Genomic DNA, 135,943 nt, shown 5'->3' with positions numbered 1-135,943 from the left:
ATCATATTCTTACGAATCCAAACTTTAAAAAAAATAACATATGGCAGTAGCATTACCTTAAGGTTAAATCAGTTCCTCCTCTTGAATTTCTTAAGATGGGAGATGTTACACAACTTGTACTTGAAAAATAAAGGGTTTTCTCAGATTTTTAATGGTGAACTTGCAGGCCAGCACTTTGGAGCTTCTAGGGTTTCTTTTGGGAGTAAATTGTTGTAGAACAAGTGAGAGATATATGAAATGAATTTCATTCTCTTAAGGGTCCTTTATGGACGTTTTTACATTAAAAAATATGTAGAAATATCTAGTCCCTCACTTTAAGTAAGCAGGTACATCACTCCCTTAATTTCTGCCACAAGTTCTTTAAGTAGCTGCATCACCTAGTTGCCCTTTTCTTTTAAAATGCAGTCCACATTTTCCTAAGTAGGTGATCACCTACTTACCACTTATTTAAGTAGGTCAGCAGTTAAACTACCATTAAGAACCTATGTCATCCTTTCTACGAAGCTACACATGTACATAAGTAACTTAATTACGTAAGACATCCGAATCAGTAGCTTAAGCAAGTAGGTTGATTACTATGACAATTATACTTTACTTACTCTATTTAGCCTCAAACCTCTTTCGAATATTGTCAAACCTATTTCAACCCTCACTACTCACATAGACTAGTATATGCAAAATATGGGACGTTATAATAAAAATACAATATAACTCTGTGGGAGTTTCTCTAATTGACAACCACCACTATGATCCTAAGTGATGATACATCGTCTTTCCCACGTTGCTAGAACAGTCCTATACTTTACCATCATATAGAACGCCTTAACTAATGGATCCATAAGTCTATGCTAAAAAGCACTATGGAATCATCTAAAAGTATGATCTTTTGTACCCATGATGTCTACATGGTTTATGGAGATGTGAGCTATCTGAAATAAAACTCGTGCCCATATCGGTGCTCAATACTACTCCTAAAATACTCAGCTCATATGTTTAAAAACATAACTTTTTCTTTGATTTGAAATAAGTACTCAAAAAAACATTCTCTTAAAAGAGATTGTACTCAAACTGCTCAAAACTCTTTTGGAAGTCTCGGCTTCCTCTCATCTTAAATGTGAAAGCATTTACTCTTGGGAATACTTAGTTCCCATTAAAGAAATTGAACTTACTCTTACTCTTTACTCAACTCAAATCTTAAGTCTTAAAACAAAGTTAAAACGTTTGTAAAAGACTTCTTAAAATATGGTTAATGCCTAATTATGGATGTGAACGACTCAATTCAAGGTTTTCAATAACCATAGATAGAAATCAATACTTGGAACTCAAGAACTTCAATGATACTACTCATTTCAATAATGCCCAACTCAGAGGGTTTATGAGAATTATGAGCATGAACTGCTCAACTCAAGGACTTAAAGATACTTCTCAACTCAAGATTGTTCGACTTATAGGGTTCATGCAGAATTATGGGCATGAACGATTCAACAAAGGACTTCATGGGTAACATGTAATAGTCCCATGATTAGAAATATAATCTTAAAGGGTATTAGGAACTCAATACTAAAGACATAAAACATGAAGATACTACTCCTCTCAAGGATAATTAGCTTATGGAGTACATGCGAATTTATGGGCATGAACGACTCGACTAAAGGGTCAAAATATCAATTAGGAACTCATGTATATGACTCTTCTCATTCTTTTAATTATTTACTCAAATCTTAGTTCAAATCAATAGTTGATCTCAAAGGATTCACACTCGAACTCAATAGACTTTCTTGGACTCTACTCTTAACCCTCTCTTGAATGTGAATTATTAATTTAAGAGTCATGGTTCATGATATGAAGAATCTAAGTGATAGTGTAGACTCATGAATAGATTCTCCTCACTCGCATACTCACTTACTTGAGTGTTGAAACAAGTTACTAAAAGTTGTAGAAGACTCCAGAAACGGACTCAAAGGAACTTTCGTAGAATGTTCAAAGGAATTCTCAAAACCTAATTCTTATATCGACCTTGAATTTTAATTATGAATTCAAGGTTCTGATCATGTTATGAATGATTTCTAGGTGTTTAAAAGTAATTTAGAGTGATTAAAATCAAAGGGAGTGAAGGAACACTTAAAAGGGCTCAAATGGGACAACCGACGGAAAAGCAGTGGGGGCAGGTGACCCTGGCGCATTTCGGGTGCAAGGCACCAGCCCCTAACTTTAGAAGCTTCATATGGGTGCACTGCAGGGGCACCACTCCAGCCACTTGGAAGCATCTGGGGCACGTCTCCCCAGCCTTTCCCCAGGCCAATTTCGATGAATTTCTCCTCTCATTTTCTGATCCTAAATCGCTTTTAATCGATTTCTTTGCTCAAGTTTTCCTTAGATTCAATCACCCAACTTAAGTACACACTAATATACTCAAAACAATCACTTTAATCTCAAGAAATCATCAAAACCCCAACAAAACAATATTTAGAATGAACTTCAAGAACACATATCAAGAACTTAAGTCCTTCAACGTTTGAGAATGAAATTTTGCTGAAAATAACATGTTTGGCATGTGGGTGAACAAACCCAACACTATGGAAGCTTACATACCTCTTAGGGATCATACCCATGGCGTAAATCCGCAAACAAACTCAAGAACGTCGATGAACACCTTGATCCTTTCCTCTTTTCTCCTCTTTTCTCTTCTTTTATCTTCTTGAACTCTCAACTAAAACCCTAGTCGTATATTAGGATTATAAAATTGAACCTAATAATATTAGACCCTTAAAACCTTATTAAAAATGAATTAAATCTTATTGGGTAAGGAAAAGACCGAAATACCCCTTACTATTTTCGGGTAACTTTCCTTATTTGGACAGCCTGACTTACAAAAGGCATATCTCTCTCATCCAACCTTGAAACTGAGCAAACTCGGTGGCATTGGAAAGATAATCCAAAGTTATTTCCTACGGTATCTTGTAGCACACCTAACTCATCATGTGCTATGAGTTATGTTAATTTGAAGTTGACCCAAAACTCATACTTGGATTAACTTGCCAAATTTTCAGATTTTGTTATTTCTAATTTAGTTCTTTTTGGAACTCAAGGTGCTACATATAGTCACCTTAACACCCAATTTTTTTTAAATTCCTTGGTAAAATCTCACTCACAATGAAGAATTGTTTAAGTCTTAGTTCGAAAAACTTTCTGGGGTGTTACAATTCTTTCCTTTCATGAAAGTTGTGACTTTTATGAAAAGTTGTAAGTTGTATTAAAAGTTGTGACTTTTATAAAAATTTGTGACTTTTATGAAAAGTTGTGACTTTCGTGAAAATTTGTGACTTCAATGAAGAGTTGCGACTTTTATGAGAAGTTGTGACTTTTATGAAAGGTTGTGACCTTTCTGATGTGTTGCAACTTTTCCAAATTGTTGTGACCTTTTGATAAGGAACAACAAACATTTGTTCACACTACCCTTTGTTTTCTATAAATAGAGGGATTTCCTCTAATTTTAAAACAACGAAAATTCTGAACTTCTTATTCTCTTTTTTTTTTTTATTCTTCTTTTACACAATTAAATATTCATGTACTTTGCTCCAGTTGAGTTGTTAAGTGACACCATTGCTTATGTTACAGATCCTGTAAATATTTTTTACAGTCATAAATTTATGCTTATGTTATTAAGGATAAATGATAAGATATTATAATTTTCATTTTCCTTTACATTATTAATGTTCATTACTATGTAATCTTCTATGTAAAATAATAGAGTGTTTTAGTTTTAATGACTCATAGGTTTTAAATATTTATAAATTTTGTGATATTCAATTCTCGCGCGAAGCGCAGGTAATTTTACTAGTAAATATTAAAAATTAAACTAATAAAACTTCAACTGACGTTATTACAGGTCATATGAAACTTTTCTTCGTCTAAAATACTGAAATATTAAAAGTAGTAAATAAGTAAAACAAAAGGGCAATGCTTATATAGTAATAACTATTCTGAAGCAAACTTCCTGACAATCTAAATCACATAAGTAGCATTGATAAATAAAGTCATTCTCTTTTCTTAAGCATAAAAAAAATCGTGTCAATTCTCTAAATTTTGGAAAAAGATATTCATAAGCATATATCTACATCACCAGCGAAATTGTTAACAAAAATAAATGAATTTAAACTACATCGTGCTAACTTCATATATTGAAACATTACATACTAATGTATTTATTAAGCAAAAAATAATTATTTATATCATCAAAATTATTTTCCTCAAGTACTCAAGGTTATGGAATATACCCTTTTAGGATAGAACGGCTTACTTCAACAGAATAGTGGTACTTTATATTCTGCTAAACTTCAAACTCACTCAATGACAATAAATCACACAAAAAAAATTAAAATGCAAAAAGAAGACGAGTAGAAGATTAAAAAAAATTGTGGTTGAAAAATGAGAGGAAGCCCCTCTATTTATAGTCAACAAAGTGTAGTATAAACAAATATTTTTGTGTCTTATATGAAAAGTCATGACATTTCTGAAAAGTCACAACCCTTTTGAAAAGTCACAATTTATTGAAAAAGTCACAACTCTTTTGGAAAAGCTACAACTCATTGAAAAATCACAACCCTTTGAAAAGTCACAACTTATCGGAAAAGTCACAACTCAACGAGAAAGTCACAACCTAAGTTAGGGATATTATAATAATTCAACATTAAGTTAGGGGTTCATGTTTTTAAGTTAATATAGATAGATATATAGATAGATAGAGATAGATATAGATTAATTAATTTCATTTTTTTTAAATTACTCCCCCTGTTTCAAAAAGAATGAACAAATTTCCTTTTTAGTTTGTTTCAAAAAGAATAACCAAATTTTCTTTTAAGATTGTTTCAAAAAGAATGACCCCTTTCCTTTTTTTTGAAACACTTTAACTTCAACTTTTCACGTGGCATGTTTAAAACCACAAAATTAAAGGACATTTTGGTACATTTAACATAACTTTGATTTAGAATAAAGATAGAATAAATAGATATAGATTAAGTAATTTCATTTTTTTATAAAATTAATCCATCTGTTTCAAAAAGAATGAAAAAATTTCCTTTTTAGTCTGTTTCAAAAAGAATAACCAAATTTCCTTTTTAGTCTGTTTTAAAAAGAATGACTCCTTTCCTTTTTGTGCACTACTTTAACTTCAACTTTCCACGTGGCATGTTTAAAACCACAAAATTAAATGACATTTTGGTACATTTAACATAACTTTGATTTAAAATAAATATAGATATAAATAGATATAGGTTAATTAATTTCATTTTTATAAAAAATTACTCCTTTTGTTTCAAAAAGAATTACCAAATTTCCTTTTTCGTCTATTTCAAATAGAATAACCAACTTTCCTTTTTAGTTTGTTTCAAAAAGAATGATCCCTTTCATTTTTTTGCAACACTTTAACTTCAACTTTCAACGTGGCATGGTTAAAGCCACAAAATTAAAATGTCAAACTAGGACATTCTTTTTAAACTAAGGAACAACTTGTTAGGTTAAAACTGGACAAACAAATTGAAATATAGAAGTGAATGATTATTTGTAATACCAAACCATTGTCTTCTTTCTCTTCCTTCAACTTTCTCACAGTCTCCATCTATGATTTCAACCACTCTAAAAAATTACTCTTCTCTACCCCTCACGACCAAGAATGCACTCTTACAGACTCAAAACCCAGAACAATTCACTTTTGTTTAAGTGAATCGTGCAAACAAGGCCAACCCCATCTCGCCTACCAACTGTTCGATACAATTCCTCCACCATCATATGTCCTTTGGAACACAATATTAATTGGGTTTATTTGTAATAACATACACCATGAAGTCATTTCATTCTATTCCCGATTGAAACATGTGGGTTCATCCGTATGTGATAAGTATACTTATTCCTTTGTTCTCAAATCTTGCGCAGAGACCAAACAGATTCTTGTAGGTAAAGCCACGCATTGCCACATTCTGCATTCTGGGATGCATACTAGTAGGATTGTTAGTAATTCTTTGTTGAATATGTACTCTGCTACTTGTCTTACATTGGATAATGGTACTGATTGTGATTTAGTTTAAAGGGTGTTTAGAACTATGCGTAAAATAAATGTTTATGCGTGAAATACTATTTTTTCATGGTATCTGAAAAGGAAAAGGTTTTCGGAAGCAGTAAGGTGTTTTGTTATGATGATGAGATTAGGCATTAAGCCAACTATTGTTAGTTTTATTAATGTTTTCCTTCTGTATCAGAAATAGGGGATGTTAAAGTTGTTGATGTTCTTTATGGGTTGCTTGCGAAATTGGGTAATACATATGTAAATGGCTTGTTTGATGTTAGTGTTGCCATTGTTATGTATGCTGATCTTTGCTGCATTGAATCGATGACTAGAATATTTGAGAATACTTGTGAAAGAATTATAGAGATATGGAACTCTATGATTAGTACGTACATTTAGAACAATTTTCCTTTAAAAGTTGTTGATCTCTTTCGTGAAGAAGTAGAAGTAGAGGATGTTGTTACTACTGATGATGTGAGATTTGTATCCGCTCTTATGACAACTTCACAGTTGCAGCATTTGGAGTTTCCCAACAGCTACATGCATGTCTGATAAAGAAATGCATGGAATCACATGTTATTTTTCTTAATGCTATGATAGCCACATATTCTAGATATAACCATGGTCTACTCTTTGCGGCAGACTAGTTTAGAACCAGATGTTGTTATCTTTGTAGCAGTCTTGTCTACTTGCAGCTACACCGGATTGGTTGATGCATGCCTTTACATATTTGAGTTGATGGGTGAAGAATACGGGATTCAGTCATCAGCACAGCACTATGCTTGTGTGGTTGACATGTTAGGGAGAGTTGGACGGTTGGATGAAGCTCAAAATTTTTCTAAACAGTTGGGTGTTGAGGGTAATGTCTTGGGAAGATGAGGATCACTCCTTGCAGCCTGCAGAGTGCATAGATATTTTGAATTGGGGAAAATTGTTTCCAGTAAGTTGCTTGAATTAGAGGGGAGTGATGGAATTTTTTGGTTATCATATTCTGCTTTCAAATATATATGTAGAGGAAGGAAACTGGCAATTTGTCGATAATGTTAGAAGAGGAACGCGCAAATTGGGATTGTCAAAGGAAGTTGGCTATAGTTGGATTGATACTTCTGGATATCCACATTGTTATGTATTTACAAATAAGAAACATCCTCAGTATGCATAATATATGATATGTTGGGATATTTAACCATCAATATGAAGGATGCTGGCTATAAGCCTAAACTTGAACTAATAGAAGTGTGGATCTATGGGCTAGAAGAATAAAAAGTTATTAGTTCTCCCACTATGTTGTTGTTCTCCTACTTTGTACCTCTGTATTCATGATATTTTTGGATAACATTTTGCTAAAGTTTATCAATGACTAGCTGCCTTTGAAACTCGAGGTAAATAAGTTGTGTTTTAGTTTTTTTCAGTTTAGTTTTTTCTTCTGAATTATGCTTTTTTACATTGTAAAGATACTCAGAAGTAGGATATCCAGTTAGTAAAATGTATGTATACTTATTTATTAATACAGATCTGTCAAGAATATCCAGTTTACCTATTTGGTGGGAAATGCGGAGTCTTAGATAGCAAAAGAAGGGTCTTATCCAAAATGACAACTTCTATCAAGCTGTCTGATTGACTGAAGAACATTTAAATTAAGTGACTAGTTCTTTCCTTTGAATAACTTATACTTGTCCTGCAAGTCGACTTTTAAACTGTTGTATTAAGGATTTTCTTTGATATAGTGTTTTTAAGTTCATGAGTGTTTTTATATTGGAGCCAAATGGCATTAGTAACACTTGTTAAGTTTGGTCCAGATAACTATTAATATGTCTGCTAAGGTTGGTTCAATCAGTAGGACATTATAGTTCATCTTTCAATAGCATGATATTACTATATAGACCCCTCCTCAATTTCAGAATCATTAAATGCTCTCCTAAAAAGTAGATTCCAACTGTGTTGAATCCAGGCTTGTTCCACAGTGTCATTGTTCTGCATACTCAATGTATATAGAAGAGGGAATAAGTTTCTCAAACTATCTTCCTTTATCTATATTTCGTTTAAGAACCCTATCTTCCGTCCAATCCCAACACTTATACATATAATTTTTTGAAATGTGGCCATAGTCTTCTAATGGTCTTCCAAACACTTCATCTAAATGTGCCCATCACCTCTTCAACTATCCACTGGTTAAATAAACTATACTTTCCTAATATAAATCTCTTCTATACAGCATGTCCATAGCAACTTTTGGAGTAAACTACTATTGTAGAGACTTAGGTCCTTCAATCCTAGCCTCCTTGGTTTTTGCTAAGTGTGAGAGTATCCCACTTCACCAAGTTGTAGCCTTCCCTTTCCTTGTTGCCTTGCCAAACAAAAAACCTCCTGAGACTATTTATTTTCTTCTCAATGTTCTTGGGGACTGGAAATAAACTCATCATATAAGTAGGTGATTCATCTAATAGTGACTTGATGAGGGTCACCCTACCACCTAGGGACAAATACTAGTTTTTTCACCGGGCATGTTTCCTCCCACATCTCTCCAACACCACATTGCACACTTCTAGCTCTTTCTTCTTAGCAGCCAAAAGTAGTTCCAAATATTTTGTTGGTTGTGTATCTACCTAGCAACTCAATGTCTCAACTAGCCCAAGAAAATTGTCAACTTGGTTGATACGGAGTAGATGACTATTCAGCCAATTGACACGCAAGCTTGAAATGCTCTACTAAATAGTGAGTATAGCCCTTATGTGTCTAATTTGTACCTCCTTTGACTCATAGACTATAAGAACATCATCAACATAGAATAAGTGTGTGATCTCCAGCTCCTTCCCTCTCCCAGCAAGTGCACTGAATCCTCTCCCATCCTTTAGTCTTTGCCTTCCGAAACATGTGATTTAACCCCTCCATGGCTACTAAGAATAGGAATAGGGACATAGGATCTCCCTATCTAAGACCTCTCTTAGATTGGAAGAATCCTTCAGTGTTTCCATTTATGAGGAGGGAAAACTTCACACTTGAAATGCAGTTATTGATTCAGCCAATCCACTTGATACCAAATCCCACGTCCTTTAGTTTTTTAACAAAGAAATTCCAATTAACATGGTCATAGGTTTTCTCAATGTCTAGCTTGCATAGAATCCTAGGTTTTTTCTTCCTTACCCTGGTGTTGACCATTTCATTATACAACAATGTTGCATCCATTATGGGCCTACATCTTAAAAAAGCCATTTGGTGTTTATCAACCAATTTCACTATCATTGTCTTCATTCTCTCAGTTAGCAACTTGGAGATGATTTTATAGACTACTCTTATCCAACTGTTAAGTCTAAAGTCTTTTAGCTCAATTGCATCAGGTTTCTTTGGGATTGAAGCGATCAATGTAACATTAAATGATTTCTCAAACGCACTCTTCTGATGGAATTTTTTTGTACTAAACATTTAGTCCTCTTTCAAAATATCCCAACATTTCTAAAAGAAATTCATAGTGAAGTCATCAGGGTCTGGTGCTTTGTTCCCATCATACTGGTTGATGATCAATAACACTTCCTCTTCTGTAAATGGTCTTCGTAACCATTCATTTTCTTCTATAGACTTTTGGACATCCTACAAAATCAAAAGAGAGTCTCTAAGATTCAAGTTCTGAGTAGAGTGTGGCATTTAATACATATGACATGGCAATAGAGGAGGGTGTTTTAATGGTTCCATATCCCACAATGTTATGTGTTGAGCCATCAACTACCATTACTTGATAGGGTGCTTTGTGTGATTGAAAGGTAGAAAATATATTAGGATTACGTGTCATATAATTACTAATACCTCTATCAATCACCTAGTTGTTCAAAGAGGAGACCGCATATGCTTTTCTTGAATCAACAAGGGTAGTAACTGAAGTTAATTCTTTCAGGGATTCTTGATACTGAGAGGACTCCGCAAATACATTCGCCAAAACCAATTTTGTCTTACCCTAATAATTTATAGCCATATTTCCTCCTTTTTAATTGTTTGAGTTATAGTTTCAACTCAAAATACCCAAAAATATTAATATAGGAGAACCTAACAAACACAAACAATACCAACAAATACAATCCAGTACTGGAAAGGAAATTTGTTAATATCAAGACATGCAAAATTTTATGGGATTAAGTCCATACAAATTTTGAACGAAGTTATAAATTCAAGACATATTGACCCAAGTGAACATTTTGGGTTAATAAAGCCGGATTAATTATTTAAGTCAAGATTGCATGGCTTATATCAAATCCAACTACATTGGGCTACGTTGGGCCTCTACAAAATGATTCACCCACATGTTTTAAGCCCAAGGGTCCATTAGGATTACTTGGAATCTACCCTAAAACCTTTCATCCATGCCTATATAAAATAAAAAGGCTACATATTGTCTTTGGAGGCATCTTGAAAATTCTATAACATCTTGGAAGACACTAAGATAGGATTGGACAAAGACAAGAGTGCTCAACTGGAACAACGACCAACAAAGACCAATTACTTAGATAATGATTCTTCCCCTTCTCCTTTAAGGATTTAAGGTGAACTGTATGGAGGTAGGAAAGAAAGACGTCCTCAGCTTCTCTAGCATTAGTGAGAGCAATTTGAGTATCCCTCATGCACCTCCTTTTGTAGATAGAATTATAATGAGTGGAAACGAGAAACCTTACTAAGAAAGGTGCTTGTTGAGTAAGGCCGACTTTCAAGCCAACCCTTGGTATAGGTTGGGCACTTGAGCGCATGATTGGTCCATTGAAGATTGTACAAGCCCAACGCACGCATGTATACATCTTATATCATGATCATGTCAATGCCATCAACAAGCCAAATTTCATTTATTTATTCGATTATGTACTTCTTTCACGTCATTAGCTTTGAAAAATTGTCTCCCTTTACTAGTTCACCTCAATGAAAAACTTAAGAATAGCCTAGCTTCAAAAGGTCATCAATAATATTTGATTCCAAGAAATTAGCAACCAATTCACCCAACAAAATAATTGTAGTCAATAGTAAAATACAAGGTTTACTTGACATCAAGAACAAGCATCCACAAAACACTATTAAATCAATATTGAGCAAAACTCAGCAAACCGCGACAAGACCAAACTTAAACCAGATCTAAATGACTGAAGGAGAGACTAGCATACTAGAACATTAATTGTCCCGAATAACATGTTTTCGCCCTAGTCTATTTCCATTATTATGTATTGCCAGTTTGAAAAGGGTTCTTGACGTGATATTCAATTAGAGGAAATACGTGTAAGCACTGTTTGTCTTAGTAACAAGTTACTCAAAAATATCTCCAGAATTGAAGCTTTTATGAAGACTAAATACACCTATGAGATATATGAAGATGTACTCTATCCACCTAAAATTATAATAAGATATGAGATGTTTAGAAAGACACTAACATGGTCATTAAGAAATAAGAAATTTTGAAATTCCATTATAGTAAAAATGTAAGTCGTGCAATCAAATACAAGAAATGATATAAACATCAATTCAGATTATTATTGTCGTCCTCAAGAACTGTACTGGACACTGACCTGTGTTCATGTTCTGCCCATGATGCCCCGTTTCGCCATTCTACATCTACAAAAAATGATATAAACATTAATTCAAATTATTAATTCTTGTTTTGCATTTCAGGATAATTAGATAATGTGACATATCCAGACTCGATGATATTGATATCTTAAACTAATACATTACAATGATCCTTAATATCATTAACCAATTTCCCAGGAAATGCTTTTGGTATTTCCTCCAATAGATTGTTGTTATCTTTGTTGATCGCAAGAGTATTCTGAAAGATTTAATTCTCCTCCTCAGTCTAGAAGGAGTTATTGCATGTTCGATCAGTGTTCATTTTCTTTTAGATCTACAAGGAAGGCTCAAACATGAAAAATGTAAGCTCTTCAAGAGGATTCAGAAAACAGATGAGTGTCAATATATGACCAAAATTTATCATAAATATCGGGAATCTAAAATAAGATTTTTCTAACCCCCAACACTTAGAAATCAGAAACAATCGCAACAAGACACATTCTTTTAAATTAGTTATGGAAACTAAGAAAAGTAATGAGTGACTAGTAAAAGGAACAAACATGAAGATACATGTGGTATACTACCACACAAGTCCCAAGAGATACGAAGCATATTATTAAAGCATTTGCATTCTTTTCCTTTTCTATCGGTCGAAAGTATTTATAATAAGAACGAAGAGTATAAAGAAGAAAACTATTTGTCTCAAGATAAGAAAAAATAATATCATTGAGTATATATTTTTGCTCTTGTTAGTGATGCATAAAAAAAAAGATCTTTTGCCTTGTACCACATAACGGAAAAGAAATCTTGTCAATCCAACATATGTATTCAAAAGAAAAGGAAAAACCAAGGTTCCTTGTAACACAATCTAAGCACTTAATACTACGGAATGTGCTAAGACAAAATATATCTTGGTCAAGAAATCAAAAGGAAAGCTATAGAAATTCTTGTTTTTCATTTTTCAGAAACTCAAATCTCTACACATTAACTTTCAGCCATGAAAACCATGTTAAAGAAGAGTCCCTAGAAAATGTTGACACGATTTTTCTCTCCTAAGTTAAAAACAAGATGAATCTCATGATATTCAAGTAGGTCAGTATCACTTTGCATCTCTTCGAAATCTACCCCAAAAACAATATATAAATCTACCATATATGATTAAGTGCATATTCTCTTGTGTCGTCATTACCTTTATACATAATGAAATAACAAATTATTGATCATTTGAATGGAAGATTTACATAACTAACAAAAAACAACATACCAAGTGTAATCCCACAAGTGAGTCAGGGAGGGTATAGTGTACGTAGACCTTACCCCTACCCTGAGGGGTAGAGAGGCTATTTCCGATACACACTTGCTTCAAAGAAAAAAATTTAAGACTGATCCGTGAAAGAGAAGATTTACAAAACTAACAACAACATCATTTCTAGTGAAATCCCACAAGTGAGGTATGGGGAGGGATAGAGTGTCTATAGACCTTACCCTACTTTGGGAGGTAGAGAGGTCATTTCTGACTGACGCTCAACTCAAGGAAAAACATATCAAACCAGATCGAAAAAGGAAAGCTTTATCGAAACATGACAAAAAATATTAAAGGGAAAGACATAAAAGATCTTAATTTTTTCCTTCAAAGAACTAATCATATCTCTAAAAATTCACTTTCCTAAACACAAATCATGTTAAAGAAGAGTACCAAAAAATGTCAGCACAACTAACAGAACTTGATGATCACAAAGTACCAATCAAAGCAAACTTCTGAGTAAATCAATCTACAGTTACAAGTTGTATCACCTATGGAAACAAGAATTCAACCAAAAAATAATCACACACATATATATACTTATAATTGTAGATTGATTCCTTTTTGGTTGAATTCTTGTTTTTATAGGTGATACAACTTATAATTGTAGATTAATTCACTCAGAATTTTGCTTTGACTGTGCTTTGTGATCATCAGATTTTGCTAGTTTTGCTGACGTTTTTTGGTACTCTTCTTTAACATGCCTTGTGTTTAGGAAAGTTAATATTTACATATATAAAAAGTTTTTTGAATGGAAAAAGCAAGATCTTTCATGGCTTTCCGTTCAAGATATTTATTCATGGATATGTAAAACTTTCCTTTTTCAATTTCATATGCTTTTCTTTGAGTTGAGGGTCAATGATAAATAACCTCTCTGCTTCCCAAGGTAGGGTTAAGGTGTATAGACACTCTACCCTCCCCATACCTCACTTATGGGATTTCACTAGATATGATGTTGTTGTTGGCTTTGTAAATCTCCTCTTTCTCGAACCGCTTTATATGTTATTCCTTGAGCCAAGTGTGAATTAGAAATAGTCTCTCTACCTCTCAAGGTAGGGGTAAGGTCTACGTACACTCAACCATTCCAAGACTCACTTGTGGGATTACACTTGGTATGTTGTTGTTTGTTGGTTTTGTAAATCTTCCATTCAAATGATCAATAATTTGCTATTTCATTATTTATAAAGGTAATGACGACACAAGAGAATATGAACTTAATCATATATGGTAGATTTATATATTGTTTTTGGTGTAGATTCCGAACAGATGCAAAGTGATACTGACCTACTTGAATTTCATGAGATTCATCTTTTTCCTGTATCATGAGAGAAAAATTGTGTCAACATTTTGAAGGGACTCTTCTTTAACATGGTTTCCATTGTTGGAAGTCAATATGTAAAGCTTTGAGTTTTTCTCAAAAAGTAAAAACAAGAATTTGTATATCTTTCCTTTTGATTTCGTTTCGAGGATATATTTTTTATTATCACAGTCCCTAGTTTTAAGTGGTTAGATTGTGTTACCAGGGAATTTGGGTTTTTCCTTTTCGTTTGATAACAAATGTTGGATTGATAGGATTTCTTTTCCATTATGTGGTACAAGGCCATAGATCTTTTTTTTTGCATCACTAACAAAATCAAAAGTATATTCTCAATTATATAATCGTTTCTTATCTTGAGACGAATACTTTTTTTCTTTGTTCTCTTTTTTCTTATTGTGAAACCTTCAGTCCGATAGAAAAGGTAAAGAGTACAAATGCTCTCATAATATGCTGGGGACTTTTGTGGTAGTATACCACATTTATCTTCATGTTTGTTTCTTTTACTAGTCACTCATTACTTTTCTTAGTATCCATAACTGATTTAAAAGAATGTGTCTTGCCGCGATTGTTTTTTATTACTAAGTGTCAAAGGTTGCAAAAAATCTTATAATTTCCGATATTTATTGTAGTTTTTTGTCATATTTTGACACTCCTCCGTTTTTTGAATCCTCTAGAAGAGCTTACCTTTTTCATGTTTGAGCTTTCCTTGTAGATCTAAAAGAAAATGAACACCAATCGGACATACAATAACTCCGTCTGGACTAAGAAGGAGGATAAAATCCTTGAGAATATTCTTGCGCCAACGAGGATAACAACAATAAATTGGAGGAAATGACCAAAGCACTTCCTCGAAAATCGGCTGATGATATTAAGGATCACTGTAATATCTTAATTGAAGTTATCAATGCCATCGAGTCTGGATATGTCCCATTACCTAATTATCCTGAAATGCAAAACAAGAATTCAAAAGCATATGTAGAATGGTGAAATGGGGCTTCTTGGACAAAATAGGAACACATGTCAGTTTGTAGTACAGTTCTTGAGGACGACATTAATAATCTGAATTAATAGTCATATCATTTCTTGTAATTGAGTGCAAGTCTTACATTTTTACTAAAATGGAATTTCAAAATTTCTTGTTTCTCAATGACCACGTTGGTGTGCTTTGAAACATCTCATATATTATTGTACTAGTAAAATTACCCGCGCTTCGCATGGGAATTGATTATCACAAAATTTATAAATACTTAAAACCTATTAGTCATTAAAACTAAAATATAATAATATTTTACATACAAGATTACGTAGTGACGAATATTAATAATATAAATGAAAATGAAAATTATAATTTCTTATCATTTATCATTAATAACATAAGCATAAATTTATGACTGTAAAAAAAATACCAGGATCTATAACATAAGCAATGGTGTCAGTGAACAACTCAACAGGAGCAAAGTACACGAATATTTAATTGTGCAGAAGAAGAAGAATAAGAAGTTCAGAATTTTCGTTGTTTTTAAAATTAGAGGAAATCTCTCTATTTATAGACAACAAAGGGTAGTGTGAACAAATGCTTGTTGTGCCTTATCAGAAAGGCATAACAATTTGGAAAAGTTGCAACCCATCGGAAAGGTCACAACCTTTCATAAAAGTCGCAACTCTTCATTGAAGTCGCAACTTTTCATGAAAGTCACAACTTTTCATACAACTTACAACTTTTCATAAAAGTCACAACTTTTTATGAAATGGAAGGATAGTCTTGAAAATAAATAAATTAAAAGGGAATCCTGGTTTGTGGTGGCGCTACGTAGGCGGACCTAAGGTTCTTTTTATATATATATACTAGATAATTTACCCGCGCTTCACGCGGGCATAAATAATCTTTCTAAGCTTTTGAACATCCTTTCTAATAATCGACTGTTATAAGAAGAAAAAAAAGTTAATTTTAGTGGGTTTTAAGATTATTTTAACATAAATGAAATGATTTGACAGTATGACATAGCTCAAGAATTTTAAATATATAAAGAATGTTTAAAAATATCTTGATATCTAATCATTTTTATATTTTACATAATTTATCATAATATATGTTTGATGATATAATTGTCTTGTTAAAACTGAGTGATGTTTTTATGTAGCAATTAAACATATGTTTTTCTAATTTTTTTTACATGAAAAATATGGAACTGATAATTTTATGGTTAGAATAACTCCTTGTTAAAACAAATTATAGAAAAGTTTCGATAATCAACATTAGTTATAAATAAGTTAAGACCTTTAAAATGTACACCACAACAACATAAATAATTTTTTTTAGAGACAATATTTGTGTGAGGTCAAATGTTCACCACTTTTCGTTATTGTTACTTTGTTACCTTGACAAAATTTATAGAACAAAAAAATAAATATAAAACAACAGCTAAATAATATTGCTGACCCTTTTAGAAAGTCATTCTTCATTAAACTACTGCTTTGAAGGCCCTTCTAGATGCTTCATCAATGCAACTTTACGATTTTTTCAGAAATATGTATGTATAGTTGTTGCATTTTGTAAGTACAAGTAGATCAAAATATTGAATTCTAGACTCATGCTAAAGAATATTCTCGAACATTAAAAAGTAAAAAATAAGTCTAACTTATATAATTCAAATGCTCAGTAATGACTTGGGACATAAAGGACAACAAATCTATGTTAATAGCATATTTTTTGTAGCTTAAGATATTACTTTTATTTAGAGCAGATTTTGTTTCATATTCTTCAAATTAAGCTTGCTGAAAATAGTCAGAACTCATACAAAAAACATTTCGTAGAGCTGAATGAGAAGGAAAAAAAGAAAAAACATTAAAAGGATGAAAGCTTTGTCCAAGTGAGATCATATACATACCAAACGAAAAATAATAAATATAATTTTAAGGAGACAACAAAATTGCGAGAAAAAACATACATTGAAGGGAGTAAACTATGAGATATCCAATGATGATAATAAATCAGTATAACCAGAAAAGTTATCATGTTTTAAAATAACATACCTCAGAAAATTGACTAACACTTCAATCAACTTTCAAACCTTAAAGTACTCATAATATCAAATGATAAATTTAGAAAAAATAGATAACAACAACATAAAAATAAAAGAATATGGGCATGCAAATCTATTAACTTTCAGAGGATTTTCTAAAGAACACAAAATCTCATCCTTGTATATGAAGAAATGACGTTGTTGATGAACAAATTAGAGATTTGTAAGGGCTTTTTTTTATTGTGCCTTAAACAATTGAAGTAGAGAAAACTTGCTTGAATACGCTACTAACGTTTGTTATTTAATATGCACTAACAAATACTTATAACAATAGTATTGCAGAAACATAGGCAACAAAATTTAAAGCATGTACTCAAAAATAGCATTTAATAATACAAGCATAAATTAATGATTATAAAAACATACCAGGATCTATAACAATAGAATGAAACAGAATGGAAAAAATTGAGCCCACCGAATGCACAGTGTCCCCTTGATGAAATTATTCCCCTAAGTATCCGAGATTTAATGGAACAGATCCTCTTAGGAAAGAACAATTCTATTCATCAGTGTATGGATACAAAAAAATGGTGTCAGTGAATCATTCAACAAGAGCAAAGTACAGAAATAATTAATTGTCCAGAAGAAGAAGAAGTTCAAAATTTTTGTTGTTTTTAAAATGATAGGAAATTCCTCTATTTATAGACAACAAAAGGTAGTGTGAACAAATGTTTATTGTGTCTTATCAGAAAGGTCACAACCTTTCATAAAAGTCATAAGTTTTCAGAAAATTCAAATTTTTTTCATAAAAGTTGCAACTTTTCATAAAAGTCGCAACTCTTGATAAAAGTCACAACTTTTCAATAAAGGTAAACACTTTTCACAAAAATCACAATTTTTTCATGAAAGGGGAAGTCTAGTTTTGGAAATAAAATAAATTAAAAGGGAATCCTAGTTTGTGGTGGCTCCACATAGGTGGGTCTAGGGTTCTCTTTTTTATATATATATATATATATATTTCTAGGTTGATAGTGTACAGCTTCATAGGTGTATTAGGTCTTTACTGCATCACCAATATAATACAAAGTATTAATTCCAACTTCTGAGTTCCACAATATTTTTCGATTAAATATGTAGGTTTTTACTTTTTTTAATTGTCAATGGCTATGCTTTCTTTCATGAGAAATGGATGAGTATTTGTAAGACCAAATATTTGTAAGATCATAATTTTGAAATGGATGAGTATTTGTAAGACCAAAACATTGGCTTCTTCAACTTTCTCACAGGCTCCATCTTTGAGCTTAGCCCATCTCCCAAATTAGTCTTCTCTACTCCTCACCGACCAACAATGCACTTTCACAGAGCCAAAACCCAGAACAATTCACTTTCGTTTAACCCCATCTAAGCCGCCAACTGTACGATACAATTCTTGAACCAACAACTGTCCTTTAGAAAACACAATTATTATTGGGTTTATCTGTAATATAATGCCCCATGAGCAATTTCATTCTATTCTCGATTGAATCATGTTGGTTCATCTGTATATGATCAGTATACATAGGCTTACGTGGAGACCAAACGGATTCTTGTAGGTAATGTTGTGCATTGCCACATTCTGCGTTCTAGGATTCATTCTAGTAGGATTATTAGTAATTATTTGTTTAATGTGTACTCTGCTACGTGTCTTAGATTGGATAATGGTTCTGATTGTGATTTAGTTGAAAGGGTGTTTAGAACTATGCGTAAAAGAAATGTTGTTGGGTGGAATACTATTTTTTCATAGTATGCCAAAAGGAAGAGGTTTTCGGAAGCAGTGAGGTATTTTGTTATGGTGATGAGATCAGGAATTAAGCCAATTGTTGTTAGTTTTACTAATGTTTTTCCTGCTATATCAAAAATAGGGGATGTTAGAGTTGTTGATGTTCTTTATGGATTGCTTGTGAAATTGGGTAATGCATATGTAAATGACATGTTTGTTGTTAGTGTTGCTATTGTTATGTCAGCTGAGCTTGGGTGTATTAATTTGGCGACTAAAATATTTGAGAATACTTGTGAAACAAATACTGAGATCTAGAACTCTATGATTAGCAGGTACATTCAGAATGATTTTCCTTTTAAAGTAGTTGATCGCTTTCTTGAAGTTGTAGAAGCAGAAGATGTTGTTACTACTGATGATGTGACATTTGTATCTGCTCTTATGGCAACTTCACAATTGCAGCATTTGGAGTTTGCCCAACAGCTACATGCATGTTTGGTAATGAAATTTAGGGATTCATAGGTTATTTTGCTTAATGTTATGATAGCCACATATTCTAGGTGTAACCATGTTGGCAATTCATTTATGTTTTTAATAGAATGAATGAAAGAGATATAGTGTCATGGAACACTATGGTGTATGCTTTTGTTCAGAACGAACTGAATAATGAGGCTTTGAAGCTTGTATATGAGATGAAAAAGCTATGGGTTGCAATTGATGATACTATAATTACCATCATGCTTTCTGCGGCATCAAATCTTAGGGACAGGGAAATTGGTAAATAGACCCATGCTTATCTTTTGAGGCATAATATTCAATTTGAAGGGATGGAGAGTTACCTGATAGACATGTATGCCAAATCTAATATTATAAGAGAAGAACAAGCAATATTCCAGTCGAACTTTACATATGATAAAGATCAAGCCACGTGGAATGCTATGATTTCTGGAAACACTCAAAATGGATTAATTGAACAATCCTTTGTTGTCTTCATGGAGATGCTTGAGCAGAATATGAAGCCAAATGTTGTGACCTTAGCATCAATCCTCCCATCATCCAGCCAGTCAGGAAGTATAGCAATAGGCAAGCAGCTACATTGTTTAGCAATTCGCAATTTGTTTGAGAACAATGTTTATGTTGTGTCTGCTTTGGTAGACATGTATTCAAAATCAGGAATCTTTGATTATGCTGAAAGTGTTTTCTAAAATCTCCTGAGAAGAACACTGTGACATATACAAATCTGAGTTTGGGGTATGGTCTTCATGGGATGGGTAAGAAAGCTCTAACACTTTTCTACTCTTTGAGGAAGAATAGTTTAGAACCAGATGATGTTACCTTTGTAGTTGTCCTGTCTACTTGCAGCTACACCGGATTGGTTGATTCAAGCCTTAAAACATTTGAGCTGATGGGTGAAGAATACGAGATTCAGCCGTCAGCAGATCAGTATGCTTGTGTGGTTGACATGTTAGGAAGAGTTGGATGGTTGGATGAAGCTCATAATTTTGCTAAACTATTGGGTGTTGAAGGTAATGTCTCGGGATTATGGGTATCATCACTCCTTGCAACCTGCAGAGTGCATACACATTTTTAATTGGGGAAAATTGTTTCTAGTAAGCTGCTTGAATTAGAGGGGAGTGATGAAATTTCTGGTTATCATGTTCTGCTATCAAATATTTATGCAAAGAAAGGAAACTAGCAGTCTGTAGATAACGTCAGAAGAGGAATGCGCAAAATGGGATTGTCAAAGGAGGTTGGGTGTTGTAGGATTGATACCTCTGGATATCCACACTGTTTTGTATTGAAAGATAAGAAGAATCCTTAGTACTGCATTAGATATGATATGCTGGGATATTTAACAACCAATATGAAGGATGCAGGCTATCCTAATCTTGAACTAATAGAAGAGTGGATCTATGGGCTAGAAGAATAAAAATCTATTTGTTCTCCCAATATGTTGTTGTTCTTCGACTATGTACTTTTGTAACACCTCAAAATATTCTAAGGCAAGGGTCCATGGAAGGTTCAAGGACGGTGGAAGAGTCCACGATCAGTGAACCCACCTAGAACCCAAGCCTTGTGAAAAATATTCTAAGGCAAGGGTTCAAGGACGGTGGAAGAGTCCACGGCCAGTGAACCCAACCTTGAACCCAAGCCTTGTGAAAAATATTTTAAGCCAAGGTTCTAAGGAAGGGTTCAAGGACGGTGGAAGAGTCCACGACCGGTGAACCCATCCTTGAACCCAAGCCTTGTGAGACATATTCTAAGGCAAGGTTCTAAGGAAAGGTTCAAGGACAGTGGAAGAGTCCACGACCGTTGGACCCATCCTTGAACCAAGCGTTATGAAAAATATACTAAGGCAAGGTTCTAAGGAAGGGTTCAAGGACGGTGGAAGAGTCCACGGCCGGTGAATCCAAGCCTTGTGAAAATTATTCTAAGGCAAGGTTCTAAGGAAGGGTTCAAGGATGGTGGAAGAGTCCACGGCCGGTGAACCCAAGCCTTGTGGAAAATAATCTAAGGAAGGGTTCAAGGACGGTGGAAGAGTCCACAGCCGGTGAACCCATCCATTTAAGGTACCTGTCAGTTAACTTTTTCAAGGTTATATGGGTCATTTCCTATGCATCTTATACCTAAACTAAATCATTATAATACTAATCCTAGACCCTATATAAGTCTTTTTAAGTCAAAATACACCCATTCACTCCATTATTTCCCAACACCCAAATCAAAACCACAAAGTTCATCTTCTACACATAATTTCTCTCTCTAGATTTCAAAGAAGAAGAAGAGTAGAATTGGAGCTAGGGCTTGAAATAACAATGCTATTTCACTCAATTTTTTTGGAGAATTATAGTTAAGGTATGGTAGGCCTTCATACTTGGATGATCACCATCCAAGGAGTCCCTCCAAATTCAATTTCAAAACTAGTGATTTACCGAAAGTTAGGGTTTGACTTCAATCTTGTGGTTTCTTTCCAAAAACTTTTTAAATTGTTCATTTATGATGGATTATTATTGAATTGATGATTTATTATTTAATTATGATGATTTCCCCCAAGAACCCATGAAATCCCTAATTTCCCAAATTTGGATCTTATGATGTGATTTGTTGATTTTAGAAGGATGATATGAGATTAATCTTGCTATAGTTGGGTTACTTGAATCATGTTATCATTCATGTCTAATGTAGTAATTTTATATGTTTTGATGGATTGTGGCCTTGAAGGGCAAGATATGTGAATTATGGTTGACTATGAGATTTATGAATATGCTTTATGAATACTTTAAGAGTAAAGTGATTATGTTTACGATCTAGTTATTGTGTTGTTGGATGATTATCTTTATGTGCACAATTATGTATGAATATGGTATGAGGTGAGAGTTGTTCTCACAATATGATGATTCTACGGTTGAAAGACTATTCTCACCTAATGAATCTAGGAGCTATAGTATGATTATGTTGGATTGAGTGTCAAGACATTATTTCATGATTATGAATTTAATTACAGACTTAATATGTAAATTGTGGGAATCAATGCTTAGTACCGAGCGGATATTAATATGAAATGGAAGCTCTTCTGTTAGTTGCGGTTGGGTTTTCCTAGTAGTAATCTCTTGGGATGGAAGCTCTTCCTTTAGTTGAGGTTGTGTTTTCTAGTAGCTATCCCCTTATCCCACAACTATGTGCCCTCATATATGTTTAGCTAGTGGATCCACCTAAGCTAAAAGTATGGTTCTACCTTAGGCAAGTAGGACAACCCCTTTTCGGTGTATGGTAGACACCGGATTCCATGTTTAGCTCACATGGTCTATGTCGGTTAAGGCTTATTCCCTAGTATGTTTATATGGACAAGAATATGATTTATGGACCATAGCTACTCAAGAAGCTTTACAAAGTATGGATAGGATTATGGGATTTTACTCATTCATTGGACAAGTAGACTTTGAGGGCACTTATGATATGATGATCTATGCATGACAATATGGTTTATGACTTATGTTTTCCAATGTATCCATGATGAGTTCAAACTAGGTAAAGTGCATGGTTTTCAACCAAAATGTCATTTTTAGCAAGTTTTCAATGATTTCTTGCATGGCTATCATACTTGGTGCATTTTTGTACTGACCCATATTTTCTACATTTTTCCATAAGTGTAGGGTCCGATTCTTTAAGTGATCCCCTTCTTGGTCAAATCTTGGATCGACTATTCTTCTTGCTTTCAGTGAGTCCTCATCGTTCGAGGATGGATGATGAATTTCTAGTTCCTATATTGTATCTTCATTTGAGAACTATGGTGTAAGGGTTGTGACCCTATTTGGTACTTCTATTGTAATAAATAGCGAATCGAGACAAGTTTAGACTTTCGCTTTGCTTTTTTGGAAAAAAATTCTTAATACTTGAAAATGCGTTTTACTCTTTATTGTTCTTTACTTATGTTATGTATTCTAAGTGGCTTACATGGTTCCTTTCGGGGTTCTAGTGCCTGCCTTGTTACATCTATGAGTACCCTTGGGTTGGTAATCAGAGTAAAAGGTTTAGAATTATTCTAGGATGATGTCTCATAAGCCACGTCTAGTAGAGTCTTGTTCATGAGTGTGAAGCATGGCACATGTATGAATGAGAGGCTATAAAACCTTTAGGAAATTTCACTTCTTTTATTACTCTTATGTCGTGCTATAAAGTCTTCCTTTTAATCCTCATCTTGTGTCTTCAGGAAATGTTTACATGAAGGGCAAACGCAAGAAGGGTGGAAGAGAAGGATGTGAATCAAGGATTTCCTCAAGGTAATCAACCTCCTCAAGTTAACCAAGCTCCGGTTGATCCCGTAATGGAGAATGTGACCCATGCGAAGTTTACGTCTCATGGTGTATGCACAACAAATGGAGGAAGAGAAACTCCAAGACAAGAATAGGGAGGTGAAAAAAGCTAGAACCGGTGGTGGGAATTTCTCCAATGCTAGGTCTAATGGACAAGGTCGAACAAGGTTCAAACAAAGGTTCTCCAACCAAGGGTCCTCTAGTTCTCCCCTAAGGTTAAACAATGATAGGGTCTCCAACCCTAAACCTGGTTGTGGTTCGTATGTTGCTAGGCCTAACTGTGCAAAATGTTGTAGAAAACATGAAGGCAAATGCTTAGTTGGCTCGGATGGGTGCTATGGTTGTGGAAAGATTGGCCACAAGATGAGAGATTGCCCAGTACTCATGGCTAAGGGGAGAGAAGGAAAACAATCTCCTCAAAGCGGTTCCAACTCCAATGCCCAAAAGCAAAACCTCTTTTATGCTCTTCAATCCTGAGGTGACCAAGAGAGCTCCCCGGATGTGGTGACCGGTATGTTAAAAGTCTTTTCTATTAATGTATATGCCTTGTTAGATCTCGGTGCTACTTTGTCCTTTTTGACACATTTTGTGGCTATGAAGTTTGAAATACTCCTCGAAGTGTTAGTAGAACCTTTTTCGATCTTTACAACAGTTGGTGGCTCGGTGGTGGTTAAGAGAGTCTATAGAAGTTTTCCCATTTGCTTGTCCCATAAGATTACTTTTGTGGACTTGGTAGAGTTAGACATGTTAGACTTTGATGTGATTTTGGGTATGGATTGGTTGCATGCATGTTTTCCCTCTATAGATTGTAGGACTTTGGTGGTTAAATTCCAATTTCCAAATGAGCCTATCTTAGAGTGGAAGGGGGGAAATTCTATCCCTAGAGGTCAAATTGTTTCTTGTCTTAAAGCTATGAAAATGATCTCCAAAGGGTGTATTTACCATCTTGTTAGGGTGATGGATGGTGAGTCTGTAACCCCTCTGTTAGAGTCAGTTTCGGTAGTGAATGAATTCCCAGAAATTTTCCCCGATGAATTGCTCGGTATTCCTCCCGAGAGGGAAATAGATTTTGGTATTGAATTTCTTCCGGATATGCAACCTATCTTCATTCCTCCTTATAGAATGGCTCTGGTGGAGTTAAAAGAGTTGAAAGAGCAACTAAAAGATTTGCTAGAGAAAGGTTTTATTTAACCGAGTATCCCTCGATGGGGTGATCCGGTGTTGTTTGTTAAGTAGAAGGATGGGTCTCTTAGATTGTGCATTGATTATCGTCAATTGAATAAAGTGACTATTAAGAACAAGTATCCTCTTCCGAGAATTGATGACTTGTTTGACCAATTTCAAGGGGCTAGCTATTTCTCCAAAATTGACCTTCGTTTGGGTTACCATCAATTAAGGGTGAGAGGTATTGATATTCCCTAGACGGCCTTTAGGACCCGGTATGGTCACTATGAATTTGTTATTAGGAACATTGGATTGACAAATGTCCCGGCGACATTCATGGACTTAATGAATAGAGTGTTTAGGCAATAGCTAGACACGTTTGTGATCGTGTTTATTGATGATATCTTGATTTACTCAAGGAGTGAAAATGAACATGTGGACCATTTGAGAATTCGGTTGCAAGTTCTTAAGGACCATCAAGTTTTTGCAAAGTTTAGCAAGTGTGAATTTTGGCTAAGGTCCGTAGCTTTCCTTGGTTATATCGTGTCAAGCAAGGGTATTGAGGTAGATCCTAAGAAGATGGATGTGGTCAAGAGTTGGACTAGACCACTAACTCGTTCAGATATTAGAAGCTTTTTGGGTTTTGCTGGTTACTATAGGAGGTTTGTTGAGGGCTTCTCCTCTATTGCTTCTCCTTTGATGGCTTTGACTCAAAAGAAAGCTAAGTTTGAGTGGTCGGATGCTTTTGAGAAGAGTTTCCAAGAGTTGAAAGATAGACTTACTTCTGCTCCGGTGTTAACCTTATCAGAGGGTACATATGGTTTCGTAGTATATTGTGATGCCTCTAGAGTTGGGTAGAGATGTATCCTCATGCAAAATAGTAAAGTGATTGCCTATGCTTCAAGGCAACTCAAAGTACATGAGAAGAATTATCCTACCCATGATCTTGAATTAGCAGCGGTAGTATTTGCCTTGAAAATATGGAGACATTACTTGTACGGAGTCCATGTTGAAGTTTTCACCGATCACAAGAGTCTTCAATATATGTTTAGTCAAAAGGACTTGTATCTCCGACAAAAAAGCTGGTTAGAACTTTTGAAGGATTATTATATAAGTGTCCTTTATCACCCCGACAAAGCTAATGTCGTAGCGGATGCACTTAGTAGATTGTCCATTGGTAGTGTGGCTCCTGTAGAGGATGAAAAGAAAGAATTGGCTGTAAGGTGCATAGATTGGCATGCTAGGTGACCAATTAGAGGATTCCACCAAGGGTGGTGTCATGGTCCACAATGGTTCCTAATCGTACTTTGTGATGGATGTGAAGTCTAAGCAAGATCTTGTTCCTATATTAGTTGAGTTGAAAGAGTCGGTACATAAAAAGTCCATTGAGGCCTTCTCCTAAGAAGGAGATGGGGTGCTTAGGTACCAAAGTCGTTTATGTGTTCCGGATGTTGATGGCTTGAGGGAACAAAGTTTAGAGAAACTCATAATTCTCGGCATTCTATTCATCCGGGAGCCACCAAGATGTACCGTGATCTACGGGAAGTCTATTGGTAGAATGGTATGAAGAAAGATATTGCGGGATTTGTAGCCAAATGTCCTAATTGTCAACAAGTCAAGGTTGAGCATCAAAGACCGGGAGGCTTGTCCCAAGATATAAGTATTCCGACTTGGAAGTGGGAAGATGTAAATATGGACTTTATTGTGGGTTTGCCTCGCACACAAATGCAACATTAATCTATTTGCGTCATGATAAATAGGATGAAAAAATCAGCCCACTTTATTCCCGTTATGGTTTCTGATTCAGCGGATGACTATGCCAAGTTGTATATAAGAGAGATAGTGAAGTTGCATGGGTCACTTTATCTATTATTTCGGATCGAGGTACTCAATTTACTTTACACTTTTGTAAGTCATTCCAAAAAGGGCTTGGTACTAATGTTAAGCTTAGCACTACTTTTCATCCCCAAATCGATGGGCAAAAGGAGCGTACCATCGAAACATTGGAAGATATGTTAAGGGTATGTGTTATAGATTACAAGGGTAATCGGGATGACCACTTGCCATTAATAGAGTTTGCCTACAAGAATAGTTATCACTCAAGCATTGGTAGGGCTCCTTTTGAAACTTTGTATGGTAGGAGATGTAGGTTTCCGGTTGGTTGGTTTGAGGTAGGTCAAATTTCTTTGATAGGTCCCGAGCTAGTTTATGAAGCCATTGAGAAAGTTCGGCTTATTAGAGAGAAGTTGGGAAAGGCTCAAAGTAGACAAAAGTCTTATGCCGATGTGAGAAGAAATGATCTAGAATTAAAAGTTAATGATTGGGTCTATTTAAAAATCTCACCCATGAAGGGTGTGATGACATTTGGCAAGAAAGGGAAACTTACTCCCCGGTATGTAGGCTCATATCAAATTTTGAAGCGTATTGGGAAGGTTGCCTATGAGTTTGATTTGCCGAATGACTTGGCTCCGATATTTCATGTTTCTATGCTTAAGAAGTGTATTGGATATCCATAATCAATTATTCCCTTACAAGGATTAGGAGTTGAAGAAAGTCTTTCATATGAAGAGGTTCTGGTAGAGATCCTAGACCGGCAAGTCAAGAGATTGAGAAACAAGGAAATAGCTTCCGTGAAGGTTTTATGGTGAAATCATTTAGTTGAGGGTGCTACTTAGGAGGCCGAGGCCAATATAAAGTCTCGATATCCTCATCTCTTTCCTTTTACTCCTATTCAAGATTGAGGTAAGTAGTTCCTCTTGAGTTTTAGTGTTTTGGGAGTCATGTGTGTTCTTGGTGGTTTCCCCATGATTTCCTTATGTTATGCATGTTCTCGATGAAATTCATGTTTAGTAAGAAAATGAGTTTCATGATTTATGTTCCTTATGTTGATTGTGCATTTAGTATGATTTGTCTATCTGACTTCATGAGTTGAGTTGATGAACATATTTTAGTATGCTTTTGAGAGTAGTGGCATATTGGCTCCATGATATTGTGTTAAGCATGCTTTTAGTTGGATAAGGTAACTCCTCCTATGAATATAAGAAACATTGAGTTCCATGCATAATAGGTTGCTAGATGTAGTTCCAATTTCCTTGTGATTCATTGATTATGTTTGAGATGGAGTTGATGTATCCTCCTTTAAATTTTGCGTTATTTTGATGTTGCATGCATGATGGGCTACTAGTCTTGAGTCTTTACTTCTGTATGGTCTCTAGATCGTCATTCGAGGACGAATGATCCCTAGGGGGAGATATTGTAACACCTCAAAATATTCTAAGGCAAGGGTCCAAGGAAGGGTTCAAGGACGGTGGAAGAGTCCGCAGTCAGTGAACCCAACCTTGAACCCAAGACTTGTGAAAAATATTCTAAGGCAAGGGTCCAAGGAAGGGTTCAAGGATGTTGAAAGAGTACACGGCCGGTGAAACAAACCTTGAACACAAGCCTTGTGAAAAATATTCTAAGGCAAGGTTCTAAGAAAGGGCTCAAGGACGGTGGAAGAGTCCACGACCGGTAAACCCATCCATGAACCAAATCCTTGTGAGAAATATTCTAAGGCGAGGTTCTAAGGAAGGGTTCAAGGACGATGGAAGAGTCCACAGCCGGCGAACCCATCCTTTAACCCAAGCCTTGTGAAAAATATTTTAAGGCAAGGTTCTAAGGAAGGGCTCAAGGACAGTGGAAAAGTCCATGGCCGGTGAACCCAACCTTGAACCCAAGCCTTGTGAAAAATATTCTAAGGCAAGGTTCTAAGGAAGAGTTAAAGGACCATGGAACAGTCCACGGCCGGTGAACCCATCGTTGAACCCAAGCCTTGTGAAAAAAATTCTGAGGCAAGGTTCTAAGGAAGGGTTCAAGGACGGTGGAAGAGTCAATGGCCTGTTAACCCATCCTTGAAAGGTACCCATCAGTTAACTTTTTCAAGGTTATATGGGTCATTTTCTATGCATATTATACCTAAACTAAATCATTTTGATACTAATGCTACACCCTATATAAATCTTATTAATTCAAACTACACTCATGCACACCATTATCTCCCAACACCCAAATCAAAACTACAAAGTTCATCTTCTACACAAAATTTCTCTCTCTAGAACTCAAAGAAGAAGAAGAGTAGAATTGGAGCTAGGGCTTGAATAAACAAGGCTATTTAAATCAATTTCTTTGGAGAATCATAATTAAGGTATGGTAGTCCTTCATCCTTGGATAATCTCCATCCAAGGAGTCCCTCCAAATTCAATTACAAACTAGTGATTTCCCCAACAATAGGGTTTGACTTCAATCTAGTGGGTTCTTTCCAAAAATGTTTTTAATGGTTGATTTATGATGGATTATAATTTCATTGTTGATTTATTTTTTATTTATGATTATTTCTCCCAAGAACCCATGAAATCCCCAATTTCCCAAATTTGGATCTTATGATGTGATTTTTTGAGTTTAGAAGGATGATATGAGATTATTGATGCTTATCGTGACCAACGACACTAACCTACAGTACGAGTGTCTACGATCGTCGTTAATATAATAACCCAACCAAGGGTTGGGGTCGTATCCTAAGGGAGTGTTTTGAGAATTAGTAGAAAAATAAAATTTAGTTCAAACTAGTCGTAGCTAAAGACATTAACAATTAAAAACATTGTAAATTTAAAGGGGTGACACAAAGGTGTCAAATATAAAATGGGGGTTTTGTCACAAGTAGTAAAAAAACAACAAAAATAATAAGAAGATCAAGTATGGGGACAAGTTCTTGGGGTGTGACTGCATTACAAGTTAAGATAAATCGTTGGGTACATGCTTTCGATAGGAAATTTTCAAGATAATTTCCTCACGCCTTACCTCACTCACTCTCTCGAGCTGAACCTGATGTCGACCCACTCCTTAGGCCATCAGTCTAGCGGTCTTGGTTTCGCGACCTCCCTCTTGGGCAAGCCAAAAACACATGGGTGGTTTTGTATTTGCAACTACAAACCCATTAAATTAAACCACAACCACTAGGTGAAATCACCATTAAAATACATCTATTCTATCAGCAAGCAACACCCAACAACAATATCAACACATATTTGCTAAATCACACCCCAAGAATGTGGGTGTTTAGCCACACATCAAGAAATAAAAAAATACACATAAAATGATACTAAAATCAAATGGGTATAAGGAATTAAACCTTGATTTAAGCAAAGGAAGAAGAATGGCAAACACCCACTTCCAACTTGGGGAAGATGAAATCCTTCTTTCTTCAAGTCTCTCAAAAACCCTCTCCAAACTTGAGAGAAAATAACCCAAAAAGTACTATTCTATTCTGGAAATTAAAATAAATGTTCGACTCTTAAAAATTAATGACAAGTTTAGTATTTATAGACTTCAAAAAATAGTGTTGGTGGATCTTTCGGTGAGGTTAGTCAGAATTGCCGATTAACTCGGCGATTCGCCCTTTGGTGCAGTTCGTCACCGTCTTGCACTAGCCTTCAACAACGTCATGCTCTGTGTCATTGGGCGATCTAGTACTGCTTCACGGAATCATTCGGCGAAACGCCGACTTCTCCTTTCATCGCCTTTTTGATCCTGCTCCTTTAGGGCTTCGCATACTGGAACAAAGGGCGGAGTGGGTCCCTTCGGTGAATCGCCAAGCGTGCTTGGCGATGCGCAGTCTTCAGCTTCTACGTTCTTTTTAGGCTTTTTTTTCCTTTTTGCACCTATGTGTCCATGCTTCCACTATAACTTCAAATACTTGAAACTTCAGAGTTTGTATCAAATATTGAGACAAAATAAGTATTTGAGGACACTATTCCTATCAAAATAAAGCCCAAAATGAGTCCAATTTGTGGACTCATCAACACCCCTAACTTAAACTTTTGCTTGTCCTCAAGAAAACTCAAGTTCAGTTGTTGAACAAGGTGTCTCAAATAGTGCTACACATGACTAAATCATGAATGCACCCAACCAGACTCAAATTTACTTATGCAAGGATCAATTGTGTACTCAAAGATTCAAGTTGTGATACACCATTACCAAAGATTCTCATGCTCGAAATACTTGCTACTTGTGCAATCAAGCTCAACAGAAAGTATCTAACTGCCCTCACATCAAGAATGATTCCATATTCACACACAGGATAATCAATTCAAGATCAGGAATCAGATGCAACACTCACACTCACAAAAAGTGGGACACAATACATGTTTTTACCCATAGGTTTGCCCTTATTTTCCAATCGACTTTCGATTCAGCTTACTCAAGATCAAAAAGGTCTTTCTAAGGCTTGTAATGAGGATTAGTGCAAAGGTATGGTCATTTAGGCTCAGTGACTTTTTCCTCGTGAGATGTGGTATTCTCAAGGCATTTCCTTCTTTTCCTTTATCAATTCTTTTTCTTGTGCTTCTAAGTCATCTTTTCATTCACCTCCATGGATTGCTTAGTAACCCGATTTCCTTGGTACTTTATTCCACAATTTTTTATTTTTTATTTTCGAAGGGTTTTCAATGTTCTGCAACACCAGGGGTTAAGGGAGACTTTTCTTGCACTTCTTGACTTTTTCTTTTCCTTTTTACCACACCCCCTACTTAGGATTTTGGCCTAAGTTGGCTATTCGCTAAACCACAAATCAAGAGAATTATAGGTAGTGGGTCAAGTAAGGTCTAGGGTTCATCAAGATTCTTTCAAAGAAATGTAAGGCTCAAAGCATGATGTTCAAAAGAGTTTCACAGAATCACGGGTAGCCCACAAAAGAGGTATATGTCAAATTTGGCTCACACTCTTTAAAGTTGCCTAAGATCATTTCAAGAGCACACCTTTCTAAATCAATCAGACTAACACGGAAAATTCTAGGTTTATTCATACAACATTCAATGCAAGTTAATCACACAAGGCATCAATACTTAAGTCAAACAAGACCACACATTTTTGCTAGTGTGCAACGATCATTACAAGAGAATCAATTCGATAAATGGCTAATCACAACGAGATGTAAAGAGTTTACATATTGTCTACGCAACTTCATTTGGCCTCATCATAGTCGTACATTCATGTTCGTTCGATTGAGAGCACTATTCAAGTCCTCGGTATTGATCGAAACCAAGAATCAATTTTTTTGCAAAAGAACAAGCACATCAACTATCAAGGGGTGGCAAAAATGTGCGAGAAATTCATCGAAAGGGTCAAAATCATTTTGCAAATAAAAACAAACGGAGCCACAAGCTCAAACAATCACAAACCAGTTTTCAAAAACACGACTAAAAATAGACAACCCAAATATATACAAAACATGAATCACAAATAGGACACACAAGTGGGCCTCACCCCACCACAAATAAAAGCAGCTGTCCTCAAATGCGAATAAAAGCACCCAAGATTTTGAAGATAGCAAAGGTTAGAGAGGGAGGTAAAGAGGGGATCCTCACTAATGGGTCGCTTCATCTGTCTGGGCATCAGTACCCGGAGTGACTCCCTGAAGGAGCAGCTCCACTGGATCTAGCTGCAGGATAATTTGCCGAAGAAGCTTGCAGAGTAGCATCTATCATAATTTCGTCTGTCTCAGTCAAGTGTTTTCATCTACAGCTCCCTCAATCTCTTCATGCGTCTCTTCATCAGTCTTTGCTTCTGACTCATAGTCGGCTACCTGCTTTGCTCTACCCCCATTTCCATTCATCTTCTGAGGATATTCAGGCATGTCTGGCATCTCCATTGTACCAATGACCATGGACACATCGGTGGCCATTAGGTGGTCTACATCTTTTCTTATTTTAGAAATGACAGCTTTTAATGCCATCACCTCATCTATGGACCCTTGGTTGTACTCACACACCACTATTTTGGTTGCTAGGGCATCAATGGTAGTGCTCAGAGGTGTCATAGCTTCAATTAAGGCAATCTAAATCATGCCTGGAATAGAGGCCTCTAGGCTAGCAGCTTGACGAACAGCAGAAAGAGCCAGTTGTCCCATCCAGAGTAGGGACGCCCGGGTGAGTGGATGTCTGGAAATAAAAGCAACAGTAGTGGGTCTTAGCGATTATGCAGCAGCAGAAGAACCTAGAGTATCAGCGGGTGTAACAATGGCAATGGATATACCTGAAGGTCCAGGGGCCGGAGCAGGCAGAGATGTTTTTGCAGGCGATGATTATATGTTGACTAACTCAATCGTTGTTGCCTTCTTCCTTTTTGCTTGATCCTTAAGGTACTCGTCTTCGATCTTCCAGCTATCAGTAGAGGTTGTGGGCATCAATTCCACATCCTTCTTGGTATCTCATGGAACTTGGGATCGTTTGCATAATTTTGTGATCAAGACTAGGAATGGAAGTGAGGTTCGGCTCTACCTTGCACGCATGAGTATCTCTGAAGCGATGATTGTACCCAAATTTATCTAAGTCTCCTCTATTACGCAACCCAGGCAAGCTACCTTGGTGAGGCGAAGAATTGACTCATTCTGGGATGGCATAATTACGCAACTGATAAAACTGAACAAGAACCTTGCTGCTCTATTTAGTTCTTTCTTTTCTATCGGAACTCATTCCGCCAACCACTTGGGAGTCTCATCTGCAATTAGTGGGGCTAACCACTTTTTAATCTCATCCAACTGCTTTGTTCTGATCAAGTACTGGCAGTAATCCCCAATGTATGTGGACAGGCCCAAGAGTGCGTTGATTTCCTCACTATCACACTTCACCCTTCTATCTCTGCCAACCACGTAGTCAATTTCTTTGAAGGTTGCTACTACTTGCTTTTACTGGGGTATTAGTGCACTGTATGCACTGTAGAATTCTCTTACCCAATTTGGAATATAAGGGTCATGGGGTTTGGTGAAGATTTGAAACTTACGGTATCTCAGACACTCCATTATCTCTGGGTTCCTGTCTATAACCCCTTCTATGGACATACGCATTTCCTCCAAAAAAATTCTCAGCCCCTCAGCCTTTACTTGATTCATATATTTGGGCGGAGGACCTTGCACTGGAGGTGTTAATACCATTGCGTACTTAAAAAATGGAAGTGTAGTAGTGGTAGGCTTGTACGTCCTGGCCCTAGATGAATCATTCAGCTTCTTAATTCGTCGCTCGGCCCTCTGAGCTATTAGCATATCTTCCTTATCAGAACCCACATCTTCACTTTTAGATTGGTTGGGGTTATTTCTATAAAAGCCATTACTGTCAGTGCTTGCATTTGTCAATTCAAGGGTCTTGTGTTTGCCCTTCCCTTTTTCACCATTTGTGGAAAGTTTAGCAACTTTTCTTGTGAACACGTTTGCATCCTTTTTGATTGTGATCCCTTTTGTTTTACTTCTAGGTGGCTTGCTTCTTCCTACAACTTTAGATCTAGCCATTTCTGCAAAGAATCCGCAAGAAGTTAAAACAACTAAATCAAGTTTAGAGGGATGTATCTACAGACAAACTCACTGAATAGATCAGCGAGTCGCCAAGTTGCTTTGGCGATCACGACTTTATTCGCAAAAGTATGCAGTGCAGAAAGGTTCGGGAATGCAGACAAAGGGCTACCAAGGAGACCTTCGACTAGTCGCCGACTGTGTTTGACGATCATGGCTTTTGGCCGAGAGTTACAGAACACTGACTTCGAGTAGAATAAATTTAAAAGCGAGATGGAGTCCCTTGGGAGAACTGCCAAGTGATTCGGCGAGCTTGCCTCAGCACGTTGAATAGCCTAAATTTATCAGAGAGGCACAAAACATGACATAGGATAAAATTACTTGGAATGAGAGCATAAATATCATAATTAAATGCAGAGTTTGGAGAACCAACCTTTTGGGCAGATGAGGTAAAATCTGTGATGCTAGGGGGCAGGTTATTACAGATCCAAGAACTACTAAAGCAGCTAAAATTCATACGAGGTACGAAAATTCGGAAAATATTAAGTAGGTGTGATTTTGCAAAAATCGAGAGTGAGAGAATATGAAAAAGGTTGAAAGTCCAGACCCGTGGTTTTATAAAATCTTTCCAGATCTTATCCATTTGGCGACATTAGTTGGATTTGCTTCGCTACTAGACGATCCGCCGAGTGTACATCTATCTCACCAAATTTTATAGGACCCTCAGTCAAAGTGAGGATCCAAACGGCAGTCTTGGTAGCAGTCGCTGATCTAGTCGACGATTCGCCAGTTGGACTTGTGTAATTCATCCTGCACTTTTTCAAAAACTTTTCATGCCCAAACCTACAAAATCCAAAAACCTTTATTTAAAAAATAACAAAATTAAAGTAGTTAAGGGCTTTGGGTTGCCTCCCAAATGGCGCCTTAGTTAACATTGTGGCACGACGCGGGTTAGCACCTAATTTTCACTTTTGGGGTTAGCCAAAACATTGTTTGGCGACCCCTTGCATTGTTTTTGATGGAGATGAGGAAGTACATGACCCAAGAGAGTTTCAATTAGCTGGATGGATCTAGAGTGAGAACCGCTCATCTGGTTTAGCAGTTCTACATTTTCTCTAATCTTCTCCAGCACTCTATCTTGCTCATTTAGCTATTGAAGAATGGTTAATAACATATCTTCGATATGTTCATTTTCAATGTCCATAGATCCTCCCTACTCAATAGGTGGTCTGCATTTTCTCTTCTCTTTGGACATCACCTCCAGTTCCTCGACCTTTTGGGTCAAGTTATCCATCTAACCCAGAAAAATGATCAATTGGTGGTCCTTCTCAGTATCCTTGTTGGTTTTCGCCACAGGGTCAAGGAATTTGGTTGCGGTCTCATAGGGATATTTCTCACAACCACCTGGCATAAGTTGGTCGATTTACCCTCTGTTTCTGGGATTCAGACTCCTATAAAAGCATTCTAGTAGAACTAAATCGGGGATTTCATGAGTTGGCATTGTATCAATAGTGTTTTAAACCTCAGCCAGGACACATGAAAAGGTTCTCCTTCTAGATGCTTGAAGTTCAAGATGTGATCCCTGAATCTCATCATTTCTCCTGGGAGGTGCTCCATTGGTCCAACATCCCCATCATGTATACTCATTATCCTGTCTCAACACACAAACAATTTAGACAAAACTAAGAGTTAGGTAAGTAGACTACAACTAAAAAGAACAAAAAATCTCAAATAACACCACTTCCCGACAACGGCGCCATTTTGATGCTTATCGTGACCAACGACACTAACCTACAATACGAGTGTCTACGATCGTTGATAATATAGTAACCCAACCAAGGGTTGGGGTCATGTCCCAAGGGAGTGGTTTTAAGAATTAGTAGAAAAATAAAATTTAGTTCAAACTAGTCGTAGCTAAAGACATTAACGATTAAAAACATTGTAAATTACAAGGGGTGACACAAAGGTGTCAAATATCAAATGGGGGTTTTGTAACAGGTAGTAAAAAAACAACAAAAATAATAAGAAGATCAAGTATGGGGATAAGTTCTTGGGGTGTGACCACAATACAAGTTGAGATAAGTCATTGGGTGCATGCTTTCGATAGGAAATTTGCAAGATAATAGTGACTAGGCAAAGCTTTAGATGGAAATAGGTTCTCTCTCGGCTAACTGACCCCGTTTCAAATGCGTTCCTCTCGGACATCCATTTGTCCCATGAAGGCCAGCCTACGCCTTATCCCACTCACTCTCTCGGGCTGAACCTCATGTCGACCCACTTCTTAGGCCATCAGTCTATCGATTTTGGTTTTGCGACCTCCCTTTCGGGCAAGCCGAAAACACATGGGTGGTTTTGTATTTGCAACTACAAACCCATTAAATTAAACCACAACCACTAGGTGAAATCACATTAACATACATCTATCCTATCAGCAAGCAAGACCCAACAACAATATCAACACATATTTGCTAAATCACACCCTAAAAATGGGTGTTTTTAGCCACACATCCAGAAATAACAAACTACACCTAAAATGATACTAAAATCAAATGGGTATAAGTAATAAAACCTTTATTTAAGCAAAGGAAGAAGAATGGAGAACACCCACTTCCAACTTGGGGAAGATGAAATCCTTCTTTCTTCAAGTCTCCCAAAAACCCTCTCCAAACTTGAGAGAAAATATTCCAAAAAGTATTATTCTATTCTGGAAATTAAAATAAATGTTCGACTCATAAAAATTAATAACAAGTTTAGTATTTATATACTAAAAAAATAGTACGGCGAATCTTTCTCCGAGGTTAGTCGGAATCGCTGATTAACTCGGCGATTCGCCCTTTGGTGTAGTTCGTCGCCGTCTTGCACTAGCCTTCAGCATCGTCATTCTTTGTTTCATTGGGAGAACTAGTACTACTTCACGGAATTGTTCGGCGAAATGCTGACGGCTCCTTTCATCACCTTTTTTATCTTGCTCCTTCAAGGCTTCGCATACTGGAACAAAGGGTGGAGTGCGTCCCTTCTGCGAATCGCCAAGCGTGGTTGGTGATAAGCAAGCTTCAGCTTCTTCGTTCTTTTCAGGATTTTTGTTCCTTTTTGCGCCTAAGTGTCCATGCTTCCACTAAAACTTCAAATACCTGAAACTTAAGAGTTTTCATCAGATATTGAGACAAAATAAGCATTTGAGGACACTATTCCTATCAAAACAAAGCCTAAATGAGTCCAATTTGTGGACTCATCAATTATGCTTTCTATAGTTGGGTTGCTTGAATCATGTTATCATTCATGTCTAATGTAGTAGTTCTAGATGTGCAAGATATGTGAATTATGGATAACTATGAGATTTATGAATATGCTTCATGAACACTTTCAGAGTAAAGTGAATATGTTTATGATCTAGTTATTGTGTTGTTTGATGATTATCCTTATGTTCCCAATTATGCATGAATATGGTATGAGGTGAGAGGTGCTCTCACAATATGATGATTCTAGGGTTGATAGAATATTCTCACCTAATGAATCTTGGAGCTATAGTATGATTATGTTGGATTGAGTATCAATACATTCTTCCATGATTATGAATTTAATTCAAGACTTAATATGTAAATTGTGGGAATCAATGCTTAGCACCGAGTGGATATTAATATGAAATGGAAGCTCTTCCGTTAGTTGAGGTTAGGTTTACCTAGTAGTAATCTCTTGGGATGGAGGCTCTTCCGTTAGTTGAGGTTGGGTTTTCTAGTTGCAATCCCCTTATCCCAGAACTATGTTCCCTCATAGGTCTTTAGATAGTGGATCCACCTAAGCTAAGAGTATGGTTATACCTTAGACAAGTAGGACAACTCCTTTTCGGTGTGGGGTAGACACTGGATTTCATGCTTAGCTCACGTGGTTTATGTCGGTTAAGGCTTACTCCTTAGTATTTTACTATGGACAAGAATATGATTTATCGAAAATATATACAATTAATGCACAAATAGACGTTGAGGTTACTTATGATATGTTGCCATTATGATATTGTCACGACCCGAAAGCACTCTCTAGTCGTAACCGGCGTATTCGACCTCGAAGAGGTCAAATACAAGCCTCATGGATCATTCATTCATCGCATAGACAATAAAAGCCCCAAGGAAACAAAAAACTTTCTTCACACGCGAAGAAACTTTCATCAAATAACAAGCAGAAGACTTTCTAGACTTTATCCAAGATGTCTCAAAACCATATAATACTTGAATACAACATTGGGACTAAGCCCACTCAAAACTATAACAAAACTACAAGACATAAAGGAACATGTTGGTTATTGTCCTCAAATCTATGAAGACTCACCAAGTCTTCATCTTCAAACACCGTAGAACCCTATCCATCAACCATGGAATATCAACGTCTCCAAATCCCTACACTTTAGTCAAAAGGGAAAGAAAGGGGTTAGCACAATTAAGTACTACGTATGGAAACCATGCAAAAACATGCTAAAAAGGACATTTGGTTGAAAGTCATGCCTTAAGCCATTTTAGTAAAACTTCATGAATATTGACATATTAGACATATTATAGAACATAACCAATATATAATACATTAACCACATTATAGACATACTCAACACTTTCACCAAGTAACTCATTTCATCATTCAAGGACCCTTATCTAAAATTACCCTAAGACATACTTGAGTGAGACATGAAGTGGCCGCCCATACAACCTCTTCATACACACCTAAGTGTTCCTCAAGGCTACTATAGACAAGAACCATCACGCTTCCAGGTAACATACTAAGTAACTCACTTCATTAACATAAGCTATTCATTCAACAAATCATTTAGACAATAAGTCAACACTCTTCTTTAAAGTTATTTAGGACACGTTCATGCATTTAGGGGACTTCACACTTTAGTCATATAGACTTAGGGAACTCATTTTGGCACCTTCAAATCCTACTCGTTCCATGTGTAGATAGCATCCCATACTACTATCTACACATTGTAGAACCTATCAAGTAACTAGAGTTCACACTAAGGCTATCAAGTTCTACACTTAAAGATCCAAGTGTCAAGAATGCTCATAGTACAAATTTCCAAGAGATTCAATAACAAGGCTCGCCCAATATATACATCATGTCGTCACACCAAGCACAAGCAAGTATCAAGAAGGGTCAAAGCCCAATAATCAAGAGAACCAAGAACCATATTAAAAAATGCCTTTCTAATTCGTACTTAAAATGGACAACTTACATTCATAAGACGGACTAAAAATCCAGAGTCAAGATGGCAAGTGATTCGAATCAAGAGGCATGCCAAGAGTGACAAAGTCGTAGCCACAATAAGGACAAGGTCCCAACAAGAGTGCCAGGTGATCAAACAATCTGTACAAGTGGGCGAGCTACACAAGCGTCTTTAATGCCTTAAAGGATACCAACATGACAATGCCAAGTGACAAAAGTAACAAAGGTATCAAGATAACCCTTCAAATATACAAGAAAATAACAAGAGTACAAGTACAAGATTATACAAAAACCTTGGGCTTTAGCATAGAAACAGTCCGACAAAACATCAAGAATTCAAACCATAGCCCGACCAACGTATCAAGGTTCTCAGCTTGTACATGAGTATATATAACCTTTAAAATAAAATTACATAACTTATTTAACTTCTATTATCTCAGTAATGTCGATGTAAAATAGGATCATCATCGCAAGTAAGTCTAGCATGTACAAATACGACTATGCTCCCAAAATAGTGAATCTGTCCAGCCTGGTACCCCAAGTCGCAAGTTAGATTTGAACAGTAAAACGGTAAAACTAAACTTTATAACCTTCATGAAAGATGGAGGTGCATCTCTAAAGGTTGAAAATAAACAAGAATCACCGCAAAATATGTTTTGTACAAAAAGATATATTCAAAACACTACAGCCGATCATACAGGATTTCAATTTCCAAAATCTGGGCAGAACTTGCCCTATGTTGCGTTCCATATTTCGTGTCCATAACAGTTAAATTTGAGTTTTACATAAACATAAGAGTTGTAGGTATACGAGTTAGCTTTTTAAATCATATTTATTCATTGTAAATGAAGTTCTAGAGAACAAGATATGCATAAATTACCAAACACTACCCAGCTCAGAAACATAGTTCATCACTTACATATGAAAGGAATGCCATAGCCTATCGATTTATATTCAACATAGCTTTTCATTTATCAAGAAGAGCACCTAAGTCTACCAAGTCAACATATGACATTCAACAATATAAGGCACTTTACATTCCATCATCTTCATTCATAAGTGTTAAGAGAAAACATACTTTTAATCACAATACAATAATGCTTTATTCAAGCTCACCTTGGGATCCCATGAACACATTTATATTCACAACATGATTACCTTTACTTCATTAGATTCTCATTCAAATCCTTTACATCACATTCACATATATGATATCATGTCAACACTTCAATTCCTCATATAATGCCTTCAAGGCCATAATCATAATACATTCAATAAGTAAACACCTCCACCATAAGTGGATCACACATCAATCTATCACAATTCTATATCAATTCTACATTAACAATAAAGTTAGGTCAACTTACCCTTTTCCAAAGCCACAATCACCATTACTCAATTCTTCAACAATTCTCAATAGATAACATAGATAATAATAGAAATCAACTACTCAACTCAACCTAAGCATTTTTCCATCATCATTCAATCATAAACATTCAACCCACTTCATAAGCCAAATTTAGGAAACTTGGAAAGACATGGGTTCATGAAATTTTCTTTCTTAAAGCCATCAATAAACATCAATAATAACATAAATCATTATTAAAAATCATTTAATGCAAGAACCCATGCTAGAACCGAAATTAGGACTTTATTGAGTTTTTGAAGGGCTTTCAAAACACTTTGATTTGGCTCCTTGAATGGAAAAGGAATCAAGGATAAAGGATCCCCATACCTTAACCTTCATGAATCCCACGAAAATTGACGAAGAAACACCATGAAATCGTCAACCCCAGCTCCCACTTCATCTTCTTCTTTGAGTTAGAGAGAAATATAGAGAGAGGGAAGACTTTGGGATTTTGATTTTGAGAAAAGAGAGTAAATAACTTGTTAAAAGACTTAAAACCTTATATAAGTCATATAATTAACTCCTAACCGACCCCCTAAACCCTTAATCTAATAACTAATTAATTCCCAAAGCCCCAACCAAAAATTAAAATATCAAAAACTGGCAGCATCTACGGACCCCAAATCTCTTTGAACTAAACTCAAAAAGCCGATTTACATTATTTAATCAAGTTACCAACCTCAATACACATGTGAGGCTCTAGTTCTTCCTATTTCATTTTTAGGGTCGTTACAGATATGATGGTCTATGCATGACATTATTGTTTATGAATTATGTTTTCCAATGTATCCATGATGAGTTCAAACTTGGTAAAGTGAATGGTTTTCAACCAAAATGTCCTTTTTAGCATGTTTGGAATGATTTCTTGCATGGCTATCATACTTAATGCATTTTTGTACTAGCCCATATTTTCTACATTTTTCCATAAGTGTAGGGTCCGTTTCTTGAAGTGATCTGCTTCTTGGTCAAAGCTTGGATCGACTATCTCCTAGCTTTCGGTGAGTCCTCATGGTTCAAGGACGGATGATGATTTTCTAGTTCCTTTCTAGTATCTTCATTTGAGAACTATGTTTTAAGGGCTCCGACCCTATTTGATACTTCAATTGTAATATATGGCTAATTGAGACAAGTCTAGACTTCCGCTTTGCTTTTACGGAAAAAAAATAATTCTGAAGATTTGAAAATGCATTTTACTCTTTATTGTTCTTTACTTATGTTATGATATGCTAAGTGAGTTACATGGTTCCTTTCGGGGTTCTATGTGTCTGGTTACGTCTAGGGGCTACCCTTGGGTCGTGAAAAACTGTGTATTCATGACATTTTTGGATTGGATTTTGCTAGAGTTAATTTGATCGTAGTTTATCAATGACCAGCTGCCTTGGAAATTTGAGGTAATTAAGTGGTGTTTTAGCTTTTTTTAGTTTAGTTTTTTCTTCTGAATTATGCTTTTGTACTTTGTAAAGATACTCAGAAGTAGGATATTCAGTTAGTGAAATGTATGCATATTTCTTTATTAATACAAAGCAAACAAGAATATCCATTTTACTTTTTTGGTGGGAAAGGAGGAGTGCCAGGTAGCAAAACAAGGGTCTAATCCAAGATGACAACTTCTATCAAGCTGTTAAATTGACTGAAGCACATTTAAATTAGGTGACCAGTTCTTTCCTTTGAATAACTTATACTTGTTCTGCAGGTCGACTTTTAAACTATTGTATTAAGGATATTTGATATAGTGTTTGCAAGTTCATGATTGTTTTATATTGGAGCCAAATGGCATTAATAACACCAATTAAGTTTAGTCCGGATAACTACTACTCCCTCTGTCCCAATTTATGTGACATATTTCGCTTTTCGAGACACAAACAATTTAAGTTTGACCGAGAATTTGCTCATGGAATCTTTAAATTTTCAAAATGAAATTTATATATTTGTAAACTACATAAAAAGTACTATAAGTCACAATAATTGATAATTCAAAATATTTAAAAGATATATGAAAAATTTACTGTAAAAGATAGACTTGTTTGAATCTTGAAATCCGAAATGTGTTACATAAATTGGGACAGAGGGAGTAATATGTCTGCTAAGGTTAGTTCACCTAATTATAGTATGTGAATATCAATGGAACCGGAATAAGTAGAGTTTTTCATTTCTGAAAATGGTTCTGAAGCAACAACAAATCATATAGATAACATAATCTCTGAAAGTTTCCTTATTAGGTTGTCGGCTTAAATTATTGGACATTGACAAACTAAAGCTTTCTATAAATTAGGTCTAGTTCTAGTGATTAGTAGGAGGTTTTATTTAGTAAATATGCATATAGACTTTTGCCAACCAATTAAGTTTCTAGTCCATATTATCTTTACTTGGCTTATTAGGCTCCACATGCTTGCTTACAAGCTGCTTGTGTCAATTTAATGTGAATTATTGCCCTTCTATGTTCACAAGGAACAAAGGGCATAACGACATCTTATTCTGGAGTTTTTGTCTTCTTGGATAAGGTAAATAATTTTACTAAGAGTTAATGGTCAAAAGCATATCCAAACTATCACTTTTTGCGAGTTTCATACCTCAACTATCATTGTTCAGTTAACTTACCTAAACTATTACCCTTGTTGTATTAAAAATCACCTTGGTTCTGGGTGGTTCATTTGTGAACATGCAGAGTATAGAATGGTTGTTTATTATCTGAAGATAATATGCTTAAGTGAGTGAGAAATTGATAAATTCATATGGTACATTGATTCCGATAGATCCTAACATTCGTAATTTCTAAATCTCTCTAGATTATTCAAAGGGGTTCTATCAACTTTCATAAGATGCACATTGTGAACTAATAGAGTACTACATGGTTTGGCTGCCAATTTTCCAGTTTCTACGAGTAGGTCAAGAATATACTTTCTCTGAGATAGAAAAATTTCTGTCTTGCTTCTATTTACTTCTACTTCCAAAATATAGTTCAACTCGCCTAAGTCATTCGTACAAAATTTGGTAGGCAAGAAAGACTAAAGGGAAAAGATCTCTTGACAATAAGAAGTATAGTGCTAGTAGAAGATAGTCGATAGAAAACAAAGTGATCACATATGCTCATTTTCAGCCCACACGCCTGAACTACCTCACTAAACTTGCCAAACCAATCTCAGGGACTCTGGTTGAAGCCATACAAGGACTTCTTCAAATGACAGTCTTTCTCTACTTCCCCTAAGCAATAAAATCGAGTGGTTGCTCTATATACGCTTCCTCTTAAAGATCACCATAAAGGAATGCATTTTTGATATCTAACTAGTGTAAAGACCAATTCTCATAAATAGTAAGAGAAATGAACAAATAGACCTAAATAAGTTTGGAAACCAGAGAAAAGGTGCCACAATAGTACCCCATAAGTCTATGCATATTCTTTAGCCACAAGCCTGGCCTTAAGTCTTGCCATGGAACACACATTTACATCCTACTGGTTTATCCCCGTTGATTCCACCAAATTTCAAGTGTGATTTTCCTCTGATGCATGTGTTTGCTCAAGCATCGCATTGGACCATCTAGGATGATTCAAAGCCTTCTTCATAGTTTTGTGTATTGAAACAGAGTCTAGACAAGAAATCAAGGATCTAGATGTGGAAGATAAGCAATCATAGAAAACAAAGTTAGCAATGAAATATGTGGATTTACAAACCTGTCTACCTTTACGAAGCATAATACGGAGGTCAAAATTTTCTAATGGATCAAGTATAGAAGGATTTGATGACAAAGGAACTTGTGCAACACATATATTATCGACCTCTTGTTTCATTGAATAAACATGAATAATTGGCGGTTTTGCTGGAACATGTATTGAAGGTGGAACAGTTGTGCAGTACTCAATAGAGTAACTAAGAGATGGAATAATAACATCATTTGATTGCATAACATGAGTAACCTGATAAATTAACCACTCATCTTCCACCCGCTGACTTGTAAAACTGGGAGGGGTATAGAAGAATGGTGTAGATTTTGGAAATATCACATCATTTTACTCCAAATAGTTGCCAAGTTTAGTAGAATAACATTGATACCCTTTCTAAAGACAAGAATAACCCAGAAAAAACACATTTCAATGCCTTAGGGTTAAACTTAGTAATAGATGGCAGTACCTCTTGAACTTAATACTTACTTCTGAATACCTTTGGTTACACCAGAATGATTTGTTCAGAAAAAGAATTATGTAAGGCATAATACAAACAAGCACCGTTGATGACAATCAAAAAAAAATCATAGAGAGTGTATCAACCCATCTTTTTAAAGAGCTCTCATTTGAAACATAAGTGCTTGAGTTGTCTCAAATAGATGCCTATTCTTACTTTCAGCAACTCCATTTTGAAAAGGTGTATCAACACATCATGACTGATTGAGAATACAGTGTAGTCTTAGTAGGATTGAAAAAAGTCTGACATGTATTCTTTAGCATTATCATTCCTTAAAATACACATCATAGCATTGAATTGAGTTTTGATTTCATCAAAAAGGCATAAAAGTGAGTAAACATTTCAGAGTGACTTTTCATGAAATAAATTCAAGTCATTTAACAGAAAATATCCACAAAAGTGACAAAATACTTATGTCCAGTTTTGGAACCGAATGGACATGGTCCCTAAACATCACAATGAATTAGCTCAAACGCTTACTCAATTTTTTTATTAATCTTTGGACGTAACGTGCTGCGATGATGTTTTGAAAATTGGCATGATTCACATTTCAAAGAAGAACATTTTGAAACCGGGCACAGAGCTTCTTTAACAAAAGTAAAGAATGATTTCCCAATAGACAATGTGCTTCAAATAAAGCCATGACACTTGTGCAGACAACTAAACGAGACTCATATTTATTAAGGATATATAGATCATCAAATATATATATATATATATATCCTTTACCAATAACCTTATGTGTGGCAAGATCACGAAACATGCATGATCGGGAAAGAATGAAGTAGAACAATTAAGATCTATAAAAAGTTTACTCACATAAATCAAATTGAAAGACAACTTCGGTATTTTTTTGAAATAAGGGTAATTTTATATTCACAAAAAAATTCATCATCCAAGATATGATGAATTGGAAATTTACATCTCATAGTGTGATGGGCACACCCCTATGAGGGCAACTAAATTACAAGTTTCCTAAGAAATCAACTACTTCTACATCCTCCCCCGCCAAATCTTGTTTACACCAAAGAAATAGAAGACTAATACATTTTTTTCATCCTCTGAAAAGTAATTTTTTGTCCTTTAAAACACCTAGTATATCTTTCCTTCCATATGGAGCAATAGCTACATGTTGGGAAGAGCTTCCATCATTCTTCCTTTTTCCCTCTTCTTCCAACTCTTTAGATGCTCCAAAGTAGTCTTTCACATCACCTAGTTAACCCCTCAAATGCATAAAAGGTATTCACAAATTGGCAGCTATTTGCCAATGAATGAACTGATGGTTGTTCACTTCAGCCTCCTGTTCACACATAAAGCACCTTGAACAAATTGGCATGCCTCCTTTCTGTAGGGCCTCATAATTAAGACATGTTTTCCTCGTTAGTAGCCAAACAAAACATGAGACTTCAATGGACATTTCACCGTCAATAGCATTTTCTAGGTCCGTATCTCAATCAGTGGGAAATTATAGTTCATCTCTCAATAGCATGATTTCACTATATAGACCCTTTTGTTGTGTATTTTCCATATTGGCTTATCAAACCTATAAGAAGTACCTAGGAAATCTTTAAGAACCTATAATAGTTTGGCAACCTTCTCAATTTCACAATCATTCAGTTCATACATTGCCAAATATGCCCCTTTTCGCCATTCTACAGCTACAAAAAATTATATAAATATCAATTCAGATTATTAATTCTGGTTTTGCATTTCAGGATAATTAGGTAATGAGACGTATCCAAACTTGATGATTTTGATATCTTCAATTAATACATTACAATAATCCTTAATATCATCAGCCGATTTCTCAGGAAATGCTTTTGTCATTTCCTCAAATAGATTATTCTTATCCTTGTTGATCGTAAGAGTATTTTCAAAGATTTAGTTCTTCTTCTTAGTCCAGAAGAAGTTATTGCAAGTTCGATCAATGTTCATTTTCTTTTCATTTTCTTTTAGATCTACAAGGAAACCTCAAACATGAAAAAGGTAAGCTCTTCAAAAGGATTTAGAAAACGGATGAGGCTCGATATATGACCAGTAACTATCATAAATATCGGGCATCTAAAATAAGATGTTTTTGTAACCCTTGACACTTAGAAATCAGAAACAATTGCAGCAAGATACATGTGGTATACAACCACATAATTCCCTAGAGATACGAAGCTATTATTCAAACATTTGCATTCTTTAGCTTTTCTATTGGACGAATGGTTTTATAATAAGAAAGAAGAATACAAAGAAGAAAACTATTTGTCTCTAGTTAAGAAATTTTTTATCATTGAGTATATATTTTTGTTCTTGTTAGTGATGGAAAAAAAAGGTCTTTGTCCTTGTACCACATAATGGGAAAGAAATCTTGTCAATCCAACATAAATTATCAAAAGGAAAGGAAAAACCCAAATTCCCTTGAAACACAATCTAACCACTTAAAACTAGGGAATGTGCAAAGACAAAATATATCCAGTACAAGGAATCAAAAGGAAAGCTATAAAAAATCTTGTTTTTCCTTTTTGAGAAACTCAAATCTCTACACATTAACTTTCAACAACAGAAACCATGTTAAAGAAGAGTCCCTAGAAAATGTTGACACAATTTTTCTCTCCTGAGATAGAAACAAGATGAATCTCATGATATTCAAGTAGGTAAATATCACTTTGCATCTCTTCAGAATCTACACCAAAAACAATGTATAAATCTACCATCTGTAATTTAGTGCACATTCTCTTGTGTAGTCATTACCTTTATACATATGAAATAGCAAATTATTGATGATTTGAATGGAAGATTTACATAACCAACAAACAACAACATACCAAGTGTAACCCCACAACTGAGTCAGTGAGGGTAGAGTGTACGTAGACCTTACCCCTACCTTGAGAGGTATAGATGTTATTTTCGATACACACTTAGCTCAAAGAAAAACATATAAAGTAGATCCGAGAAAGGGAAGATTTACAAAACCAACAACAAAATCATATCTAGTGACATCCCACAAGTGAGGTATGAGGACGGTAGAGTGTCTATAGACCTTACCCTACATTGGGAGGTAGAGAGGTCATTTCTAACTCACCCTCAACTCAAGGGAAAGCATATCAACGCATATCGAAAAAGGAAAGCTTTACAGAACCATGACAAAAAACCTTAAAAGGAAAGACATGAAAGATCTTACTTTTTCCTTTCAAAGAACTAATCATATCTTCGTAAATACAAAGCATGTTAAAGAAGAGTATCAAAAAACGTCAGCACAACTAGCAGAACTTGATGATCGCAAAGCATCAATCTAAGCAAACTTCTGAGTGAATCAATCGACAGTTATACGTTGTATGACCTATGGAAACAAGCATTCAATAAAAAAGGAATCACACACACATATATATACTTATAATTTTAGATTGATTCCTTTTTAGTTGAATGCTTATTTTAATAGGTGATACAACTTATAACTGTAGATTGATTTACTAAGAAGTTTGCTTTGACTGTGCTTTGTGATTATCAGGTTTTGCTAGTTGTGCTGACGATTTTTGATACTTTTTTTTAACATGTTTTGTGTTTAGGAAATTTATTTTTTAGAGATATGATTAGTTTTTTGTAGGGAAAAAGTAGGATCTTTCATGGCTTTCCCTTTAACATTTTTTGTTAGGGTTATGTAAATTTTTTCTTTTTCGATCTGCTTTGATATGCTTTACCTTGAGTTGAGGGTCAATGAGAAATGACCACTCTGCCTCCCAAGGTAGTGTGAAGTTCTATAGACACTCTACCCTCCCATACCTCACTTGTGGGATTTCACTAGATATGATGTTATTGTTGGTTTCGTAAATCTTCTCTTTCTTGATCGCTTTATATGTTTTTCCTTGAGGAAAGTGCATATCGAAAATAGCCTCTCTACCTCTCAAGGTAGGGGTAAGGTCTACGTACCCTCTGTCATCCCCAGACTCTTTTGTGGGATTACACTTGGTATGTTGTTGTTTGTTGGTTCTGTAACTCTTCCATTCAAATGATCAATAATTTGCTATTTCATGATGTATAAAGGTGGTGGCGACACAAGAGAATGTGCAGTCAATCACAAATGGTTGATTTATATTTTGTTTTTGGTGTAGATTCTAAAGAGATGCAAAGTGATACTTATCTACTTGAATATCATGAGATTCATCTCTTTTCTATTTCAGGAGAGAAAAATTGTGTCAACATTTTCAAGGGACTCTTCTTTAACATGGTTTCCGTTGTTGGAAGTTAATGTGTAGAGCTTTGAGTGTTTCTCGAAAAGGAAAAAAAATTGTATAGCTTTCCTTTTGATTTCTTGTCGAGGATATATTTTTTTTTAACACAGTCCCTAGTTTTAAGTGGTTAGATTGTGTTTCAAGGGAATTTCAATTTTTCCTTTCTTTTGATAACAAATGTTAGATTGATAGGATTTGTTTCCCATTTTGTGGTACAAGGCCATATATCTTTTTTTTTGCATCACTAACAAAAACAAAAGTATATACTCAATGATATAATTGTTTCTTATTTTGAGACAGATAGTTTTTTTCTTTGTACTCTTCTTTCTTATTATAAAAACTTCAGTCCGATAGAAAAGGTAAAGAATGCAAATGCTCTCATAATATGTTGGGGACTTCTGTGGTAGTATGCCACATGTATCTTCATGTTTGTTTCTTTTACTAGTCACTCATTACTTTTCTTAGTATCCATAACATATTTAAAAGAATGTATCTTGCCACGATTGTTTTTTATTACTAAGTGTCAAAGGTTGCAAAGAATCTTAGTTTAGACTCTCGATATTTATGGTAGTTTTTGGTCATATATTGACAGTCCATTTTCTGAATCCTCTTGAAGAACTTACCTTTTTCATATTTGAGCTTTCCTTGTAAATCTAAAATAAAATGAACACTAATCAGACATGCAATAACTCCGTCTGGACTAGGGAGGAGGATAAAATCTTTGAGAATACTCTTGAACCAAGTAGGATAACAACAATCTATTGGAAGAAATGGTAAAAGCACTTTCCAGGAAATTGGCTAATGATAGTAACGATCACTATAATATCTTAATTGAAGATATCAATGCCATCAAGTCTGGATATGTCCTATTACCTAATTATCTTGAAATGCAAAACCAGAATTCAAAAGCACATGTAGAATTGCGAGAAGGGGCTTCTCTGACTGAACAAGAACACATGTCAGTTTCCAGTACAGTTATTGAGGACCACATTAATAATCTAAATTGATGTTTATATCATTTCCTGTAATTGATTGCACGGCTTATTACATTTTTACTAGATCGGAATTCCAAAATTACTTACATCTCAATGACCACGTTGGCATGCTTCTGAACATATCATATATTAATATATTTCTAGATGGATAGAGTACATCTTCATATATGTCATTGGTGCATTTGGTCTTAACTACATCACCAATATACTACAAAATACTAATTCCAACTTTTGAGTTCTACAGTATTTTCCGATTAAATTAATACAAAATATTAATTCCAACTTCTGAGTTCCACAATATTTTCTGATCATATTTGTAGGCTTTTACTTCTTTTAATTGTCAATGGCTAGAATTGGTTTCATGTGAAGTAGACTGACTCAAATTCTTCATATACAACAAACTATTCATGAAACTGTAACCACTTCACCTGTTGATTGCAGGTTAAGTCTCCTCGGATGAGGCTCTATATCTAAAATGTCAACTTGGCCTGTGGTATAACAACTGTGTGTGCCCGCTGCACTTAATTTCTTTATCAAAATGAATGGAAACTTGAGACCAAGAGGCCGAGTTTGATAGAAATTTGTTCAACTTACAAAGCCATGTCAAATCCAAATTGTGGCAAAGCAAATCTATTTTTGAGTGCTTCAGTTGTCTTGACTCTCTTGCAACTTTTAGTTCAAGAATCATACATCCTGTATATCCTAGCTACACCAAATTTGGAGCATAATTCTTCCTTGTGCCACCCGTATTGTCCTTAATCTTCAAAACGTTTTGGAATTGAGATCTAGAAATAAGGTGCTCGAGATTCCATCACATGCCCACATGGGGTGATATGATATATCTAAAGATTTCAGATTCTAACATTCAATAACATCCAAATTGTCCAGAGAAGAACTAGAATAATACAACTGTTCAAGATTGATGCTTTAACACCATGGTTTCTTGTTATACAAATGGAAACTGACTTGATCTTTTGAAGATTTAGCAGCTTAATCTTTTTCAACCTTTTGTGACAATGCTCAAGTGTGAGTTAGTGATTGAATTCCATCTTCAACTACTTTCTTAGAAAGCTTTACATTTGAGTGAGAAGAACTAAAAGTTTTCTTGATCTCCATCACCTGACAAAAGAGTAATAGCATCTCAATAAAAGATCGCTTTTAAGTTGGTTATAAGCGAATTTCATCTTCTGAATAGCTAAATAATCATTTGGCAAAGCTAGTTCTTAAATGTTCACTTCTTTTCCCTTCTATCTTTGTCTACATTCTTTGTTTACGGGCAAGGGGTTAAGGACATAAGAGAAGAAGTTACTATAGGTAATGAAGAGGTGAAAAAGAAGCATTAGTCACTAAGACCATAAGACGAAGACAATGATATTGGTTCCATTTTTTATGTTGGGAAAGCACCAATTGCTCATAGTGGAATGTCCGGTTATATATGCAGTTGTAGGGGTGGCTGCTGCAGGACCTGTGCACTGATCAGATGTTCTAATTTGGTGGAGGAGAAGCTGTTAATATTGATATTAGTTGCTCACAATCAGATAGGTTGTTAATATCGATATTGCACTTGGTTTTTTGAAGATTTGTTTATCAATGAAATGATCAAAATGCTCCTTAATGTATGGGGTTAGACTATTTTAGTCATTTATATATACCTCATAATTGAAATGTGTAGAAAAAGTGGCCTTTTTCCTCCCACCACCGCCCTTAATATATCACTTTTTCATACATTAAGGACTATTTTGATTACATGGTATCTATAGACTAAAAGGACCACTTTTCTGTTTAAACACCCCTTCTAACATATTATGTGAACTCCATATCTTGTGAAAGTAATAGCCATTGTGGTTTTTAGTTGTTTCAGCAAATAAATTTATGGTAATACAAATCAAAATTCACATTGAAAACAAAATAGCAAAGTTCACAGGTAAAATAGATTTCATGTAATACATATCAGAATTCACATTGGAAACAAAACATCAAGAGAGTGTCTCCATGAGGATTCTTCCGCCATCTTAAACAAGTAAAAGGCATATAACTCCCACAGGTTCTATGAGTTCAAGTGAACCTATTGTCTTCAACTCAAGCTATATGTGTGTAAAAACAAAAGAAAGAAAATGTATGCATACATATAATAAAATCACAATTATTCTGAACTCATTAACCAATTATTATTGTCTAACTTTTAATATGCATGCTACAAGAAAAGCATCATATAAGGAAGGGAAATATGGTCCCTAAAAGTAAATTTTTGGTGCCTAAGAACTATTAACGACCAGATACTTATGGTCGCAACCCGTCCTTATAGCCTTCGACGCTAAAGGTTATTAAGGACAGGAAATGTGACCTGGCCCTTAAAGGGTTTTTTCGACCAGTCGTTTCCTCGTCCCTAAAATACTTTTAGAGACCACATTTCTAGTCTCGAGTTGATGATGTTTAAACATACTATCCGGTCCTGAAAGCATTCAGCGACTGGCATAACCTGGTCCTTAATGATGTGTTGTGGTGCTACGACATTTTAAGGATGAGTCTTCTGGTCACTAAAATACTTATGACCTGGTCCCTATAGATCTTTGTCCAAAGATATTCTATTAATAAATTAATTCTACAATTCATTCAATTTGCAGCTAAAATAATTAGATCATAAAAGAATAATATAAGGAACAGGTTTGATAAGCATATATATATATATATTGGTAGTATGTAGCCACAATGTATTTAATTACAAAAAAAATATCAATATTTATAGACTATTAGTACTATGTAGCCACAATGTATGTTAAAGTCACAGTATTGTGTACATGCTTTCTTAGCTAAAAACATATATAGCTAATATCCGTAGCCTAAATGATAAAATTAGTCCACTATTGTGAAATGATAGTTAATCAACTGTACGTCCTCAAAAATTTGTTTCATGTGAACTTCAATATCCAAAACCTGTAACAAGTATCAAGATATTTCATTTAAAAAAAGGGTATAAAAATCAACTAGACAACTGGTTAAATTATCTAATCAACTTCTAACAATTATTTATCAATACTTAATTCACATATAATCAAGATTGATCAAATGTACGATGATATAAAGGCTTATGTTTTTTTATTAATGGTCCCTTGAAGTGAATTCCAGCAAATTAATACATGTAACTTTTTAGAAGAGGTCGAATTCACTTGACAAATTTTCATTCAAGTTATTTGTACCAATTACAAACAATTGGCAAAACACTTAATTATATGTAATTTGCATACTAGATGAAATTTCTCATTTATATAGAACAAGAGGTCGAGTCAAGTTGGCAAGTTATGAAGTAATTCTACCTTAAAATGGCACATCTTAAAAGCATTCTGATGTGGTGTCATTATATAAACTAAGGTGAACATAAACATTTAGTTGATGTATGCACTAAGTTCTTGTCTATTGAGCTTATCCTTTTAAAGTTAAGATGCCGAATACAGAGTCATATGTATATGTATCTTCAGATATCAATGTCTCCATCCCTAGAGCATGGAGTTGACTTCAAAGATAAATCAACAATTAGGCATGCTCCATGTTAGATTTCAATTCTCACTCTGTATAATTACTCGAGAAAAAATGATCATTTTTGGATGTCATACCAAACACTAAATATCCTGTTGGCTTTTCATGTTTATTATAAGCCCAAATAGATCCATCTTTGAATGGTCAAATCAATCTCTACAACAAAGAGGAAATAGATTAACAAAGTATACAACCAACTAATTAATATTGATGATGGTAGCAGATACTAGAAGATATCAACATTAAAGATAAATTCTTTAGCCTAAACAAGTTGTATGAAAACTTATAACAAGGTGTAGTAGAACCAAAAGTGACACAATCGGTTGTATTTCTTCCATTTTAAAATCAGCATATCTTCCACAAAAAATCCAAATAGAATGAAAGAGAACAACGTTTTAATTAGAATTAGAGTTGCTAACAATCAAAACTCAATAACAATAGTTTATATGTCAATTATAAAGTTGTAAGAATCACAAAGCTTGTTCAAACGCTGAAACTTGTTAAAAAAACTAATGCTATAGAAAACCAATATTTTATTAGAGAGACAACAAATTGAAAAATAACAACAGAAGTCTAAAATGATATATAGTATAAGATCTTACTGCTTCACTTATTGAACTGAGAACGTAGTAAATGTTTAACTAACATTATGTTAAAATTGTTCTTTATACAACATACGATGCATTTAAACTATTCTCTATAAACAACATTACATGTACTATTACAGTTCAGCTAGCCCATAAAGAAAAAAAGTGAAAGCCAAAGAAATTAAATCATCCCAGAAAGTAAACAGCATAGAAAACTCCAGCAAACAGTCCAGTGAAACAGAGGAAACAGTCGTGCAACACTAACGACTGCGAGTAAGAAATAAAAAATTTCAAGCCCTTCCAATGACTGTGACAGGCAAAGAGAATAGAATACAATGAAGAAGAAGAAAATTACATACCTAGAAGATGAAGTGGAGTCATATTCATCACACTTACAATCGATTAAAGGTGAAATCTAAGTCGAACTCTTGATGGAACTCTTTTTCTTCTAAAAAGAGTCTAACTTTTTAAATATCTTAAAAAGATGCATGCTTCTTAAGGCTCTTCTTTAGGTCTCACCTAGCTTCAAGGCAAGAAGCACTTTATTGGACCTCCTTTAGCTTCAAGCTATTGATGTTTCAGTATCCGCCACGCTTCGCTTCACTGCTTAAAGTGATGAATCATACACTTTTGTAAAAAATGCTTCCAAATTTTTTTTTTATTTTCAAGGGTTATTTTTTATTAAGAATCCAGTAAAAAAATGCTAAAAAATAACTGAGAGAGGTTAGTAGGAAGAAAAGGAGGAGGAGGAAGAGGAGAAGGATTATAAAGAAGACGAAGAAGAAGAAGTCTCGACTCTTGAAATTTACTGTTATCTTTAGCGTAAAAATCAAATAGTAAAATTCATGGCATGAGCTCCGAAAATGAATTATACCATCTTAGCTTTAGAGGAGTCACGAGTTAGTGTGGAAACCATGAAATCTGATGGTAAGAGACAAGCTATATTTCGATTATCATTTATAAAAAGTTGTGCAACAACAGCTATAGAATCAGAAGAAAATCGATGACAACAGATAAAAAGAAGAAGAAGAAGAAGAAGAAGAGTGATAATAGAGAAGATGAGGAAGAAGATGAAGAGTTCGCGACTCTTGAAATTTATCAAACTCTTTACTGTACAAAACAAAAATAGAAATCATGGGAGCTTTGGAAAAAAATAGAACATATTAAAATCTTATAAACAGATCGGTTCCAACTATTCTTGCTAGGGCTCCTTGTGAAAGATCAAACTTAACCTTCAAGGAAGTCTCAAATTAGCATTGAAACTATTTCATCTTATTGTAAGAGACAAACTACATTTGGATTATTATTTATAAAGATTTTTTATCAGCTCTCTCTACTTTATGGTATTCACTTCCAAAAATCTAATCTACAACAGCAGCTATAAAAGAAGATCAGCTATAACAGATTAAAAAAAGGAAGAAGAAGAGTAGATATAATGGAGAAGAAGATGAATAAGAGCAGTGATAATAGAAAATACGAGGGAGAAGAAGAAGAAGTTATGCCTCTTGAAATTTACCATAATATTTATTCTTTAGTGTACATAACACAAAATTTGAAATAAAGACTTAACTGAAGATAACTCGAACATCCACACCATAGTCTAGTATTTCATCCAACGTTAACCTGTAGTAAAATGAATTTTTTTACTCTATGTAGTAATTGACAAATCTGTCCATGGAGGATTTGCAAGCCAAAACTAATAAAAAACAATGAATATATCATAGTCATAAATCAATTTGACCACTACTCCCAATCAAAGAAAAGTTTACAATCTCAACATCTTGATAATAAAGAAAATCAAATTTTGAAGATGAGCATAAGCTAAATTCTTCTTAGGCTATAGTATTTATGCATATAAATGCAAATAGCAGTATCTAAAGCTCAAGAAACTAGATAACCAAGTTGTAACCCATTTTTCATCATCAACATTTAGAAACCTCACTAAACAAGACTTATTGTTTCAGTTTACAAGCACAGCCTAACTCACATTTTGATGGTAAAAAATGTTGAAATTTGAATACAAGCACATGCTAAATTCTTCTTAGGCTACAATGGACATTAAACAATACATTAAATTTGCATATAATGGCAAGAAATAGCAGCTAAAACTCACGCAACTAAAGAACCAAGTTGTAAAAATATTTTTCTAATCAATTTGTTGTCTACCAAAATACTTTTAAACAAGGAAACAAAGACAAAGGCCTACATAAAAATAAATCTTAATTTGACATTTCTAGAGTAAACAAATTGAATTAGAGCACCTAATGGGTCAAAAAAATCAGAACCTATAAAATCCCTCAATAAATTAAACACATAACATTTTCTTATTCCTTCAACCAAATCTCCAAAAAAATTCTCAAGTACAACCCAATAGAAGAAATCCCACAGTAAAACCTTGAGTATCTCCTCAAACTTCAACCCATTACTTACAGAACAACAGTGTATTCCAAACAAACAACAAAATTCTATCACAGAAACATGGGTCAGAATCAGAATGAAAGAAATAGAAGAAATAATAATTTTATCATGGAAAAAGAATGAACGACATACATAAAGTTACTGCTTATTTTACCTGATAATGCAGCAGAAATCGGAATCTGTTGGTGCTTTATCTGGAGAATGCAACCTTTAAAATTCGAGTGATCTAGTTGTTTTATATCAATTTGAGATTTTAGGATATTTAGATGTTTAGGGTTTTCTTTCTCTTTTAGTGAGGAGATGAAAATATTTAGGGATTATAGGATTCGCGCCTTATCTGAAATTTTAAGAGTGAACCGCCCACTAAAACATTTGTATTAGAGACCGGGTCTTTTTTCTCTTTATGTTCTTAAAAAATAAAAATGGGGATTAGGGACTAGAAAATAATCTCATTCTTATAAGTATACCATTAGGGGCCATATTTTATACTCGTCCTTAAAACTTGGTCTCTAATAACCCTTTTTCTTGTAGTGATGCGCTTTGCTAGTTATCTCAAATCTTATCATCAGCATCATTTTTAATTAGAGTTGTTACATTTAGGTATACCTTCTGGCCATTGATGCAACTACGATAATTGCCGGATTTGAATAAATAATCTCCAGGTACTAACATTGTCACGACCCGGGAGCACCCCCTAGTCGTAACCGGCATACTCGACCTCGAAGAGGTCTAATACAAGCCTCTTAGCATTCATTCATCGCATAGACACTTTAACCATAAGGAATTAAAAACTTTTTTTACCAAGAAAACATTTCATTAAAAACAATAGCAAGCGAAAGACTTTCTAGACTTTATAGATGATGTCTCAAAACCATCTAATACTTTAGAGTACAAAATTCGGGACTAATATCCCATACACAACTTAAACAATACTAAAAAGACATAAAAGAACATATTGGGTATTGTCCTCGAATATATGAGGACTTACCAAGTCTTCATCTTCAACACTTAGAAACCTATCAAATATCCATGACATGTCATCATCTCCAAATCCCTACACTTTAGTCCAAAAAGGGAAAGAAAGGGGTTAGCACAATTAAGTACTAAGTATGGAGACCATGCAAAAACATGCCAAAAAGGACATTTTCAAGGAAGTAAATGCTTTCATATCATTTGATAAAACCTTTCCTTTACAAGTATAAGAGACATAATACAAGTCAACATTAACATATAAGACCATAGCCAACCATACATATACTCAACATATGTCCATATACAACCCATGCTTAACTTTAAAAGAAAACATGTCATTTCATTACCATAGGACCTCTACCTAATATAACCTTAAGACACACTTGAGTGAGATAAGAAGTGACCGCCCATACAACCTCTTCAATCACACTTAAGTGTTCCCCAAGATTACCTTAGATAAGGACATTTCCTTTACAATATAACATCAATAGACCAACATTCTTTAAGAAACCATTTTGGAGACATTCAAGCACATAAGGGGACTTTCACATAATAGTTGTTAGACTTAGGGAACTCACTTTAGTATCTTCAAATGCTACTCGTGACATGTGTAGATAGCATCCCATACTACTACTTACACGTTGTAGAACCTATCCAATAACTAGAGTGCACATCCCACATGATGGGAATAGGCATAACCGACATAGACCATACTAGCTAGGCATGGAACCCGGAGTCTATCCTACTCCGTGGAGGTTGTTCTACTTGCCAAAGGTAGAACTAGTAAGCAACCCATGTAGGCACATGGTTTAGGGGATGTCCAAGGAAGTTCATTGTGCCCTAGTCTCATACTCATGTAGGGCCACCATCCTAACCACATCCACTCGGTGCTAGCCTTGTTTCCCATAGAGTATTTTCATTCACATATGGACTAGAGAGGGTGCCTTTTCTAGTTCAACCAACTCATAGTATCTCTTCCCAAGAAAGGCCCCATTTCTTAGTTATGGTCAATCAAGGTTCATAAGGATAGCTCATTTGACTTTCTTAGATAAGGATTATCATGTCATTCCAGCTCCATCTATCTCTAAGTCTATCATCTCACTCAAGAAGGGAACTTCGCCCTAAGGCCCATCCTTCAAGGCTATACATTTACTTAGGAAAACTAGACTTGTGAAAGGGCACCATTTCTTAGTTCTGCCGATTCAAGTCTTGGCCTAGAATTCCTCTTTTAGCATTTATAGAAAGGGCACCATTTCTTAGTTCTAGCCCACTTCACACATTCATGCATTCAAGACTTTAAGTAACAAGGAGAGACACTTTAGTCTACCAACCAAGTCACAACATTATCATCTAAGGATACTTCATAATCCAACATCATTTCATATATACATCATGAGAAATCATACTTTAAATCACAATGCTATACACTTTACATAGGATCATCGTTAGATCACATAAACTCATTCACATCATTCCTTCACATACAGCTTCACATAAAACTTTACATATAGCTTCATATAGGACTTTACATATAGCTTCATATAGGACTTTACATATAGCCTCATATGTGTATAATAATACAACAATATAATAACATTTATATAATGCCCTTCATGACCTCAATTCACAATAATACAACAAATAACCACCTCCACCAAAGGTGGATCAAACCAATCAATAACAATTATATCAATACTAAGAGATTAAGCCATCTTACCATTCTCCAAAGCCATAACCAACATTACTCAATTCCCTACTAATTCAACATTATTCATAAAGTAGGTCAACTTACCATCCTTTCCAAGCCACAACCACCATCCTTAATTCTCCATAATATCACAATAGAATAACATATATAATAGTAGAATTTAGCTATACAATACAAGCTAAACATAATCCAATAATCAACATAAGGACCGATTCACTATTTCCCCATTCAAGGCTCAAATCTCATATCCTTCAATTCAACATCAATTCTTCACAATTCAACATATATAATACCATCTATGAACAGCCCATGCCATACTAAACACAATTCTATAATCATTTACTCAAAATTGATACACCCACTTTATGGTGAAATTTAGAGAATTTGAGAAAAACATGGGTTCATGGGGATTTCATTCTAAAAACCATTAATAATCATTAATAACAATATAAATCATCATTTAAAACTTTTTTAATGCAAGAACCCATGCTAGAATAGAAATTAGGACTTTAGGATTTTTGAAAAACTTTGAAAATACTTTGAATTAGCTCTTTGATTGAAAAAGGAATCAAAGATAAAGAGTCCCCATACCTTAACTAAGAATCCCCAAGCAATTTGAGAAAGAACCACCTTAAAATCGTCAAACCTTAGCTCCTAGTTCTTGACCTTCTTCAATGGAGGATTGCAGAGAAAGATATTTGAGAGGAGGTGGGTTTCTTTCTTTATTCTAATTGGAGTGACTTAAATGAAAGAATTTTGGTCAAAAAGGGGCTTTATAATTGCTAGGAAAGGAAAAGAATAGTAGGAACTCAACTTAAGAAAAGAATTAAGGACCCACAAAGTTAAACTTAAAAGTGTTCACTAAACCCGTCTAAACTCGTCCTTTTGGACAGTGCTTCACTATTTCGGGCATAACTTTTTACTCCAAGGTCGGAATTGGGAAAACTCGGTGGCGTTGGAAAGAGGACTCAGAGACCTTTAATTGAATAGGTAAAGGTCCACCTAATTCATTTTGAGCTAAAATATATGACCATTTAAAGTTGACCCTTACAACTCACTAGTTCAAATGACTAGTTTCCGGATGTCACGGTCATTTCTCATCATTTCATCAAGTTCTCAACTCCAAACTCACATGTGAGGCTCTAGTTTCACTAGTTCATTTTTAGGGTCGTTACAAACATGAATGCTTTTACTGGACTATCTTTTATCTTTGTACTGCTTTGAAGGAGTTCTGGAATTGCATGCATAATAGTTGTATTTTCCAATCTCGAGCAAATCCTCAGGCTTTTGGAATCTAAATTCTACAAATAAAATGGTACCAAAATTTATTAATGCTTATAAAAGTAGATACATGTATATAGGTACACGAAAAATAACTTTCTAAAAGATAAATAAAGTGATGAATCATATTCAAAGGGAGTGAATTGACACCCCTTGCCCAAAAACCCAATACTATTGATTAGATTTGGTTTATGAAGTTATAATACCGACATAGCTGGTTTGATTTGGTAAATGAAAAAACTAAACCAAAGAACCATCTATATGTACACACCTTGAATTAGTTAGTACCTTTATATCCTTCCAGACATAGCTAAAGAAAGACTTCAGGCCAAATTAGATATGAGGAAAGGATGAAATGACAAGAAGAGTGCTTGGTGAGGAGACAACACGAGAGGGAGGAAATTCTCGCGACTAAGGAAGCACGTCCCTTCCAATAAGCTGCTTGAATTATAGGGGAGTGATGGAATTTATGGTTATCATATTCTTCTTTCAAATATATACGCAGAGGAAGGAAACTGACAGTCTTTCGATAATGTTAGAAGAGGAATGCGCAAAATGGGATTGTCAAAGGAGGTTGGCTGTAGTTGGATTGATACTTCTAGATATCCACACTGTTTTGTATCAAATAAAGATAAGAAGCATCCTCACTACTGCATGATATATGATATGTTGGGATATTTAACCATCAATATGTAGGCTGCTGGTTATAAGCCTAAACTTGAACTAATCAAAGAGTGGATCTATGGGCTAGAAGAATAAAACGCTATTAGTTCTCCCTCTATGTTGTTGTTCTCCCATTATGTACCTTTGTATTTATGATATTTTTGGACAGGATTTTTCTAGAGTTCATATGATCGTAGTTCATCAATGAACAACTGCCTTTGAAACTCGAGGTAATTAAGTTGTGTTTTAGCTTTTTTTAGTTAAGTTTTTTCTTCTGAATTATGTTTTTTTACTTTGTAAAGATACTCAGAAGTAGGATATTCAGTTAGTGAAATGTATGTATATTTCTTTATTAATACAGATCAGTCAAGAATATTCATTTTACCATTTTGGTGGGAAACGAGGAGTCCCAGATAGCAAAAGAAGGGTCTTATCCAAAATGACAACGTCTACCGAGCTGTCTGATTGACTGAAGCACATTTACATTAGGTGACCCGTTCTTTCCTTTGAATAACTTATACTTGTCCTGCAGGTCGACTTTTAAACTGTTGTATTAAGGATTTTCTTTGATATAGTGTTTGCAAGTTCATGAGTGTTCTTATATTGGAGCCAAATAGAATTAATAACACTTGTTAAGGTTGGTCCAAATAACTATTAGTATGTCTGCTCAGGTCGGTTCAGCTAATTATATTATGTGAATATCAATGGAACTGACATAAGTAGAGTTTTTCATTTGTGAATATGGTTCTGAAGCTACAACAAATCATATAGATAATATAATCTCTGAAATTTCCTTATTAGGTTGTCGGCTTAAATTATTGGACATTGACAAACAAAAACTTTCCATAAATTCGGTCTAGTTCTACTGATTAGTAAGAGGTTTTGTTGACTAAATATACATATAGACTTTTGCCAACCAATTAAGTTTCGAGTCCATATTATCTTTACTTGGCTTATTAGGTTCCACATGCTTGCTTACAAGCTGCTTGTGTCAATTTAAAGTGAATTATTGCTCTTAGTTTTCACAAGGGACAAAGGGAGTAACGGCGTCTTCTTTTGGAGTTTTCTCCTTATGGATAAGGTAGACAATTTTACCAAGAGTTAATGGTCAAAAACACATCCAAACTATCACTTTTTGCGAGTTTCATACCTCAACTATCATTGTTTGCTTTACCTACCTAAACTATCACCCATGTTGTATTAAAACACACCTTGGTGTTGGGTGGTTCATTTGTGAACATGCATTCAGGGTATAGAATGGTTATTTATTATTTTGAAGATAATATGCTTAAGTAAGTGAAAAACTGATAAAGTCATATGGTACATTGATGCCGCTAGATCCTAACATTTGTAATTTCTAAATCTCTCTAGATTATAAAGGGTTCCATCATTGTTCATAAGATGGACATTGTGAACTAGTAGAGTACTATAGGTTTTGGCTGCCAATTTTCCTGTTTCTATGAGTATGTCAAGAATGTACTTTCTTTGAGATAGAAAAATTTCCTTCTTGCTTCTATTTACTTCTACTTCCAAAAAATATTTCAACTGGCCTAAGTCCTTCGTATGAAACCTAGTAGGCAAGAAAGACTCGAAGGGAAACGATCCCCTCACAAGAAGAAGAATTATTCCAGTTGCAAATAGTCGATAGAAAATAGGGTGATCACATATGCTCTTTTCCAACCCACACACCTGAACTACCTCCCTGAACTTGTCAAACCAATCTCAGGGACTCTGGTTGAAGCCATACAATGACTTCTTCAAATGACAGACTTTCCTATACTTACCCTAACCAATAAAATCGGGTGGTTGCTCCATATACACTTCCTCTTAAAGATCATCATAAAAGAATGCATTCTTGATATCGAACTAGTGTAAATGTCAATTCTCAAAAAAAAGATAGAGAAATGAACAAACAGACATAAATGAGTTTGGAAACCTGAGAAAAGGTGTGAGAATAGTACCACATAAGTTTGAGCATATCATTTAGCCACAAGCCTGGCCTTAACTCTTGCCATAGAACCATCTAGATTAACTTTAACCATGAACACACACTTCCATCCTATTGGTTTATCCCTGTTGAATCCATCAAATTTAATATGTCATTTTCCTTTGATGCATGTGTTTCCTCAAGCATCGCATTTGACCAGCTAGGATGATTCAAAGCCACCTTCATAGTTTTGTGTATAGAAACAGAGTCTAGAGAAGAAATCAAGGATCTAGATGTGGAAGATAAGAAATCATAGGAAACAAAGTTAGCAATGAAATATGTGGATTTGCAAGTCCCTGTACCTTTACGAAGCATAATAGGGAGGTGAAAATTTTCTAATGGATGAAGTAGAGAAGGATTTTATGACAAAGGAACTGGTGCAACATATATATCATCTGCCTCTCGTCTCCTTAAATAAACTTGAACAATTGGCGGTTTTGTTGGAACATGTGTTGAAGGCGCACCAGTTATGTGGTGCTCAATAAAGCAACTATGAGATGGAATAATAACATCATATGATTACATAACATGAGTAACCAGATAAATTAGCCACTCAACTTTCACCCTCTAACTTGTAAAACTGGGAGGGGTACAAAAGAATTGTGTAGTTTTTTGAAAATATCACATCATTTTACTCTAAATAGTTGCCAAGTTTAGTAGAATAACATTGATACCCCTTATAAAGTTAAGAATAACCCAAGACACATTGCAATGCCTAAGGGTACCTCTCGAACATAACACTTACTTCTGAATACCTTTGGTTCCATCGAAAATAATGACTTGTTTAGAAAAAGAACAATGTGAGGCAAATTACAAACAAGCCGTGGATGACATGCAATTAATCAGAAAACAAGATGTACAAAGTGTATCAACCCAATTTTTTTACGAACTGTCATTTGAAACATAAGTGCTCAAGTTGTCTCAAGTAGATGTCTATTCTTACTTTTAGCAACTCAATTTTTAGAAGGTGTATCAACACATCACGACTAATGGAGAATACCGTGTTGTCTTTGTAAGATTGAAACAAGTCTGACATATGTTCTTTAGCATTATCACTCATTATAATACACATCAAAGCATTGAATTGAGTTCTGATTTCAACACAAAAGGCACAAAAGTGAGTAAACATTTTAGAGCGACTTTAGTTGAAATAAATTAAAGTCATTTGATAGAAATTATTCACAAAAGTGTCAAAATACTCCTGTCCAGTTCTTGAACCGAAGGGACACATCTGATTGAATTATTCCAAAATCATACTCAACCACCTTATTAACCTTTGTACGTAACGTGCTGCGATGATGTTTTGCAAATTCGCATGATTCACATTTGAAAGAAGAACATTTTGAAACCGGGGACAGAGCTTCTTTAACAAAAGTAAAGAACAAAAGTAAAGAAGGATTTCCCAATCGACAATGTGCTTCAACTAAAGCCATGACACTTGTGCAGACAACTAATCGAGGTTCATATTTATTAAGGATATGTAGATCATCAAATATACATAGCCTTTACCAATAACCTTATGTGCGGCAAGATCACGAAACATGCATGATCGGGAAAGAATGAAATAGAACAATTAATATATATAACAAGTTTACTCACAAAAATCAAATTGAAAGCCAACTTCGGCATTTTCTTTCCTTCCATATGGACCAATAGATACATGTTGGGAAGAGTTTCCACCATTCTTCCTTTTTCCCTCTGCTTCCACCTCTTCAGAAGCTCCAAAGTAGTATTTGGCATCACCTAGCTAACCCCTCAAATGCATAAAAGATATTCACAAATTGGCAGCTATTTGGCAATGTATGAGCAGATGGTTGTTCACTTCAGCTTCATGTTCACACATAAAGCACCTTCAACAAATTGGCATGCCTCATTTCTGTAGGGCCTCATATGTTAGACTTGTTTTCCTAATTAGTAGCCAAACAAAACATCAGACTTCAATGGATATTTCACCTTTAAAAGCATTTTCTAGGGCCGTCTCTCAATCAATGGGGCATTATAGTTCATCTCTCAATAGCATGGTTTCACTATATAGACCCATTTGTTGTGTATTTTCCATATTGGCTTATCAAACCTATAAGAAGTACCTAGGAAATCATTAAGAACCTCTAATAGCTTAGCAACCTCCTCAATTTCACAATCATTCAATGCTCTTGTAATAAGTAGATTCCAACCCAGACTTGTTCCACAGTGTCATTTTTCTACATACTCAATGTATATAAAAGGGGGAATAGGTTTCTCAAACTGTCTTCCTCTATCTATATTTAATTCGAGAACTCTGTCTTCCATCCATCCCTAACAATAATACATACCTTATTTTTGAAATGTGGCCATAGTCTTCTAATGTTCTTCCAAACACTGCATCCAAATGTTCCCTTAACCTCTTTAGTTGTCCACCGGTTAAATAAACCATACTTTCCTGATACAAATCTCCTCTATAAGGCTCTATATTCTATTCAAAATCTCCATAGCCACTTTTGGAGTAAGCTACTATTTTAGAGAGTTAGTTCATTCAATCCTAGCCTCCTTGTTTTTTCTAAGTGTAAGAGTATCCCACTTCACCAAGTTGTAGCCTTTCTTTTCCTTTTTGCCATGCCAAAGAAAAGATCTCCCGAGCCTTATTGTTTTCTTCTCGATGTTCTTGGGGACTGGAGATAAACTCATCATATAAGTAGGTGATTCATCTAATGCTGCCTTGGTGAGGGTCACCTTACCACCCATAGACATATACCAGCTTCTTCACTGGATTGTTTGCTCCCACATCTCTCCAACACCACATTGCACACTTACAGCTCTTTGTTCTTAGAACACAAAGGTAGTTCCAAATATTTTTTTGGTTGTGCATCTACCTAACAACTCAATGTCTCAGCTAGCCCAAGAAAATTGTCAACTTAGTTGATAGGGAGGAGATATCTCTTCAACCAATTGACATGGAGGCTTTAACATCTCTACTAAATAGTGAGTATAGCTCTTGTATGTCTAATTGGTGTGTCCTTTGACTCACATAATATAAAAGCATCATCAACATAGAATAAGTGTGTGATCTCGAGCTCCTTCCCTCTATTAGAAAGTGCACTAAATCCTTTCCCACCCATTAGTCTTTCCCTTTTGGAACATTTGATTCAACCCCTCAATGGATATTTAGAATAGAAATAGGGACATAGGATCTCCTTGTCTAAGACCTCTCTGTGAATGGAAGAAGCCTTTGGTGTTTCCATAAATGAGGAGCAAAAACTTCACAGTTGAAATATTGTTATTAATCGAGCCAATCCACTTGCTACCAAATCCATGTCCTTTAGATTTTTTAGAAGGAAACTCCAATTTATATGGTCATTGGTTTTCTCAATGTCTAGCTTGCATAGAATCCTAGGTTTCTTCTAGTTTACCCTGGATTTGACCAATTCATTAGCCAATGATGCTGCATCCATTATTTTCCTACATCTCAAAAAAGCCATTTGGTTTTAATCAACCAATTTCACTATAAGTGTCTTCATTCTCTCAGTTAGCGACTTAGAGATAATTTTGTAGACTACACCTATCAAACTGATAGGTCTAGAGTCTTTTAGCTCAAATGCATCAGGTTTCTTTGGGATTAAAACGATGAAAGTAACATTAAATGATTTCTCAAACGCACTCCTCTAATGGAAATTTTGTGTACTCAACATTTATTCCTCTTTCAAAATATCCCAACATTTCTTATAGAAATCCATAGTGAAGTCATCAGGGTCAAGTGCTTTGTCCCCATCACAGTGGTTGGTGATTAGTAGCACTTCCTCTTTTGTAAATGGTCTTTGTAACCATTCATTTTCTTCTATACAGACCATTGGACATCCAACAAAATCAAAAGAGGGTCTCTAGGATTGATGTTTTTGAGTAGATTCTGGCATTAAATACAACAACCTCGGCTCGCCTTTCGCTACCTTCAGAAAAAATACAAAATAAATAGAAACTAATAGAAAGTAGAATTCCTGAGTCTGGCAGAAAGTAATTCATTGTTTTGTATAGGCAAGTCTTCAAATCCCACAATGTTAAGGGTTGAGCCGTCAACTACCATTACTTGAGAGGGTGCTTTGTGTGATCAAAAGGTAGAAAATATATTAGGATTACATTTTATGTAATTTGTAGTACCTGAATCTCCTAGTTATTCAAAGAGGAGATCACATATGCTTTTCTTGAATCAACAAGGGTAGTGACTGAAGTGAATTCTTTAAGGGATTCTCGATACTGAGGGGACTCAACAAACTCATACGCCGAAACAAAAATTGTCTTACCCTCATAATTTATAGCCATATTTCCACCTTTCTAGTTGTTTGAGTTATTATTTTCCAACTCAAAATACCCAAAATATCAATTTAGGAGAAGCCAACAAACACAAACAATACTAACAAATATAATCTAGTACTGAAAAGGCAATTTGTTAATATCATGATATGCAAAATTTTATGGGATTAAGTCCATACAATATTTGAACAAAGTTATAAATTCGAGACAAATTGAACAAGTCAACATTATGGGTTAATAATGCCGGATTAATTATTTAAGTCAAGATTTCATGGCTTAGTCAAATCCAACTACATTGGGCTAGGTTGGGCCTCTACAAAATGGTCCAGCCACATGTTTTTAGACCAAGGGTCTATTAGGATTACTTAAAAGCTACTTTAAAACTGAAGCTTTTATTAAGACTAAATACATCTATGACATATATGAAGATGTACTTTATCCACTTATATATATAATAATATATGAGATGTTTAGAAGCACACCAACGTGATCATTGAGAAATAAGAAATTTTGAAATTCCATTTTAGTAAAATGTAAGTCGTGCAATCAAATACAAGAAATGATGTAAACATCAAATCGAATTATTAATATCGTCCTCAAAAACTGTATTGGACACTGACCCGTGTTCCTGTTCTGTCCAAGATGCCCCTTTTCGCCATTCTACATCTACAAAAAATGATATAAACATCAATTCAGATTATTAATTTTAGTTTTGCATTTCAGGATAATTAGGTAATGTGACATATACAACTTGATGACATTGATATCTTCAATTAATACATTACAATAATCCTTAATATCATCAGTCGATTTCCTAGGAAGTGCTTTTGCCATTTCCTCCAATAGATTGTTGTTATCCTTGTTGATCGTAAGAGTAATCTCAAAGATTTAATTCTTCTTCTTAGTCCAAAAGAAGTTATTGCATGTTCGATAAATGTTCATTTTCTTTTAGATCTACAAGGAAAGCTCAAACATGAAAAAGGTAAGCTCTTGAAGAGAATTCAGAAAATGGATGAGTGTCAATATATGATCAATAACTATCATAAATATCGGGCATCTAAAATAAGATGTTTTTGTAACCCTTGACACTTAGAAATCAAAACAATAGCAGCAACACACAATCTTTTAAACCAGTTATGGTACTAAGAAAAGTAATGAGGGACTAGTAAAAGGAACAACATGAAGATACATGTGGTATACTACCACAACAGTCCCTAGAGATACGATGCTATTATTCAATCATTTGCATTCTTTACCTTTTCTACTAGATGAAAGGTTTTATAATAAGAAAGAAGAGTACAAAGAGGAAAACTATTTGTCTCTAGATAAGAAAAAAATGTATCATTGAGTATATATTTCTGTTCTTGTTAGTGATGCAAAAAAAAGATCTTTTTCCTTGTACCACATAACGGGATAGAAAACTTGTCAATCCAACATATATTATCAAAAGGAAAGGAAAAACCCAAATTCCTTTGTAACACAATCTAACCACTTAACACTAGGGAATGTGCTAAGCCAAAATATATCATGTACAAGAAATTAAAAGGAAAGCTATAAAAATTCTTCTTTTTCCTTTTTGAGAAACTCAAATCTCTATACATTAACTTTCAACAACGGAAACCATGTTAAAGAAGAGTCCATATAAAATGTTGACACAATTTTTCTCTTCTGAGATAGAAACAAGATGAATCTCATGATATTCAAGTAGGTAAATATCACTTTGCATCTCTTCAAAATCTACAAAAAAAACAATATATAAATCTACCATCTGTAATTTAATGCACATTGTCTTGTGTAGTCATTACCTTTATACATCATGAAATAGCAAATTATTGATCATTTGAATGGAAGATTTACATAACCAACAAACAACAACATACCAAGTGTAATCCCACAACTGAGTCAGTGAGTGTAGAGTGTACGTAGACCTTACCCCTACCTTGAGAGGTAGAAAGGCTATTTCCGATACGCACTTGGCTCAAAGAATAACATATAAGGTAGATCCGAGAAAGGGTAGATTTAAAAAACCAACAACAAAATCATATCTAGTGAAATCCCACAAGTGAGGTATGGGGAGGGTAGAGTGTCTATAGACCTTACCCTACCTTGGGAGGTAGAGAGGTCATTTCTGACTCACCCTCAACTCAAGGAAAAGCATATCGAAAACGAAAAGCTTACATAACAATGAAAAAAAATCATAAAGGAAAATACATGAAAGATCTTAATTTTTCCCTTTAAAGAACTAATTATATCTCTAAAAATTAACTTTTGTAAATACAAAGAATGTTCAAGAAGAGTATCAAAAAACGTCAGCACAACTAGCAGAAGTTGATGATCACAAAGCACCAATCAAAGCAAACTTCTAAGTGAATCAATCTACATTTATATGTTGTATAATCTATGGAAACAAGCATTCAACAAAAAAAGAATCACACACATATATATATTTATAATTGTAGATTGATTCCTTTTTGGTTGAATGCTTATTTTTATAGGTGATACAACTTATAACTGTAGATTAATTTACTCAAAAGTTTGCTTTGACCGTGCTTTGTGATCATCAAGTTTTGTTGGTTGTGCTGACGATTTTCGATACTCTTTTTTAACATGCTTTCTGTTTAGGAAAGTTAATTTTTGGAGATATGATTAGTTTTTTGAAGGGAAAAAGTAGGATCTTTCATGGCTTTCCCTTTAAGATGTTTTGTTAGGGTTATCTAAAACTTTTCTTTTTTGATTTGCTTTGATATTCTTTTCCTTAAGTTGAGGGTCAATGAGAAATGACCACTCTACCTCCCAAGGTAGTGTAAAGGTCTATAGACACTCTACCCTCCCCATACCTCACTTGTGGTATTCTACTGGATATGATGTTGTTGGTTTTGTAAATCTTCTCTTTCTTGATATTATTTGTATGTTTTTCCTTGAGCTAAGTGTATATGAAAAGTAGCCTCTCTACCTCATAAGGTACGGGTAAGGTCTACGTACCCTCTGTCGTCCCCAGACTCTTTTGTGGGATTACACTTGGTCTGTTGTTGTTTGTTGGTTCTGTAACTCTTCCATTCAAATGATCAATAATTTGATATTTCATGATGTATAAAGGTGATGACGACACAAGAGGATGTCTAGTCAATCACAAATGGTTGATTTATATATTGTTTTTGGTGTAGATTCTGAAGAGATGCAAAGTGATACTGACTTACTTGAATATCATGAGATTCATCTTTTTTCATTCTTAGGAGAGAAAAATTGTGTCAACATTTTCAAGGGACTTTTCTTTAACATGATTTCCGTTGTTTGAAGTTAATGTGTAGAGCTTTCAGTGTTTCACAAAAAGGAATTTTTTTTTTGTATAGCTTTCCTTTTGATTTCTTGTCGAGGATATATTTTGTATTAACGTAGTCCCTAGTTTTAAGTGGTTAGATTGTGATACAAGGGAATTTGGGGTTTTTCTTTTCTTTTGATAACAAATGTTCGATTGATAGGATTTCTTTTCCATTATGTGGTTCAAGGCCATAGATCTTTTTTTTTTGCATCACTAACAAAAACAAATGTATATACTCAATGATATAATTGTTTCTTATCTTGAGACATAGTTTTTTTCTTTATACACTTATTTCCTACTATGAAACCTTTAGTCCGATAGAGAAGGTAAAGAATGCAAATGCTCTCATAATATGATGGGGACTTTTGAGGTAATATACCATATGTATCTTCATGTTTGTTTCTTTTACTTGTCACTCATTACTTTTCTTAATAGCCATAACTGATTTAAAAAAATGTGTCTTGCCGTAATTGTTTTTGATTAATAAGAGCCAATGGTTACAAAAACTCTTATTTTAGATTCCCGATATTTATGTAGTTTTTGGTCATATATTGACACTCCTCCATATTCTGAATCCTCTTGAAGAGCTTACCTTTTTCATGTTTGAACTTTCCTTGTAGATCTAAAAGAAAATGAACACCGATCGGACATGCAATAAATTCGTCTGGACTAAGGAGGAGGATAAAATCTTTGAGATTACTCTTGGACCAAGGAGGATAACAACAATCTATTGGAGGAAATGGCAAAAGCACTTCCTGGGATGGTATCAAAGATCACTATAATATATTAATTTAAGATATCAATGCCATCAAGTCTGGATATGTCGTATTACCTAATTATCCTGAAATGCAAAAGAAGAATTCAAAAGCACATGTAGAATGGCTAGAAGGGGCTTCTCTGACAGAACAAGAACACATGTCAGTTTCCAGTACAGTTCTTGAGGACGACATTAATAATCTGAATTGATGTTTATATCATTTCTTGTGATTGATTGCATGACTTATTACATTTTTACTAAATCGGAATTCCAAAATTTCTTACTTCTCAATGACCACGTTGGTGTGCTTCTGGACATATCATATATTATTATATTTCTAGGTGGATAGAGTACATCTTCATATATGGCATAGGTGTATTTGGTCTTAACTGCATCACCAATATAATACAAAATATTATTTCAACTTCTAAGTTCTACAGTATTTTCCGATCTAATAAATACAAAATATTAATTCCAACTTCTGAGTTCCACTATATTTTCTGATCATATTTGTAGGCTTTTACTTCTTTTAATTATCAATGGCTAGGCTTGGTTTCATGAGAAATAGATTGACTCAAATTCTTCATAAACATCAAACGATTCATGAAACTGTAACCACTCCACTTGTTGATTGCAGGTTAAGTCTCCTCGGATGAGGCTCTATATCTAAAATGTCAACTTGGCATAAGGTATAAAAACTGTGAGTGCCCGCTGAACTTAATTTCTTTGTCAAAATGAATGGAAACTTAAGACCAAGAGGCAGAGTTTGATAGAATTTTGTTCAACTTACAAAGCCATGCCAAATCCAAATTGTGGCAAAGAAAATCTATTTTTGAGTACTTCAGTTGTCTTGACTCTCTTGCAACATTCACTTCAACAATCAGACATCCTGTATATTCTAGTGACACCAAATCTGGAACATCAATCTTCCTTGTGCACCCGAATCGTCCTGAATCTTCAAGATGTTTTGGAATTGAGATCTACAAATAAGGGGCTCGAGAGTCCATCACATGTCCACATGGGGTGATATGATATATCTAAAGATTTCAGATTCCAACAATTGATAACATCGAAATTGTCCGGTGAAGAGCTAGAATAATACAAGTGGTCAAGATTGATGCTTTAACACCTGTTGTACAAATGGAAACTGACTTGATCATTTGAAGATTTAGCTGCTCAATCATTTTCAACCTTCTGTGACAATGCTCAAATGTGAGTTAGTGATTGACTTCCATCTGCAACTACTTTCTTAGTAGGCTTTACATTTGAGTGAGGAGCACTAAAAATTTTTTTGACCTCCATCACCTGACGAAAAAGTAATAGCATCGCAAGAAAAGGTCTTGTTGAATTTAGTTATAAGCGAATTTCGTCCTGTGAATAGCTAAATAATCATTTGGCAAAGGTAGTTCTTAAATGTTCACTTCTTTTCCCTTCTATCTTTGTCTACATTCTTTGTTTCCGGGTAGGTGGTGAAGGACATAAGAGAAGATTTTCCTATAGGTAAGGAAGAGGTGAAAAAGGAGCATTAGTCACTGAGACCATGGACGAAGACAATGATATTAGTTCCATCTTTTTATGTTGAGAAAGCACCAACTGTTCATAGCGGAATGTCCGGTTATATATGCAGTTGCAGGGGCGGCTCCTGCATGACCTGTTCACTGATCAGAGGTTCTAATTTGGTGGAGGAGAAGCTGTTAATATTGATATTAGTTGCTCACAACTAGATAGGTTGTTAATATCGATATTGCACTTGGTTTTTTGAATATTTGTTTATCAATTAAATGATCAAAATTGTCCTTAATGTATGGGGTTAGACTATTTTAGTCATTTATATATACCTCGTAATCAAAATGTGTAGAAAAAGTGGCCTTTTTCCTCCCGCCACCGCCCTTAATATATCATTTTTTCATACATTAAGGACTATTTCGATTACATGGTATATATGGACTAAACGGATCACTTTTCTGTTTAAACACCCCCTTGTGACATATTATGTGATCTCCATCTCTTGTGAAAGTAATAGCCGATGTGGTTTTTAGTTGTTTCAGCAAATAGATTTCTGGTAATAGATATCATAATTCACATTGAAAACAAAACATAAAAGTTCACATGTAAAATAGATTTCATGTAATACAAATCAGAATTCACATTGGAAACAAAACATCTAGACAGTATCTCCATATCTCCATGAGCATTCTTCTGCCATCTTAAACAAGTAAAAGGCGTATAGCTCCTACAGGTTCTATGAGTTCAACTGAACCTATTTTGTTCAACTCAAGCTATATGTATGCACAAATAAAATAAAGAAAATGTATGCACACATATAATAAGATCACAGTCTTTCTAAACCCATTAACCTTTTATTATTGTCTAACTTTGAAATATGTGGTTTGCTAGTTATCTCAAATCTTATCATCAGCATCATCTTTAATTAGAACTGTTACATTTACGTATAGCTTTGGCCATTGATGCAACTACCATAATTGCCGGATTTGAAGAAATAATCTCCAGGTACCAACATGAATGCTATTGCTGGACTATCTTTGTACTGCTTTGAAGGAGTGCTTGAATAGCATGCATAATAGTTGTATTTTCCAATCTCAAGCAAATCCTCAAGCTTTTGGAATCTAAATTCTACAAATAAAATGGTACTAAAATATATTAATGCTTGTAAAATTGGATATAATATGTATATAGGTACACGAAAAATAACTTTCTAAAAGATAAATAAAGTGATGAATCATATTCAAAGGGACTGAATTGACATCCCTTGCCTGAAAAACCAACACTATTGATTTGATTTGGTTTATGAAGTTATAAAACCGACATAGCTGGTTTGATTTGTTAAATGAAAAAACCGAACCAAAGAACCATCTATATGTACACCCCTAAAATATATCCTTCCAAACATTGCTAAAGAAAGACTTCAGGCCAAATTAGGTATGGGAAAAGGATGAAATGACAAGAAGAGTGCTTGGTGAGGAGACAACACGAGAGGGAGGAAATTCTCGTGACTAAGGAAGCACGTCCCTTAAAGGGAAAGCTAGAGTAGGAGCCTGCTGGACATCCTTACCTTCTGCTCCCAAATTAGCATATCCAGATTATGAGAAAGTCTATAGACGCTGCAATTGCAGAATTTGCACCTTGCAAATGTCTATTTGTTCAAGCATGTAAATAAATTGCAAACACAATCCAATTCATAATGGGAAAATTGTATAAAATAACAAACTATTAATTCAAAATAAAAGTTATATATAACCACAGTTTCAATTAATTTTGATCTGTGGAAAACACTTTGCCACTCACCTCTCTCCCTTGAATCTCGCTCGCCACTCTCCCTCGCCTCTCTCACTTTATACAAACACAAATGTATAAATTTTGTTGGTTTTTGTGTAAAGCGAGAGAGAACTGTATATACAAATTTAAATACATATCTCTTCGTCCTATACACTTTTAATTATATAAATACAAATCTTCTACTACCCAATTCTCTTTTGTCTTTCTTCTATTTCGCTTTATACAAAATATAATGTATGTTTTGTGTTTTTATAAAGCGAGAGAGATTTGATATACAAATATAATTGACGTTATTATATTTGCATTTATAAAATATTTATCTCACAAAAATTAGATACTAAATAAATAATAAAAATTAAACTAATACAAATTTCAATTGATGTTATTACATGTTATATGAACTTTTCTTTGTCTAAAATACAAATCGTTTCACAAAGAATGATCTAGTTTGACTTGGCACGAAGTTTAATAAAATAAAGAAGACTTTTGAATCATGTGGTCCTAAGTTAAAGTTATGTCAAATGTACAAAATTGCGATCTGATCAAAACCCAATATGATGTGCCAATTAAAAGATTCCGATCTGATAATGCCAAGGACTACTTCATTCAAAACTTCTCTATTTTCTTCCAAAAAAAGAGAATTATTCATGAATCTTCATGTGTCAATACTCCTCAACAAAATGGGATAGCAGAGAGAAGAAACTGTCTTTTACTTGACATTACTAGATCATTGTTGTTTCACGTAAGGTGCCAAAACAGTATTGGAGGGAAGCTGTCCTAACTGCTGCACATCTTAGTAACAGATTGCCAACAATAATTCTGAATTTTCAAAGTCCACTTGATACTCTTAGGAATTTCTTTCTAAATTTCAAAATTTCCAATAAATTGGTTCTTGGAATCTTCAGAAGTGTTGCCTATGTTCATATTCATTCTCAAAACATAGGCAAATTAGACCCACGTGTTCTTAAGTGTTTTTTCATAGGATATTCTCCTACTCAAAAAGGTTACAAGTGTTATCAACCATCATCAAAGAAATTTTTTGTTTCAGCGGATGTCACATTTGATGAGAGTGAATCCTTTTTTAATCATTCTTACAATCAGGGGGAGTCATTGAAGGGAGAGGAACCTGTAGACTTGTCACTATTTGAGTTGTCTGTTTCTAGTCATGCCAAATTTTTGCCTCAGTCACCATTTCTTCAGTCACCCGAGTCTCTAAATCCAAATGAACCCATTGAGTCTCCTAATCCAAATATAGATACTGGAATTCTAGAAAATAATCTACCATTGCAGGTATATTCCAGAAGAAAGAGACAAACTGATCAAACTAGTCAGTTGCAATCACCTCCTTAGGTTACTACTCCTAATACCCATCCTGAACCTGTTGAACCATCAGAAACAACAAACTAAACTGATCATGAAGAAGAATTTAACCAACCTAATGACCTTGACCTTCCCATTGCACTCAGAAAAGAAACCAGATCTTGCACACAACACCCTTTGAGCCTTTCCATGACGTATCAAAATCTATCCCTAAGTCATAAAGATTTTCTCTGTAACCTCCACATAATTCCTATCCCCATAAATTTGTCTGAACCATTAGGAAATAAAGAATGGGAGAAAGCTATGAAGGTAGAAATGGAAGTGTTGGAGAAAAACAAAACTTGGGATATTGTGGAATTACCAAAAGGAAAAAGGTTGGTCGGGTGCATATGGGTGTTTACAGTGAAATATAAGTCAGATGGGTTCATAGATAGATATAAAGCACGTTTGGTAGCAAAGGGTTATATATAGACCTATGGAATTGATTATGTGGAGACTTTTACCCCAATGGAAAAAATGAATACAGTGAGAATCTTATTATCATTTGCTGCTGTTTCTAATTGGAACTCACAACAATTTGATGTAAAAAATTCCTTTTTACATGTAGACTTAGATGAGGATATCTATATGGAGGTGCCACCTAGTTTTGAAAGCAAGAAAGGAATGGTGTGTAGACTGAAGAAGGTACTTTATGGATTAAAGCAATCTCCTCGTGCATGGTTTGGAAGATTTACAAAGGTTATGATCAAGATAGGGTATCGACAAAGTCAATGAGACCACACCTTTTTCATACGACACTCAAAAATAGGAAAGGTGAAATCATTGTTGGTTTATGTGGATGACATCATAGTAATAGGTGATTCAAATGAGATACAAAATTTGAAGAAGTGTTTACTCAAGGAATTTGACATCGAAGAGCTTGGAAAATTAAAGTATTATTTTGGGAATCGAAGTGGCACACTCAAAACAATGAATCTTTATTTCCCAACAAAAATATGTGCTTGATTTGGTGAAAGAAACAGGAAAATTAGGGTGTAAGCTAGTGGCTACACCAATTGAATATAATCATAGATTGTGCAATGCTCTAGAACATTCTATGATAGATAAAGGCTTGTATCAAAGGCTTGTTGGGAAATTGATTTACTTGTCCCATACAAGGCCAGACATTGCATTTGATGTAAGTGTTGTTAACCAATTTATGCATGATCCTAGAGAAATGCATTTTCAAGCTGTCAATTGGATTCTATAATATCTTAAAGGAAGTCCAGGAAAAGGAATATTATTCAAAAGAGGAGGAGACATGGTTTTAGAGGCTTATACAGATGCGGACTATGTTGGTTCATTAGTAGATCGAAGGTCAAGTTCAAATTATTGCACTTTCTTATGAGGAAATCTTGTGACATGGAGGAGTAAACAACAAAATGTAGTAGTTAGATCAAGTGCAGAATCCGAGTTTCGATCTATGGCTATGGGAGTTTGTAAGTTGTTATAGTTAAAGATAATACTTGATGATTTGAAGATAAGATGGGAAGGACCTATAAGAGTATATTGTGACAATAAATTAGCAATAATTATAGCTCATAATCGTGTACAACATGATGACACTAAGCATATTGAGGTAGACAGACACTTCATTAAGGAGAAACTAGATAGCAGACTGATTTGTACACCATTTGTATCTATAAAAGATCAGATGGCTGATGTTTTACCAAAAGGATTGCCAAAGAATGTGTTTCAAGATCTAATAAGCAAGCTAGGAATGGAGGATATCCATTCACCCGCTTGAGGGGGAGTGTTGGCTAATAGAGGATTTCCAAGAAGATATTCTTTTCATCAAAGATATGATCCTCTAAGATGAAAAGATATTATTCATATCAAGATATGATCATCTAGGATCTAAGGATAATTTAGGTAATCTAGAATATCATTGCTCTGATTTTTCTCTTAATGTAAAATATATAATTTTGTATAATTCGAGATTTCATGGGATTTAGGTGATTCTATTCCACAATCTCTTATGTATTTAAAAATTGATGTATATGACATAGAAATATATGAATGAAATTATTCAACAATCTTATTCCACATTGAGTAATGCTTACTCAGAAGTTTGCTTTAACTGTGCTTTGTGATCATCATGTTTTGCTAGTTGTGCAGACATTTTTGATAGTCTTTTTTAACATGCATTGTGTTTAGGAAAGTTAATTTTTACAGATATGATTAGTTTTTGTAGGCAAAAAGTAAGATCTTTCATGGCTTTTCCGTTAAGGATTTTTCTTAGGGTTCTGTAAAACTTTTCTTTTTCAATCTACTTTGATATGCTTTTTCTTGAGTTGAGGGTCAATGAGAAATGACCACTTTGCCTCCTAAGGTAGGGTAAAGGTCTATAGACTCTTTGGTGGGATTACACTTGGTATGTTGTTGTTTGCTGGTTCTATAACTCTTCCATCCAAATTATCAATAATTTGCTATTTCATGATGTATAAAGGTGATGACAACACAAGAGAGTGTGTAGTCAATCACAAATGGTTGATTTATATATATTTTTTGGTGTAGATTCTGAAGAGATGCAAAGTGTTACTGACCTACTTGAATAAAATGAGATTCATCTTTTTTCTATATCAAGAGAGAAAAATTTTGTCAACATTTTCAACGGACTCTTCTTTAACATGGTTTCCGTTGTTGGAAGTCAATGTGTAGAGCTTTGAGTGTTTCTCAAAAAGGAAGAACAAGAATTTGTATAACTTTCCTTTTGATTTCTTGTCGAGGATATATTTTGTATTAGTAGAGTCCCTAGTTTTAAGTGGTTAGATTGTGTTACAATGGAATTTGGGTTTTTCCTTTTCTTTTGATAACAAATGTTCGATTGATAGGATTTCTTTCCCATTATCTGGTACAAGGCCATAGATCTTTCTTTTTTGCATGACTAATAAAAACAAAAGTATATACTCAATAATATAATAGTTTCTAATCCTGAGACGGATAGTTTTTTTCTTTTTACTCTACTTTCTTATTATGAAACCTTCAATCCGATAGAAAAGGTAAAGAATGCAAATGCTCTCATAAATACCACATATATCGTCATATTTGTTTCTTTTCCCAGTCACTCATTACTTTTCTTAGTATCCATAACTAATTTAAAAGAATGTGCCTTGCCGAGATTATTTTTTATTACAAAGTGTCAAAGGTTGCAAAAAATCTTATTTTAGATTCCCGATATTTGTTGTAGTTTTTGGTCATTTATTGTAACGACCATTTTGGTCGTTTATTGTAACGACCATTTTGGTCGTTTTGAGTACTAGAAATTTATATTGCATAAAAGACTCTTTCGATAGATTGTAAATGAGTATTTTGGACTATTCGTAACTATAATTATAAAATTAATGAGGTAGTTTTAATGATTTATTAGTTGGAGAATATTTATGAAATAATTAATTTATATTAGTTGATGGTTAATGGGTCAAGTCCATAATTGATTTTAATACCCTAAGTCTGACCTATATAGGAAAATAAGTTAAGGAGTTTATTAATTTTTTGTCATAACACAAACTGATTGCGACACAAACCCTTAGAAGAAAGAACGACAAGATCTATCGCAGGTAAACAAATTTCAATTGAAATCTATTCCCTGCCAATGTTAATGGTTGCTTGAATATAGTATTATTATTATTCGTATGATGTTAATGGAAGTGTAAACTTAAACTAACAAATTTGGTAGGCTTTGGCTTATCTACTTAGTTCTCCGAATTGAGTTACTTGTAATTTGGTGGTCCTTATCTTATTGTAAGGATGTCAATTGAATATTAATGATGCATTGTGATTGGAAGGTGGAGACCAAACATTAATGAGGAGCAACTAAGGTTGTACTATGATTGTTTATCAAATTTGGTTCTGGGCATTCTAATTGAATTGGGTTTGGATCGCTGTTAGTTCATCTGTCACTGGTTTCGTAACCAGTGGCCTCAACTTTAATTATTTACTATTATTATTATATTCTATTATAAAGTGGAAGTGTGCATTTGTATAGTATTTGATGTTAGATGAATGCTGAGAGAAAAGTTAGGCCAGAACATTAATCATGTAAAGAATTGGAGTATTAAGTGTAGGTGTATAGGTAGAGGTGTTCATTGCCACTGGTTTCGTAACCAGTGGCTTGAACTTTTAAACATTAAAATGTCTTCATCTTATTATAAATTATATTTTGATATATTGAGATATGTAATTAAATATTAGGTATCTCGTATTATTTTAAATTTCATTATAGATTATGCTAATTGGAAGAATATAGAAAATCCTTAGGCTTGAACTTTAGAAAATTGATTATAGTTTGAGTGTTTATAGACTCGTTAACTTATGTATTATGCACATATAATTGATAGATTGGAAGGGTTCGGAGGCATTGAGGAAAGGAAAGGTATTGGAGAAGTAGCTTTTTCACTTCGGTTCTTCGGTGGAGGTAGGTTATGGTTTATTCTATTTGATAGATAAACTCTTAATAGCGATTGATATGCATTAAATGATATTGTGAAGTTCTCTATGTACTTGACTGTGTGATTGTGTGGCTTGGTTGTGTGGTTTGTGATTGGTCTAAAATCATGAGACCGTGAGATTTATAATCTGAAAACCTCTCTATCGAAGTGATGCCTTGAATAAAGAAGACTTGATGTAATATTATTAATGAATTTAAAACTGGTGATAATAAATTATAAATTAATAATATTATTGGATCGGAGTGTCACGTTCCGACACGGTATTTTTGGATTGGAGTGTCACGTTCCGACACAGTGTTTTTGGATTGGAGTGTCACGTTCCGACACGGTATTATTGGATCGGAGTGTCACGTTTCGACACGGTATAATTGGATCGGAGTGTCACGTTCCGACACGATAACATTAAAGGGAAAAGATATTGAATTAACTTAATGTACTCAATCTCAATGAACGCATTTCCCAAACGAGTGTGATGTGGAGGCGTGAGTCCTCGTGTGTGTGCTTGACATTGTGATTGATTACGTACTTGCTTCAACTGTCACTTGTTCATGTTGTGGTTTCTTATCACTTGCTAAGTGTTATAGTTGACTTTATACTATTATTCATTGTATATTAGTTTCTATTTTGGGTTGGACGATGATACCTACTCAGTACATGTTGCCCCGTACTGAGCCCTACTTGTATTTTTCTTTGTTTTCCTTTTATGGAGTGCAGCGAGTGTACCAGCGAATTTGACTCGCCCTCAGCTCTAGCCAGTCTCAGCATATTAGGTTTAAGGGTGAGCTATTTATTCGAGCTTGTGTTGGATTCTCTTGGTCATGGCATGATGTCCTTAGTTTTCGGAGATAAACTATTTTATTCATTTATTTTGTTGTCTTTAATACTCTTAGACTTAGTATTTGAAGATTAGATGTCCTTGATGTGATGACTTTCACATTTTGGGGATAATATGTAATAGACTTTAGAAGATTATTTGATTGGTTACTTTAATAAGTGTTGGAGCTTCTGCGTTATTGTTGATATTCGTAGTTGAATTATTGGTATATGTTGGGGTTTAGATTACTTGGTCCGCCCACTTAGGAAGTTAAGTGTGGGTGCCACTCATGACTCAATTTGGGTCGTGACTAACTTGGTATCAGAGCGTTAGGGTCGGTGATCTCATTACACAAGGACAAGTCTAGTAGAGTCTTGCGGAACGGTATGGGGACGCCTTTACTTTTCTTCGAGAGACTTTTAGACTTTAGGAAAACTTCATTCTTTCTTTCTTTCGTGCTACTACTTGAATCCAATTGGTATCTAGGTGATACAAATTGGTATCTAAACTTATTCACTTTATTTCACATATAGTTAGTACTGGAGTATTAGAAGTTGAAATAGCAACACCAGAAAGGGAAAAAAAATGTGTCCTTGGAAATAGGTATATTTTCTCGATTGACTACAGGGCCTATAATGACTGGTGATCAACATGATTTTTTATTTATTTTTATTTATTTAACTCCATAAAGTTGAAACCCTATTTCTTCATACGTATTGGTTATGAAGATGCTTATGCTTTCATTGTTGATTGTTTTGACCTGCTTCATAAAATGAATAGAGTGGAGAGTCTTAGTGTTGAGTTTGTGACATACTAGTTTTGGAGAGACGTAAAATGTGGTGGTAGTCTCATGTTGAGTGTCGATTAGTAAAGGCACTACCTATGATTTAAGGTAGCATTTTCTAGCTTCTTCATCCAATTATATACCCCAAACTTTGAGCGATAAGAGGAGAGATGGATTCCTGAATACAGAGAAACGGAAGATATTTGTTGCAACCTAAAAGGTCAAATTTTGTACTTTATCTAGATATGTGACAACACGCAAGAAGTTTCGTAACAGACAGCTAGAAAATGAACATCATTACTTTAGAAATACAATTAGTAAAGTTTTCGTTACATGTATAGGTTTTTTAGCAAATGATGAAATTAGGTTGCGCCAATTGAGGTCAGAATCTCTACTACAATTTTATAGATTGAGTGTATACCAAAGAGGGTCACAATACGACTAGTAGAACAGTACTGATGCTTACTTGATTAGAGTTATGAAGTGTGTTACTTTTGTTATTGACCTGATCTAAGAAAGAATGCAAATTGCTTGGGTTAAAGACAGAACAAATTTGGTAGTGTTTTGCAGCTATTCAATGGGTAGAAATGTGTGGGCTATTCGGGTAAGATCATTTAGATAGGTATGATGTGTGATGGATCTAACAGACTTTCACAATGTGGTTCTAGTGTTATATGGAAATGAATATGTTGATTGTCAATTGGAAATATTAACAACTAAATGGGTTATCAGTTGTATGACATGTTCAGATAATGAGATTCAGTGTTGCATTCACATGTGAGAAACCAACTAGTTTGTTACTACGAATGCTTGGGTTAAGCATTGTTTTAAGGAAGTTTTTAGTGGTGGATCCATGGTACGGTATTAATGCATTAGGTAGCGAAGACTAATTTGAGGGTTCTAGGACTAGTGATTTTATCTTAAGCTCCAAAGGAGTAGATTGATACCAGAATGACAAACTTATGGATAAAGAAAGTCAGTGAGTATACTTGGGTGAATGCAATTGAAGATTTTAGTTAGAAAGTGTGCATAAAATTTGGGTTAGTCCTTTGGATTTGATTGATATAACTAGGTTGATGTGTCATGTCAATGAAAAGGTTGACTTCGTGATGATGACAAGGGGTTACTGAACATGATGGTAATACGAGTTAGTGATAGATTGTGATTGAGATGCAAATATAGAACGCATATTATTGGTTAAATAAATTTTGTATGGTAATAATGACTTATGAGTATCTAAGGTTGTATTTTCTACTATTTAGTGAGTAACATGGTTGTATGGAAAATTTTGAGAGATGTTGGGGCACCGTTCGAATAGAATTTAAAGGAGCTAGAGTCATAATGAAAATGAAAAAAAATTAGTGGGATGAGTATAGCCTTCAGAAAGAGGTGAGAGTAAGAATATTTTCTCCGGTTGCAAGGACTTAAAAGGTATCTTCAATGGGATTGAGAATTGGGTTCAGAGATGTGTAATTTCATCTGTTTTGCTCTTTTATGGTAATAGTGTCACAGGTTCATCAGATTGGTTAAAAGCTATTGGGATAAAACTTAAGAAAGGAGTATACAGTTGTTCAGCTCGAGGGTGATACTAAGTTCTGTTGTAGTGTTGAATTTAGTAATGAGTATGGTTGAATTTTTAGTGAAGGATATGATAAGATCGATGGATAGGCGAGCAATGATAAGTTAACATATAGGAATTCATAAAAGTCTTCAAAGTATAAGCAAATGTAGATAGATAAGGGCATTGAGTTACACAGTTGGATTTACAATTCAAATTTTTCATTATAAGTCTTACATTTCTAGTGATATATTTTTTCAAGGTATGAATTTGTAAGGTAATAAATGATCGATTGCATCGGGTGTCGAGCATTTGAAAGGACTTACACATGATTGGAGTCATAAAGTTTGTTACTTTTGATTCTTAAAGGATCTAAGGAAGGGTTTCCCTCAAAGTTTTGATTTAGAGTGTGAAGTAAAATGTCATGGGTTTTTGGTAAAAGGAGGAGATCGGTAAGCGAGCTAGGGAAACAAGAGTCTAATATATTGAAGGGTCGAGATATTTAGAATGTTGCACCATGGAAAGAATTTGAAAAAAAAATGAAGGAAAAATACCTCTCATATAAACCCTTGGGGTGAAGTTGAAGGTTGTATTGAATTTTGTCAATAAGTTTAGATATGATTGTGAGATGTGAATTGGTTCGGTACAGACTTACTAGGAGTTTATCATCGACTTTTAGAAAGATTGAATTTTGGTTTGGGTGGCAAACAGTGAGGTATGGAGAATTTAGAGTTGGATTAATACTACTCTATTGATGGGACTACATAGAATGTTATGATGCGTTACATGAACATTTGATGGTGAATAGAGGTTCTGAGCTTATAGTATACAGAGTAATTTGAGTGACCAAGAATTTCCCTAAGTGTTGGCATGAGGTATGTGATAGTTTAGAATGGTAGCTAAAGCATGGTATGTGGAAGTGGTGTGAAGTTGACGTCGGGTGTGATTTAATAGTTTTATCCCGATGGAAAGGTGCTATCAAATTTTAAATTGGTGCTATTAGCGTTGTTTGGGACTCATATTTGTCATGAGATGCTTAAATAGAAAAAAGGGGAGTCATAGTTTGAAACTTTTAGAGGCGACAATGTGTTTACTAAGAAGTCTTTTATACGAGTGATAGTTTGAGAGTAAGGTAACTGGACGATGTAGTTATGATGTTTGTTAGTATTACGAGTGTTGGCTTCAATGGAGTACTGTGAGAAGTATGTAGAGTTTTGATATATCGAATATGTGTATGATTATAATAGGGACTAAATTGGTGATTGTGGGTAGCTAGAAAATCAAAGAGATAGCATCGGTTGAATGAAAATGTTTGATATGGACGTATCTAGAGTTATTCGACCTTGGTCATTCTTATGTGACCAACTTCTTCATTCTGGGTGTGGTTTAAAGTATGATTCACTTTCTACGTTCGTGTGTGTTTTCGCTTCTATGGATGAACCCTTAGTAGTGGATTGGGTGTACCGATTCTGTGATTGTATTCCTGGTAGGGTGGCATCCTTGGTTAGACTTGGTCATTCCAGTTATGGAAGATTTTGTGTTGCTTGGGATAGTTGAAGTATGCTAGTTTATGAGGATTTATAAGAGAGCTACCATGAAAATGTATAGTTTTTCAATAGACTTATGATTTATCTCATCATCGGTATCATGTTTTGGCTATGTGTGATTGAATGTGGGGACCATGGGGTCTAGTTTTGTCATTCTTAACATTTGTCTAGAATAGCTACTAATCTAGCATTTCGACAATGTTGTTAGAGGTTCTGTATGCTTGGGAGTATCACTCAATGGTGGTTACTTGTAAATTTCCATCTTTGGATCAGATGAGTTCGATTCTCCTAGATGATTACTTGTTGTCTAAAGATCATATTTTTATAGCTTAAGCTCGAGGAAATATTTTGTTGTGAGGATGTAATCTTGACAAGATCTACGATGGTTTGCGCATTACGAGTGTGTGGTGGTTGGTTCAGGTTCACTCCTGGTTGTAACCAATATTGATTCAAGATTTTATCATGATTATGTTAGAAAATATTTGTCCTAATGGTTGTGTCAAGGTCTAGCAGAAGAATCTGTCAGTTGAAGAGTCAACTTGGGAATAATTTAGTTCTTAGCTCAGCTTACATACAACAAAAGTTATCATTAGAGTATTGAGATAGCCCCATTTGAGGGATTGTACGAGAGGAGGTGTAGATCTCCAGTTGGTTGGTTTGATACTTTTGAGATGAGACAGTGCGACTAATATTTTGGAGTAATCGTTGAAACAACTACCCTTTTATATCCCTGTCTTCTTTGATCGTTCGAGGACTAACGATGGGTAAATTGGTATCTATTGTAACGGCCATTTTGGTCGTTTTGAGTACAAGAACTTTTTATTTCATAAAAGACTCTTTCCATAGATTGTAAATGAGTATTTTGGACTATTCGTAACTATAATTATAAAATTAATGGGGTAGTTTTAATAATTTATTAGTTGGAGAATATTTATGAAATAATTAATTTATATTAGTTGATGGTTAATGGGTCAAGTCCATAATTGATTTTAATACCCCAAGTCTGACCTATATAGGAAAATAAGTTAATGAGTTTATTAATTTTTAGTCATAACACAAATTGATTGCGGCACAAACTCTTAGAGGAGAGAACGACACGATCTATCGCAGGTAAACAAATTTCAATTGAAATCTATTCCCTGCCAATGTTAATGGTTGCTTGAATATAGTATTATTATTATTCGTATGATGTTAATGGAAGTGTAAACTTAAACTGACAAATTTGGTATGATTTGGCTTATCTACTTAGTTCTCCGAATCGAGTTACTTGTAATTTGGTGGTCATTATCTTATTGTATTGTCATATAATTATTATATTGTAAAACACTATGGCTATATAAAGATGTCAATTAAATATCAATGGTGCATTGTGATTGGAAGGTGGAGACCAAACATTAATGTGGAGCAACTAAGGTTGTACTATGATTGTTTATCAAATTTGGTTCTGGGCGTTGTAATTGAATTGGGTTTGGATCGCTGTTAGTTAGTCTGTCACTGGTTTCATAACCAGTGGCCTCAACTTTAATTATTTACTATTATTATTATATTATATTATAAAATGGAAGTGTGCATTTGTATAGTATTTGATGTTAGATGAATGCTGAGAGAAAAGTTAGGCCATAACATTAATCATGTAAAGAATTGGAGTATTAAGTGTGGGTGTATAGGTAGAGGTGTTCATTGCCACTGGTTTCGTAACCAGTGGCTTGAACTTTGAAACATTAAAATGTCTTCATCTTATTATAAATTGTATTTTGATGTATTGAGATATGTAATTAAATATTAGGTATTTCGTATTTTTTTAAATTTCATTAAAGATTATGCTAATAGGAAGAATTTAGAAAATCCTTAGGCTTGAACTTTAGAAAATTGATTATAGTTTGAGTCTTTATAGACTCGTTAACTTACGAATTATGCACATATAATTGATAGATTGGAAGGGTTCAGAGGCATTGAGGAAAGGAAAGGTATTGGAGAAGTAGCTTTTTCACTTCGGCTCTTCGGTGGAGGTAGGTTATGGTTTATTCTATTTGATAGATAAACTCTTAATAGCGATTGATAAGCATTGAATGATATTGTGAAGTTCTCTATGTACTTGACTGTGTGATTGTGTGGTTTGTGATTGGTCTGAAATCCTGAGACCGTGAGATTTATAATCTGAAAACCTCTCTATCGAAGTGATGCCATGAATAAAGAAGGCTTGATGTAATATTATTAATGAATTGAAAACGGGTGATAATAAATGATAAATTAATAATATTATTGGATCGGAGTGTCACGTTCTGACACGGTATTTTTGGATCGGAGTGTCACGTTCTGACACAGTATTTTTGGATCGGAGTGTCACGTTCCGACACAGTATTTTTGGATCGGAGTGTCACGTTCCGACACGGTATTATTGGATTGGAGTGTCACGTTCCTACACGGTATAATTGGATCGGAGTGTCACGTTCCGACACGATAACATTAAAGGAAAAAGATATTGAATTAACTTAATGTAGTCAATCTCAATGAACGCATTTCCCAAACGAGTGTGATGTGGAGGCTTGAGTTCTCGTGTGTGTGCTTGACATTGTGATTGATTACGTACTTGCTTCAACTGTCACTTGTTCATGTTGTGGTTTCTTATCACTTGCTAAGTGCTATAGTTGACTTTATACTATTATTCATTATATATTAATTTCTATTTTGGGTTAGCCGATAATACCTACTCAGTACATGTTGCCCCGTACTGAGCCCTACTGTCACGACCCAAATTGAGTCATGAGTAGCACCCACACTTAACCTCCTAAGTGGGCGGACCAAGGAATCTAAACCCCAACATATACCAATAATTCAACTACGAATAACAACAATAATGCGAAAGCTCCAAAACGTATTAAAGTAACCAATCGAATAAATCTCTAAAGTCTATTACATATTATCCCCAAAATCTGAAAGTCATCACATCAAGGACATTTGTTCTTGACATATCAAGTCTAAAAGTATTAGAGACCCCAAAATAAGTAAATACGATGGTCCATGTCCAAAATTCAAGGACATCAAACCATAACTGAGAGAATCCAGCACGAGCTAGAAGGAATAGCTCACCCTGAAATCTGATGTGCTGGAGATTGGCTAGAGCTGAGGGCGAGTTGAAGTCGATGGTACACTTGCTGCACTCCACAAAAGAAAAACGAAGAAAACACAAGTAGGGTTCAGTACAAGGAACACGTACTGAGTAGGTATCATCGGCCAACCCAAAATAGAAACTAATATACAATGAATAATAGTATAATGTCAACTATAGCACTTAGCAGGTGATAAGAAACCACAACATGAACAAGTAACAGTTGAAACAAGTACGTAATCAGTCACAATATCAAGCACACACACGAGGACACATGCCTCTACATCACACTCGTTTGTGAAATGCGTTCATTGAGATTGAGTACATTAAGTTAATTCAATATCTTTTTCCTTTAAGGTTACCGTGTCGGAATGTGACACTCCGATCCAATAATACCGTGTCGGAACGTGACACTCCGATCCAATAATATTATTAATTTATCATTTATTATCACTACTTTTCAGTTCATTAATAATATTACATCAACCCCTCTTTATTCAAGGCATAACTTCAATAGAGAGGTTTTCAAATTATAAATCTCACGGTCTCAGGATTTTAGACCAATCACAAACCACACAACCAAGCCACATAATCACACAGTCAAGTACATAGAGAACTTCACAATATCATTCAACGCATATCAATCGCTATTAAGAGTTTATCTATCAAATAAAACAAACCATAACCTACCTCCACCGAAGAACCGAAGTCAAGCAAACTACTTCTCCAATGCTTTTCCCTTCCTCAATGCCTCTGAACCTTTCCAATCTATAAAATATATGTGCATAATTTGTAAGTTAACAAGACTATAAACACTCATCCTATTCTATGTCCAATCTATACCCAAAAATTCCACTAATTCTATAATCAATTTCCTAAAGTTCAAGCCTAAGAGTAAGTCTTAATTCTTGCAATTAGCATAACTTTAATCCCGAACTTTCCAATCAAGAATCACGTGAATGCAAAATTAATTTGCAACTTTACTCTATAAATTTTTATGTATAGATATGTGCTCGTAATCCTCAATTTCAGTGTCACCTATTATTTAATGATAATCTCTCTTCCACTAATTAATAGGAGTAACAATTTTTTACAGATCATATCCTTTTCTATTGGCACTGGCAGTTCAATTATATACTACCTTATCTACCGATAATCTCTAATACAAAATGCACCCAAATAATGATATTTTAATGTATTAACCTCAAACATACTAACAATTTCACCTCAGTTTCCTTAGTAATCATTAGGTCATTATTACGTACAGACCTTGTCCCTAACTTCAACATAACTCTAACATTCTTTCCATCTGTAACGCATGCACAAGCCTAATTGCAACTCTAATCCATTATAATTTATGTAACACAATAGAAGAATTGATACTAATTACCTGGATATCGGTCTTCTTGACAGATGTTGCAGGTATTGCTTTCTCGCCACAAACCCTTATTTTTTTCTACAAAATATTTACTCCCTAATTATTATATAAGACTAACTATAAAAATGGTAAAAGTAACTTGTGCTAATTTTAATGTTATCTCCTTTTACCATCAACTAAAATAATTATTAAAACTACCCTACTAAATTCATAATTGTAGTTACGAATAGTCCAAAGTACCCATTTAAAATCTATCGGAAGAGTATTTTATACAATAAAAGCTCTAATACTCGAAATGATCAAATGGGTCGTTACGCCTACTTGTATTTTTCTTTGTTTTCCTTTTATGGAGTGCAGAGAGTGTACCAGCAAATTTGACTCGCCCTCAGCTCTAGCCAGTCTCAACATATTAGGTTTAAGGGTGAGCTATTTATTCGAGCTTGTGTTGGATTCTCTTGGTCATGGCATGATGTCCTTAGTTTTCGGACATAAACTATTTTATTCATTTATTTTGTTGTCTTTAATACTCTTAGACTTAGTATTTGAAGATTAGATGTCCTTGATGTGATAACTTTCAGATTTTGGGGATAATATGTAATAGACTTTAGAAGATTATTTGATTGGTTACTTTAATAAGTGTTGGAGCTTCCGCATTATTGTTGATATTCGTAGTTGAATTATTGGTATATGTTGGGGTTTAGATTCCTTGGTCCGCCCACTTAGGAGGTTAAGTGTGGGTGCCACTCATGACTCAATTTGGGTCGTGACATTTATTGACACTCCTCCATTTTCTGAATCCTCTTGAAGAGATTAACTTTTTCATGTTTGAGCTTTCCTTGTAGATCTAAAAGAAAATGAACACCGATCGGACATGCAATAACTCCGTCTGGACTAAGGAGGAGGATAAAATCCTTGAGAATACTTTTGCGACCAACGAGGGTAACAACAATCAATTGGAGGAAATGACCAAAGCACTTCCTCGAAAATTAGTTGATGATATTAAGGATCACTATAATATATTAATTGAAGATATCAATGCCATCGAGTCTGGATATGTCTCATTACCTAATTATCCTAAAATGCAAAACCAGAATTCAAAAGCATATGTAGAATGGTGAAATGGGGCTTCTTGGACAAAATAGGAACACATGTGAGTTGGCAGTACAGTTCTTGAGGATGACATTAATAATCTGAATTGATGTTCATATCATTTCTTGCAATTTATTGCACGTCTTACATTTTTACTAAATTGAAATATTAAAATTTCTTATTTATCAATGACCACGTTGGTGTGCTTCTAAACATCTCATATATTATTATATTTCTAGGTGGATAAAGTACATCTTCATATGTGTATTTGGTCTTAACTGCATCACCAATATAATACAAAGTTTTAATTCCAACTTATGAGTATTTGTAAGATCATAATTTTGAAATGGTTGAGTATTTGTAAGACCAAAACATTGTCTTCTTCAACATTCTCACAGGCTCCATCTTTGAGCTTAACCCATCTCCCAAATTACTCTTCTCTACTCCTCACCGACCAACAATGTCGTTTCACAGAGCCAAAACCCAGAACAATTCACTTTAGTTTGACCCCATCTCCCCCGCCAACTATTCGATACAATTCCTCAACCAACAATTGTCCTTTGGAACACAATTATTATTGGGTTTATTTGTAATAACATGCCCCATGAAGCAATTACATTCTATTCTTGATTGAAACATGTGGGTTCATCCATATATCATTAGTATACTTATTCCTCTGTTATCAAGGCTTGCATGGAGACCAAACGGATTCTTGTAGGTAATGTTGTGCATTGCCACATTCTGCATTCTGAGATTCATCCTAGTAGGATTGTTAGTAATTCTTTCTTGAATATGTACTCTGCTACTTGTCTTACATTGGATAATGGTTCTGATTGTGATTTAGTTGAAAAGGTGTTTAGAACTATGCGTAAAAGAAATATTATTGCGTGGAATACTATTTTTTCATTGTATGTGAAAAGGAAGAGGTTTTCGGAAGTAGTGAGGTGTTTTGTTATGATGGTGAGATTAGGCATTAAGCCAACTATTGTTAGTTTTACTAATGTTTTTCCTGCCGATTAATAAAATATCATTACTCATACTGAAACTTACAAAGTCATCTTTTTGAAGATCGAAGAAATTCTTATATCATAAATAAGGGATTTAGAGTTGTTGATGTTCTGTATGGATTTCTTGTGAAATTGGGTAATGCATATGTAAATCTGTTTGTTGTTAGTGCTACCATTGTGACCCTGGCTACATTGATTTGGCGACCAGAATATTTGAGAATACTTGTAAAACAAATACAGAGATCTGGAACTCTATGATTAGCGGGTACATTCAGAACAATTTTCCTTTTAAAGCAGTTAATCTCTTTCTTGAAGCTGTAGAAGCAGAGGATGATGTTACTACTGATGATTTGATATTTGTATCTGCTCTTATGGCAACTTCACAGTTGCAGTATTTGGAGTTTCCTAACAGCTACATGCATGTCTGATAATTAAATGCAGGGATTCACAGGATATCTAGGTGTAACAATGTTGGCAATTCATTTAAAGTTTTTAATGGAATGAAGGAAAGAGATATAGTGTCATGGAGCACCACGGTGTCTACTTTGGTACAGAACGAACTGGATAATGAGGCTTTGATGATTGTATATAAGATGAAAAAGCTATGGATTGCAATTGATGATATAACAATTACCATCCTGCTTGTTGCGGCATCAAATCTTAGGGACAGGGAAATTGGTAAACAGACCCATGCTTATCTTCTGAAGCACAATATTCAATTGAAGGGATGGAGAGTTACCTGATAGACTTGTATTCCAAATCTAATATGATTAGAGAAGAACAAGCAATATTCCAGTCGAACTTCAGATATGATAAGGATCAAGCAACGTGGAATGCTATGATTGTTGGAAACACTCAAAATGGATTAATTGAACAATCCTTTGTTGTCTTCAAGGAGATGCTTGATCAGAATGTGAAGCCCAATGTTGTGACCTTAGCATTAATCCTCCCATCATGCAGACAGTCAAGAAGTATAGCAATAGGCAAGCAGCTACATTATTTTGCAATTCGCATTTTGTTTGAGAACAATGTGTATGTTTTTCTGCTTTGGTAGACATGTATTCAAAATCAGGAATCATTGATTATGCTGAAAGTGTTTTCTAAAATCTCTGAGAAGAACTCTGTGACATATACAAATATCAGTTTGGGGTATGTGTTGAACATGATTCTCCATCCTCACCTGCAAAGAAGAAATGCAAAGATGCATCATCTAATTCATAATGTTTGGGCCCAAGTTCATGGACATTTGTTTTGGAATTAATGTTATGGGCCACATTCAGAATTTTCCTCCTTAGCCCATCTTATATTTTCTCTTATCCAGATCTTGTAAATATCTTTAGAGAATAAAAGTTTGTTATGGTCACAGCCAATAGGAAAAGGGACAGCTGTGAATTAGTTAGGGTAGAACTTTCTTTTTGCTTCTTTTAGCTTGTATATAGATGGTTTGATAGAATGATGAATACAAGAGAGAAAAATTCCCCAGAATACTCTGTTTTCCTACATGGTATCAGAGCAATAGGTGCTCTTCTTCTCCGTTTCTTCCCTCTCATTTTTTCATCTAATCTTGATTTTCTCTTCTCCTTGCAATGGTTGATACTTCTTCATCAGAAGTCCAGCCAGGCACTCAGTCCAGCACTATCATTGACTCTGCCAGTCCCTTCTATATTCATCCTTTTGATTCCCCTGGAATGCTGTTGGTCAATTCTCCATTCGATGGTAAGTGTTATGCTGGCTGGAGTCGTGCTCTTGTCATTGCCTTGTCAGCCAAAAACAAACTTGGACTGATCGATGGCAGTCTAGCTGAGCCTCTGCCTTCCGATCCTACTCACAAGCTTTGGGCTAGATGTAATGACATGGTCATTTCATGGATCCTCAACTCTCTTTCAAAGGACATTGCTGAATCTGTCCTCTACTCTAGAACTGCAAAAGAAATATGGAAAGATCTATCAGCCAAGTTTGGGCAATGCAATGGTGCACAACTATATCAGCTTCAAAAAGAACTCTCTGGTGCAGTACAGGGTAACACTGATATAGCGGGTTATTTTACTAGAATTAAGAAGCTCTGGGATGAGCTTGATGCTTTCATTACCCTCGATCATTGTTCTTGTGCGTGTATTTGTGGAGGAAAAATAAAAACCATCAAGTCTCATCAGGATGGGAGGTTGATTCAGTTCCTCATGGGACTCAATAGCTCTTACTCAAGCGTTAAGAGTAGTATCCTTATGATGGATCCTCTGCCTTCAGTCAGTCAGGCATACTCTTTGCTCATTCAAGATGAAAAGCAAAGAGAAGTGCATATGGAATCTAGCCCTTCACATGGTGCTTTCTCGGTGTCACATCAACAGTTTGGACATAATCAAAGGTTCAACAATACTTAAAATTTTTCAGGAAATCAGGATGGGAGGTTCAGGACTCAGGTTGACAAACCCAAAACTGGACTCTTCTGCACTTACTACAAGTTAACCAATCATGAGGTTTCCAAATGTTATAGGTTGATTGGTTTCCCTCCTAATTTTAAGTTTACCAAGTCCAAGAAAGAAAAGTTTGCTGCTCATAGCACTAGTAATGTGCAAAGTGATCAATCTCCTGATGTTAATGCATCTGCCAATTGTGCTGGTATTTTTACGCCTCATTTCAATCCTAGTTTCTACTCTTTTTCTTCTCACCTCACTTCTAATTCTTGGATACTAGATTCAGGGGCATCCGACCACATGACTTTTGATTATTCACTCTTGTCTAATGTGACTCATCTGCCTACTGTTCTGTATGTTAATCTGCCAAATTCTCACAAACTCAAAGTGACACATAAAGGGAGTGTGCATATTCTGCCTGATCTTGTGATTGATAATGTTCTTTTTGTTCCTGATTTTAAGTTCAATCTTCTTTCTGTTCACAAATTAACTTCTCAATTTCACTGCTTGCTAACGTTCTCTTCTTCTGGTGCTGTTTTTCAGGGCCCTTCTATGAAGAGCCCACTGGTTCTTGGTGAAGTTCACGATGGCCTTTACATTTTCAAATCAGCACCTATCCAGTCCAGCTTGGTTCCAGACTCATCTTGTCCTGTTTCAGCTAGTAGTTCTTTGTCTAAGTCTGTTTGTCATTTTCCTTCTAGTGGTTTAGGCGTTTCTGTTTCCTCTACTTTTAACAATGACGATGTAAGCCTATGGCATCAAAGATTAGGGCATTTGCCTCTTTCTAATATGAAGAATATTTCCAATTCCCCTTTTACTTTTTCATTGTCTACTTTACCTTTTCCGTGTGATGTTTGTGCTCAAGCTAGACAATCTAAATTGCCTTTTACTTCTAGCACTATTTCCACTCATGCAATTTTTGACTTGATTCATGTGGATACTTGGGGTCCCTACAAAGTTCCTACCCATGATGGCTTTCGATACTTTCTCACCATTGTGGATGATTATAGTAGGGGAACTTGGTCCTATTTACTTAAAACCAAGAGTAACGCTTTCCATGTTCTCAAACAATTTCTAACTCTTGTTGAAAGACAATTTCAGAAGAAAGTTAAAATTATCAGATCTGATAATGCCAAAGAACTAGGCTCTAGTTTATCCAATTCTGATTTCCTTTCTTCTCATGGAATAATTCACCAAACAACATGTGTCTACACACCACAACAAAATGGAGTTGTTGAACGAAAGCATCGACACCTTTTGGAAACTTGTCGGGCTTTACTTTTTCAGTCTCATCTTCCTTTATCTTATTGGGGGGAATGTCTTTTAACAGCCACTTATTTAATCAACCGATTTCCTTCAAGGGTCCTCACTTTCAAGTCACCTTATGAGATACTTTTTCAGTCACCACCTTCCTATCATCTCCTTAAATCATTTGGTTGTCTGTGTTATGCTAGTACCTTACCTCATTCTAGATCCAAACTTGACCCTAAAGCTTCCAAATGTGTCTTCATTGGCTATCCTTTCAATAAAAAAGGGTACAAGCTTTTAGATCTTACTACTAAAAGAATTTTTATCTCCAGGGATGTTATGTTTCATGAATCATTTTTTCCTTTCTCTCCTTCGTTTCCTTCTATCTCTTCATCCTCACCTGTTCCTTCTACTTTATTTCCTTCTCCTCCTCCTCCACATCTAGATATTCATCCCATTCAGTCAGATACACCTCCTGTTCCTCCTCCTCTACATCCAGATATTCATCCCATTCCGCCAGCTATACCTCATGTTCCTCCTCCCACGTCTCCTCCTTCCGCTATTCCTCTTTCCTCCTCCTCTCCTTCTCCCTCTACCATCACTCCATCTCTTTCTTCTCCTCCTCCCATTCGACATTCCTCTAGGACTTCTCATCCTCCTATTCATCTCGCCGATTATATATGTAATTCTGTCTCTTTCATTAATGTTACTTCTAGTTGTTTTGCAGCTCCTCTCACTCCTTCTATTCTTTCTTTTTCTGCCTTATCTCCCTCCAATCAATCTTTTTTAAACTCTGTTGCTCATATTCCTGAACCCATTTCTTTTTCAACTGCTTCTTTTCACCCTTGTTGGCAGGATGCTATGGCAAAGGAATTTGAGGCTTTGCAACTCAATCACACTTGGGATTTGGTTCCTTTACCACTCGGAAAACGAGCATTACCTTCTAAATGGGTTTATAAAGTAAAATATAAAGCAGATGGTTCAATTGAAAGGTATAAGGCTCGTCTAGTGATTCGGGGTGATGTTCAGAGGGCTGGCATTGATTATACAGAGACTTTTTCTCCTGTGGTCAAGATGACTACTGTGAGATGTCTACTAGCTGTTGCTATTAAAAAGGGTTGGGATTTGTTCCAATTGGACGTCAACAATGCTTTCCTCCATGGTAATTTACAAGAGGAAGTCTATATGAGGATCCCTGCTGGTTTACAGATTTCTGGTTCTAATCTAGTTTGTAAACTCAATAAGTCTCTTTATGGGTTAAAACAGGCCTCTCGTCAATGGTATGCCAGGCTCACTGCCGCTCTTCAATTCAAAGGTTATCATCATTCTTTGAATGATTATTCATTATTCTTCAAACCGACATCTATTGGTATTTGCATCCTCGCTGTTTATGTCGATGACATTTTAGTTACTGGGGATGATCTGGATGAAATATCTTCCTTAAAATCTTTTCTTCATTCCGAGTTTCAGATCAAAGATTTAGGCCTTGCTCATTATTTTCTTGGTTTGGAATTGATCAGAGAAGAACAGGGGTTAATTGTGACTCAGAGACAATTCACCACTAATCTCATTTCTGAGTTTGATTGTCTTGACAAGAAACCTGTTGTTTCTCCTTTGGAGCCTTCCACCAAGCTTCGTGCCGATGTTGGTGATATTCTTCCTGATCCGCTTATTTATCGAAGACTTGTCGGCAAGCTCAATTTTTTGACTCATACTCGACCGGATCTTTCTTTTGCCGTGCAACACCTCAGTCAATACATGCAATCTCCTCGCATGCCTCATTATCAGGCTGGTCTTCACTGTCTTCGTTATCTTCTTGGCAACCCTGGCCTTGGTCTTCTCATCAAATCTTCATCCGTGTTTGACCTTCAAGCCTACTGCGATTCTGATTGGGGTTCATGTCCAGAGACTCGTCGCTCTATCAGTGGTTATTTCATCAGTTTTGGAGGTACTCCAATTTCCTGGAAATCAAAGAAACAACCTTTGATTTCCCTTTCATCTGCTGAAGCTGAATATCGATCAATGCGCCGGGTTGTTGCCGAAATCACCTGGCTTGTCCGTTTGTTATCAGACCTCACTGTTTCTCCATCACTTCCAATCCCTCTCCATTCAGATAGTCAAGCTGCTATTCATATCGCTAAAAATCCAGTTTTCCATGAGCGAACCAAACACGTGGAACTTGATTGTCATTTCGTCAGGCAACAATTTCTTGCTGGTCTCATCTCTTTGCATTACCTTCCTTCCACGTCTCAACTGGTTGACATCTTCACTAAACCGCTTCACGGCTTTCCCCATCATCACTTACTTGGCAAGTTGGGGGTTTTTCCACACCCTTCCAACTTGAGGGGGGGTGTTGAACATGATTCTCCATCCTCACCTGCAAAGAAGAAATGCAAAGATGCATCATCTAATTCATAATGTTTGGGCCCAAGTTCATGGACATTTGTTTTGGAATTAATGTTATGGGCCACATTCAGAATTTTCCTCCTTAGCCCATCTTATATTTTCTCTTATCCAGATCTTGTAAATATCTTTAGAGAATAAAAGTTTGTTATGGTCACAGCCAATAGGAAAAGGGACAGCTGTGAATTAGTTAGGGTAGAACTTTCTTTTTGCTTCTTTTAGCTTGTATATAGATGGTTTGATAGAATGATGAATGCAAGAGAGAAAAATTCCCCAGAATACTCTGTTTTCCTACAGTATGGCCTTCATGGGATGGGTAGGAAAGCTCTAACATTGTTCCACTATTTGCGGCATAATAGTTTAGAACCATATATTGATACCTTTGTAGCAGTCCTGTCTACTTGTAGCTACACCAGATTGGTTGATTCAAGCCTTCAAATATTTGAGCTGATGGGTGAAGAATACGGGATTCAGCCGTCAGCAGAACACTATGCTTGTGTGGTTGACATGTTAGGAAGAGTTGGACGTTTGGATGAAGCTCATAATTTTTCTTAACAGTTGGGTGTTGAGGGTAATGTCTTGGGAATATGGGGATCACTCCTTGCAGCCTGCAGAGTGCATAGACATTTTTAATTGGGGAAAATTGTTTCGAGTAAGCAGCTTGAATTAGAGGGGAGTGATGAATTTTTTGGTTATCATGTTCTGCTTTCAAATCTATCTATATATAAAAGGAGAAGAAAAAATGACACATGTCAACACCACAAAATTTTCAGAATTTTAAATATTTTTAAATATTTAATAATCAATAATTAAATAAATAAATATAGACTCATGTCAATAATTAGAATTAGAATGACACATGTCAACATCACAACAAATTTAACAATTTTAAAATTCAAAAATTAATTAAAAATGTTTTAATTATCTATCTTAAATTAACCAAAAAGAAATAAAGGTTATTGTTTTTAATTTGGATTTTAAAGGAATCAGTTTCCACGAAACCTATTTTAAATTTGAATTTAAAATTTTTCTTTTTGAAATACAATTTTAAAATTGAAGTACAATTTAATATAATAATAATAATGATAATAATAATAATAATAATAATAATAATAATGATAATAACAATATAATAATAATAATAATAATCTATCTATCTATCTATCTATATATAATAGGAGAGAAAAAAAATGTCACGTGTCATTACCACAATTATTCTTAAATTTTAGTTTTAAAACTGATAGTTTTAGTTAATTTAAATAATAAATTCAATATTAAAAACAAAGAACAATATAAAACATTTTTTAAAAAAAAGGTTTTGAAACTTAACATTTAAATTCAATTTTAAAAACAAATAACAATATAAAACTACTTTTAAAAAAAATCTATTTTGGAACTTAATATTTAAATTCAACTTTAAAAATAAATAACAATTTTTTTTTAAGAAACATACATTTTGCAACTTACCGTTTAAATAACACTAAAGCATATTTAAGCGATATACAAAATTGTAAAGAAATCTAAACCTATCTAATTATCTATTCTTTTTTTTAAAAAAAAATTTGTTTTATAAAAAAATAAAAATAAACTTCAACTATAAATAATTATCCCTAAAATTCCTCACCCACTTACTTAACTTCCTTCCCCAAACAAACTCAACCGTATTAACTCACTAAATTTAAATACGGTAGTCTTTTCTTTAGTTTTTCCAAGAAAAAAAATGCATCTCAATAAAGGAAATTCAAAACAATAATAATCCTTACCATTCATGGAAAGGTAATTTTTATTATTTTTATTATTATCTTTTTCTTTTGTTTTATGTGGTTTACATTATCAATAATTGTACTTTATTTTGGAATTTCTAGATGTTGAAGATGACCAATTGATGAAGTTACGATCAAGCCATTTATGTGATGAATATATGTAGTTGTAGAAGGAGAAACACTTTTAAGACTATATTCGATAACTATGCCAAGCATGTAATAGTTTAATTTTTTTTCATCTTATGTTTTGTTTTAAAATCAAATTGTGTTGATGTATTTACATATAATTTATGATTCTTTGCTTACTGCATATTTCATATTTATAATTCTTTAATCTTATTTTTTTTTAACATGCAGTTAATGATGAAACTATAATGGAAATTTTGAATTGAAAGATTAGAAGTATTTGAATTTGAAGATATTATATTTTCAAAAGAAAAAAAAATATTAACTTAATTAAAACTAGAAACTCATGTTTATAGAATTCTAAATAAACTCTTACTATTTCACAAATTTATCTTTTCATATGTTAATAAATGTATTTAACTATATTTAATTTACATATAAATGAAGATAATAGTACCATCTCTCTATATTAATATAAATGAAAGTTGACATATATCTGCTTGCAATTTATTTATTTATTGGATGATGTTGAAAACGTTAATATGACAACGATTTCAACAACGACTACAATGATAATGACGACGACGTTGATGTTATCGATATTACAACAATGAAGATTAAAGTGGACAACAAAAGAAATATTAAGATGACGAAGGAGATCAAGAAGAAGAAAAAGAAGATCAAGAAGGAACATACAATGACTGAAATGATAAAAGAAATACAACAAAGTACATCATCATTTTTCATTCGGGATCATTTCAAGATTATACTGGCAATGGTAAAGGAATAAAATTGATAGTTTCATTTCATCACCATAATGTGATGATTTGTATTTGTCGGACTATCACACTTCATTCGTTCTTTAAATGTCCAGGTAAATATATCAATGTTATGTTGAAAATTCATAAAGTAAAACATAAATATAAGTGATAAATTGTAAATCGTATAATATATAATTTGCATAAACTTTCTTTTCTTTATAATATGTAAAGAGATAAGATTTATTACCCACAAAAGTTTTATGTGGGTAATATAGATTTTCTTATGTGGTTTTTTTTTTTATTGTTGTTTGTTAGTTTATATTAAATGTGTAAGATTTGTTTCTGAGTTCTAAAAATTACATTAAGTTATGGAGAAACATTTTATTTTGGCAAATTTTAAAAGATCTAAAGAAAGAGGAATATTTACGAAAAATTACATATTTTAAAAACAAATTAAAAAAATAAATATATTTCCTTTCAATTTTTAAAACATTCAAAAATTTAAATTCGTTATTTAAATAATAATCAAGAAATGAACAATTCCATGTAATTTTAATCATATTTTCATCAAATATAGCTACGATATAAGAATAAAAATTAACTTAAATTAAAATAAAAGCTAAGTAAAGACTTTCACTAGCTATCCATGAATTATGGATCCCATTAATATGAAAATTGGAAGTTTTAAATTTTCAAAAAATACGTTATAATTTTGTGTTTAATTTTTTTTTTTAAAATATGTTTGAAATTTGTGTTGCAAATTTAGATAGGTGATAAGTTTGATAATTAATTTAAATGGAAAAAATGATGGGTAAAGACTTTCACCAACTACCCACAAATTATGGAACCGTACTGTGAAAATTGATAGTTTCAAATTTATTTTATATTCTAAAAATATTAGAAATTTAATTCGTCTTTTTTCTTTTTCTTTTTTAAAAAAGAGTTGTTCCAAGTAGTTACAACCATACTTTCATCAAATTTGGCTAGGAGATGATTTTGATAATTATTTTGAATTAAAATAAAATACGACATAAAGACTTTCACCAACTAGCCATGAATTATGGAATCCTATTAACTGTGAAAGTTGAGCATTTTAATTTCTTTTTTAAAATAAAAAACTGACAATTAAATCCTAATTTTAAAAATAAAATAATTTAAACAATTTCAAGTTATAATAACCATATCTTCATCAAATTTGTCTAGGAGATAACTGCACACACAATTTGAATTAATATCAACTCAAAATAAAGATATTAATGTTGTTATCTTTTTACTTTTTAGTTAATAAAAACAATGACAAATATAATAAAACTAAACATAAAATAAAATATTTAAAACATTAAAAATAATAATCAACCATTTGGATTATTTACAAATATCCAAAAGAAAAAACTATTTTTAAAATTACCTCAACTATTATTTCTTTTTAATTTATTTAAAATTAATTTTTCTAAAAACTGACAATCTCAACAATATGTCAGTTTTACCTTTATATTCGGTTACTTCTTTTTTAAAAAAAATTATTTTCACTGGGGTTGTATTTATTAAGATTATTTTTACCTTAAATCAATTTTCTGTCATATTGTAGCACAAATTTAATACGGAAAAAAATATTTTTGTAAAATCTTTTGATTTTCAATAAAATATATATAGAAAATGTATCAACATACCATCCAATCTTATGATATCAAATATTTCTTATGAAATGTTAGAATTAATAAATTACTAACATACTTTTTTATTCAAACGATATGAATAAAGTACAAACAAATAAAAATATTTGAAGTATTTGATATTTGATCAAAGGTAAGATGATCATAAAATTAATAGTATCCTTACAAATAATTTAACCTGATATATTATAAAACTAAAAGTATAGCTGATATAGTTATAGTTAAAATAAATTGTGTACTAATAATATTAATTCAATGTGCTCAAATAAATAAGTTAATGATTTGTATTATTATTATATTATTATTATAACAAATTAAATATATTATTAAGTGCATAATATATTTTATTAATTATTTTTAATTATAAAATTATTACATTTTAAATCATTCGCGTAACGCGCGGGCACTTATACTAGTATATATACAAAGGAAGGAAACTGACACTTTGTAGATAACGTGAGAAGAGGTATGTGCAAAATGGGAATGTCAAGGAGGTTGGGTGTAGTTGGATTGATACTTCTGGATATCCACATTGTTTTGCATCTAAAGATAAGAAGCATCCTCAGTACTGTATGATATATGATATGTTGGGATATTTAACCATCAATATGAAGGATGCTGGCTATCCTAAACTTGAACTAATAGAACAATGGATCTATGGGCTAGAAGAATAAAAATATATTTGTTCTCCCGCTATGTTGTTGTTCTCCGACTATGTACCTTTGTAACACCTGAAAATATTTTAAGGCAAGGGTCCAAGGAAGGGTTCAAGGACGGTGGAAGAGTCCACGGTCAGTGAACCCAACGTTGAACCCAAGCCTTGTGAAAAATATTATAAGGCAAGGGTCCAAGGAAGGGTTCAAGGATGGTGGAAGAGTCCAAGACCGGTGAACCCAACCTTGAACCCAAGCCTTGTGAAAAATATTCTAAGCCAAGGTTCTAAGGAAGGGTTGAAGGACGGTGGAAGAGTCCACGGCCAGTGAACCCATCCTTGAACCCAAGCCTTATGAAAACTATTCTAAGGCAAGGTTCTAAGGAAGGGTTCAAGGACGGTGGAAGAGTCCTCGGACGATGGACCCATCCTTGAACCTAAGCCTTGTGAAAAATATTCTTAGGCAAGGTTTTAAGGAAGGGTTCAAGGAAGGTGGAAGAGTCTACGGCCAGTGAACCCAACCTTGAACCCAAGCCTTGTGAAAAATATTCTAAGGCAAGGTTCTAAGGAAGGGCTCAAGGACTGTTGAAGAGTTCACGACCGGTGAACCCATCCTTGTGAAAAAAATTCTCAGGCAAGGTTCAAAGGAAGGGTTCAAGGATGGTGGAAGAGTCCACAGCCGGTGAACCCATCCTTGAAAGGTACCCATCAGTTAACTTTTTCAATGTTTTATGGGTCATTTCCTATGCAACTTATACCTAAACTAAATCATTTTAATACTAATGCTATACCTTATATAATTCATTGTAAGTGAAAATACAACCATTCATTTCATTATTTCCCAACACCCAAATCAAAACCAGAAAGTTCATCTTCTACACAAAATTTTTCTCTCTAGATTTCAAAGAAGAAGAAGACTAGAATTGGAACTAGGGCTTGCAAAAACAAGGCTATTTCAGTCAATTTCTTTGGAGAATCATAATTAAGGTATGGTAGTCCTTCATCCTTGGATAATCTCCATCCAAGGAGTCCCTCCAAATTCAATTTCAAAACTAGTGATTTCCCCAAAGTTAGGGTTTGACTTCAATCTTGTGGGTTCTTTCCAAAAGCGATTTTAATGGTTGATCTATGATGGATTATTATTGAACTAGTAAAATTACCCGCGCTTCGCGCGGAAATGCAATATCACGGAATTTATAAAATAATACTTAAAGCCTATCGGTTATTAAAACTAAAACACTATATTATTTTACATACAAGATTACCTAGTAACGAACATTAATAATGTAAAGGAAAATGAAAATTATAACATCTTATTATTTGTCCTTAATAACATAAGCATAAATTTATGACTTTAACAATAATACCAGGATCTGTAACATAAGCAATGGTGTCAGTGAACAACTCAATAGTAGCAAAGTACACGAATATTTAATTGTGCAAAAGAAGAAGAATAAGAAGTTCAGAATTTTCATTGTTTTAAAATGAGAGGAAATCCCTATATTTATAGACAACAAAGGGTAGTGTGAACACATATTTGTTGTGCCCTATCGGAAAGGTCACAACTATTTGGAAAAGTTGCAACCCTTCGGAAAGGGCACAACCTTTCATAAAAGTCACATCTCTTCATAAAAGTCGCAACTATTCATTGAAGCCGCAACTTTTCATAAAAATCACAACTTTTCATAAAAGTCACAACTTTTCATGAAAAGGGAAGGCTAGTTTTGGAAATAAATAAATTTAAAAGGAAATTCTAGCTTGTGGTGGCACCACGTAGGCGGGACTAGGTTCTCTTTTATATAAACATATGATCAATGATTTATTATTGATTTATAATGATTTTCCCAAGAACCCATGAAATCCCTAATTTCCCAAATTTGGATCTTATGATGTGATTTGTTGATTTTAGAAGGATGATATGAGATTATGCTTGCTATAGTTGAGTTACTTGAATCATGTTATCATTCATGTCTAATGTAGTAATTCTAGATGTGTTGATGGATTGTGGCCTTGAAGGGCAAGATATGTGAATTATGCATGACTATGAGATTTATGAATATGCTTTATGAACACTTTGAGAGTAAAGTGAATATGTTTATGATCTAGTTATTCTATTGTTGAATGATTATCCTTATGTGCACAATTATGTATGAATATGGTATGAGGTGATAGGTGTTCTCACAATATGATGATTCTAGGGTTGAAAGACTATTCTCACCTAATGAATCTAGGAGCTATAGTATGATTATGTTGGATTGAGTGTCAAGACATTCTTCCATGATTATGAATTTAAGTCAAGACTTACTATGTAAATTGTGGGAATCAATGCTTAGCACCGAGTGGATATTGATATGAGATGGAAGTTCTTCCGTTAGTTGAGGTTGGGTTTTCTGGTAGCAATCCCATTATCCCACAACTATGTGCCCTCACAGGTCTTTAGCTAGTGGATCCACCTAAGCTATGAGTATGGTTCTACCTTAGGCAAGTAGGACAACCCCTTTTCGGTGTGGGGTAGACACCAGATTCCATGTTTAGCTCACATGGTCTATGTTGGTTAAGGCTTATTCCCTAGTATATTTATATGAACAAGAATATGATTTATGAACCATAGCTACTCAAGAAGCTTTACTTAGTATGGATAGGATTATGGGATCTTACTCATGCATTGCACAAGTAGACTTTGAGGGTACTTATGGTATGTTGCCATTATGATATGATGATCTATGCATGAGAATATGGTTTATGACTTATGTTTTCCAATGTATCCATGATGAGTTCAAACTTTGTAAAGTGCATGGTTTTCAACCAAAATGTCCTTTTTAGCATGTTTTCAATGATTTCTTGCATGACTATCATACTTAGTGCATTTTTGTACTAACCCATATTTTCTACATTTTTCCATAAGTGTAGGGTCCAGTTCTTGAAGTGATCTCCTTCTTGGTCAAAGCTTGGATTGACTATTCTCCTAGCTTTCGGTAAGTCCTCATGGTTCAAGGACGGATGATGATTTTCTAGTTCATTTCTTGTATCTTCATTTGAGAACTATGTTGTAAGGATTATGACCCTATTTGTTACTTTGATTGTAATAGATGGCTAATTGAGACAAGTTTAGACTTCTGCTTTCCTTTTCTGGAAAAAAATAATTCTTAAGACTTGAAAATGCGTTTTACTCTTTATTGTTCTTTACTTATGTTATGATATGCTAAGTGGATTACATGGTTCCTTTAGGGGTTCTATGTGCATGTCTTGTTACATCTAGGGGGTACCTTTGGGTCGTGACAAACTTTGTAATCAGAGCAAAAGGTTTAGAATTATTCTAGGATGATGTCTCATAAGCCACGTCTAGTAGAGTCTTGTTCATGAGTGTGAAGCGCACCACATTTATAAATGAGAGGCTATAATACGTTTAGGAAATTTCACTTCTTTCATTACTCTTAAGTCGTTCTATAAAGTATTCCTTCTAATCCTCCTCCTGTGTCTTCAGGATATGTATACACGAAAGGCTAACGCAAGAAGGGTGGAAGAGCAGAATGTGAATCAAGGAGTTCCTCAAGGTAATCAAGCTCCTCAAGTTAACCAAACTGTTGTTGATCCCGTAATGGAGAATGTGATCCATACAGAGTTTAGTTCTACTATCTAATTGTTGGCTCAAGTTCTGACAACCCAAGACAATAGAGAGGTGGTTGCTCCTATGAACACTAATGTGAATTCCGCGGCTTCTAAATTGAAGGATTTTTCTAGAATGAACCCACCCGTGTTTCTTTGTTCCAAAGTGGGAGAAGATACTCAAGAGTTCTTGGAAGATATTTATAAGATAATTGATGCCATGGGGTGACATCGGTAGAGAAAGTAGAGTTAGCCTCCTATCAATTGAAAAGTGTGGCTCAAGTATGGTATACTCAATGGAAGAATAATAGGTTAGTAGGAGCGGGTCCAATAGAGTGGGAAGTTTATAAATCGATGTTCCTTGATAAGTTCTTTCCCCGAGAGTTGAGGGAAGCTAAGGTGGAAGAATTCATTAAGCTTCATCAAGGAGGTATGAGTGTTCAAGAATACTCTCTAAAGTTTACTCAATTGTCCAAGAATGCTTCGGCTTTGGTGGTGGACTCAAGGGATATGATGAGTAGGTATTTGACGGGTGTGTCTATATTGGTGAGAAAATAATGTCGTTCAACAATGCTTCATGATAATATGAATATCTCACGTTTCATGGTGTATGCTCAACAAATGGAGGAAGAGAAACTCCAAGCCAAGAATAGGGAGGGGAAAAGAGCTAGAACCGGTGACGGGAATTTCTCCACTGCTAGGTCCGATGGACAAGGTCGAACAAGTTCAAACAAAGGTTCTCCAACCAAGGCTCCTGTAGTGCTCCTCCAAGGGTCAACAATGATTGGATCTCCAACCCTAAACCTCAAGGAGGTAATAGTGGTGGTTCGTATGTTGCTAGGCCTAATTGTGAAAAATGTTGTAGAAAACATGAAGGCAAATTCTTAGTTGTCTCGGATGGGTGCTATGGTTTTGGAAAGAGTGGCCACAAGATGAGAGATTTCTTGGTACTTGATGTTCGACATAATAAACTGACACTATTTCAGTTCAAATGCCAAACGAACGCGTGTAGTGATATAACCCAACCAAAGGTTGGGATCGTTTCCACATGGAGTGGTTTTGAGAATTAATAGAAAAATAAAATTTAGTTCTAATTAATCATAGCTATAAACATTATCGAATATAAACATACTAAATCTAAGGGGTGACGCAAGCGTCAATTATCAATGGGGGTTTGTATTAACTAACAACTAAAAAGAGCAAAAATATAAGGAAACGAGATATGGATATGGGATTCTTGGGATGTGATAGGAATACGGGATAAACTAGACTATCAGGTTCATGATTTTTATAGTAAATTGTTGAACATTTGTGACTAGGCTAGTCTATAGTGGGGGAAATTCTCTCTCGAGCAACTTACCCAGAATCAACTCGGTTTCTCTTGAACACCGAGTTGCCTCATTAAGCACAACCTCCGCCTTAGCCCATTCACTCTCTCAAGCTGAATGTGTGGGAGAATGACTACGGTTCACTGTCTCGAGCTGAACCCATGTCGACCTAATACCACCGACTATCAATTCAGTAGCTTAGTTTTACGACCTCTCTCTCGAGTAAGCCAAAAACACTAAGATGAAATCGTATTTTAAATTACAATCCCATTAAGTTCATACACAACTACTAAACGAAATTACATTTAAACAACAAATAAACCATCAACAAGCAAGACCCAATAGATAATTTAACACATATTCTCAAAATCATACCCCAAGAATTGGGGTTTTAGCAAGACATGTAAAAGAGATAAAAATTTATACCAATTTCAGTTTCCATCAAATAGGTATGAAGAATTAAGTCTTAAAACACATTAAGAGTAAAAAATCTTCGAGACCCACATCCAATTTCTTGGAGTTGAAACCCTTTGAATCTTCAAGGTCTTAGAACAAAGTCTCCAAAACCCTCTAAAACTTAAACTCTCCAAAAACTGTAAAAAGTTTGAATAATAGAATTGATTCTAAGCAAGAAATTTAAAACAAGTATTTATAGTGTTTGAAAATTTGTGTTGCGGAGGACCATTCAACACAGTTAGTTGGAATCGCCGATACGCTCGGCGATCCGCCTTTTGGTCGATTTTATTGCCTTCCTACTTTTGCCTTCAACATTTTCACATTTTGAGGCATTGGGCGATAGAAGAACTGCTTCGCAGAATGGCGATGTGCCGACTGCTCCTTTCCATCGTGGAATTGACCTTCTCCTTTAATATAACGACCCGAGAGTACTCCCTAGTCATTACCGGCGTATTCGACCTTTCGAAGGTCTTATACAAGCCCTTAGCATTTGTCATAGCATTTATCATAGAAAAATAGCAGAAAATTTAAAACTTTTTCATAATATAACACAAGACTGAAAAGTCACCTCATTTAAACCTTTAATACAAAATTGAAGTACTACGTCTCAAGGTAGCAATCTTAAAACACGACTACAACACAAGAGGGACACAATCCTTACAATACAAAAGAAACTACTATATAGTACATAGAACTTAAGGAAACTCTTTAACATACGGGTCCTTGAATCTTTAAGGACACACCCGAACTTGGAAATAGTAAGCCAAGCTCATCACTTCTAGGAAAGGCCCTTTAGCCACCACCACTCACACCAAGTGTTCCTAGGAAGCCACCATAGACTACGCACATCGTATTCAACAAGTCATAACATCTTCATTTAACATTAGACATAAGACCAACATACTTCATAACATCATATAAGGACTCATTCCTTTACTGCATCATTAGTCATAACCCATTTAGTTCATATCATAGGTAAACCACCCTCACAACCCCGTCCCAAGCTCACTTGTGCAATGTACACATGGAGTCCCATCCCCTCACATAAACTAAGCAAACCCATTAAGAAGTCATCAATGTAATTCACATGTATAATCATACATCACGTCTTGACATAAGTAAAGTCAACCTTAACATGCTTTCATATTAACATACATAGACCATAGTCTTCATTACATAAAGAGCCTAATCATAACCTCCCTTAGAGTCCACTTGTGCAATGCATAAGTAGGGTCCATAGTCCTACCTACACTAAGTAACTCTTCAATAAATCATGACTAGAGTTCATATTCATATCTTAGTTCATTACTTAACTTTCGGGAGACATTGCCATAACCGACATAGACCATAGCTACATGGAATCCTGTGTTCTACTCCCACACCGAAAAGAGAGGGTACTACTTGCCAAAGTAGGACCTACATACATAATAGCTATCTAGTGGATCCACTAAGCTAATACATACGGGGGCACGTAGTTATGGAACAAGGAGATTGCTACTAGAAAACCTTGACTTACTAAGCATGGAGGTTTCCATCTCATGAGACAACATCTATGTTGGGAACCCGGACTTGCTAAACGTGAATGTTCTCTTGTGGGAAGCCGGACTTGCTAAATGTGAAGCCCCCACTCTCATTTTTCATGTTCACTCGGTGCTAAGCTCCAACTCCCTTTTTAAACATCTTTAAGCCTTTATTTAACATTAGTTCATAAAATACGCTTTAGGGACTTAATCTCTCATATCATATAGCTCAAAGGTTTCTAAGATGAGAATGACCTTTCATCATAGAACCTACATTATGTGAGAATGACCTTTCACATAGTCATAACATATTCATAACATTGTCTAGTTTAGAGTACAATTGAGGAAACCTTTTAAGAGACTCACTTTCACTAGATTATCATAACCTTATTCATTCATTCATGTGTGTGTGTATATATGTGAGAAAGCCTTTTACATAAACACCTTTATACAACACATATTCATACCTTGCTAATCATACACTTTGCATGCATAATAAGATGTAAGGGTGCATATAAGAGTTAACCTTTCAATAGAGACCATAACACATAATATTCATAGCTATACATGTAGAGTGTGTGTGCGCATATTTGTCTCCATAGGGACATAATAGCAACAACATTGACATGGAGTGCACTTTCCTTCAAGGGATCACCACACATTCACAATGTCCCCAAATCATGAGCAATTCACATATAAAGCCTTTAGGGATTCTAGACCACATAGGGATTCTAGACCATACACCCACACTTCATCATAGGAGACAATGACACATTCAACATTGAATAGGTACTCCTAACATGTATATGATCACACATTCATATAGGGGTCATATAGGTAGGGGTCATTCCATAATAGTACCTAACATAATCAATCATGTAGACCACACCTTATCCCTAACATTATCATTCACATTATACTCCTCCTCAACAACGCACTTTAAACATCATGCTAGCATTGAGGATTTCATACATAACCGTCATAGCACAACTTCATAAACATATGCATCATAATCATCAATTCACTTCACATCTATTGCCTTCAAGGCCATGATCTCAACATGTATAGATAGACAAGAAGTGAAGATCTCCACCATAAGTGGATCAAACCACACAACATCAATTCTTATACTATAGACTAGAAGTTAAGTCAACTTACCAATTCTCCAAGCCATGATCACCATTGATTAATCCTCAACAATTCATAATCAATTGACATAGATAGCATTAGGAATAAATAATGTAATTCAATAACATAAACATAATCTAAGTACAATTCTATAAACAAAGGGATCAACCCATAACTTTGCCCATAAGGCCAAAATTCTCAACTCATCAATATACCAACAATTCAACATGAATAAGTATAGATAATCATTGGAAACATCAATACAGTCTAATCTAAACATAAATTCACCAATATAGATCATATTCTCAAAGACCCACATCATAGGCCACTTTTCGAGAATTTGGGGATCATGGATTCTTAAAAAATTCCTTTGAAAATTGTCTTAAAAACATTAATTCTATATTAATTCATCAATAGAATGATTTAGAAACTCGTTTAACTAAGGACCCATGTTTAGATTGAAAATTGGGAAGTTTGGTCTTTTGAATCACTTTTGAAAATCTTTGATAGAACTGCTTGAATGAGAGGTTATTCAAGAATCAAGAGTTACCATACCTTAACTATTGAAGACCCATGAAATTGAAGAAGAAATCAGTTGAAAAGCCATCTTGTAGCTTGATCTTCATCAAGGTCTTCAATGGGGTTTTTGAGAGAATCTATTTTGAGAGGGAAGGGTCAATTTGAAGAATGGGGTCTAATTTATTGTTTTTGGGGTTTTAACCAATTTAAAATACCCTAAAATAGGAAGAATAACCGTTTATAATAATCCCCGAAAGTACCCAAACTACCCCTCACTTAGTTGGATCTTTTAAACAAGTCAAACTTGAGTTTTATTTTCGTAGATTTCGTCGGGAAACAAGTTCGCGACGCGGAGGTGTTCCCAAGAGTTTTCTGGAAATTTAATTCTAGATAGTAGAGTCCGCGATATGTCCGTGACACGGACCAAACATTTGGCCCTTGGTGTAGCTAGTCCGCGACGTAAACATGCTCCCTCCAAGCACAACTTCAAGCTGCCTTGGCAGATTGCTTGGCAAAGGTTGGGGTCCTCCTCGGGGACCTTTAGAGTGGCCCCCGGGGCGTCGTATCTGAATGTTTTGACCCTAAAAACATTTATTAAGACACTAGGGTCACCTCCACTGATTTTAGACTCCAAACAACACATAAAAACATGAACAACATACTAGAACACACCAACACGAAAAAGACTAGTTTCCGAACGTCTTGGTCGTCTCTTGACGTTTGACTTCCAAACTCTTTAAAACTTACTAAAAAGGCGATTCTTCATTATTTTAACAAGTTATTAATGCATAAAACTCATGTGAGGCTCTACTTTATCCTACTTCATTTTGAGGGTTGTTACAATATCCCCCACTTAGGAACATTCGTCTCCAATGACACTTAAAACACTTCTGAGGACTCAATGACCTAACTAGCAACTCACAATACACAACATACAACATCAACATAAGAGCACACATCAAGTAGGAACATCAACTCCATATAAAAGGCTCAAAACAATTTTGTACAATTCAAGAAAGTAGCAACACATCTACCAACTCCTTATGTATCAACTTTATTATTTCCCATTTCATTGGAGGAACTTCCTTCTCCAAATCATCACTATGCTCAAAACTCTTTACTTCTCATAAGTATAGGAGGAACTACCTTCTCCATATTCAATGAGCATCAACATATACATTAAGCAATCAACAAGACATTTCTTTAACAAGACAACATCAAGCATGCTCATTACAACTCTTATGAAGTCAACATCACACAACATCTATGGGTGCAATTTCAACCATGAGAAACAAAGTTCGTGAAAACTCAAAATACAACTTAAGCATGAATTTTCACAAAAATATGCACATACAAGGAAATCATGTCATAATCATCATTCTCATTTCAAACACCAAAGAAACACAACACGCAACTATCTCATTAAAGAACATTATGCAACTTTATCATAAGAAATCATTTAAGCATGCACTTCAAATCAACTCATGCAATACCAGCAAGTTGAAACTTTATTTCACCGACTCATAATGCATCAACCACATAGGCATTTCTCATGTTCATAGGAGGAACTACCTTCTCCTAAGCATGACATGATATTTACCCCTTTTATATCATCATAGGGTCCATTATGCAATGGCTTTCAAGTGCACACATAGACATGATCAACATTTCCACTCATGAGGCAATTAAGCAATTCATACTAGTTGCACCCTAACATGAGGATTATAGATCATCTACTAGTCTAATCATTTAATCATCATACTATCAAGAAAATACATGTCATTACCATGTTTAGTTATGTTCAAGGAAGGACTACCTTCTCCTAGTCACAAGATACAGACATGGCATCATAAACTCATAAGGAAGCATTACACAAAGGTCAATTCATTTAAGGAGAAATTCTCAACTCCTAACCTAAGCATGCTCATACTCTCTTCCTCATGAAGTCAAGAGTGCATTCACCATATAAAGATCCATATTGACATGAGAAACATGAATTTTTATTACTAAAATTCCATTTTTATGTAATAAGAATCTTTCAAAACATGCATAACATAGTGTCTTCTAGGACATGCATAACATACGGAGATCATGCAATTCATAATCATATGCAAGACTCCAAAACATGAACAAGCTACTAGGAACTCTTTGGTCTCAAGCTTGAATAAGAATAAAAGGAAAAGATAAGGATATCAACAACAATACTACTCACTCATCATCCCCCATCTAAGAGCACATTAAAGTAACCAAGAGAACTATCACTTACTAATTAAGCACAATATCCCCCTCTGGGGATCAAGTTATGCAAACTCCTTTAATCATTACCTCCTTCATCTCTAAGGTAGGAACCATTCTCCACTAAGTCTTCACTATACTCCCTTAGGTGAGGATTTCAAGAATCCAAAAAATAAGTATCTATACCACTCCACTTCATATCTATCACCCAAAGTGGTTCTCAACTTGGAGAACTCAAGAAAGTTCAATGTAGAAATATTAAGGGCACTCAAAACCTTACCACCTAGGCACATTATCCCTACTTGGGGTGAGCTTAGTCAACTCTTTATCACATCATACCCTTATCATCACCTTTGGTGTAACTTTCCGCCCAACCATGCCTAGGTATTATCTAAACACCCTCTTTGAATGACCATAGTTAAGATCAACCTTACAAGATGACTATCCTCTTTAGAGTTGGTTAGCATCTATTCTCTTGTCCTTCCCATGAACTAAGGGGTACATGCAACTCTCCAAGTTAACCTTAGAGCAAAACACTATCCCAACTCATGGAACAAAGCCCCTTTTTCCGCTCTCAGGGCAGGCCTACACAAGCACAACCATGAAGCAAAACTCATAAGAAAAAAAACAACTTTCAACTCACACTAGTTACCAAATTCCTTCAAAACTCCTCAAATCTACACCATGAGTTTCTACTGTCATTACCTATCACCATAAATCAACTCATCATCCTAAAAATAATTTCATTCTTACCATAACGACTCTTATCATATGAGAACTATACCACCATACAACATTTTCAATGTAATGCTCACAGCCTCATAGGTCACACAGCCATGATTGGCATCACAATACTATTTCCAAATCTACCTTCATATATACTCATATAGTCACCACATCATAATAAGCATTAAAACTCACCTTTTCTTCCCTCGATCCTTGCAGCATCACCCCTTCCAAGTAATCACATCTTGAAGACCACCGGACAAGGGAAAATGAGAGAGAGAGAGAGATCATATGGAGTTAAGCTCTAAGGCATGACACAAGAGTAATGAAGAAAGTGAAACTTCTATCGTCCTATAGCCTCTCGCTCATAGATGTGTCGCGACTCACACCGATGAACAAGACTCTACTAGATGTGGCTCATGAAACGTTGAATCCTAAGACCATTTTCATAACCTTATGCTCTGATACCAAGTTTGTAACGACCCGAGAGCACCCCCTAGTCGTTACCGGCGTATTCGACCTCTCGGAGGTCTTATACAAGCCCTTAGCATTTGTCATAGCATTTATCATAGAAAAATAGCGGAAAATTTAAAACTTTTTCATAATATAACACAAGACTTAAAAGTCACCTCATTTAAACCTTTAATACAAAATTGAAGTACTACGTCTCAAGGTAGCCATCTTAAAACACAACAACAACACAAGAGGGACACAACCCTTACAATACAAAAGAAACTACTATCTAGTATATAGAACTTAAGGACACTCTTTAACATAAAGGTTCTTGAGTCTTTAAGGACACACCCGAACTTGGGAATAGTAAGCCAAGCTCATCACTTCTAGGAAAGGCCCTTTAGCCACCACCACTTACACTTGGTGTAAAAAGATGAAGAAGAATGGTGTTAGTACAAGAATGCACTAAGTATGATAACCATGCAAAACATGCTTTTAAAAGGACATTTAGTTGGAAACTATGCATCATGCCTTTTTAGAGAGACTTCATGAACATTTAGCACAATAGGAACAATATAAACCACATACATCATGATACACATGGAAATCATTCATTATAGCACATAGAGCCACTTATAACATTTTAGGCACATTCAATGCATACAATACATTACCTTCCTCTTTATCTTAACACCTTTCCTCAAGCAACCCTTAGGAAATACTTGGTGCAATGTATCGCCTTAAGGTTACCAAAGGTGAACTTACATATAGCCTTCATCAATCCTACCACATATATTCATAGATTCATAAGCACACCATAAGACATAGTCTTCACATAGGAACCATCACCTAAGACAACCCCCAAGTCACACTAGTGCAATGTGCTAGTAGCATCCCATAATATTACTCACACCAAGTGTTCCTAGGAAGCCACCATAGACTACACACATTGTATTCAACAAGTCATAACATCTTCATTTAACATTAGACATAGGACCAACATACTTCATAACATCATATAAGGACTCATTCTTTTACTACATCATTAGTCATAACCCACCTAGTTCCTATCATAGGTAAACCACCCTCACAACCCCTTCCCAAGCTCACTTGTGCAATGTACACATGGAGTCCCATACCCCCACATATATTAAGCAAACCCATTAAGAAGTCATAAGTGTAATTCACAAGCATAATCATACTTCATGTCTTGACATAAGTAAACTCAACCTTAACACGCTTTCATATTAACATACATAGACCATAGTCTTCATTACATAAAGAGCCTAATCATAACCTCCCTTAGAGTCCACTTGTACAATGCATAAGTAGGGTCCATAGTCCTACCTACACTAAGTAACTCTTCAAGAAATCATGACTAGAGTTCATATTCTTATCTTAGTTCATTTCTTAACTTTCGGGAGACATTGCCATAACCGACATAGAACATGTGAGCTACATGGAATCCTGTGTTCTACTCCCACACCGAAAAGAGAGGGTACTACTTGCCAAAGTATGACCTACATACATAATAGTTATCTAGTGGATCCACTAAGCTAATACCTATGGGGGCACGTAGTTATGGAACAAGGAGATTGCTACTAGAAAACCTTGACTTACTAAGCATGGAGGTTTCCATCTCATGAGACAACATCTATGTTGGGAACCCGAACTTGCCAAACGTGAAGGTTCTCTTGTGGGAAGCCGTACATGCTAAACGTGAAGCCCCCACTCTCATTTTTCATGTTTACTCGGTGCTAAGCTCCAACTCCCTTTTTTAACATCTTAAGCCTTTATTTAACATTAGTTCATAAAATAGGCTTTAGGGACTTAATCCCTCATATAATATAGCTCAAAGGTTTCTAAGATGAGAATGACCTTTCATTATAGAACCTACATTATAAGATGAGAATGACCTTTAACATAGTCATACCATATTCATAACATAGTCTAGTTTAGACTAGAATTGAGGAAACGTTTCAAGAGACTCACTTTAACTAGATTATCATAACCTTATGTATTCATTCATGTGTGTGTGTACATATGTGAGAAAGCCTTTCACATAAACACCTTTATACAACACATATTCATACCTTGATAATCATACACATTGCATACAGAATAAGAGTAAAGGTGCATATAAGAGTTAACCTTTTAATAGACACCATAACACATCATATTCATAGCTATACATATAGAGTGTGTGTGCGCATATTGGTCCTCATAGTGACATAATGGTAACAACACTGACATTGAGTGCACTTCCCTTCAAGGGATCACCACACATTCATAATGTCCCCAAATCATGAGCAATTCACATATAAAGCCTTTAGGGATTCTAGACCACACACCCACACTTCATCATAGGAGACAAGGACACATTCAACATTGAATAGGTGCTCCTAACATGTATATGATCACATATTCATATAGGGGTCATATAGGTAGGGGTCATTCCATAATAGTACCTAACATAATCAATCATGTAGACCACACCTTAACCCTAACATTATCATTCACATTATACTCCTCCTCATCAACGCACTTTAAACATCATGCTAGCATTGAGGATTTCATACATAACCGTCATAACACAACTTCATAAACATATGAATCATAATCATCAATTCACTTCACATCTATTGCCTTCAAGGCCATGATCTCAACATTCATAGATAGACAAGAAGTGAACACCACCACCATAAGTGGATCAAACCACACTATATCAATTCTCATACTATAGACTAGAAGTTAGATCAACTTACCAATTCTCCAAGCCATGATCACTGTGGATCAATCCTCAACAATTCATAATCAATTGACATAGATAGCAATAGGAATAAACAATGTAATTCAATAACATAAACATAATCTAAGTACAATTCTATAAACAAAGGGATCAACCCATAACTTTGCCCATAAGGCCATCATTCTCAACTCATCAATATACCAACAATTCAACATGAATAAGTATAGATAATCATAGGAAACATCAATACAATCTAATCTAAACATAATTTCTCTAATAGAGATCATATTCACAAAGACCCACATCATAGGCCACTTTTCAAGAATTTAGGGATCATGGGTTCTTCAAGAATTCCTTTGAAAATTGTCTTAAAAACCTTAATTCCACATTAATTCATCAATAGAATGATTTAGAAAATCGTTTGACTAAGGACCCATGTTTAGATTGAAAATTGGGAATTTTGGTATTTGAATCACTTTTGAAAATCTTTGATAGAACTCGTTGAATGAGAGGTTATTAAACAATCAAGAGTTACCATACCTTAACTATTCAGGACCCATGAAATTGAAGAAGTAATCAGTGGAAATCTCATCTTCTAGCTTGAGCTTCATCACGGTCTTCAATGGGGTTTTTTAGAGAATCTATTTTGAGAGGGACGGGTCAATTTGAAGAATAGGCTCTAATTTAAGGTTTTTAGGGTTTTAACCAACTTAAAATACCCTAAAATAGGTAGAATGACCGTTTATAATAATTCCCGAAAGTACCCAAACTACCCCTCACTTAGTTGGACCTTTTAAACAAGTCAAACTTGAGTTTTATTTTCGCAGATTTCGTCGGGAAAAATGTTCGTGACGCGGTGGTGTTCCCATAATTTTTTTGGAAATTAAATTCGAGACAGTAGAACACACCAACACGAAAAGGACTAGTTTCCGAACGTGTTGGTCGTCCCTTGACATTTGACTTTCAAACTATTTAAAACTGACTAAAAAGGCTATTCTTTATTATTTTAACAAGTTATTAATGCATCAAACTCATGTGAGGCTCTACTTTATCTTACTTCATTTTGAGGATTGTTACATTTAGGGCTCAACACACTCGAACAAAAGGCGATCTCCATGACGATCGGGGACTCGCCAACAGGGCTCGACGATCTTCAGGCTTTCATTTCATCATTCTTTTCATCCTCCTTGTTCCTTCTTGCTAAGTAGTGTCCATGCTTTCCCTCAAACTCTAAATAACTGAAACATTAGGATTTACATAAGATATGGAGACAAAATATGCATTTGAGGACACTAATTCTATCAAAATATATCCCTAAATGAGTCCAATTTGTGGACTCATCAACACTCCCAACTTAAACTGTTGCTTGTCCTCAAGTAAAACTCAAGTTCAGCAGTTTAACAAAAATATCTCAAACAGTGCTACACAAGACTCAATCATGATTCACACACAAGACTCAACAAGAATCAATTGTGTACTTTAAGACTCAAGTTGTGACACACCCTTATCAAAGAATCTGAAGCTCGCTATACTTGATTCAAATGCAAGTTCAAGCTCAACAAAGGAAATCAAATGCCCTCAGAGAAAAGAATGATTCCATTTTCACACATAATGGTTTAATCATTTAAAGTTCCGGAATCAAATGCAACACTCACACTCACAAAGAAGAAGACTATGCATGCCATAGGTCTGCCCATATTTTCCAATTGACAATTGTTTCAGCTCACTCAAGATCAAAAATGTTTTTTCAAGGCTTGTAATGGGGCTGAGTGCAAATGTATGGTCATTTAGACTCAGTAACTTTCATCCTCATTAAATACGATGCTCACAACACTTCCTTCCCTTTTTTCCTCCTCAAGTTCATTCGTACTCACAAGTCATCCCATTATTCACTTTCCATGGTTTGTTGGAGACCCATTTCTTTTTGCATTTTCATATTTTATTCCACAATTTCTTTCTTTTTCTTTTTCATTCTTTTCTTCTTTTTCATCTCTTTTTTTTTTGTATGGAGGGGTTTCATTTTTCTTAACACATGAATAGATGGGAATTGTCTTGCACTTCTTGACATTCCTTCTCTTTTCACCACACCCCCAACTTAGGCTTTTGGTCTAAGTTGGCTATTCAATCAACCACAAATCAAGAGGATTATAGGTAGTGGATTAAGAAAGGTCATGTTTTTATCAAGATTCTTCCAAAGAAAGATAAGGCTCAAGGGGTGTTCAAAAGAGATTCACATACGCTCACAAGGTAGGCTACAAAAGAGAAATATGTCAAATTGTTTCATACTCTTCAAAATTTCCTAAGATCATATTAAGAGATAGCTTTACTTAGTCGACTGGACCAACGGGGCAAATTCTAGGTGTTATCATGCATAGTTCACAATAAGCTCATCACACAAGGCATCGACACCAAAGTAAAACAAGACTCCACATTTTTGCTAGTGTGCAATGTTCATCACAAGAGACTCAATATGATACTTGGCTAGTCACAACGAGATGCAAAGAGTTTACATATTGTCTATGTAAGTTCACTTGGTCTCATCGTAGCTGCACATTCATGTTTGTTCAATTATAAGCACTATTTGAGTCATCGATATTGATCAAAACCGAGATTCAAATTTGCTAAAGAACAACCACATTCAAGACATACAAGAGGTGGCAAAAATAAAATTTTTTGGAAGGGTCAAAAATCATTTAAAGCAAGGAGCCACAAGCTCAAACTTTCCACAAAAATCAGTGTTAACACAATTTAAGCTAAAAGGCCAATATATAAACAAAATAGATATGCACAAAGGTGGGCCTCACCCCAACACAAATAAGATCATTTGACCTTAAATTCAAATAAAATTATCCAACAGTAAAATAAAGCAAAACAGAGAGGGAGGTAAAGAGGGTGTCTTGTATAAATAGTCACTCCGTCTGTCTGGACATCAATGCCCGATGCCTCACCTTGAGACTGGGCTTAGTGCCTGAGGTCACCTCAGGAGGAACTACAGTGCCAAATTCACTGAGGTTTGTTCAGTGTGAGTCCGCCAGAGACACATGCACAACTCTATAGAATCCCTGGGCCTATGACGGAATATTAAGGTCTAGGGTAATTGTCTTCCTGGCAGAAGGGGTTGCCCTTGCCTTTCCCACTATTTGTGGGAAGTTTCGTAGCTTTGCCTTTTGGCGTAGCTGCATCCTCATTTATCGCAATCCTTTTGAACTTTTCTTAGGCTGGTATTATTCTTTCAGCAGCTTTTGATTTAGTCATGTCTGCAAAATCTCGAAGAAAAGTTAGAAAAAATTAACAAAATCATAGCAGAACAATTCCAGACAGACTCACCAAACCAAATGGCGAATCGCCAAATTTCTTGGGCGAGCTAAATCGAACTCGCCGAAGGACTTACCTCTAAAACTGCAGCAAGTAGGCGATGGGGGAAGCACTTGTCTTGTTGCCGATAGACATGCTGAAAGTTTTAGCACAAAAAGTGTTCTGGAGTGCAAGCAAAACAACGATAAAAAAGACTTTCAGCGAGTCGCCGAGTCCTTTTGGTGACCTCAAGCCTCTCGCCAAAAGTTACAGCATCCAACTTCGAACAAAGCTTGAAATTAACGGTGAGATGATGAACTTTGGTGAACCACCGAGTTGTTTGGCGTGCTCGACCCAGCTCGCCTAACAACCCAACTTGCCTACTTTCAACCCACTTCTCGAAATTAACCCTTGCAACCTCCAAAAACAAAATTAAAGCATGCACTAATGAAATCAAGGTAGGACCCAAACACCCAAACACAACCTCTTGAATTTTAATCCATTTTAAGGCATACAATTACGGGAATTCAACAGTCACAACTACTCTGACAAGATTATCAAATTAAATCATGCATGTAAACAATCTATTCCTATCAGGCAGGACCAAAACACTTCAACAAGATTAGGCTATTGCAAATGAGTATAATTTTTGATAAAATAAACTCAGGGCATAGAAAACCAACTTTTGGTGTTGATTAAAAGAAGATTGATATGCTAGGCGGTAATGTAATCTAACTCCGAGCACAAATCAACACTAAAAATAATCTAAAAATGCAAAAGTATAGGAACTAGCGTGCGAGTGTGAGTCTGGAAGAATGAAAATGCATAATAGTGAAAGAGTTTGAGAATTTAAACCTCAGGCTTCAAAAACCATCCAGTTCCTGCCCATTCGGCGACATTAGTCGTGATCGTCGAACCATTCGGCGTCACGCCGAGCAATCACTTACCTCACTGAGTTTTACCGATCCCCCTGTCAATTTGGAAGGCCAAACGGTGGAAAGAATTAGAATTGCCGACTAGCTCGGCAACTCTCCAATAATTTCTTAGGCCTGCCGAGTTTTACAAACTCTCTCTTAAAATTTTCTTTAGAACAACCACGGTCTGAGTTGGTGTCGCCGACCTCATCGGCGATGCATCCACTAGACCGTTTTACTCGCCAATCTCCTTTCCTAACACTTCCCACTTCATCCTGCACAACCAACACACCATTATTTGACAAACAAGCAAAAAGTAATAAAAAAGGTCCTGGGTTGCCTCCCAAGCAACACTTTAGTTAACATCGTGGCACGATGCAAGTCTATCATTCAAACCTCATCTGATTCAGCATTTCGACATTCTCTTTTATCTCATTCAACACTCTATCTTGTTCCTCGATTTTTTGTAGAATGACTAAGAGGACCTCACTATTTTGTCCATCCTCATGTTGCTTCATATTTTTACACTTGTGAGGGGGAAGGTACTTGCTCTTCTGTTTAGACCTTACTTCTAACTTCATTACCTTCTTGGACAGATCATCCAGCTGAATCAACAATGCAACCCATTGTTGGTCCTTTTTTGCTTCCTTGTTGGCTTTAACCATGTCATCAAGGCGTTGGGCTACCACTTCATAGGGTTGCTTTTTCAAACACCCGGTAAAGAGTAGGTAAAAAATGATTCTATTTTCGGGACCAATGCCTCTATAGAAGCATTCTAGCAGCAATTTATCTGGCATCCCATGAGCTGGGGCCTGCTGTAGTAATGCCTTAAACCTAGGCCACATCTCATGGATAGTTTCACCCCCCACTTGTTTGAACGTTAGGAGGTTGTCCCTAAGATTCAATAATTTCAAAAGGGGGTGATACGTTTTATACCTATAATTACCATTCACACTCATCATCCCTGTTGTAATACACAAACAAGCAAAAAGAAAACTAAATATTAAGTAAGTATCACTATAATTAACAAGAACCAAATACTACTTAACTAAATATTCTCAACTAACACCACTCCCTGGCAGCGGTGCCATTTTGATGTTTGTGTAATCAAGACACAGCTTCCAATTCAACTGTCTATGATCGTACAATAGTAATATAACCCACGTCGAGTCCCAAGGGAGCGGCATCTGAGAGTTAAGAGTTAAGCGTGAATATGCTAAAGTTAACCATAGCTAAAAATATTATCGAGTAAAAACATAATAAATTTAGGGGTTGACACAAATGTCAATTATCAATGGGGGGTTTTGTATTCAACTAGTAAACAAAAACAGCAAAATGAAGATGCGAAATAAAGAGACAAGATTCTTGGGATATGATAGGAATATGGGATAAAATAAACAATCGGGTAAATGCTATTGATAGTAAATCGCTGAACATTTGTTACTAGGCTAGACTTTAGTGGGGGTAAATTCTCTCTCGAGCAACTTACCCTGAATCAACTCGATTTCCCTCGAATACCAAGTAGCAACATTTAAGCACAACATCAACCTTAGCCCATTAACTCTCTCGAGCTGAATGTATGTGAGAAGGTCTAGGATTAACTCTCTTGAGCTGAACCGACGATGACCCAATAACCACCGGCTATCGATTTAGTAGTCTTAGTTTCAAAACCTCTCTCTCGAGCAAGCCAAAAAAACTAAGATGAAATCGTATTTGCAACTACAATCCCACTAATTTCAAACACAACTACTAAACAAAATCACATTTAAACAACAAATAGACTAACAATAAGCAATACCCAGCAGGAAAATTAACCCATATTCACAAAATCACACCCCAAGAATTGGGGTTTTAGCTAGACATGAAAAAGGGATAGAGATCAACACCAACCAGTGTTTCCATCAAGTGGTACGATAGAAAATGTCTTTAAACACGTCTAGGATGAAGATTATTGGATACCAACTTCCAATTTCTTGGAGTTGAAAACCTTCAAAACCTTCAAGCTCAAGAACAATGTCTCCCAAAAACTCTAGGAACTCAAAATAAAATATTCTAAGTCTCAAAATTCTCTACATAGATGGATGGATACTAAGCTATAGAATTAAATGGGTATTTATAGTTTTTGAAGATTTGTGCTGTGAAGGACCACTCGGCACAGTTAGTCGGGATCACCGATGTATTCGGTGATCCACCCTTTGGTCTGCTTCATCGCCTTTCAGATTTTTCCTTCGGCATCCTTGCGTTCTGGATCATTGGGTGATTTAGTATGTCTTCGCGAAACTGTTCAATGACTCACCGACTACTCTTTTTCATTACCGACTTGATCTTTTCCTTCAAGGCTCCGCACACTGGAACATTAGGCGTGATTAAGGACATTCGGCGACTCACCTAATGCATTAGACGATCCTCAGGCCTTCTTTTCGTCGTCTTTTCAGTCGTTTTATTCCTTTTTGCCAAGTAGTGTCCATGCTTTGCCTCAAACTCCAAATACCTAAAACATAAGGATTTACATCAGTTATTGAGACAAAATATGCATTTGAGGACACTAAATCTATCAAAATAAATCCTGAAATAAGTCCAAATTGTGGACTCATCAATATCTGACAAAGAAGGTGGTTAGAACTTTTAAAGGATTATGATATGAGTGTCCTTTACCACCCAAACAAAGCTAATGTGGTGTGGATGCACTTCATAGATTTTCCATGGGTAGTGTGGATCATGTAGAGGATGAAAAGAATGAATTGGTCCGTGAGGTGCATAGATTGGACCGGCTAGGTGTCGAATTAGAGGATTCCACTAAGGGTGGTGTCAAGTTCCACAATGGTTCCCAATCATCCTTTGTGATGGATGTGAAGCTTAAGCAAGATCTTGATCCTATATTAGTTGAGTTGAATGAGTCGGTATATAAGAAGTCCGTTGAGGCTTTCTCCAAAGAGGGAGATGGGGAGCTTAGGTACCAAGGTCGTTTATGTGTTACGAATGTTGATGGCTTCAGGGAACGAATTTTAGAGAAAGCTCATAATTCTTGGTATTCTATTTATCCGAGAGCCACCAAGATGTACCGTGATCTATAGGAGGTCTATTGGTGGAATGGTATGAAGAAAGATATTGTGGGATTTGTAGCCAAATGTCCTAATTGTCAACAACTAAAGGTTGAGCATCAGAGACCGGGAGGCTTAACCCAAGATAGAAGTACTCCCACTTGGAAGTGGGAAGATGTAAATATGGACTTTATTGTGGGTTTGCCTCGCACCCTAAGGCAACATGATTCTATTTGGGTCATTATAGATAGGATGACAAAATCAGTACTGTTTATTCCCGTCAAGGTTTCTCATTCGGCAGAAGACTATGCCAAGTTGTATATAAGAGAGATAGTAAAGTTGCATGGGGTCCCTTTATCTATTATTTCGGATCGAGGTACTTAATTTACCTTACACTTTTGGAAGTCATTCCAAAAAGGGCTTGGTACTAAGGTTAAGCTTAGCATGACTTTTCATCCCTAAACCGATGGGCAAGCGGAGCGTACTATCCAAACATTGGAAGATATGTTAAGGGCATGTGTTATAGATTTCAAGGGTAATTGGGATGACCACTTGCCATTAATAGAGTTTGCCTACAATAATAGTTATCACTCAAGCATCGGTATGGTGATATACCGTGAGTTTATGATATTTTTAATACATTTTACTTAAGAGTTGTGAGTGTCTAGGGCCATTTTGTATTGGTTTTTATGTATTTTAATCATGTTTGCAAGAACTATGTTCAAACGTGGAAATTGAGAGACACATCTAAAGGATGTGTAGAAAAGGGCATCTACGGAGGTGATCCATGGACCGTAGGTCCATCCATGCTCCGTAGATGGGTGTCGTAGATGGGCAGGCAAGGCATTAAAAGAGATCATGGAATTCTTGACCAAGTGTGGAACCATAGTTGCAATCGACGGACCGTAGATTGATTTACGGACCATACTGTTGCTCCGTCAAATGATTCAGAGAAAGGGTTACAATACCTGATTTTGAAGATTCTTAGTGTGGAGCTACGAAGGAGGATCTACGGACCATTGATCAAACCATGGTACGTACTGTTGATCTGTCGTTTTCTTTAGAGATGATGTTTTGGAAGTTGAAAATTTGCCTATGTCCTGAGTCACGGAAGGGACCTACAGACCGTAGGTCAGTATCGTCGATCAAAATCACGTCCTGAAACATTATTTCTTTATTTATTTCCTTTTTAGTTAGGACTTATTTTTCTATATATAGAGCATGTAAACCTCATTTTTGGGGGTTAGACTTTATTACTTTTGTCCTAGTTTTTGGCTTTCGAGATTAACTTGCAACTTTAGCAATTCTTGATTTCCTAAGTTCGTTTCGAAGATTTTGACTTTGAAATTCAAGTTGAGATTCTGGATTTATTCTTCTCATTACGTGAGTGCATGATTTCTTCATCTAAAAATATGAATTGTGATCTTGCTCTTATTGGTAACAAAATCCACAACTAGGGTTGTGGGAACCATGAGCGATTAACAAAGTATGAATAGTCACTAAGTAATTCTTGAATAGTGTTATTGCATGCATTGCTAATTCTTTCGCTTAGAAGTCTTTTTAACGAGTGCACGCGTTAGAACTCGCATTATTGCTACTTGCTGGACCAAGGAGGTAGTTAATAAGAAAAAAATTATCAACATAGATTTAGTGTGCTACTATCTAATAGGCTAATGTCGATTGGTACGAGGATGAAAACTAAGCCTTACATCAATGTGATGTCTAATATGAGGTAAAGGTAAGGGTTAGTAAATTATACAAACGTAGCCAGACCAAGGTGCGGGGTGAAATTCTCTAGTTACCGAGCCAAGGAATTAGAGATACCTAACTTATCACTTTGCATGTAATACACTAGGAAAGAATTACTATTACTAGGATTACCACATTATGAGCTTATGGGGAACACGTACACCCTAGTTTCTCTCTTATCTTGATAACAACAAAAGTTTGAATCTTGCTTTCTAATTGTTCACATAACTTTCAGAATTTGTTTCACAAATCCCCCCCCCCCCCCCCCTTTTAATTACTTGTTTTCAGAAATACATTGACTAAACGAATACAATCGTTGGTTAATTTTAAGTCTAAACCATATTCTTCATGGGATCGACCCCAACCTACAAGTTGGGTTCTTTACTTGATAACGATAGCTTATGCTTCTTTAGGGAGGTGTAATTTGAGCGTATCAAATTTTGGCGCCGCTGCCGGGGAATTTGGCTTTTAGATTAAGTTTAACTACGTTATTTAACTTTAGTCAAATATTTCTTAGTTTAACTTTTTTTTTGTTTTTGTCTCTCCTAGATTCCTACTCTAGTGTATGCCAAGTACACGAAGTCAAGGAGAACCACTTACTCCCTACGATGCAGAACTGAACAGAACTTTATGGATAATGAATAATCAAGGATTGCCAGTTAATCCTCTCGAAGGAGAGTTAGGTGACGGTGTTGGGTTGCAGCCTCCGAGGGTTGGTGATGAGAATAATCAGATTCAAGCTGAAAATCTATCGAGAGATGCAGTGAGGGTACAAGATCAATTAGGGCCAAGATTGCATGATAACTATAGGGTCAACTTTAATGCTGTTGAATCTGACGGACCTCTTGTTTTATCCCTTCTACCTACGGGGCATATATTTGTGGTGACTATCAGTTTGATGCAGATGCTCACTGTGAGGGGGTTGTTTGCTGGTCTAGCCACGGAGGATCCACATGCGCATGTAACCAAGCTTAGTAGTGTTAGTAAAAGTTATGTGGGTCGACCGAACTTGGACACGGATGCCATTGGATTGCGAATATTGCCTCTATCATTGATCGGCGATGCTGCTGTATGGTTTAATGAGCTTCCTTATAACTCAATCTATACATGGGAACAATTGACTGATGCGTTCCTAGAAAAATTCTCTCCAGTGTCTAAGAAGCTAAACCACAAAGATTAACACAACAATTTTGTAGCACTACTTGGAGAGTTCGTGAGTAGTTCTTGGGACAGGTTCACTGCTTTCATACCAGGTGTTCCGAATCACCGTATTGATGATGAGTCGCTGAAGGAATATTTCTACTGAGGTCAGGATGACAACAGTAAGGCAGTACTTGATACTATTACTAGAGGCTCATATGGTGAATGTACTTTTGAGCAGATTGCAGAGAAACTGGAGAACATCTCTCGGAATAACAAAGCTTGGAGCACTAGAAAGTCGAAGACTGGGAGGAACACGTTTGTCGTTCAAGCTACAAACAACCTGTCTACAGATGAGATTCGTGAGGAGATGGCTCAGATAAGGACCGAACTAGGTTTGGTGTTGAAGCACGTGAGTGGAAGTGTGGAGAAGTTAAATGTTGTGAAATATTTGACTAGGAATCCACCACCGGTTGAAGAGTGTTACTATGAATAGGATGCTTATGCGGTGAATGATCAGACGGGGGGTTTTCGACCAAACGCCCAAGGTTCCAATACGGATAATTGGCACTAAGGTCAAGGAAACCAAGGTCGAAACTATGGCAACTACAATCGAGATGGTCAATATGTCCGTGATGCGAACTTCAATAGCAACAACAACTACAATCGGAATAACTATGGCAACAGAAATTATCGGGTTGGACCTTATGTTCCCCCTCAAAATTGGGAATCTGGTCTTAGGGAAGCTCAAAGTCATATGTCACGTATTGAGGATTTGATGCAGAAGATAATAAGGAGGTTTGATGCAACTGATGAGAATGTGAAGGAGATGAGAAATGACTTTTCTGGTATTGGTCAAAAAGTTGATGCCCATGCAGTGTCAATCACGAATCTCGAGCAGCAGATGACTCAGTTGTCAACTATAGTAAATCGACGTCAACCTGACACTCTTCCTAGCAACACCATCCAAAATCCAAAGAATAACGGGCATTGTATGGCTGTCACTACTCGAGGGGGTAAGCAAACCATTGATCCACCTATGCCGTCTGGGGTTGAAATTGAGAATAGTAAAGATGATTATGTGGTTGAGGTAAGTGGAGAGTTTGAGAATGCGACAGAGAAAGAAGTGAAGGTAACTCAAAAAGTTGTCCCTATTCCTAGACCTCCACCTCCCTTCCCACAGAGGTTAGTGAAGAAGACTGAAGAAGGCAATTACTACAAGTTATTAGCATGTTGAAACAACTTTCAATCAATGTTTCGTTGATAAAGGCTTTGGACAAAATGCCTGGGTATGCAAAATTTATTAAGGACATAATGACAAAAAAGAGGGCAGTGAGCTTCGAAGATGATGATAGAGTGCAACATTATAGTGTTATTGCTACAAGGTCCCTTGTGTAGAAAAAAGAGGATTATGGTGCCTTCACTATTCCATATACTAACGGGTTGTTGCATTTTTCTAAGGCGTTGTGTGATCTTGGTGCTAGCATTATTCTGATGCCACTGTGTATTTACAACATGTTTGGTCTAGGAGATCCAAAATCGGCTGTGATGCGGTGCTCATGGCCGATAGAACTGTGAAGAGGCCCATTGGTGTGCTCCATGATGTACTAGTGAAAGTGGAGTCGTTCATCTTTCTGGCGGATTTTGTGATTCTTGACTATGAGGTTGATTTTGAGGCTCCCATCATTTTTGGGACACCATTCCTTGCCACTGGGCGCGCCTTAGTTTATATGGAAAAGGGGCAGATGAAGTTCAGACTGAACAATGAAGAGACAACTTTCAATATAGGTAGGTCTATGAAGCAGAGTCGTGAGCTCCAATTGGTATCTACGATAACATATAGAGTTGAGACTAGGTCTGAGGTGCAGATTGAAGAGAGACTAGGTATTGATGCACTAACAACGGTTGTGATGAACTTCGAGAGTGATGGTATTGAAGAGTATAATGAGTTGGTCGCCGCACTTGATAGGTGCAATTATCCTTCAAAACCAAAGAAACTAGAGTTAGACATGAAATATCGTGAGTCCCCACCCACAAGATCGTCTGTTGAGGAGGCGCCAAAATTGGAGCTTAAGGCTCTACCATCACATTTGTGTTACGTATTCTTGGGAAAAGATGATACTTTACCTGTCATCATTGCGGCAGATTTGAATGGGCGACAAGTAGAGTGTTTGGTTTCTGTGTTGAAGAGGTTCAAGCAAGCTATTGGGTGGACTATTGCGGACATTATTGGGATCCCTCCTCGTATTTGTTCTCATAAAATCCAACTCATGCCAGATCACAACACTAGTATTGAGCACCAGAGAAGATTAAATCCTCATATGCAAGAGGTAGTTAAAAAGGAGATCATCAAGTGGTTAGATGTTGGAGTTATCTATCCCATTGCAGATAGTAGTTGGGTGTGTCTTGTTCAATGTGTGCCCAGGAAAGGTAGGATTACTATGGTTCCTAATGAGAGAAATGAGCTTGTTCTGATGCGGCCTGTGACTGGATGGAGAGTATGCGTGGACTACCAAAAACTAAATGCTTAGATAGAAAATGACTATTTCCCTATGCCATTCATGGATCAGATGTTGGATAGACTTGCTGGTAAGGGTTGATATTGATTTCTTGATGGTTATTCGGGCTACAATTAGATTTCTATAGCCCCGGAAGACCAAGAGAAGACCACTTTCACTTGCCCTTATGGGACTTTCGCCTTCAAATGCATGCCATTTGGGTTGTGCAATGCTCGAACGACCTTCCAGCGTTGTCTGATGTCGATATTCTCTAATATGGTGGAGGACACTATTGAGGTATTTATGGATGATTTCTCTGTTGTAGGTGATTCTTTTGATCGATGTCTGGATCATTTGGCTGAGGTGCTTAAAAGGTGTGAAGACTACAATCTGGTGCTAAATTGGGAGAAGTACCACTTTATGGTGAAAGAAAGGATAGTTCTGGGTCAGCGGATTTCTGAGAAGGGCATTGAGGTTGATAGAGCAAGAGTAGAGGTAATAGAAAAGCTTCCACCACCTATTTCTGTAAAAGGTGTTAGAAGTTTTCTCGGGCATGCAGGTTTCTATAAGAGGTTCATCAAAGACTTCTCTAAAATTGCACATCTGTTGTGCAAACTGCTCGAAAAGGAGTACAAGTTTGATTTTGATGATGTTTGTCTACGAGCATTTACAGAGTTGAAGGAGAAGTTGATTATTCCACCTATCATTATTTCACCGGATTGGGGACAACCGTTTGAGGTAATGTGCGATGCGAGTGGAGTAGGGCTTGGTGTAGTATTAGGATAGAGGAGAGAGAAAATTATTCATCCTATTTACTATGCTAGCAAAGATCTAAATGTCGCCCAGAAGAATAATTCTGTGATTGAACAAGAACTTCTTGCGGTGGTTTTCGCATTCGAGAAATTTCTATCCTACTTGTACTAAGGTCATAGTGCATACAAACCGTTCTGCATTAAGGTATTTGATGGCGAAGAAGGATGCAAAACCGAGGTTGATTAGATGGGTATTGTTGTTGCAAGAGTTTAATTTTGTCGTAAAAGATAGAAAGGCGATCGAAAATCGAGTTGCCGATCCCTTGTCAAGATTAGAGGAAGAGGCTATGCTAAAGCTTGGTGATAGGGCTGAAATTAATGATGCTTTTCCAGATGAACAAGCATTGGCCGCTTCTCATGATCTGATTCCTTGGTTTGCAGACTTTGCTAATTATTTGGCAAGCGATTTGGTGCCGCCAGATTTGTCTTTTCACCAAAGGAAAATTTTTATGCATGATGTGAAGAAATTCTTTTGGGAAGAGCCTTACTTGTATCATAGTTGTGCTGATGGGATTATTCGTCGTTGTGTGCCCGAGGTTGAGATGTTGAGTGTACTTGTGGCGTGTCATTCATCGCCTATGGGTGGGCATCATAGTGGTATTTGGACTGCGCATAAGATTTTGCAGTGTGGGTACTACTGGCCTACCATCCACCAAGATGCTCATGATTTCGCCAAGTCTTGTGATCGTTGCCAAAGAGAAGGAGGGATTTCAAAGAGGCAAGAGCTTCCTATGAATCTTATATTGGTGATAGAGTTGTTTGATGCATGGGGAATTGATTTTATTGGTCCATTTGTTAATTCACATGGGACGAAGTATATTCTTGTTGCGGTTGATTATGTATCGAAGTGGATGGAAGCAGTTGTGCTCCCCAACAAAGAATGTAAAAGTGTCACCACATTCTTGAAAAAGAATATCTTCTCCAGATTTGGTACACTGAGGGCGATTATCAGTGATGGAGGTTCCCACTTTTGTAATAAGTTGTTCAAGGCGCTACTTGAGAAATATGGTGTCCGCCACAATGTAGCCACTCCTTACCATCCACAGACTTGTGGGCAAGTTGAAGTGTCCAACAGAGAGATCAAACAGGTTTTGGCTAAGACTGTGAATGCTAATAGAACGGATTGGTCAAGGAAGCTTGATGATGCTCTATGGGCCTATCACACTGCATACAAGACTCCCATAGGTATGTCTCCTTAACAACTTGTATATGGGAAGTCTTGCCATTTACCCGTAGACCTAGAGCATAAGGCTAAGTGGGCGATGAAGAAGCTAAATTTGGATTGGGGCGCAGCATCTATTCATAGAATGAATACCTTGAATATACCTGATAAGTTTCACCTAAAAGCTTTTGAAAGTTCAGCCTTGTACAAAGGGAAGTTGAAGAGGTATCAGGATCAAAGAATTGGAAAGTGAGAATTTGTTGTGGGTGATCTTGTACTTCTATTCAACTCTAGGTTGCACTTGTTTCCGGGAAAGCTCAAGTCCAAATGGACCGGGCCATTTTTGCTCACAAAAGTGCTACCCCATGGAGTAGTTGAGCTTGAGAACAGTGAAGGAACAAGGTTCATGGTAAAAGGGCAAAGGATTAAGATCTATCTGGGAAACGCTGAAAGTGTGCAAGAAGTTGTTGAGGCCTATTATCTTGATGAAGTCTGACTAATCAAGAGGCATGCGTCGTGCCGCGACATTAAATCAAGCGCTACTTAGGAGGCAACCCAAGAAGTAAAATCTAGCTAACAATAGGTTCTTGTTTTCCGTATAGTAGTTTTCTTTGTTTAGTTGCTTCTCTGTGCTTAATAAGATAGTTATTTTATTTTTTTGTTTTAGTGTTGGCTAGACATAACATAGGGTCCATGTCTAAAAAGTGTCCAGAAAATGTAAAAATAAAGGGCTAATGGTTGCTACATGTGCAGGGGCGAAAAGTAGAATCTGCAAAAAAAAAGTCTAGTGCAGCAGTCTACGGACCTTATCGACGGTCCGTGGTTCATCCCACGAACCGTGAATGGCGTCCGTAGATCCCAGGTAAGTCTCTGAAATTTTCTAACTCTAAGAGTGATCTACGGTCCTAATCTATGGACCATAGATCAACCCACAGACCGTAGACGGGGTCTCGTGGGTCCAAACCCTAGTTATGCTTAACTCGACCCGGACCCCTCCTATTTAAAATCCCCCAATTTCAAATCATTCCCACTTCCCTCCATTTACTCCCAAACTATTTCTAAACCTCCCAATCCCTTAAATCACTCCATAATCACTCCATAACTCCTGAATTAATCTTCCCCTTCTTTTCCCCACAATCCCAAATTTCCTTCTCTCCAAACTCCACCCATCCCCAAAACTCCCCAAGAGGTCTGGTGTACGGGCTCGGTGCGTAAAGACAAAGTTGTGGTATCAAAAGCGTCGAGTCATCACACAATCACCCCACTCCCACTGCTTGTAAGGTAATAGATTTTCCCTTCATTTTGAATTTTGATTAATCGATTGCCTATATAAAGTCCGGAATTGGGTCTTGACCTTGGGCAAATTAATATATGAAATTTTATGCTAAATTAGAAGTGAATGCACCCTTGGGACGATAGATTGTGATTGTGTTGTCTTGTTTTATGTAAAAAAAACAATGAAATATAAGTCTAAATGTAAGTTTCGACTTAAGGTTCCTTATCTTGCAGAAAATACCTATTAAAATTGAGTAATCGGAACCCCTAAAATGACGAACTAGCATAATGTATGTTGAAATACATGATTAGACTAGGATATTGATGAATATGGAAAAAATGTGGGCCTCCAATCGTAGCATCTCTGAGACATGGCACAGATCCCATCCATGAGACCCCGTCTACGGGCCATAGGTCAATCTACGGACCGTAGATTAGGTCTGTCGTTGGTGGCATGTGAGAATTTGACTAAGTATGGAACCACAGAAGTGGACTACGGTCCGTAGATCAATCTACGGACCATTTTGCACATCCAGGGTTCCCATCAGAGCCAACTTTTTGGGACCTCTGATCTACGGAAGGGATCCACGGACCTTAGGTCAGCCTACGGACAGTAGATGTCCACCGTAGGTGGCCACTGAAGCCACTGTCTAAATTTGTTTTTGTTTTTCATTTTATTTCATTCCTAGTTCCAAAATCTTTTTGAGTGTATTATGAGTTCCCTTTGGTACTAATTAGACATCCACAGGTACCATGGCACCTAAGAAGCAAGTGACCTACTCAAAAAGGGGCAAATCAAAATCTGTGGCACCTACTTTTAGGCTAATTGATGAAGACACGGACGCGGATAAGGATCCAACATATGTTTCACAGGCCACAAGGACATCTCCTACTACACTTTGGGCTACCCAAAATACATCCTGACAGGTGGTCACCGACGTAGTCACTGTCTCCCAGTCTGATGAGGAGAACACAGTAATCGGGTCACTAGCTGGTTCTGTTTCTGGTTCTGAGGCTGGTTCTACTTCCAGCTCACAGTCTGCCACTGCTTTCGGCTTTGAGCCCACCCATGCTTCCGGCTCTAATTCTGGATGCGCCACCGGCTCAGGTTCACATGACAAAGCTGCCTCGTCTAATGAGGCCACTAGTTCGGGAGAAACCCTAATGCCACGAAGCTACAACCCTGATCTGGTGGCTAGGGAGCCAAACAGATGGTGTGTTAAGGGCCAATGGCAAATTTATCGGGATCCCAAGATGGAAAATGACAAAGAGAAGATGGCCGACTTATTACAGAGTAGCGCAGTGTCCTCACTGGGAGCCTACACACCGTACCAGAAATCCACCTGCTCTTTCAACGTCACAAGTGCTAGTGGATGGCTCGAGAACCAGGCACCTATAGAGAGGAGATTGTGAGGGAGTTCTATCCTTCCTATACGGCTACTCTTCGGGGTTCTATCCATAAGAATGCTAGACAAACTACCCAGGCACCCCTCACAACTACACTAGTGCGCGGATTTTCTGTAGATATCTCTTAGACCACCATCCGATGGTTCCTGTATGGTCCTGACCCTGATCACTCTTGGGTACTCAACACGGTCGAATTTGACTACATATGGGACACTGTATGGGGCGGAGAGTTCCAGTGGAGCGCCGAGAAAAGAGAGACTTTATTACACTGGCTAGCTAGTCAAATTGCTACTGACGGAGAGCGAGCTGAGTGGGTCACCACTCTGGGCGTGAGCATCAAGAAGGCTACTCTCACATTTATGAATAAATTTTTCTAGCTATTGGTTCGCAATCGAATTTCTCCCACGAAGGCTGACAATGCACTAACTTTGCACCGCGCGATTATGGTAGAAGCATTGGTTGCAGGTTTGGAGATCAATTTTGCCCGCATGCTTATTGCAGAGATACATGAGAGGGCTTTCAAAGTCTCCACCACTTACCTTTTTCCTTGTCTAATTTTCCAGTTATGTAGGGACTCTAGAGTGCCGATCTGGCATCGTGACAAGTTGATCCGGCCTACAGGGACACTGGATATAGGCCTCATTCGGGATAAGGCAAATATGGTGGCACCACGCAGAGAGCCGCAGGTT

At 35.5% G+C, this 135,943-nt stretch overlaps 3 pseudogenes; all 3 read left to right on the top strand.

The window, feature by feature from the left end:
- Positions 1 to 5,589: 5,589 nt before the first annotated feature.
- On the top strand, positions 5,590 to 7,373 carry LOC125839858 (pentatricopeptide repeat-containing protein At3g22150, chloroplastic-like; annotated as a pseudogene).
- Positions 7,374 to 18,481: 11,108 nt separating this feature from the next.
- Positions 18,482 to 20,929, top strand: LOC125839857 (pentatricopeptide repeat-containing protein At3g22150, chloroplastic-like; annotated as a pseudogene).
- Positions 20,930 to 50,080: 29,151 nt separating this feature from the next.
- LOC125839856 (pentatricopeptide repeat-containing protein At3g22150, chloroplastic-like) lies at positions 50,081 to 103,264 on the top strand (annotated as a pseudogene).
- Positions 103,265 to 135,943: the final 32,679 nt, after the last annotated feature.

Source organism: Solanum verrucosum, unplaced genomic scaffold (genome assembly GCF_900185275.1).
Source record: "Solanum verrucosum unplaced genomic scaffold, falcon-dt-bn FXZP01000221.1, whole genome shotgun sequence".
Lineage (NCBI taxonomy): Eukaryota > Viridiplantae > Streptophyta > Magnoliopsida > Solanales > Solanaceae > Solanum > Solanum verrucosum.
The sequence above is the reverse complement of the archived record's forward strand: the minus strand, read 5'-3'. Positions and strand labels throughout refer to the sequence as shown.